The sequence below is a fragment of the Triticum urartu genome, chromosome 7A (assembly GCF_056163025.1).
Source record: "Triticum urartu cultivar PI428250 chromosome 7A, HENAU_Tu73, whole genome shotgun sequence".
NCBI lineage: Eukaryota > Viridiplantae > Streptophyta > Magnoliopsida > Poales > Poaceae > Triticum > Triticum urartu.
This window is the reverse complement of record NC_141879.1, coordinates 722,648,874-722,793,052: the sequence shown is the minus strand read 5'-3', so window position 1 is coordinate 722,793,052 and position 144,179 is coordinate 722,648,874. Positions and strand designations below refer to the sequence as shown.

The 144,179-nt window shown below is 44.9% G+C and overlaps 4 protein-coding genes, 1 non-coding gene and 3 pseudogenes across 5 annotated transcripts; all 8 read right to left on the bottom strand.

The window, feature by feature from the left end:
- Window positions 1-80,164: 80,164 nt before the first annotated feature.
- On the bottom strand, window positions 80,165-83,839 carry LOC147962249 (uncharacterized). Its single transcript, XM_087534114.1, has 5 exons — window positions 83,769-83,839; window positions 83,314-83,449; window positions 82,005-82,102; window positions 81,455-81,561; window positions 80,165-80,349 (listed from the first exon to the last, which is right to left on the bottom strand). Exons 1-5 carry the CDS (start codon window positions 83,837-83,839, stop codon window positions 80,165-80,167), a joined length of 597 nt encoding a protein of 198 aa, XP_087390240.1.
- On the bottom strand, window positions 82,220-82,302 carry LOC147962252 (small nucleolar RNA SNORD24). The gene has a single exon (XR_015612456.1). It is a non-coding gene; the product is annotated as a small nucleolar RNA SNORD24 (small nucleolar RNA).
- On the bottom strand, window positions 82,388-82,463 carry LOC125511784 (small nucleolar RNA R12; annotated as a pseudogene).
- Window positions 82,575-82,650, bottom strand: LOC147962251 (small nucleolar RNA R12; annotated as a pseudogene).
- LOC147962250 (small nucleolar RNA R12) lies at window positions 82,930-83,005 on the bottom strand (annotated as a pseudogene).
- Window positions 83,840-104,900: 21,061 nt separating the features above from the next.
- LOC147962248 (protein FAR1-RELATED SEQUENCE 5-like) lies at window positions 104,901-106,142 on the bottom strand. The gene has a single exon (XM_087534113.1). It carries the CDS (start codon window positions 106,140-106,142, stop codon window positions 104,901-104,903), a length of 1,242 nt encoding a protein of 413 aa, XP_087390239.1.
- An 859-nt stretch (window positions 106,143-107,001) lies between these two features.
- Window positions 107,002-122,144, bottom strand: LOC147962247 (uncharacterized). Its single transcript, XM_087534112.1, has 6 exons — window positions 121,559-122,144; window positions 118,507-119,844; window positions 110,201-110,332; window positions 107,812-107,924; window positions 107,442-107,654; window positions 107,002-107,214 (listed from the first exon to the last, which is right to left on the bottom strand). The coding sequence occupies exons 1-6, from the start codon at window positions 122,142-122,144 to the stop codon at window positions 107,002-107,004; spliced, it is 2,595 nt and encodes an 864-aa protein (XP_087390238.1).
- A 16,984-nt stretch (window positions 122,145-139,128) lies between these two features.
- Window positions 139,129-142,426, bottom strand: LOC125522463 (NEP1-interacting protein 1). The gene is made up of 5 exons (XM_048687520.2): window positions 141,888-142,426; window positions 141,063-141,241; window positions 140,398-140,481; window positions 140,110-140,280; window positions 139,129-139,630 (listed from the first exon to the last, which is right to left on the bottom strand). The coding sequence occupies exons 1-5, from the start codon at window positions 142,066-142,068 to the stop codon at window positions 139,508-139,510; spliced, it is 738 nt and encodes a 245-aa protein (XP_048543477.1). The 5' UTR covers window positions 142,069-142,426; the 3' UTR covers window positions 139,129-139,507.
- Between the last annotated feature and the right edge of the window lie 1,753 nt (window positions 142,427-144,179).

Below are 144,179 nucleotides of genomic sequence, written 5' to 3'. Positions count from 1 at the left end.
CTCCTGTCACCGCACTCGGTGTTGTAAGGGCATCACTAACGCGGATCACCAATCAGATCTCACCAAATGTCTACTAGCGACGTGTTTGTAGACAGTGGAAACAACCATCCAATTATATCCACAAATGTCCGGTCCTTCAAGGATCCGCCTTGCGTGCTCCCTCCCCATGCTTTCACTTCATCCTATGACTGTCTTTTTTTTTTCCTTCTAATCTAATCATCTCCCCCCCCCTCCTCTGATTTTAAGGGGGTGGGGCCGGACCTTATTTTGTTCCAATCAAATCAAGTCACATATGCGGAAGCACGGATGGGTACACGCGCAGGGAGCAGACAAGTCTCGTCCATCCTTCAAAGGGAAGAGGAGAGGGAAGGCCGGGTTTGAGGCTCAATTGATGGTGTCCAAACTCAATTGATGTGCGGACGCCCAAACATAGACCCCCCCCCCCCTTCCCCTTCCCCTCCCCTTCTCCGACATTTTTAAGATTTCGGACACACATACCAGTTAATGGACATTTGATGAATACCGTTAGATGGTGCAAATTTTGATGGCCGCGTTGGCGATGTCCAAAGAGCATTTACAACTATATTGAAGTTCGTGGGCGCGCCTGGATGCGCCCACGGACATCGCCGGTCCAGCCTTCAAATTACCCCTTTTGCAACCGCAACCCTTACTTTAAAATCTCAAATCCATGCAAACACATGCACGTCGATCACACACACAAACCATGAGTAGCGTAGAAAAATGCAAATTATTCATACATGAAAAATACATAAACCAAACGTAGTCCAAACATAAAATTTGTTGATCGTGCATAATTGAAAGATAAAAAATAAAATTCAGTGATTTTCAATGTAGATCCACATATGCTACACAAGATCATTGAAAAGTTGAATATGCACTTATTGACCCTGAAGTTGTCGATGCCTATTAAGAAAGTTTGCAATATGCTCCGCCTCTTGTTCCGGACATGAACTCCGGGCTTCTCAGAATCATGCATGCAGACTGCCTCTTCACCTTCATCCTCGACAATAATGTTGTGCAATATTGCACAACATGTCATAAGCTGGCAAAGTGTCTACACTTTCCACATCATTGCAACTCCACGAACAATACACCTATAAGCTTGGAGCACTTTGAATGCCCTCTCCACATCCTTCCTAGCACCTTCTTGCGCTTGTGCAAAAAGACATTGTTTCCTACCATGAGGATCAGATATAGTCTTCACAAACGCCACCCATTGAGATAGATACCATTGGCAAGCTAGTACACCATGATATATTTGTGCACGTTAAGAGTGTAGTTGCACGATGGAGCAACGTCATCACCAGGTCTCTTCAATAAAGGAGATCATTGGAGCACATTGATGTATTTGTTAGAACCTGGCATGCCAAGGAAAGCATGCCAAATTCACAAGTCCTTTGATGCCACTACTTCAAGTAAGGTGGTGGCTTCTTGGGTGTGGTATTGGTACTGCCCATGCAAACCATTGTGGCAGTTCTTCCATTGAGAATGCATGTAATCAATTGAACCGAGCATACCTGAAAATTCTCTCGATGCTCCAATTGCCAATAACTTTACCGTGCCTTCCAAAGTTGGTTCTCTCATGTACTCTGGTACAAACACCTTCACCACAGTCCATGCAAATTCTACCGTGGTCTTCAAGCATGTGCTCTGTCACATCCTAATTTATGTATCAATTCCATATGCGGCCTTACCATGCATAAGCATGCATCCTAAGAGTTGTCGTGCATTTTTGCAGAGGAAAGAATGAAAGTTTGCCGCAACAATCCTTCCTCGGCTTGAAGTTGTCATCAGTCTTCTCCATGGCAGTCACTACGCGCAAGAACAAAGTTCTACTCATCCGAAAGAGATGTCGAAAGAAACCTTCATGGTATGTTGGGTCCAGTGTGAAGTAGCCTGTGTAAAAAAGTCATGCGCTGGCGATCTTATCCCGTCGAATAATTCTCTAGCCCTTTATCAAACCCTTGAAGTTCAATACGTGCTCCTCTTCCTTCTCCATTTCTTCTTGTATGCTCATCATCATCATCATTTCAGCATCTTCATCATCTGAATTTAACGATTCGATGAACTCCTTTGTATATGAACTTGTCAAGGTCTGTGTTTCCATAGCCATCATTTAACAATGAATTCATTGGTGACCTACAAATGACTAGAAGAATATAAAAAGTGCTCGGATATTTCATTGAATATATAGAGTGTGACGTGTATATCCAGAGGAGTTGGATGTAACAGGGCATCGTCTGGTGACGGCGACCATGTCCAGTGGTAGTATGGTCAACGACATTGTGGGTTGGTGCCTCTGTGGCGGCATTGTGGGTTGGGGAAGATGACGGAGCAATGATGGCGGCGGAGCTATGGTGACAGTAATGCGAAAGAAGCAGAAAAGGGAAGAGGAACATGGCAGGTTAGCCAAGGAGGGAGATATCTTCAAGCAATATTTGCACGGGCCCTTGTAGTCAGTCCTAGGTGGCAGGTATGGGGTCCCCGAAAAGCCCGAACATTTGGGTTGATTTGCCCGGTCCGGTTGGGTGACGATTTTTTTGTCCGGGCAATGATCGGGCTGACCGCTCGCCGTTTGGTACAGATATAGGGCGTCTAGTTGTAGATGCTCTAAGGGAGCACCTATCCCGCGTTCGACTGCACTACGCTGGGCACGATCCAGTAAATTGCAGATTCGGCATAGCCCGCTCATGCACGCATGATTCTATAATAAGCTCCTTAGCTAGGGAGCGCCTATTTGGCAATGTGCGCGCGCAAAAGATGTGGAATGCCACCTCGCCTCTCCCGCGCGCCTTTTTGGCCGGCCCATGTGCGGGGCTGGATTCCAATTGTTTTTTTAATTTCATTTTTTGCTTTTTCTTCTTTAAAATAATTCAGGATTACAAAAGTTCCAAATTGTGATTTTTGATTTTTTTTCAAGAAGTAATAAACATTCATGAATTCCAAAAATGTCCATGATTTTGAAAAACCTTTTGGAAATCATAAGATGTTCCTGGATTCAATTTTATTTTCAGTATTTCAAAAAACAATGTTCGCATGTAAAATAAATATTCAAGATTTCAGAAAAATATTGTTTGGGGAAAAAATGTTCATGATTGTTGAAAAAAGTTTGCATATTGGGGAAAATTCATGAGTTACTTAAAAATGTCCACAAAATTGAAAATCATATTTGTGAATTTTATTAATTGTTCCCAAATTCCACAAATTTTCATCGATTCAAAAAGTGTTTGTTGATTGAAAATATGTTCATGATTTAAAGTGCTTTATACATTTCAAAATTTGTTCATTGGAAAAGAAAAAAAATATCTATTTAAAAACTGTTCCTAAATTTGAAAAAATATCTCTAATTGAGAAAAATATTCGCGGACTTTCACAAAGAATATTCCTAATTTGAAAAAATGTATACTAATTTGTAGAGATGTGCAATAATTCGAAAATTTGCTGATTTACAAAGGTATTTATGAATTTGTAAAAATGTGTGTGGATTTTCAAAAATGTTCCCAGTTTTGAGAAATGCTTACAAATCCAAAAAATATTCATGAATTCTGCAAATGCATGGTAATGTGTTAGTTATTCACAAATTGTGAGTTGAAAATAAGGAATAACGAAAATTCAAAGAAGAAGAAAAACTTACAATTAAACGGAGAAATTATAAATGAAAAGGAAAACAGAAAAAGAATAATAAGGAAGAAGGAAAAAGGAAAAAAATGAATCAGAAGAAAAAACTGGACCATAGAAGGATCTAGTACCATCCCAAAATTTGTGATAGTAGAAACGAATAATGGGCCTGGCCAAAAAGAGGACCAGCAGCCCAATAATAGTAGCCATTTGGCGCTTCAAATACATTTGCATTAATACGATGCATTTATTGGGCCGACCCATATAGCCCCACCCCTCAATTCTGATTTTATGAAGTTTTTGGATCGTTTTTTTCCTTTACTCGTTTTGCTTTTTATTGAGTTTTTTATTCAGTGTTTGGTTTGGTGTTTTTATACTTGGTTTTACTTTCTTTTTTATTTTTCCATGTGTTCGTTACAAATGCATGAGAATTTGTAGTTTTACCAGTCTACACTTGTATATTCATACAAAATTGCAATGCGTTCTATTTATTGCACAATTTTTTCTTTTGAGTTTGTTTGTAATCTAGACAATTTTTTAGGTGCTGGTGTTTGAATCTAATTATCATGTCATAATAGTAGTTTCAGATGGCAAGTTTTGTATGTGTTTAGCTAATTAAATCAATTACAAAATATCAACCTTTTAAGGCCTGGTACTTTATGGTGCTTAAGTTGGGCCATTTTTGGGCCTTTTTTCGAGGAGTGTGTTGTTGATTTGCGTAACAGCCCAACTAAACCCACCAGTTCCAGGCATTGCTCCTAGGATCTAGATCAACATTCGTCTTCACTGCGCACTTTATCCTCACTCATGTGAGTCTTGGACCAACTTCCCAGACATTTACCCATATTTAATTTGCTCCAAACCTAGTATGCTTAAACGGCGAGGTTCCTTTTGATGGGCTCCCAGAAAAGAATGTACACCTTATTGATATGAGTAGTCTATCATTCTTATTAAACCGAGATGTCAATATACCTCCATCAAAGGACCCACTAAAATAATTCAAGGATAAATGCATTGTCCGTTTTAGAGGTCAACATTGAAGATGCCCTTAGCCACTAGGAATGAGATTGTTTTTTTTACTTCATTTAAATAATGTCATTAAAAGGATCAGCTATTCAGCTTCAACAATAGATAAATGAAAAAGTATTCACGTACACACACAAAATATATTCATGCATATGGAACGAAATGTTCTTTTATGCAAAGAATTATATTCATGTATTCAATATTTATAAATATTTTCGTAAAACGTCATGGACTAAAAAAAGGTTGGTTGTAGCTGGAGTAATGGAACTTTTGTATATATATAGTAAATAAATGGCAATAGCGAATAAGAAATATTGTCGTATACAAAAATAGCAATTTCATGTATTAAATAGAGCAAATATTTTTTTAAAATGGTGATATATCTCAAATAAATTGCCTATAATGTATTTGAAAAAATATGTAAATGTACGGAAAAACTATTTAATATTTTAAAAATACTTACATAATTAAAAAATCATTGATTTACTAAAAAATCGTGTATACATGATAGAGGAATCACCAAATATTTTAAAACATTCCTGTAAGAAAAATTGTATATTTATGTGTTAAAGTTTGTAATTTCGGTGAGAATTTACAAGTAAATAAAATGTAAAAGTGAAAAAAAATTCGATTAAATCCAGAAGAAAGAAAAAATCAGCCAAACTGCTCACCTATGTGTAGCAATAATAGCGGAACAAGATTTACCGAGGAGGTGGAAAACATTTAGCATTTGGGCCTAGAAGTGGGCCTCCTTTCTTATTTGCGCTCATCTTTTTGTTCAAATGGTGGGTTGGGCTTAAGTTCGAAATCACTAATTAAGGATTACTCTTTGCAAAGGTCACTCTCACCTGCCCAGGTTGCGACAAGTGGCGTATTGCATGTGCACCACTTGTCACATCCAAAGAGTTTTCCCTTTTTTCATATATTTCTTTATTCAAAACATTTTATCTCTCAAACCGTGCGTCTAAATCCCAAACTATTTCGTGTCCAGATCTTCAAAAGTAGATCCCATGTTCACATGTTTCGATGAACTTTTCTTCACGAAAAAAACAGACAAAAAACCGGACCGGAAGCACGTTTTTTTTCACTTTTTTTCCTTTTCTAAAGAGGCATAGTTGTGCGCCTCGTGAAAGCAAATCTGCGCCGCTCATGAAAGAAAAAACATATTTTTTCCTTTTTTGGGAGGCATAACTGTACCTCTCCGGAAGCAAATCTATGCCTCCACGAGAAGTAAATGTGTTTCTCTCGCGGAAGAATAAATACACGTTCTTTTTCATTTTACGAGAGTCACATTTGTGCCTCTAGCGGAAGCAATTTTGTGCCTCCATGAGAAGTATATCCATGCCCCTCGTGAAAGAAAAAAAGTTTTTTCACTCAAAAAAAATGGAAACCTTTTTTTGTCCCAAAACCTAAGGAAAGCCGAAAAAATCATCTAAAACCCGAAAACGCGTACAAAAAAGGAAAAAGTAATCTAAATCCCGAGGGAGTACCCAACGCGTGACACATGGCCATTGTTGAGAGCATGCCAAGTAGTGCTCTCTCAACCCACCAAAAGTGACCGTTACAGGGTGCCGCAATGAGTAGTCCTGAGCTAGTTGCTCCCTATTCGTTCTTACTGCACACCAAGCGAGCCAACAACTCTATCATGCAAACAAAAATGGTTGCACGTTTATGAGATAAAATAATCATTGTGCAGTAAATTCTTGTATTAAAAACTTCAAACAATTTAGAAATATCTATTAAAAAGATTCATATATCTGAAATAAAACATTTTCCATGTATTTTAAAATATTCATGTGTACAAAAAACTGTCTCAATATGTAAAAAAAATGTATAATTTTAGAAAGTTCATAGATTTGTTTTAAAAACTACTGTATATGAGATTAAAAAACTGACCAAAAAGATAACAAAAATGTATAAAAGTGAAGGGAGAAAGAAAAAAAGAAAAAAAGGGAAATGAATTCAAATCCAGTAGAAACAAAAAATAACGACAAGAAACTGGAAAAGATAAAAACAATCGGCGAAGCGCTCAGGATTTTCCGAGGAAGAGGAAAACATTTAGCATTTGGTCCTAGAAGTAGGCCTCCTCTCTTAGTTGGGCTCAACTTTTTGTTCAAATTCTGGATTGGGCTTGACTTTCTATCTGTTCTTACCTGATGTTCGTCTTTATATTCCTTCCGTGCTTGAAGCAGAAGCTGAAACTGGTTAAGTAAAAGTAGTACTAGTATATATTTGGGGGGAAAAATGATCTACGTATCTGGCAAAAGCTACTCGTGTTGCAACTCGAATGTCGTGGCAGAAAAGGAAACAGGTCAGTGTAACCTGCAAATATGTTTTGTGTCGATGATCTATTTAATTCATGAATTTGAGAGCTCATTCAACGTCTGGTGAAACAATCGCGGAAGTGCCACCGCAAGCACTTCAAAACTTTGTTGCTGCGTCACTCAACTTGAAAAAATCTCACAGGTTGATCTCAGTTTAGTGTTCGCCGACACCCTGAAGCATCTCATGCATGCATGCATGCACACGAATTCCCAGGATAATTGGGCATGAGAAGATGCATGCATCATGCATAGCCACAATCTTTAATTATTACTACATGCACCATGCATACCCTACCCAAATGTACTCAACGGGACCCTCTAGTTCGACCTACCCAATGGACGCAACATAATGTGCTTCCTTAAGATGCACCCTTTTGATTAAGTTGACCATGCATGCACGCATAGTATGAGATCACTTATTGCACGTGAGCAACCTACCTTTTTTTTCCTTCTTCGTCATCACCATGGATAGATCTAGCTAGCTAGAGGCAGATCACATGTGAATATGTGATTCAGATCATACGTGTCCATTTCAGGCACCACTCGACTTTAATTTCATTTCACGGGTTGGGTGGATGGCTGGCTGGGTAGGTCGATCAGCTCATAATAGTTCAGATCGAATCGAAGAAGCATTTATCCTTATTTGTTCACCGTGAAGATCACACTAGCTACAGTGTGTGATGGAGATGTCGATCACATGCAGTTGTAGATATTTTAGGTAGGTTGGACGATTAATTTTCCTGTCGAAGATCGAGAAATATCAAGATGGATGGGCACGCATGCTTAGAGGGCCACATTGTTTATAACGATGTAGATATTTTAGCTTGGGCGATTAATTTTTCTATGCAAGGAAACCATCGAGAATGGATGGGCACCCATGCTTGGAGGGTCACACGGGTTAACAATGCGTGGTCCAAAATAAAAAAGATAAGATAGGACCTCCTACAATCCTAATAAGGGCATGGTCAATGGTGGCCTCAACGTGCTGCCCCACATGTCCACATAGGCTTGGAGCTAGGTTGGGACGAAGAGTTGTAGCTTCATACGGGAGCTAGTGTAGCCTGCCGAAGAGCCAACCTCTTCGAGTGTGAAAGCTGAGAGAAAGGAAGAAAGGAGAAGCTACACTAATGCATGCGAGCAGAGGTAGAGAGAGAGAGAGAGAGAGAGAGAGAGAGAGAGAGAGAGAGAGAGAGAGAGAGAGTATGCATGTGAAGACAGAGATGTTGTAAGGTTGGTCTGCTATAGTGTTGCCTCAGTTAGCCAGAAATTTTCACAAACGGTGGTCTCGTTACCTTTTTTTATTATATTAAGAGCTGAGACAGTATTAGGGTGATGCCCCCGTGCTACATGCCCTAATAAAAGGTTGAAAGACATGCCAAATTGAAGACCATAACATGCAGTGAGTGGAAAAGAAATGATCTATCAGAAAGCACTATCGCGATATGGTGATATTATTATGGGACCATGTAAGTATAGCTAAATTTAAGGCGACTATTGATCGATCTATTGCTATCATCTACCAGTGCTAGAAGTGGTACGTGCTTGAATTATACGACGTACATGGATCCCTCTGGGAGTACGGAAAAATGATGATCCATAAGTGATAATAATTACAATGATTTTGGAAAATACTTTTATATTGTACACAGCTACCTCAAAAATTGTGTGCACTTTAGACAATATATAAGGCATAACTCGTGGCTCGTCAAGATTTGATAACATCTTTCAACTCTAATAGAATCTACTGCAGACCAGCGTGTAGACAAAATCAGGCGATGTGAACATGATTTGTGGACATCTAATAAAATATCATATATTGTCGAGAGAGGCAAACTTCCTAGTCCATCCTCTATCTATATAGTTCCTGGGTAGAAAGAATGACAATTCATACTAATACTGTATTGGACGCATTGAGGGCAGTGTAGTGTTATGAACCAATTCGAACAACTTCACATGTACGTACATAGAAAATGAGGTATTCAGTTAACCTCAAGAATCAGCAAACCACCACTAATAACGCTCGTTATGGTGCCCATATGTGTGGTAGCATATTACATGATTCCTTTTTTAAGATGTGCAACAGTGAATCATTGACACATAATACATATCTCGAGAGAGGAGAGCACCCGCATTACAATCTTCGCTCAGTCGAGTCAAACTATATATATTGTAGCATCTTGAGGTAATGGTGTCTATATGCACTAGTAGAAAACAGGGCTTTGGTCCAGGCAGGGTAAGCCCATTAATCCCGGTTCACTCACGAACCGGAACCCATGGGGGTTATAGTAATGTAACTGATGAGTTAAGCATATTAGGTTTTCCTTACAACTTCAAGTGAGTGTTATTGTCTTGTGCATATTCAGTTTCCCTTATTACTCGAGGTTATAGTAATGTAACTGATGAGTTATGCATGCGTGCGCAGCTTCCACTTTATTTTCCTAGATATTAAGCTTGAGCGGGGAGTAGTAACCGTCTTAGACTCGAGACAAAAAGAGCATGAGGACTATGCGAATATGACTCAAATGCTCCAGAAGTAAGTTCAATCGATCATTATCGCACCATATTGACAACTTTGTTCATTTCCTGATATCAAGTAATTATTATTTTTGTCTAGCAGGGTTTGGAAAGAGTTCACCGCAATTACTCCGGGACTGCCGACCGAGTTGCGATTTACACACCCGAAAGTAAGTACTACTAGCTAGTTCCGCGCATCTCTCATTGATTCTAGCTAGTTTCATCAATACCAGACTATCAGTTTGACTGAACTCTATTTCTCGTCAAGTGATTGTGGCGGGAAGCCGGGAATGATTATTGTGGATAGTGGATACTACGTTTGCGAGTTCATGTACAACGTGACGGCCTCTAAGCGGGGCTACTCTCAAAAACAATATGAAGTGCGTAAGCAATAATATTCACAATTTTATTTTATTACCATCATTTGTGTTGAGTTTCATTCATATATATGTATTGACCCCCTTCTTCAAATTAGATGTGACAGATGCAGGATGAACTCCTACCACATGATCACATACGAGCAATTCAAGAGGAATTGGCGGGATTCTTTCTTGACCACGTCATAAATTAAGCCGGAGAATACCATGTGGAATTTGACATTAAATGTTAGGGATTGTAAGAGATCTTATATTGTATATATGTAGCTAGTAGCGTCGGATAGATATACGAAAACTTGTTGCTCGACCAATCTCTCGGAGAAGGAGAGGTCGATCACTTCTCTCTGTATATGTTCTTGACGATCTTGTGTACTTAATGGTTCTTTCATTTTCTTTCTAGCTAGCGTGTCGAGTTCTCTCTATACGTATAGTAGCTAGCGTCGACCAAGCACGGAGATAAGAGAGGTCACTTCTCTCTATTAGCTAGCTAACATAATATATGAAACCCCTACCCCCCCCCCCCCTAAAAAACAAAAACCCAGCTTCTGAGCTGCTGACGCGTTGATGCCTTTTGGTCCCGGTTGGTGTTACCAACCGGGACTAAAGGCCCTCCTGCCTGGGCTCGCCGCAGTGGCCACGTGGAGCACCACTTGTCCTGGTTCGTAAGCGAACCGGGACTAAAGGTGTTGGGCTTTAGTCCCGGGCCTTTAGTCCCGGTTCCAGAACCGGGGCTAATGGGCCTCTGGAACCGGGACAAATGGGCCGTTTTTCACTATTGATGTTTAGCTTGAATGTCCTTGAAACCAGGAAAGATACATGAGTTATGGATGTGTTACAAATTTAAGCCGTGGAAGTATTGAACTTTTCAATTAATATAAGCCAAACCGTAGTAATATTAACATATAGATGGCTTGTGATCCATGTAGCTAACAGAAAGAGTAAGCAAAATTTATTGTCGAAGAGGGCTATCTATTGAAGCAGCAAAAATCATGGCCAGTTCTACATTCTTGACCACTCCATCCTTTGGAAGGTCTTCGTTAGCATAAATAAATAGAAAATATTTTAGCGCATGTCGTAACTGAGTAATATGGGTAATATAAAACAATGTTTGAGCGTCATGCTTGACTAATATAAAACAATGTTAACTGAGTAGTATGGGTAGTTCAACAAAGAACAAAAGTAAATATAATGGCAACAGAAAAATCACTCGCTAAATTCATATTATATCAGTTCACACATGTACAAAATACAACACGTGAGAGCACATTCAAATACCAGAGGAAGAACCGATTGGCTAAAGGACAAAAGTATTGATGCAACTTTCAGATTGATATAAAATAATTATTTCAGATAGACAACCGATGGTGAATATTTCAAGCTGATATGTAGTCAGTGTCTGTAAATAACTTACCAAGAGAACCAATTTTTGTTGCTATCCGGGAACTTAAAACTATAGTACACAGGGACAGAGAGCGTACCTAGGTCATGTAGAAGAGGAGACCTGGTAGTTCAAGTGTATATGCTCTTTCATAAAGAACCTAGGTAAGAGGAAAGATATTGCCACCGCTGGTGAGGGGAGATCCGGATTCCATGCTCGGAGGAGTCACTGGGAGATGTGGTCGATCAACACATCGTAGTATCATCGACGTAAGGGACAGAAGGCTCAATAGGAGCAAACACATGTTTCTCAAGATCAGCGTTGCAGCCCGCATAGAATGCAAGGAAGGAGAAGTTTAGGTCAATAGTGGATTCGTCAGTTCATCAAGCTTGAGGAGGGGCGGAGGTCCGCGGCCAAGGGATATTTATTTTTAGAAAATGCAACGAGGGAGAGATTTGTCAGTTCAATAGAGATATTTGTTACGGAGATGTATGTTTTTTTACCTAAGAGAGATTTTCTGTTATGAGAGAGGCGTGAAATCAGGGGATGGTGGGCCTATTACTCTCGTCTAGTTTTTGGCATGTACGTTAACTCCCTTGGACCTTTTTTTTCACAAAACTTCAACATATAATTATATGATTAAATCAACACCGTAATAACTCAGTCCAACCAGATTAACAACTCATATTTATTAATTCACATTGGAATTTCTAGGGAGTCCAAAATGAGTATAGGTATAGATTTCTCATATATTAAGTGAGTTCATGCAAAACACAGGGTGTCCCATGCTTTTATCTCCCAGCTTGAGCAGAAGACGGTCACATCCACCTTTTTAATTACCTTACACTATCTTCATCTTCACAATTCTCTCACTCTCGCTCAACGTGATCCTTTTTCCAAGTCCAGTCGGTCAAGTGCCTATGTCACTGTCTCTCCCACGCACATTTTCCGTTTCTTATTCAATTTGCTGTCAAATCACTATTCCCTTGCCCTCTTGATATAGCTCTTAATAAAAAATTATGTAATACCAAAAATTTAAAGATATTTTTATACAAATTTTTTATACATTTTAAAATTTAGTTTTTCATATTATAAACTTAACAGGCATAATTTTTTATTACTTAGTTGAGATAACTAACCGCATGAAAAAGTACTAAAATATTACTCCCTCTATATCAGAATATAAGACTTTTTTGGTACTCTAAAAAAGGTCTTATATTTTGGTAAAGGGGGAGTAATTAAAGTATTACGCGCCATATATGTAGCTATAATATATATATATATATATATATGTGAATCTTCTAAATTTTAATTATTGTTGTAACAAATGCCTTCTTTGAATAAGTTTTTGAAGACTGCATAAATTATTGTGTATACATAAGTATTTGTGTGTATACACATGTGTTCATGTAAATTCTGATATCTTTAGATGTGATGGTCGTGATCTGAAAAAATATCTAAAAAATATCTAATATTGTCCCCCAAAAAGTTGTTAACACTGGGATCAGTTTCTTTTGAAATTGTGGGCTGGGATTAATATCGTGTCTCTGTATTTTTCTCTCATGGTATTCATTTTTATTCCTTCTGTGCCCATAAAATATACTTCATACAAGAAAAAGTGATCTATGTATCTGACAATAGCTTTGCAGTTCGAATGCTATCGTGAAAAAAAAACACCTCAATGCACGTTACTTGTTAAGTCTGTTGTCTGATAATGAAATTATGCTCATTGATGCATGCGTCAAACATGCTGGTGGAGAACAACCGTCGAAGTGTAAATGCATGCCCTTCCAAACCCGTTCAAGCTGAGTCACGTCACTTCAAAATATCTAAGCATCTCAATTTAGATTTTGTTTGAACTCAGCGAGAGATAAAACAATAACGATGTAAAAGTAAACAGTTGTCTTCTTTATTGACGATGTGATTAAATATATATACAGATTGAGGGAATGCCATTGGAGAGGTGTCTGTACAGAGAGACGCCTGTCCGGTGAACCGAAGCGACGGTTGCCAAAGCAACTGCCTGCGGTTAGAGAAAGTAGGGATTAATCCCTTAATTAATTAATCCTAACAACCCCGTAATTACCGCTTTATCTTGTTAGTAGACATCATCTTGGAAAGCTTCTCGAAAAATCCCATGGAAAAAATGTGAGGAGTATAGTCACTGCTAAGGAAAACCCTAGTAGTAGCGCGGGTTTAATGCCCACTAGTAGCACGGGCTGCCGCGCTACTAATAAGGCGCTACAGCTATTACTTAGCAGTAGCGCGTGCGACACGCGCTACTGTTAAGACACATAGCTGTAGCGCTTGTTCTCTCTCGCGCTGCTGCTAATCTAGCTAGTTGCAATGTGTTTACTATCCATCGCTACTAGTATTTTTTTTCAGTTTTTTTATTTTAATGTATTTATACGCCGTTATACAAATTTTGGTACAATACCAATTATGATGTTTATATCGTTATGTCTATAACAGTGTGTCAAATGAAGGTGGATTAGGTTTAAGTAGAGACAATATATGGTGCATGTCAAAAGTATACTACTAATCCAAACTTGATCTAGTTTGGACTAGTAGTACTTTCGATGTGCACCACATGTTGCTTTCACTTGAATCTAATCCGCTAGCACAAGCTATTTAATCATCATCATAGTCATTATCACCAACAATATTTATTTAATCACCATAGTCATAATGTAGCACATAATCATCTTCAAACACATTCTAGCTAGCTAATCACCACCAACACCAGATGCGGTAGCTATCTAATCACCACCAACACTAGCTAAGGCTGCTTGTAATGGGTAGTATCATAAGTTAGTATCATGCATATAATACTAGTGTGTGATACTACCTCCCTAATGCATAGTATCATGTACTAGTATCATAGATGACTTTATTTATTGCCATGCATGACACATAGTAGCATTGCATTTATTATGATACGATATCATGATATGATACTGAACCATCTCTTTCATCATTTAATGCTATGCCACATCATCAAAATTGTCTACTTGGCGTGCATGATACTAGCTATGATACTCCCATTACGACCAGCCTAATAATAATAATCATAGTCATTACCACCAACACTAGCTATTTAATCATCATAGTCATAGTGTAGCACATCATCATCTTCAAACTCATTTCTATCTAGCTAATCACTCCTGCTGCTCTCTCTTAGGTAAAATAACATAAAACATGTGTAGCTCTCCTCCTTCATCCAGTTGGAGCATGCAGATGAACCTGTCTCCTAATCGTGGGCTGCGCTTCTGATTGCTGCCCCCTAGTACTTTTCTGCGCTCCTCCACCATAAATTTGGTCCAGTCTTTCACTATTAAGCATTCGTCGCTTTTAGAAATCCTGAATGCACTAAAGTGCATTGTAGGATATCTTGGCCGTAAGCTAACAATACTCATGATACCATTAGTCTCGATCCCATGAGGCACAACATTCCTCGAGAGTCCCTGTTGAAGAACATCGTATAGTAACATACTTGGCAATGAAGTTAATTAGCTTTAAAAATAATGTATGCAAAAGATGCACTGAGGACAAATAGTAAAAATCTTACCATCTTTCCTAAATAGATGTGACCATAGTTCATTACGAACACTATTGGTCGCACGTTTTCAGTACTAACATTTCTAAGTGCAGCAAAAAAATTTGTCTTGACAGTATCAAGATCCTCAAGCCATGAAACATAATGACTTAGCTCCTCGCAGTTTAGTTCAGCCCCGGGACAGTAGTAGGTCCTCTCTACCAAGCGCTGGACATGTTTGCTTGAACGGAAATAAGCTGACAATAGAAATTAGTTGTCAACTATTTTTGAATAAACAATATCAAAGACATAAATATGGTTGAGAAACTCACATAATGGTATAACTGGAGGCGTCTGCACATCGACCCAGATGCCGGTATTACCTTCAATATCATCTTCCAGACGAATATTAAAGGTGATAACCATATCAGGCTCAAGTGCATAAGTCTTGCATAGTGCTCGCCAAGTTTTGCATCCAAAATAGGTGTAGTCTTCTGCGTTGTATAATTTTGCGTGGAAACTATAACCATGCTCGGTCTTCAAGTAAACTTTCTTTACCTCCATAGTACGACTGAAACATATCTTATCCAAGACAAAAACTCTTGCATGGCAGGGGATACGTTAGTAGAATAGTAAAAATAAATAAATTATAAGTTGAAGCAAATGGAGCAGATGTCATGCTTAATTACAAAAAAAGACTTGTCGTTGTGACTTACTGTATCCACTTCGAAGTTCACATCTAGCTTGATGTTGAAGCGCCTATCATCATCTAGGAAGATTCCGTCGCACAGGTCGCGCTCGTCTTCGCAGTATTTGCAAATACCGAAATCCTTTTCATTGTCAGACATTTCCTATGTTCATAGTTGAAACATTAATTGAAAATCGATCGAAGACAACTACCAGGATACTCAAAATATCTTATAGGACTCATATTGACATGAGCATTCAATAAGCAAAACCAAATCGTAAAATAAATAAGTATTCAAATTAGCATGCATTCAATAAGCAAAAGTAAATCATCTCATGCGTCCGTACATCGTCGAATATTATCACCAATACATCCCGAATAGTATCATACATATAACATCACTAATACAACTAAAACCCTAGCGCACGACGGGTATCGGCGCGGGCGGTGGACACCCAAAGAGAAGGAACCATCACAGGATCATAGCTCCAGTGAGATCCCTGGAGAACCTGCCAGGTATTGGAGAACCTGTGCTCCAATGCAAACAAGTAGCGATGGACGTGCGCGTCCTCCTCACTGACACGGTGACGCACCACCTCCGTGGGGTCCTCGAGCCTCTGGACCGTCACTGGCCCACGCGACCGCCACAAAGAAGGTTCGGGTCAACGACAGGCTGGCTCCTCACCAACCTGCGCCCCCGGTAGGTAGTGCCTCCCAGTACCACCCCGGCAGAGCCTAGTCCTGGACTTGGCCCATCTGGTGACGCAGGTGTCCTCCGCTGATTCGACGACAAGGATGCGGGATAGGCATCGTCGACGTCGGTGCGGGAAAAATTTCTTTAACTAAAAAATAACAATAAATGTGACATGTTCAACTAGTTCTATTATTTCAACTAGTTCTTACGATTAAATCTAGTCAATTAATTCTATACCTAATAAAATGAATAATGACATAAAAAAGGCCTATGCTTTGCAGGAACGTTGACTCGTTCCCGGTGCGGCAAATCACGGGCACTCGATATGTCCTAGTTTGTAGCACAAGTCATGCCGAAATTTACGGAAAATTTCGGTATGACTTTTCGCTACAAGAAATATGTCAAGTTGTGATCCTCACTATTGGTCTCTGAAAGGTCATTGTTTTTCATTTGCGGCCTTTTTTTGGACCAAAAACAGAAGGTCAAAAGGTGGCGGTCGTAAACTGAAATTAACGACCTTCTCACAGAAGGTCGTGGAACCCATGACCTTTTGTTTTGGTCACTGGTTGTCTGGCCAGGCCACGTCGGATCCGATGTGGCAATCTGATGTGGCAAAATTGCGATCAATTGAAAAGGTTGTTGGTTAAAATCAGCCCGGTCCAGTTCGTTGTTCTACATGGGCTTGCCCCAACAATTCAGCCTATTTGATTTTTTCTGTCAATTTTTTGGTCGACTTCATGGGCCAAGCCCAACGTTGCAGCCTTTTTTATTGTTGGGTCGTGGCCTTTTTTTCTAAACAATTTCATTTTCCTTTTTTATTAAATGGGTCCACTAGTTAGACGGGTCCCAGTTGGCAGGTTCTGGTAACTGGGTCCCATTTGTCATGTTCTGGTAAGTCGGTCCCATCTATCAAGCTCATATTCTTCATATTTCAACCAGTATTTAAATTGGCAGACAAAAAGCACACATAATACTTCAAATAAGAGCAACCGGATCACATAATACATTGGCAACAACAGTAACAAGCTCTATCCATGCCAATACATATGACCATGTGTAATACAGTACTTTACAAGCTCTACAAGTGTAACGAGCTCTACAAGTGTGATACAGTACTACTTTACAAGAAAATGACAACATGACGGACTCGCCGGACGACCAGTCAGGGCTGGGAACAAAAAAATGGCAACAAGGCTTCCTGTCACCCTGTTACATGAATGAGAGAAGAATTAGAAAAACTAGGGCAAATATATTATGAACAGACCATTCAAGAAAATGACATTTATAGCTGTACCATTGCAAACCAAGAGATACCGAAAAAGTAGAGGAGCAACAATTAATAATGTACTAGGTTAGTCGGTAGGCTAATTTAATTGAGTGCATCAACTAGTTACCAAAACAGAGGCATGCTATGGTAATTGATGGTTGCTGTTGTTGTTTTAGCAGGAGTGGCATACTCAAAATCTAACAAGTATTAGTGCTCTGATGTGCTAGTGCTAGTATTAAAAAAATGATAAATTTGACTAGAGCAAGGAAATGAAAACAAGGACAGAAATTTTTTTCTTGCAAATTAATGAACACATGCATAGCATAGCTAGCTAATTGTTGAGTAACGTGATTCTATTAGGAAACATAGGTTAGACTAGGAATTATTCTGGCTTGCCTTGTACTCCAAGTAGATCATGTACTCCTATATATATGCCCACGAGGCTCAAGCAATACATCAAACTATTCCACCAAATCCCTCTCTCCCTTCTAACATGGTATCTATCGCAAGTCGATCCTAAACCCTAGCCGCCGCCGCTTCCGCACCCACGCGCCGCCCCCGGGGCGGTCGACCTCCATGACCGCCGCCGGGGGCCGCGCCGCCCGTACCTAGGGTTCGTCCGCCGGCCGTGTTGGCCGTCTGCCCTAGAGAGTCTTTTTCCCCGATCCTTTGATCCGGGTTTTCTCTCTCTCGCCGGTCGCTTTGATCAGCGTCTCTTTTCTGGTTTTCCGGTCTATGTGATCCGGTTTGCGTCGCCCATCGCCGTCGTCGATCCCGTGCGCCTCTACTCCAACACCGGCGCGATCGGCCGACTTCTTCACTGACCCGACGGCCTCGCGCGTCGTCCACGCGTCTGCCCGTCGGTCGCCCCGACCTGGCGGCCTCGCGTCATGTGGCGGCTCTACACCGCCGCCCTTCGTGCGACGGCCCGCCCGTCGATCTACGCCGGCCGTCACCGCCCTGCTCCGACCAGGACACCTGCATCACCCCGACCTGGCGGCCTCGCGCCATGTGGCGGCCAATCATAGCTGCCCTGCCGCCCGCCGCCGCCGGCTTCATCTTGGACTCCGCTGCCACCGCGCCTCCACCGAGCGGCGTCCCCGACCTCGCGCGCGATCGGATTGATCACCCGCCCGCCGCCGCGATCCGCCTCATCTATGCCATGCGACCGACCTGGCCCGTCGGTTGCGCGCGCCTCCGCAGGCCCCGTGAAGACCGTCCCGAGTTCATTGCGCCCCTCTACCGATCGAGCAATGGGCTGCCGCTGCATCGCCCCGTCGGGCCGCAGCGCCGCTGCCTCGTGGTTCTTCTCCCAGCTGCACCGACCCGTGTCACCACTGCGTCGCCCCTTCGGGCCGTAGTACCGCGGCCCGCGGTCCACCGCCGCCCAGAGGCCGTCCGCTCCAGGTCGTCCCCGTGGTGGCACCGACCCTCGCGCCGCCACTACGTCACCCCGTCGGGCCATAGCGAGCGTGGCACGCGGTCCACGCCGCCGTCTAGAGGCCGTCCCCGTGGTTGCACCGACCCGCACTCCTCCGCCGCGCCGCCCCCTCGGGTTGTCGCGCCGCGGCCCGCGGTCCCTGCCGCCGCCCCGAGGTCTTCCCGCCGTCACCCCGACCTGCCCGCCGCCGCTGCATCACCCCTTAGGGCCGTAGCGCGGCGGCCCACGGTCCACTTCGTCGTCCACGCGCGTTGACTTCCTGTGGTATGCGTTGCGCCACCTCCCTTGGCGCAGGAACGCCACCGTCCGCGCCGGTCTTCGTCATGCTGTCTGGTTCTTCGCCTACTTCGAGCACCGCCGCCGCGCTCCTAACCTAGCCGCCGCCGCCGCCGTCAGGCCGCCGCCGCCGCTCTTCTTTGGCCGCCGCCGCTACCCACGTAGCCGCCGCCGCCGCCCGTCCACCTCCTTTGTCTTCGTCCAGCACCGGCCCGTCGCCAGCGTCGCCGTCATCTACCCCGACCACTTCGTCTACTCCGACAACCGCAGGCGACATCGGCTCCGCGCTGATTGACGCTGCAACCGTCATCGAGTCGTTCTCTGCTAGCCTCTCCGACTCCTCCGACATGGCGTACAACTTGTGCAGGTCCTCGTCTATGCATGCCCGGTGCTGGCAACACCGATGCGTGCCTTCGTCCATGACGTTTCCCCGGGCCTGGCAAGCCCGGTGTGGCGCTTCGTCAACTTCGTCTTCGTCCGTCTACGCATGCCCGGTGCTGGCAACACCGGTGCGTGCCTTCGTCTATGATGTGTCCCCGGGCTTGGCAAACCCGCCGCGACGCGTCGTCAACAACGTCTTCTTCTCGGCGCACCACTACTTCGACAGCACTTCGCCCATGCTAACTCGGCGCCCTCTTGCGCCCGCAGCTCCATGGCGACATCCTCGACACCGGCTCCCCAACTCGACATCGACCACGACATTCTTCGCGCGGCTACCTCAACCATGGCTACACCACCCTCGGCTCTCGGCTACCTCGACAAACGGCACAAAGGGCTACCGCCTGCTTAAGCAACCTCGTTGGTTTCCACTCCAGCCACGACTCCGCGATGCGTCGACCGTTACGACTGTGTGGGGGGGGGGTGTCCGTCGGCTTGCCTTCGGATTCTTCTCCAGTCTCACCGTCTGCGTCGCTACCGTTGTGACTGCGGGGGGATGTTGAGTAACGTGATTGTATTAGGAAACATATGTTAGACTAGGAATTATTCTGGCTTGCCTTGTACTCCAAGTAGATCATGTACTCCTATGTATATGCCCACGAGGCTCAAGCAATACATCAAACTATTCCACCAAATCCCTCTCTCCCTTCTAACACTAATGACCCAGAGGAAAAAACTGATGAAGCAGCAAGGCCATGACCACCACCAGGTGCAATAGCTACTCTACCTAATGGGCCATTAGCAGAAAGCAAGCCGTTTACAACTAGCTAACAAACATCAACCATTATAAAAATTACGATAGCAGCAGCCCGTGCAGGGAGATTAGCAGCAGGTTAGTGAGCAGAGGGAGAGGGAGGTGGTACCTGCTGGGAGCGGTGCGTGGTCGTGGCCGGGCTTGAATCGTTGAGCTCAGGCAGGGCAGGTTGGTTGCCTTGGAAGCAGGGGAGCAGACCCCTTGTTGCGAGACAGGGCCGGTGCCTAGGTGCGTCCCTTCTCCTCGAGCAGGACAAGGCCATGTTCCCGGCTAGAACTGGCGCCCTCCTGTGTCGTCGCCGTCCACGCCATGGGCGGTCTGCAGAAAAGTAAGAGAACTAGAGAAGGTTAGTTGCAAAGCTACAAGCTACAGTGTGTAACAAAGATATTCAATCTATTCAGCAAAAACAACACAAAAATATATGATAGTCTGCAGAACAACATATCATCATTCACAAGCAAAGTATAGGATGCAAACAGCAAGTAGTACCATAATTCTCATCACAGTCATACATTGAATTCATTAAAGGCTACAGATTCATAGAATTCATTAAAGGCTGCAGATAAAAATAGGTAGATTTCTTTCTTCTCTTTGATTTATGCTAGCAGAGATGTAGCAGGCAGGAAGGTAGGAAGCAATCACATATGCATGCATGTATGAAGCAGATCATGAAAAGAGCATCATCTAATTAACTTGATTGCCTTGCAGATGACACATAAGATGAAGAGCGGTTGGACAGAAGCGATGAACGCCGCGAACTGGCAGATCACAGATTTCTCCATAAGTACAGAAGTAGTATTTGCATCTGTACAGCTACACTAGCACGTAGTACAAACATGGTATCACAGACATTCTCTAATTGACTAGCACCCAAATATATACATGCACCAATTCAGGAAATTCATAGACCTATATAAGAGAGCACTCAATTCAGCAAGAAGATACAGTGGATATATCAAGATTTGATATGCTCCAATCTCTGAAGATTTGTATGTGCAAATCTGCTGATTCGGGTGTAGTGATTCAAACCCTACGTAACTACAGATTTTTTACAGTAAAAACTGTGTGTACAAATCTAAATATAGCAAACACAAAGTGCATTCAGGATCCACTTCCCAACATCTAAATTCACTGAACATGTCCTAAAATTAGCAGAACTAGAAAGTACAGAGATAAGAACAATAATGCACACCCAAGACTAAACAAATCTGCATTCATGCGATACCGAAGAAAAATGCAGATAACTAGGGCGTGGATTCTCTCGAGCTCTCGCAGGGATCTTCAATGGGCGAGCAGGTGATGGCACACGCTCCTGTTCATCCAACAGCGGCAGTTCAACACCACATCGGAGTACAAAGCAAAATAAATAAAGGAGGAGAATATGTATAATACTGCCCCAGAAGCAAGACATCAGGCAAAGAAAATAAGGAGCCTAAGAATACATCTACTCTGCTTTGTTGTCTGCTGTAGCAAACATGCACTTGATTCCTTAAGAGGTAAATGCATACACCAGTGTTGTCAGCCGTAGCAAACATGCACTTAATTCCTTAGAGGTAAATGCATACACCAGCGCAGATGTTACTCACATGTTACTGCTGGATTCAACTTACAAATATAAAGAGACATGGCACTATACATGCGTACTAGAGACGTCTAGCCTAGCATCAAAGTTGAATTCATGGTAGATGTACTAGAAAAAAACTAACGAGGCTTGGATCGATCAATCGATCGTTGGAGCGAGCAGTCGTACACTGATTGATTCTATGTGGCCAGGGATACAAGAGATGAGTACATAACTCTACTACAGATCCTAGCATCTAGGAGTACTGCATTTGCCAAACACCTCCTAAGTTGACTGACACTTGAACAAAAAACAAGCACTATACTTGGTGCCAATTTGCACCCCGAATGTCCGATGGCACAGCTAGCTTAGATCCGTTCAAGGATAAATAAATCTAGTCAAATGGTGACACGGAGCAGACCATCACTAGAGCCCCAAATCACAGAAATGTCCAAGGTCAGCGCCAGCATATAAACTAACAGGGCGGGGCTCAATGGCCGGGCATGGACACAAGGAGCACTGGAGAAAACAAAGGAGGGGAAGGTAGTGGCTCACCTACGTCCGTAGAGTCGGACTGAGCGCCCCTGAGTAGCACAAGGAAGAATCGAGAGGAGGGAGCACGTCCATCTTGTCCCCCCGAGTTCCAGCGGCGATTGATCTTGGTGAGGCCTGAATTTGGACCCCTCCTTCGGCACGACACGGCCCGGGCGAGCGGCTTCAAAGGGCACCGACCGCACGGTCGCGCGTCATCGTCGACCACACAACAACGGAAGAAGCAGACGGAGCCGTGGTCTCCTACTAGGGTGTGCACCTGCACGCATGCATTAGGGAGGGGGGGGGGAGGAAACCTGTAACGCCCTCGATGCGGCTATATCTGCCACATGTCGAAGCACAACTTAGAGGCATAACTGCGTTGAAAACAATGTCGCAAGTGAGGAAATCTTCGCAAACAACCCATGTAATACATAAGGGAAAGAGATACATAGTTGGCTTACAATCGCCACTTCACACAATTACATGGATAAAGCATCACATCATCCAGATACACTCAAGGTCCGACTACGGAACCAAAATAAAAGAAGACTACCCCAAAAGCTACACAGATCCCCGATCGTCCCAACTGGGCTCCACTACTGATCAACTAGAAACGGAACAATACAAAGAACGAGATCTTCATCGAGCTCCTCCTTGATCTCGGTTGCGTCACCTGCATGATATCATCGGCACCTGCAAGCTGGTTTTTGGAAGTATCTGTGAGTCACGGGGACTCAGCAATCTCACACCCTCGCGATCAAGACTATTTAAGCTTATAGGTAGGGTAAAAGGTATGAGGTGGAGCTGCAGCAAGCGACTAGCATATTTGGTGGCTAACATATGCACAAAAGAGAGCGAGAAGAGAATGCAAAGGCACGAGCGACAAACTATGACCAAGAAGTGATCCTAGAACAACCTACGTCAAGCATTACTCCAACACCGTGTTCACTTCCCGGACTCCGACGAGAAGAGACCATCACGGTTACACACGTGGTTGATGCATTTTAATTAAGATCAACATTAGCCTTTCTACAACCGGACATTAACAAATTCCCATCTGCCCACAACCGCGGGCACGGCTTTCGAAAGTTCAAATCCCTGCAGGGGAGTCCCAACTTAGCCCATCACAAGCTCTCACGGTTAACGAAGGATATTCCTTCTCCCAAGACTATCCGATCAGGCTCGGCATCCCGGTTACAAGACATCCTCGACAATGGTAAAACAAGTCCAGCAACACCGCCCGAATGGGCCGACAAATCCCGATAGGAGCTGCACATATCTCGTTCTCAGGGCACACTCAGATGAGACATCCTACGAGTAAAACAAACCCTCAAGTTGCCCCGAGGTGGCCCCACAGTCTACTTGGTCGGACCAGCACTCAGAGGAGCACTGGCCCAGGGGGGGTTTAAATAAAGATGACCCTTGAGTCTGCAGAACCCAAGGGAAAGAAAATGCTAGATGGCGAATGGTAAACCAATGTTGGGCATTGTTGGAGGAGTTTTATTCAAGGCAAACTGTCAAGGGGTTCCCATTATAACCCAACCGCGTAAGGAACGCAAAATCAGGGAACATAACACCGATATAACGGAAACTAGGGCGGCAAGAGTGGAACAAAACACCAGGCATAAGGCCGAGCCTTCCACCCTTTACCAAGTATATAGGTGCATTAAGATAAACAAGATAATATTGTGATATCCCAACAAAATATCCATGTTCCAACAAGGAACAAACTCCAATCTTCACCTGCAACTAACAACGCTATAAGAGGGGCTGAGCAAAGCGGTAACATAGCCAAACAACGGTTTGCTAGGACAAGGTGGGTTAGAGGCTTGGCTTAACAATATGGGAGGCATGATAAGCAAGTGGTAGGTATCGCAACATAGGCATAGCAAAAGAGCGAGCATCTAGCAAGCAAAGATAGAAGTGATTTCGAGGGTATGATCATCTTGCCTGAAATCCTGCAAGGAAGAAGAACGAGTCCATGAAGAAGACAAATGGACGTAGTCGAATGGGTCCTCAAAAATGCGACGTTATCGGAACCAACCCGAAGAAGCAACACCGGAAAGAAGCACACAATATAGTAAACAACCAACACATGAACATGGCATGATATGCGGGATGCGGTATGTGATGCATATGCATGATTTGCAAAGGAATGAATGAACCTGGCCTCATCTTGGAAAACCAAGAGTGCCACTGGAAAGAGGAGATGATTTCGGTTGAAAGCGATATAAAGATCACCGGAATCGGAGGCGCGGTTTGGAAATGGCAAGCAAAACAAATATGGCACCGGTCTGCGATAATCAGCAAGTGACCAATTAAATGCATCAAGTTAAATATGCTATAGCACTCAAACATAGCAACAAAATACATGGCAGGTATCCACTCATGATTCTTAACACAAGATGAACACTGAGCTACGGCTAATTCACACATTAACAGGTTCAAACAAGCATGGCAAAAGTGCAAAGGATAACAGGTTTCAGACTTAGTGAAGTTAACAGCATATCAGGAATTTATAATTAGGAAGCATACTTTAGAGCATGATAACTACATGCTACAGGAACATATCATGCCAAAGCAAGGCATGTCATGAAGCTACTCAAAGCATATAACAAACTTCCCTTAGTGACCATGAACCAAAATGGATCAGAAAATACAATTGCAAGCATGCGAACATAGCAAAAACATAAACAGATTCAGACATAGTGAAAAACTGGAGCATGCAAAACAGTTAACAAGTAGGCATGTTTACGAGCTCGATGCACTCACTACGAGGCATTACATGACAAAGTAAGCATACACCCAGGAAATAGACATGGCATAGAAGATAGACATGGCAAGAACAACAACATAGTATGCACGGAGCAACAACAACAAGCTTGGCAAAATTGCAAAACATGTTAACAATCTGCCAGGAACATTTTATAGCAAAAGTAGAGCTCGATTGACTCAAGTTAGGGTGCTCCATAATTGCAAACAAAGACATGGATGGAAAGAGCACAACATTATCTACAAAACATCCTTACTGATCATGCTCAAAAGAGGCACAGATTACTAGGAAACAACATGAACATATGGCATAAAAATAAAGACAAGGCAAGGACTTAGCGAAATTGTAAGTCCCTGAAATCAGCATCATTAAGTAAGCTACTTTGCATGCTTGTTCTAGTCACCACAAAGATCACAAAAATACATGGCATACACCTCTGTAAAGATGGCATGACATATAGCAAAACACATGTAGAGCTCAGGATCATAGCATGCACACATTAATCATGGCAAAAATGACAAAAGGCTATTTGCTAAAACAAATCTGACATATTCATCATATGGCCCTCTTCCAACAGCATCTCGGGCATCAAGATGAGCTCAAATGAAAATGATGCAATGAGATGAAATGATGTACTCGTCGAGACGAACATTTTGATATGCTACACACACGAATCGAAGCTATGGATGCAGAGTTATGGCATGATGAAGATTGTAAAAATATTAGGGTTTCGGGGATAAAAGTCAACCGATTCCAGATCTGGATCCGGTTTGCATGCGGATCGAGGTTCGTCGCCGGAGCTCGCCGTAGAAGAAGAAGCAGCAGCCGGGCCGAGGTGCGCCGAGGAGGAGGACGGCGAGGCGGCGCCGCGGTGGAGGGCCGGTGGTCGCCGCTGTAACACCCTCGATGCGACTATAGCTCCCACGTGTCGAGGCACGACTTAGAGGCATAATCGCATTGAAGGCAATGTCGCAAGTCAGGCAATCTTCACAACATCCCATGTAATATAAATAATAAAGGGGAGATACATAGTTGGCTTACACTCGCCACGTCAATCAAAGTACATAAATAGCATTACAACATTCAAACACTCATGGCCCGACTACGGCGCCAAAATAAAAGAACAAACCAACATGCGACATGGTCCCGATCACCCCAATTGGGCACCACTACTGATCATCAGGGAAAGACACGTAGTATCGTTGAGAGTCCTCGTCGAACTCCCACTTGAGCTCAAGCGCGTCATCTGGAGCGGAATCATCAGGCCCTGCATCTGGTTTGGAAGTAATCTGTGAGCCACAGGGACTTAGCAATCTCGCACCCTCGCGATCAAGACTATTTAAGCTTAAAAGGTAAGGCAAGGGTAAATATGTGGAGCTGCAGCAAGCGACTAGCATATATGGTGGCTATCCTGTTCGCAAAAGAGAGCGAGAAGAGGAGGCAAAGCGCGAGCGAGAATCTAGAGAGCAACCTACGCAAGCATTACTCCAACACCGTGTTCACTTCCCGGACTCCGCCGACAAGAGACCATCACGGTAACTCACACTATTGATTCATTTTAATTAAGTTAAAGTTCAAGTTATCTACAACCGGACATTAACAAATTCCCATCTGCCCATAACCGCGGGCACGGCTTTCGAAAGTTCAAATCCCTGCAGGGGAGTCCCAACTTAGCCCATGACAAGCTCTCACAGTCAACGAAGGAATACACCTCCTCCCGAGACGTTTCGATCAGACTCGGTATCTCGGTTCTTCAAGACACTTCGACAAGTTAAAAACCAATCCAGCAACACCGCCCGAATGTGCCGACAAATCCTGATAGGAGCTGCACATATCTCGTTCTCAGGGCACACTCAGATGAGCTCTCCATACAACTAAAACCAAACCACGAGTTTCCCCGAGGGGGCGCTGCACAGGACTCTAGTTCGGTCCAACACTCAGAGGAGCACTGGCCCAGGGGGGCTTAAACTAAGATGACCCTCGGGCTCTGGAAACCCAAGGGAAAAAGAGTCTAGGTGGCAAATGGTAAAACCAAGGTTGGGCATTGCTGGAAAAGCTTTAATCAAGGCGAACTATCAAGGGGTTCCCATTATAACCCAACCGCATAAGGAACGCAAAATCCGGGAACGTAACACGGATATGACGGAAACTAGGGCGGCAAGAGTGGAACAAAACACTAGGCGAGAGGCCGAGCCTTCCACCCTTTACCAAGTATATAGATGCGTTAAGATAACATGGCAATATAATGATATCCCAATAAGTAAATAATGTTCCAACAAGGAACGGTCTCCAATCTTCACCTGCAACTAGTAACGCTATAAGAGGGGCTGAGCAAAGCGGTAACATAGCCAATCAACGGTTTGCTAGGCATGGTGGGTTAGAGGTTTGACATGGCAATTTGGGAGGCATGATAAGAAAGTGGTAGGCATCATAGCATGGGCATAGCAAAAGAGCGAGCATCAAGCATGGCAAAGATAGTAGTGATTTCGAGGTTATGATCATTTTGCCTGCAAAGTTGTCAGAGTTGACTGGATCCTCGAAATCAAACTCAACGGGCTCCTCGTTAGCGAACTCGTCTCCCGGCTCTACCCAAACAAGACAAACAAGCAACAAGGACACAATCAACCACGTGCAAACTCAAACAACTTGATGCAAAGATGGTATGCTATGCGGAATGCAATATGGGATGCATATGCAAGATTTGACAAGGAATGAATAAACCTGGCCTCAACTTGGTAATCCAAGTGTGCCACTGGAAAGGGGAGATGAAATCGCTTGAAAACGATATAAAGAACGCCAGAATCGGAGTTACGGTTTGGAAATGGCAAGCAATTCAAATATGACCACGATCTGCGATTTACAGCAAGTAGCCATCTAAATGCAACAAGATGAACATGCTACAGCACCCAAACATGGCAACAAAATACATGGCAGGGATCCATTCATGATGCTTAACAAAATACTAGCACTGAGCTACGGCCAATTCATCCATTACCAGGTTCAAACAAGCATGGCAAAAATGCATTTGGTAAACAGATCTCAGACTTAGTGAAATTAACACTTGTCTGGAATTTCAGATCAGATAGCACTCTTTGGAGTAAGAAAACAATATGCTACAGGACCTGAACATGGCAAAGTAAATCATGGCAGGGAGCTACTCAAAGAGCTTAACAAAAGTCCCTTAGTGACCTTGAGCCAAAAGGGATCAGAAAATACATTTGCAATCATGTGAACATGGCAAAAACATAATCAGTTCTCAGACTTAGTGAAAACTGGAGCATGCTGAAACAGATATCAAGTAGGCATGTTTACGAGCTCGTTGCACTCACTACAGAGCATGTCATGAAAAGCTAAGCATACACCCATCAAGAATACACAAAATACAATCTAGACATTTCAAGAACAATAACATAGCATGCACGGATCAACTACAACATCCTCGGCAAAATCGCTAACAAGTAGACAATCTGCCCAGATTCACGAAATAGCAAAAGTAGAGCTCGATTGACTCAAGCTAGGGTGCTCCATAATTGCCAGCAAAGACATGGATGGATAGAGCACTACAAGATTAACAAAACATCCTTACTGATCATCCTCAAAATAGGCACGGATCACTAGGAAACAACATGAACATATGACATAAAGAGATAAACAGTCCAAGGACTTAGTGGAAATGCTAAGTCCCTGAAATCAGCATTAACGAATGCTCCACTTTGCAAGCTTGTGCTAGTCACCAAACACATCACAAAAATACATGGGTTGCACCTCTAGATAGATGGCAAAACATATAACAAAACACATGTAGAGCTCAGGGGCATATCATGCACACAATAATCATGGCAAAAATGACAAATATCTAATTGGAGCAGCAGATCTGACAATTATCTCAAATAGCATTCTTCTAACAGCATTTTGGGCATCAAGATGAACTCAAATGAAAATGATGCAATGAGGTGAAATGATGTGCCCTTTGAGACGAACATTTTGATATGCTATATGCCGAAAATGGAGCTATGGATGCGGAGTTACGACATGATGAACATGAGCAAAATATTAGGGTTTCGAGCAAAAAAGTCAACCGATCAAATCTCCAGATCTGGATCCGGTGGCACGCTTTACGAGGTTCGCCCGAAATCACGGAGCTCGCCGGAGTCCTTGCGCGGGGGGGGGGGGGGGGGTGCCGGAGCGGCCGGAGACGTCGGATCCGGTCCTCCCTTGATCGGATCCAGCTAGGGCGATGAGGGGCGGAGGCGGCGGGCGGACGGCGATGGCGACCACGGTGGCAGGGCGCGGCAGGGCCTACCGGTGCCAGAGAAGGACAGGCGCGGGCGGCGGGCGCTACACGGGCGGCGGGGCGCGGCGTCTGGGCCTCTGGGGCCCCGCCTGGGCTCGGCGGGCCGGCGCGGCGATGTGGGGCGCGGAGGCGGCGGCGAATGGCAGCGCGCCACGTGTCGGCGGCAGGTGCAGCAGACACGTCCGGCACCGGCGGACGTGTCCGGCGGCGGCGGAGATCTGATTTTTAGGGTTTGGACGGGGGAAGATCCGGATTTTCGAGGAAGGGTCTTTATATAGAGGTAGAGGGAGCTAGGAGTGTCCAAATGAGGTGCGGTTTTCGGCCACGCGATCGTGATCGAACGCTCTAGATGATGGAGAGGCTTTTGGTGGGTTTTGGGCCAACTTGGAGGGGTGTTGGGCTGCAACACACACGAGGCCTTTTCGGTCCCTCGGTTAACCGTTGGAGTATCAAACGAAGTCCAAATGGTACGAAACTTGACAGGCGGTCTACCGGTAGTAAACCAAGGCCGCTTGGCAAGTCTCGGTCCAATCCGGAAATGTTTAATCCCCACACATGAAAGAAAGATAGAAATGACCACCGGAGGAGAACGGAATGCCGGAATGCAAAACGGACAACGGGGAAAATGCTCGAATGCAAGAGATGAGCATGTATGCAAATGCAAAGCGCATGATGACATGATATGAGATGCATGACAACGACAACAACACACGGAGACAAACACCCGAACCCGAGAAAATAAAATAACTTAACGCCGGAAACGGCAAGAGTTGGAGTACATATTGGGTAAATTACATCCGGGGTGTTACAGCCGCGGCCGGGCGCGGAAGCCAGAGCTGAGGCGGCAGGGCGCGGCGAGTCACCGGCGATGGCGGCAGTTGCCGGCGCGGGGCTCCTAGCCGGAGCTGGAGGCGATGGGCGGCGCGAGCGCTGTGGAGGCAGCGGCCCGTATCGACGCGGGGAGGGCCGGCCTCGGGCCGAGCGGGCCTCGGCGGTGGGAGGAGGCGGCCTGCCACGTGGCAGCCCCTCAGTGGCTGCGGGAGGCGGCTGGGGTGTTCGGCGCGGTGGACATTGTCCGGCGGCGGAGAGGCGACTTTTCTAGGGTTTCGAGGGAGAAGACCCGGGATTTTCGAGGGGAGGCCTATATATGGAGGTAGGAGGAGCTAGGAGAGTCCAAATGAGGTGCGGTTTGCGGCCACGCGATCGTGATCGAACGCTCTAGATGATGGGGAGAGTTTAGGTGGGTTTTGGGCCACTTTGGAGGGTGTTGGTTTGCAACACACACAAGGCCTTTTCGGTCCCTCGGTTAACCGTTGGAGTATCAAACGAAGTCCAAATGGTACGAAACTTGACAGACGGTCTACCGGTAGTAAACCAAGGCCGCATGGCAAGTCTCGGTCCAACCCGGAAACGTTTAACACCTGCACACGAAAAGAGGTAGAAAGGAACACCGATTGACATAGGAGCGCCGGATTGCAAAACGGACAATGGGGAAATGCTCGGATGCATGAGACGAACATGTATAAAAATGAAATGCACATGATGACATGATATGCAATGCATGACACGCAAGCAATGACAAGGCAACAACAGCGAATAACTGGAAGACACCTGGCACATCGGTCTCGGGGCGTTACAACACTCCTCCACTACGAGAGGATCTCGTCCCGAGATCTAGAATGGCACCGGAGGGAAAACGGAAGAGAAAGAGGAGAGGTAAAACTAAGTTGCTCCTTTGACAAATGAGTGAAACCAAAGAACCTTGAAATGTTGAACAACTCGAAAGAGAGAATACAACGGAGATGAACGAAGTTGAAAACACTCCGTTAGAAAAGAGGAACAAGGGAGAACAAATTCAGACAACACTCCGATTGAAAAGAAAAGGAATTGAATAAGAACTTGATAAGAAGAGAAGATACTTGATGAATTCACAACATACTGCCTCCGGAACTATTGAATGAATGGAATAAGGGGTAAGAAAATCTCAGACAACAATCCAATTGAAAAGAGATGCAAGGCTTGATAAGGCGAAAAGAACTTGAACAAAAAGGGCACAACACTCCGGTTAAATGGATAAGCATGAAAAGAACATGATCTTGGAAAAAATGAGGTGATGGAACGAAGAGAGCAACAACACAAAGCCTCCGTAAGAAAGGAGAGAATGGAATGGAATGGAATGAACGGAGGAGAAAACAAGATCTTGAGAGAGCACGCTTACAACAAATGCTAGAACGGAGTTGTTGGATTAACAACAACGAAAAGAATAAGCTTGATATGGTCTTATGGAATACATCTCAAATTATGAGGTGACAACCAGCCACTTACGGGAAAAAGAATTGGATTGATATGAACAAGGAGACGAGAAACTTATTTCGCCGGCAGGGTAGATGGAGAAGTTGGGTCATTTTTAAGCACCATAATAGCAAAATCCTTAGGGAAGTCTTTAGGTGAAATATAACCCAAGATAATTCCAAAGAATATATTGATGGATTTAGAATATCTCATTCTTAACAACATGTGAATCATGAAACATGAACTCAAATTATCAAGAATGACGTAATACCACCTCAAAAGATGAGATATGAAAGAATTGCACTTCGGAATGCAAGATGAAGAATACTTGAGCTCCTTTGAAAAGAATCTCGATGAACACTTCAAGAAAGAATTAAATCCTTGATGAATCATCATGTAGAACCTTCAAGAAGAACTTTGGTAACAAAAGGATAACGAGAAGAAAGAGAAGTTGAAAACACAAGGTGAAACCTTGTAACGATTTAAGATGGAACTTCACGATGAAATAATTGAGAGAACTTGGAACTCCGGAAAAGAAAGATGAGCAAAAGAAACCAAGAATTTTTCAATGAACCTCCGGAATAAGTAATTAATCACTTGGATGAACAAGAATAAGAATTATGTTATGCTTATCCTTCACCAATTTAAATTGGTGACAAGCTACGGATTTGGCATACTACTTATTCTCGTAGAAAGGATTAAGATAGATATGGCACCAACTTGAGAAGGTCTTCAACGAACCACCGATGGAATCGAAACAACGAATGAATTGATATGATAAGGAAGGAAAAGAAATCTTAAACGAACCACCGTATGAATTGGAAAAGAACGAAGTAAAAGATAAAGAAACACCGGGAAGAATTAGCAAATAAATGAAGATGCTTGAGAGAATTTAGATCCATGAGAACGAAGAGATCACGAGCTGATAAGAGAAAACTTGAATGATGCACCGGTAAGATTTGGAGAACGAGAGCTGAAAGTTGAGAATGAGCAAATCTTCAGAACTGATGGGCTCCGGGGAATCAAACTGAAAAGACTTCTGAATATCTCTGGATGGGTGAAAAGAATTCTCACCATCGAAAACAATTATGAGAGGATGGCAACAAGCTAGAACCATGAATCATTGAGAGAACGGATAAGATTTGGAGGAAAAACTCTTCTTCGGTCTTCAAAATTCTGAGAATGATGACGAGAAACACCACCATGAATTATTTAGACACACCGGAAGAATGAAAAGCGAAGAGGTTGAGCCAACGAAGAATTTTTTTGAAAGATCTTGGAGAAAGGCATTTGACTGATGAAAATTTCATTCTTACGTCAAACTTTAGAAGATTTTAGAGTAGCATTGGGAAAATTAGAAGAGTCAGGTAAGATCCTGGGAAAAGACCTGTGGGTTAGGGCCCACTCAAATAAACACTGTAGAACGATTGGTCGAAAGAGAGATAGCACCGGTTGAATTAAAATGGCTTGAATGAGATACCAATCTCGAAAGAGCTTGAACGAATGCAGAGTGGAAACACGGATCTTCGAGATATCTTCAGCACTCCGGAACAATTGAATAGCGAGAAGTGGATGATTACGAGGTGCACCGGCATAAGAAAAGCATTGGACAAAAAGAAAATACAATGCTCAATACCAAAGTTTGAATTGAATCCACCGGAGAAGGAAAATGAGTGAGGAATGACGAACTAGAAGAGCATCTTCATGTGAACCATCGGGTAGAACATTGAAAGAAAAGAATGAAGAGACTTCACAAGAATAAAAGAATGCTTGATTAAGAGATCCGAGTCCTTGAGGAAAAAGGGTGGGTGGGCGGGAGAACAAAGGCAACTTGGAACGGATGAAACAAACACTGTTGAGAAGAAATGATAATTGATCTTGCTGATGTTGAAATGATCGGATCCACTTGAAGAGAACACGCCGGTTGAAAAAGGATTGACATGACAATCTCGATGATCATGAAGGATTAGTATTCTCAAAGAAATATGAGAACACCGCTTAGAAAGGGTATGGAATCAACACTTGAGTTCGAAGCAACTCGAATACCACAACTCAAAACAAACAAAGGATTGGCTCACAGAATAAGCCGGAAATACTCGCGTGATCCTAAAAAAATTCGTGAAATTTGAGAAGAGAAGAGTCAAAACTCTACGGCAGGATGCCTCACCAGGGAGACGAAGGGACTGAGGAGTAAAAAGAATTCCTAACTCTCCGATATATATAAATCCTAAAAGACTCAAAACATTTTTCTAGACTTAACAACGCCAGCGATTCGATCAAGCAGGGGGCTCCGAAGGTCAGGGAAGGCTCTGATTACCAACTTGTAACGCCCTCGATGCGGCTATATCTCCATGTGTCGAAGCATGACTTAGAGGCATAACCGCATTGAAAGCAATGTCACAAGTGAGGTAATCTTCGCAAACAACCCATGTAATACATAAGGGAAAGAGATACATAGTTGGCTTACAATCGCCACTTCACACAATTACATGGATAAAGCATCACATCATCCAGATACACTCAAGGTCCGACTACGGAACCAAAATAAAAGAAGACTACCCCAAAAGCTACACAGATCCCCGATCGTCCCAACTGGGCTCCACTACTGATCAACTAGAAACGGAACAATACAAAGAACGAGATCTTCATCGAGCTCCTCCTTGAGCTCGGTTGCGTCACCTGCATGATATCATCGGCACCTGCAAGCTGGTTTTTGGAAGTATCTGTGAGTCACGGGGACTCAGCAATCTCACACCCTCGCGATCAAGACTATTTAAGCTTATAAGTAGGGTAAAAGGTATGAGGTGGAGCTGCAGCAAGCGACTAGCATATTTGGTGGCTAACATATGCGCAAAAGAGAGCGAGAAGAGAAGGCAAAGGCACGAGCGGCAAACTATGACCAAGAAGTGATCCTAGAACAACCTACGTCAAGCATTACTGCAACACCGTGTTCACTTCCCGGACTTCGCCGAGAAGAGACCATCACGGTTACACACGCGGTTGATGCATTTTAATTAAGATCAACTTTAGGTTTTCTACAACCAGACATTAACAAATTCCCATCTGCCCATAACCGCGGGCACGACTTTTGAAAGTTCAAATCCCTGCAGGGGAGTCCCAACTTAGCCCATTGTGACGCCCCCGATTTAATCGTACACTAATCATACACGCAAACGGGTACGATCAAGATCAGGGACTCACGGGACGATATCACAACACAACTCTACAAATAAAATAAGTCATACAAGCATCATATTACAAGCCAGGGGCCTCGAGGGCTCGAATACAAGAGCTCGATCATAGACGAGTCAGCGGAAGCAACAATATCTGAGTACAGACATAAGTTAAACAAGTTTGCCTTAAGAAGGCTAGCACAAACGGGGATACAGATCGAAAGAGGCGCAGGCCTCCTGCCTGGGATCCTCCTAAACTACTCCTGGTCGTCATCAGCGGGCAGCACGTAGTAGTAGGCACCTCCGGAGTAGTAGGAGTCGTCGTCGAAGGTGGCGCCTGGCTCCTGGGCTCCAACATCTGGTTGCGACAACCAGGTAGAAGGGATAGAGGGAAAAGAAGGAGAAAGCAACCGTGAGTACTCATCCAAAGTACTCGCAAGCAAGGAGCTACACTACATATGTATGCATTGGTATCAACTGGAATAAGGGTATCATATGTGGACTGAACTGCAGAATGCCAGAATAAGAGGGGGATAACTAATCCTTTCGAAGACTACGCTTCTGGCAGCCTCCGTCTTGCAACATGTAGAAGAGAGTAGACTGAAGTCCTCCAAGTAGCATCGCATAGCATAATCCTAACCGATGATCCTCCCCTCGTCGCTGTGAGAGAGCGACCACCGGTTGTATCTGGCACTTGGAAGGGTGTGTTTTATTTAGTATCCGGTTCTAGTTGTCATAAGGTCAAGGTACAACTCCAAGTCGTCCTGTTACCAAAGATCACGGCTATTCGAATAGATTAACTTCCCTGCAGGGGTGCACCACATACCCCAACACGCTTGATCCCATTTGGCCGGACACACTTTCCTGGGTCATGCCTGGCCTCGGAAGATCAACACGTCGCAGCCCCACCTAGGCACAACAGAGAGGTCAGCACGCCGGTCTAAACCTAAGCGCACAGGGGTCTGGGCCCATCGCCCTTAGCACACCTGCACGTTGCGAACGCGGCCGGAAGCAGAACTAGCCCCCTTAATACAAGAGCAGGCTTACGTTCCAATCTGGCGCGCGCCGCTCAGTCGCTGACGTCACAAAGGCTTCGGCTGATACCACGACGCCGGGATACCCATAACTACTCCCGCGTAGATGGTTAGTGCGTATAGACCAAATGGCCAGACTCAGATCAAATACCCAGATCTCGTTAAGCATGTTAAGTATCCGCGAACGTTGACCAGGGCCAGGCCCACCTCTCTCCTAGGTGGTCTGAACCTGCCCTGTCGCTCCGCCTCAAAGATCCACTCGCGGGTGCTCCTACGAGCCGACCCGTCTTTAATCACCACATATATCAGGTATAAAGTACATAGTATATACCCGTGATCACCTCCCGAGTGATCACGGCCCAGTAGTATAGCAAGGCAGACGGACAAGAGTGTAGGGCCACTGCTGAAACACTAGCATCCTATACTAAGCAGTAGGATAGCAGGTAATGGTAACAACAGTAGTAGCAAGGATAGGCTATGCATCAGGATAGGAATTACGGAAAGCAGTAACATGCTACACTACCCTCATGCAAGCAGTATAGAGAAGAGTAGGCGATATCTGGTGATCAAAGGGGGGGGGCTTGCCTGGTTGCTCTGGCAAGAGAGAGGGGTCGTCAACTCCATAGTCGTACTGGGTAGCAGCGGCGTCGGTCTCGGTGTCTAGCGAGAGAAGAGGGGGAAGAAACAATAAATATTTAAGCAAACAGATGCATAGCGATGCATGACATGACAATTACCGGTGCTAGGGGTGCCCTAACGCGGTATGAGGTGATACCGGTGAAGGGGGGAAACATCCGGAAAGAATCCCCGGTGTTTCGCGTTTTCGGGCAGAGGAGCCGGAGGGGGAAAGTTGCGATTTTGCTATGCTAGGGATGCGTGGCGGACGAACGGGCTGCGTATCCGAATTCGTCTCGTTGTTCTGAGCAACTTTCATGTACAAAGTTTTCCCATCTGAGCTACGGTTTATTTTATATTAATTTTAAAAGATTTAATCATTTTTAGAATTTATTTAATTATTTAACTCTAACATTATCCAGAATAGTGTATGCTGACGTCATCATGACGTCAGCAGTTGACTTGGTCAACCTGACAGGTGGGTCCTGTTCGTCATTGACTGTTTAATCTAATTAGGGTTTAATTAAGCTAACTAGTTAATTAGGTTAATTAAACATGATTAATTAACTTAATTAATTAATTAATTAATTTAATTATTATCTATTTATTTTTAATTCTTTTTGGGCGTGGGCCCCGTTCGTCATAGGCCCGGGGGGCTTATCGGGCGCGGGTTAACGGGGATGGAGCGGAGCAGAGCCGCGGGGCTCGCGGGCGCGAGCGCCAACGGCCAGGGGCTACGCGGGCGGCGACCCGAGCAGGGCTGGGGCACCAGCACCACAGCAGGCGGCGGGGCGGCCAAGCAGCGCCATGGCACGGGCGCGGAGGTGGAGGTGGTGAGCGTGGTGGCTACGGGCGCAGGCCTCGCGGGGCCGTGGCGAGGTCGAGGCAAGGAGACGGCGCAGAGCAAGCAAGGCAGCAGCAGCCAGTGGCAACAACGGCACGAGAAAGCAGCGGCAGCGGACGGGCAGGTGCGGGCGTGGTCGGGCACGTGTGCGGTCGGCGCGGGCCACTAAGGCCGGGCTGGAGCCGAGCGCGGGGGGGATGGACAAGAGGGGCACGACCGTGGGCGCGTCCAGGGGCACCGAGGTGGTGCGCGTGGTTGCGAGAGGAAAGGAGGCCGAGGGCCTCACCGGGGCGCGTAGGGGTCCGGGCAGCGGGGGTCGAGGGGGTGATGGGGACGACGGCGTAGAGGGAAGCAGGCCGGCGAGGGAGGCGGTCCCGCGAGGTCCAAGGGGATTGGGGGCGCCGGCGTGGTGGCGACGGGAACCGGTGGCGGCGTCGGGGGCGACCAATGGGGTAGCGGGACGGCGAGACGGCAGGGCGATGGGGGTGGTGCTCCGGTGGGGGGGGCGCTGAGGCGGCGACGTGCGTCGGGGCGATGGCGTCGGGGTCGGGGGCGTGGTCGCCTCGATCCCGATTTGGATCGAGGGAGTGAGGGGAGAGTGGGGGGGGGGAAGTGGGGATCGGGGTAGGGTTTCCGGTTGCGAGGGGACAAGGGAGTGAGTGGGGGGGCCGGGCCAAGTGGGCCGGCTGGGCGGCCTGGCTAGCCCCGTGGCCAGCTGGGCCGAGGCCCAGCGAGGGGTGGGGCTTTTATTTTTCTTTTGTTGTTGTTTTCTCATTTTCTTTCTGTTTTATTTTAGTTGCACTATATTTTTGGTTTAGTAAAATATGAAAATAGCTCCAAAAATAGTGTGACAAATTAATCCACTGTTCTAAGAAGTTTTACCTCAGAATAAAAATAGTTTAGTATTTGGTAAAATATATTAGGAGTATAACTAATTGTTTTGATGTTGTTTTAATCACTTTAGGGTATTTAATATTTTATAAAGATGTTGTTACTCCACCAATAATATCCATGATTTATTTGCCATATTAAGAACATTTTAGTTTTGACTTTTGAAAACCTTAATTGTTTGGCTTGATTTTAAATTTGAATTCGAACCGTTTTTGAACCAACGCGAGATTAGTAACAGTAACCGAGGTGAGGTGGCATCATTAGCGTGGAATTACTGTAGCCTAATTATCCGGGCGTCACACCCATCACAAGCTCTCACGGTCAACGAAGGATATTCCTTCTCCCAAGACAATCCGATCAGGCTCGGCATCCCGGTTACAAGACATCCTCGACAATGGTAAAACAAGTCCAGCAACACCGCCCGAATGTGCCGACAAATCCCGATAGGAGCTGCACATATCTTGTTCTCAGGGCACACTCAGATGAGACATCCTACGAGTAAAACCATCCCTCAAGTTGCCCCGAGGTGGCCCCGCAGTCTACTCGGTCGGACCAACACTATGAGGAGCACTGGCCCAGGGGGGTTTAAATAAAGATGACCCTTGAGTCTGCAGAACCCAAGGGAAAGAAAAGGCTAGGTGGCGAATGGTAAAACCAATGTTGGGCATTGCTGGAGGAGTTTTATTCAAGGCAAACTGTCAAGGGGTTCCCATTATAACCCAACCGCGTAAGGAACGCAAAATCCGGGAACATAACACCGATATAATGGAAACTAGGGCGGCAAGAGTGGAACAAAACACCAGGCATAAGGCCGGGCCTTCCACCCTTTACCAAGTATATAGGTGCATTAAGATAAACAAGATAATATTGTGATATCCCAACAAAATATTCATGTTCCAACAAGGAACAAACTCCAATCTTCACCTGCAACTAACAACGCTCTAAGAGGGGCTGAGCAAAGCGGTAACATAGCCAAACAATGGTTTGCTAGGACAAGGTGGGTTAGAGGCTTGGCTTAATAATATGGGAGGCATGATAAGCAAGTGGTAGGTATCGCAGCATAGGCATAGCAAAAGAGCGAGCATCTAGCAAGCAAAGATAGAAGTGATTTCGAGGGTATGGTCATCTTGCGTGAAATCCAGCAAGGAACAAGAACGATTCCATGAAGAAGACAAACGGATGTAGTCGAACGGGTCCTCAAAAACTCGACGTTATCGGAACCAACCCGAAGAAGCAACACCGGAAAGAAGCACACAACATAGTAAACAACCGACACATGAACATGGCATGATATGCGGGATGCGGTATGTGATGTATATGCATGATTTACAAAGGAATGGATGAACCTGGCCTCATCTTGGAAAACCAAGAGTGTCACTGGAAAGAGGAGATGATTTCGGTTGAAATCGATATAAAGATCACCGGAATCGGAGGCACGGTTTGGAAATGGCAAGCAAAACAAATATGGCACCGGTCTGCGATAATCAGCAAGTGACCATCTAAATGCATCAAGTTAAACATGCTACAGCACTCAAACATAGGAACAAAATACATGGCGGTGATCCACTCATGATTCTTGACAAAATATGAACACTGAGCTACGGCTAATTCACTCATTAACAGGTTCAAACAAGCATGGCAAAAGTGCAAACGATAATAGGTTTCAGACTTGGTGAAATTAACAGCATATCAGGAATTTATCATCAGGAAGCATACTTTAGAGCATGATAACTATATGCTACAGGAACATATCATGGCAAAGCAAGGCATGGCATGAAGCTACTCAAAGCATATAACAAAAGTCCCTTAGTGACCATGAACCAAAAGGGATCAGAAAATACAATTGCAAGCATGTGAACATAGCAAAAACATAAACAGATTCAGACTAGGTGAAAAACTGGAGCATGCAAAACAGTTAACAAGTAGGCATGTTTACGAGCTCGATGCACTCACTACGAGGCATTGCATGACAAACTAAGCATACACTCAGCAAATAGACATGGCATAGAAGATAGAAATGGCAAGAACGACAACATAGCATGCACGGATCAACAACAACAAGCTTGGCAAAATTGCAAAACATGTTAACAATCTAGCAGGAACATTTTATAGCAAAAGTAGAGTTCGATTGACTCAAGTTAGGGTGCTCCATGATTGCAAACAAAGACATGGATGGAAAGAACACAACATTATCTACAAAACATCCTTACTGATCATGCTCAAAAGAGGCACGGACCACTAGGAAACAACATGAACATATGGCATAAAAATAAAGACAGGACAAGGACTTAGTGAAATTCTAAGTCCCTGAAATCAGCATCATTAAGTAAGCTACTTTACATGCTTGTGCTAGTCACTACAAAGATCACAAAAATACATGGCATACACCTCTGTAAAGATGGCATGGCATATAACAAAACACATGTAGAGCTCAGGATCATAGCATGCACACATTAATCATGGCAAAAATGACAAAAGGCTATTTGCTGAAACAGATCTGACATATTCATCACATGGCCCTCTTCCAAAAGCATTTCAGGCATCAAAATGAGCTCAAATGAAAATAATGCAACGGGGAACGTATAAATCCCGCTATCCTACCCGCATAGCGAGCGCCATCGCCGTTTGGAAATCATCCGGACCGCATGATTTGCATCCCTGTCGATTGAAATGTACCTTTCATCGCTCTGGCTAAAATCTGAGCGCTCATATTCCTGTACGCTGGCTGCTCGGGCCACACCGGCTGACGACTAGGCCAGCCTTCCGTGCGGGCCCTTCTCGCAGCCACACCGTCTGTGCGTGCATGTGTCCGGGTAGAAATAAGCAGGGTGATCGTGGTCTGCCAACAGCGAGAGCGTGGGTTGCCAGGCATCGATCGTGGGTTGGATGGATTTTGTTTACTGTTTTCGGTTGCACCCAGCTGCGGCCCCTCTGCTTCAGCCGCGTCGGGGCTCATGTGTCCGTCTCGTGAGTGTGCAGCGCTTCTCGTGCTGCTTGCTGACCTGGGCAGCCCGCTTTGGCTCGCTGGGTAAAGTGGCGCTTCGCCCTTTTTCTGTTGGTACGCGTGGTTTGTTTACTTCGTGCCGCTGCAGGTGGTCCCTTCTCGCCCTTGGGCCAATTCGTCGGTTGTCTTGTGTTTCTCTTACGGTGGGTCTAGGAGTTACAGCGCCTGCTGTTACTGTTGCTGACTGGGCCCGTGCTCTCCTCTTCTGCTCTTCTCTACCCCCTGCCTCGACTCTCGGTTCACTTCTTCCTCGCCAGCGCCTCCTCGTCCTCATCCTGTCGCCATTGTTGCTCGCCATCGTCGTTCGCCGTCGCCTGGGATCGATCAGCATCGGGGACTGCAGCGATCGCGCTCGATAAAAACCTAGCTTCCACACCCACGCATCCCTCCTCTTCCTCGACCTCCCTCCTAGCCGCCGCTGCGCGCCTCTCCTCCTTTTCCTCCTCTCTCTCCCGTGCCGCCGTCGTCCCCCCATCCACTCGTGCTCGACCCCGACACTGGATTCCATCCCACCGGATCCAAGGCATGTGGGCGTGGAGGCGAGCTTCTCCGACGGCAGCGGCGACCACCATCCAGGCCCCCTTGCTCACGGTGGAGGCTACGACCGAGGGGATGCAGAGGAGGAGCGGGCCTCGCGGAGGGGGAGGGCCGCGGCTGCGGGAGCTCTCCATGGAGAAGGAGATTCTGTGGCGGTGGAGCGGAGCGTACGGAGGCGGAGGGGCTGGAGAGGCCGGGCCCACATCGCTGATGTAGCAGTGGAGGCCGGAAGAGCGCGACGCGGCATCTCGGGGCTGCGGTGGCCGAAGGGGCGGCACGGCGTTGCTGCCTCTACCTCCACCCCGACCCTTTTACTCGCGCGCAGTGGCCGGTGGAGCTGCCTCTGACAGCAGAAGGGGCACGGGGTGCTGCTCGCGGTACTACTTCCCTCGAGCTCTTCCTCCTCGGCACTTTAAGGCAACGACGTCGATTCTAGGTGAGAGCCGCCAGCCCCCGCACTTCTCCACCCGTGTTGCTTTTCCGGTTACGATTCTGCACCGCCGTTGTGCTCCTTCTTTACCTTCACCCTGGCGCTCGATAGGAGTAGCCGAGCCAGCCGCCACAGGTAAAGCTCATAGGGAATGTATACACTATTACAGCCTCGCATGTACCAAGTCGTCTCTCTCTTGATTTGATCCCCATAAATTCTCATCTTTATCTCTGTGGATTCTGGTTTATCTATGCCTGCTATGTGTTTGAAAAAATCCAAGCAGTATGAGGGGAAGATTTTGTGGTTGATTTAGTTTTTAGGATCTGTCGCTCCCTTTTTTCCATTTTTGTAGAACACACAACATGTTTCATGATGAGACCAGGAAAAAAAGATTTGGTGCGTCAGTATATGAAATCTACTATAAATCAAAAGCCAATTAAGGACAGTATAACTGAGCCTAATCCCTGCCCTCTCAGGCTATCAACATCTGGACCATTCATTTTTATGATTTAGCAATTTCTGGCCGTCTGATCTCTGCTGTCTCGCACGTCTCGCAACAAGTGGGCCGGCTGTCCTATGGGGACGCTACTCCCGTAGCCGAATTGAAGTGCGCTGGTTGATTGGGCCATCCGGCTGATTCGGCCTCACCAGAAAGAAGCCGCGAACAAATAAACATGACGTCTCTCTATCTCTCTCTCGATCGGGAACCCTGGTCAGTCGACCCCATCACCGTAGCCGCCGCCTCCCATGCCACAGTCACCTCCCGTCCGTCATCCCCAGTCCTCTTCGCGCGGTGGGATCGAGCCCTCGGTGTGCTGCTGCGCCGCCGCCGTGCGTCGCCATCTTCACATCGCCGCACCTTTTCCTTCCAAATTCGTTTCCTCGGGTGACCCATGCGTCCCCTAGGTGAGATGCCGATGCCGATGCCGCTGCGACTTCCCTTCCCTCTGGATCGCAGTCCCTTTGAGCGCCTTCATCCATCCCCTTGAATCTCGCAAGGCGGTCGTTCCGGCGCCTGCGGATCCCCCCGTTCTTTGGCGCAAATTTGGGTTGATGTGTGTGTTCCTAACTTCCTAACTTCCTATGACGGCAGCTTGTTTGGGCTACGATTTTTAGGGGCAATCCATCGCGTCCCGATGATGCGGCGAGGCGTATGTGGGTGTTAGGTCAAGCCTCCCAGGTTTTGATCGGTTTTGGTGAGGGAAATTTGTCTAAGGAGATTTGGATATGATTTGGGTATAAGGACTGTTCGGGGACATCGGTTGCTGAATCTCAACTCTCAAGTCGTAGTTCCTGTTGTCAGATTTGCAGCTGGAGAGGACACACGGCTCTGACCTTGTGCAAAACATTCTTGATGGCTATGGGAAAGTAGAAAGGAAAACTGCTTTTCTGCAGGATTATAAAAAAAATTATCCTGAATCTGGGGTTTTTCATGTTTTAAGCAGCAATTTATGTTTGATTACTCGCTGGTAGATTGTGGGATTTCATGTGAGATTCATAGTATAACATTTGCTGGTACAGATACAATGTGCAGCCATTTATGTTTGTACTAACCAATGATGTTGTGGATTTTGTTTGGCAGGTAAGTATGTGTTAGGAAGTGTATGGGGAGAAAGGATGCCAGAGTTGCGTAGTGGAGTCCGAAAATCTCGGTTGAAGTCAAGGAAAGTAGCAGTGACTACCACGACTAGACATCATGTCCAGCGGCGACCTGCCAGAATCAGCATCCCTGTGTGTGCTACCGTCCAAGACAAGTGTCACCCTTTTACACTATGTCCACGCCGGTCGTTCCTCCACTACAGGTACAACTCGCCTCTCCCTTATGCAACATGACTAGGCTGGAGTTAGGTGCCATGGCTTCAGATCAACAAGACACGGCTTAGCTCTAACATGATACAATGAGCCGACACAGACTATAGATACACTCCAAAAATATCATAATGTTGAATCGTATTATATTCATAGTACATGTAATTCTATACATTGTATTGTACGTCTGTGAAGTTTATTGAAAAATTGGAGAAGAAAGAAAATAAAGCGCTTTTTGTTTAGCTTAACAGAGAAAGACTGAAAGACATTTCATTTCTTTCACAAGAATGGATGTCTAAGTGTCTTGTGCATCGGATTCCAAGGAGAAATCACATCCAAAAAATGTTAAGAATCAATTGTCTAACCAGGTTAACTAACCAGCATTTCTCTTTTTATTCTATGTATTCATTACTCATTTTTAGTCACTCTCTTCATCTCTTGAAGTTATTATAGAAACAAATATCTTTTTGATATGTTGTGCCAAAACCATATTTGAAGTTGGCATGCACACCAAGGATGATTATATGCCTCTTTAAGTCATCCACAGTCACATTCTTGATTCTTGTCTTGGCTCTAACTTGGGTAAAGACTGGAATATCATCTTTGAAAATGATGTTGGTCAGAACGAGAATAACTCTGTAGACATGGTGGCAGCTGCACACGGCCCCAATTTTTATCTCTAATTATTTTGGTAAATTATTTTGGACCATCGGATATAACTCTCAAACGAAAATGAAGTTTGCTCACCTTGCTGGGACAATGGGAGGTTTGCACACCTTGCAAAAGTAAAGGCATTGAAGAAATTTGTAATGTGGGAAGACTCAAAATTCCGTAGGTAATTATGCCATGCTCCCCCTCTTGTGATATCTAAACCGGTTGCTCATGTGGTTTTGAAGATTATATATTCATCTTCAAGCATGGAGGAAGGCTTGGCATGAAGGATGCCACTTATAAGGTGCAAGACAGGAGGGCTTAACTACTATTTATTTACTATGCATGTTGTTTCAGATGATTTTGCTAGATGGTATATAATTTTACTATCTTAATGTATCGAATGCATCCATACTTCCATGAGTTCCATCAAAAGAACCATATTGGGTAGACACGTTCCCAAGTGACAAGCACAACTCATGGAAGGAACAAACGATCCAGGCTTGGAAGGCATGTTTCGTAGGTACAAGCTCAAGTGATGGAAGTATTGTTGTTGGGGATTGCAAAATACATGTATCTGGATGTGATGTTGATGAAAGGTGTTAAAAGTGCTTGCTCTATGTCTAATCTTATGCTGGCGAGATGTTGGCTAGATTACCATTTCCTTGTGTTGCCTTTTATGTCAAAAAATGCAAATATTGTGGAAATGTAAGAACATGAGCTTCTGGTGTAATGTTATTTCCTTCTTTGTTGCACAAGCTTGAGGTTATCATTTCTCATATAACTCTACTTTGTTTTCTTGTTCATGCTTTGTGCTATAGGTCACTTATGTGAATTTTTTTTATGCATTGTGTTCATGTTGACATGTGCTATGTGACAACTAATGCCTCTTTGTGCATTATTATGGTCCAGTGCTGAATTGATACATAAATGAGATGAAAAATGGCGGCAACAATAAAGTTAACATTACCTTTAATATGTACATTTACAAAATTTCCAATCATTATAAAACTCCCAATCATTATATTGTCAAAATGGACGGGCGCGGCAACGCGCGCCATCAACGATCTAGTATAAAGGTATGGTCCACCTTGATTGTCGCTACTATGTTCCACCCCTATATTGACCAGGGGAAGTTGTATATTATGCCAATTTTTTCCTTATACTTACTACTGTGTTTTTTTTCCTTCAACTTACTACTGTGTTTAGAGTGTATGTATCGCACCAACCAATCCCTTCAGTTATATGTGTACAGATTAAAACAAAAAGGCGTATATGAACATAAGCATTCATACGAACTAAAATTGTTTGGCATCCATTCCTTTCCACAACACTGCCACATAACCTGGCGAGCTCACTCCTTACTCAGTTATATGTACCAGCTATGTAGCTTTATTAACTGAACTGAGATGATGTCTGTGCTCTGTTACTCGATTTTGACCATGCTTGCTGCAATAATCAATCTATTTGATATGGGACATATCTATCCTTTGTTGATGTTTGGTTACAAATCCTGGAGCTATTCTTTTTGTATTGAGGGACATTTGTTAGAAAAATATTACCTTTCATCACCTTATTTGCCTGTAGTTCATCTTTGCCATTAGTTGTGTTAGTAAACTAAACTGAGAATGTTTGATAATTTTTTATGTCTTGGAATCTTGCAGCTGCGGCGGCTCGTTGTGTGTGGCGGGGGTTACTTCTCCTGGTGCAGTAATACCATTTTATTTTGGAGTGTCACGTGTTTGCAACTATCTTTATCTACAGCCTCTGCTAACAAGGCCCGGGTTCAGAGAAAATCAAAGGGAAAAACAAAGTAAGACACAAATAAAATTATCCACTTGGCTATGATTTTCATACTGATGTGATTTGGCCCGCTAAATTAACTACTTTCTGTATGATCAGTTTTGCGTCTCGTGTGCTGTTTAGACGTTGAGGGCCGTTCTTCAATATGTAGGCTCGGATGCACGTTTGTTGGTAGACCAGTTTAAGGTGCTTTTATTGAACCAAAAGTTAATGTTGTTGGCCTTGCCAGACTGCCATCCTTCAAAGAGGTCCTTCAGCCTCCAAGGAGAAGGGAACTGATGGGTGCCAGGGAAAGAAACTAGGTGAAGCTCTGCATGCTTGATCGGGTAAGCATCCACTTCTTATCACTCTACTTTGTCGGTTGTCCACTGAAATGGTATGATCAGACTTTTCCTCGAATTTACTCCATGACATTTTGCTTGCCATGTGGTCAGCTTACCTCAAAATTGACATATTAATCTATGAACTACTGTTTAGGCAAGGGTTTATGGTGCCAGTGAACTATAAAACCAAATGATTGTTCCAAAATTTAGAATTTACCTTTGCGCATGTACAAGAGCATCACAGATTGTTTAGACTTTGTCCTTTCATCTCTCATTGCTAGATTAGCTCTTGCAATGCTTTATATAGTGATTAATTTGTGAGTTTAGTAATTTGGGAGGATATATATATATGTGCTAGTATTTGATTTATATGCAATTTGAGGTCAAAAATAACACTTAGTTTGCATATGTAGGTGTGGTTTACTTAGTGCCTTCTAAATCTCCGTCCTAACCACCGTCGATCGCCCGCACCGTCCCGTCGCCGGCACCACCTTGTGGTGAGCCTCTTGTTCATGAAATTTTATATAAAAATTGATGTTTGTGTGATTTGGATATATAGTTACTCGTATAATTATCTTACCCGTACGTTGTTTGTTATACATATAGTGCCATGGTTTTGATATCCGTCCCCGTCGGCCCTCGTCCTTGTTATGATTCGGATGTGGTATATATATTCTCTTTTAAAACTAGTTGCATTTCGTGTTTATGACAAATTATGCCCATCAAGTTGACATAGAAATTTTTTCTAGGAGGTATGTGAACCGGAAATTCCAACCGACCCTATTGTCGAGAGGTTAAATTTAGTTGAAAGAGAAAACGAGTACTTGAAAGAAAAATTGAAAAGAATTGAGGCGGAGAAGATGGAATTGGAGTTGCATGTTGCCGATGTCGTCGATGATCACAAGATCAAGATGAAGAAAATGCGCTTGAAGATTAGAAAGATTAGAAAATATGCCATCGATAGTGAGGCTTGGTATCATTATGCTGTTGGATCCATTGTTACCTTAGTTGCGATCTTGATCGTATTTGTTGTCGCATTTAAATGCTTTAGCTAGAGAGTTATTTGTTTGTTGCATTTAAGTGTTGTATGAACTTTATGTATGAACTTGTATTAATTTGGTCTATTCGGTGTTGTCTAATGAAGATGAGCCGGCAATGGATGTACGATGACCGATGCTCTCCCTAGTTCGTTGAGGGCGTGCATACTTTTCTGCTTGCGGCTGAGGCAAACAAGCGGGCGGATGGTTTTATGCCTTGTCCATGTGCTCGCTGTAAGAATGGTCATAATTACTCTACGTCAAGAACCATTCACGTCCACCTGTTTAAGTCCGGTTTCATGCCCCACTATAATGTTTGGACCAAGCACGGAGAAAGAGGGGTTATGATGGAAGACAATGAAGAAGAAGAGGACGACGACAGCTATCCTGGCCATGGGTTCCCTGAATACGATGATACAATAATGGGGGAAGAAGCTAAGCCGGTAATGCGGGAAGAAGCTGAGCCGGCAATGCGGGAAGAAGCTGAAGAAGAGGCATCAGATGAGCCCGTTGATGATCTAGGTCGGGCCATTGCCGATGCAAAGAGAAACTACGCAAGTGATTTGGAAAAGAAGAAGTTGCAGCGCATGTTAGAGGATCACAAAAAATTGTTGTACCCGAATTGCGTAGGTGACAAGAAAAAGCTGGGCACCACACTGGAATTGCTGCAATGGAAGGCAGAGAATAGTGTATCTGACAAGGGATTTGGAAAGTTGCTGGTAATGATAAAGGATATGCTTCCAAAGGACAACGAATTGCCCGAGAGTATGTACGAAGCAAAGAAGGCTGTCTGCCCTCTAGGGTTAGAGGTGCAGAAGATACATGCATGCCCTAATGATTGCATCCTCTACCGCGGTGAGTACGAGGATTTGAACGCTTGCCTGGTATGTGGTGCATTGCGCTATAAGATCAGCCGCAATGACTCTGGTGATGTCGAGGGCGAGCGCCCCAGGAAGAAGATTCCTGCCAAGGTGATGTGGTATGCTCCTATAATACCACGGTTGAAACGTTTGTTTCAAAACAAAGAGCATGCCAAGGCGATGCGATGGCACAGAGAAGACCGTAAGAAAGACGGAAAGTTGAGAGTACCTGTTGACGGGTCGCAGTGGAGAAAAATCGAAAGAAAGTACGGGAAGGAGTTTACAGATGACGCAAGGAGCGTATGGCTTGGTCTAAGCGCAGATGGCATTAATCCTTTTGGGGAGCAGAGCAGCAACCATAGCACCTGGCCTGTGACTCTATGTTTGTATAACCTTCCTCCTTGGTTGTGCATGAAGCAGAAATTCATTATGATGCCAGTGCTCATCCAAGGCCCTAAGCAACCCGGCAACGACATTGATGTGTACCTAAGGCCATTAGTTGAAGAACTCTTACAACTGTGAAATGGAACAGGTGTACGTGCGTGGGATGAGCACATGGGGGAAGAATTTGACCTAAAGGCGTTGCTGTTCGTGACCATCAATGATTGGCCTGCTCTCAGTAACCTTTCAGGACAGACAAACAAGGGATACCGCGCATGCACGCATTGTTTGGACGATACCGACAGTATATATTTGGCTAATTGTAAGAAGAATGTGTACCTGGGAAATCGTTGATTTCTTCCGAGCAGGCATCCCGTAAGAAAGAAAGGCAAGCATTTCAAAGGTGAGGCGGATCACCGGACGAAGCCTCGCCACCGTACTAGTGCTGATGTACATGATATGGTCAAGGATTTGAAGGTGGTCTTTGGAAAGGGTCCTGGTGGACAACCTGTTCCGAATGACGCTGACGGACGCGCACCCATGTGGAAGAAGAAATCTATATTTTGGGACCTGCCCTATTGGAAAGACCTAGAGGTCCGCTCCGCAATCGACGTGATGCACATGACGAAGAATCTTTGTGTGACCCTGCTTGGCTTCTTGGGCGTGTATGGGAAGACAAAAGATACACCTGAAGCACGAGAGGACCAGCAACGTATGCATGGAAAAGACGGCATACATCAGGGTCATGCAGGCTACGCTCTTACCAAAGAAAAGAAGGAAATCTTCTTTGAATGTCTGCTCAGTATTAAGGTACCGTCTGGCTTCTTGTCGAATATAAAGGGAATAATAAACATGGCAGAGAAAAAAATTCCAGAACCTAATGTCTCATGACTGCCACGTGATTATGACGCAACTGCTTCCGGTTGCATTGAGGGGGCTTCTACCGAAAAACGTTCGATTAGCCATTGTGAAGCTATGTGCATTTCTCAATGCAATCTCTCAGAAGGTAATCGATCCAGAAATCATATTAAGGTTAGAGAATGATTTGGTGCAATGTCTTGTCAGTTTCGAGTTGGTGTTCCCACCATCCTCCTAGTTCACCTATGCGAAGAGATTAACGTTTTGGGTCCTGTATTTCTACACAATATGTTCCCCTTTGAGAGGTTTATGCACTAGTAGAAAAAGGGTCAAACGTGAAGCACATTAGTGCCGGTTTGAATTAGAGCCGGCACTAATGTGTACATTAGTGCCGGTTTGTGGCGGCGATCAATAGCACCAGTTCGTGGCGAACCTTTAGTACCGGTTAATGCCACGAACCGGTACTAAAGAGGCTGTGTCAGCCTGCGGTCAGGCTATGGCCCCACCATCACCATTTAGTGCCGGTTCGTAACACGAACCGGTACTAATGAGGTTATGGCAAGCTGTTTTTAGTCCCACCTCGCCAAGAGAGAGGCAGTATGAGCGGTTTATAAGCCGTGAGTGCACAGACAATGACGAAGAGTTGCAATGCTCACCTACATGTTGATTAGCCTCAAGCCTTGCGGAATAGTATAGATTGCATTGAGCTATGTGCAGTGTAGTCTACACTATTCCGAATGGCTTGAAGCAAATTAACCAGCATTGCACCTCTTTTTTATTTTTAATAACTTATTTAAACTCCGGACTTCTTTTGTGTTCAGTATGCAGCATTTAAAGCGATGTCATCAATTTCCAACATGTTCTGACATCATTTGTTGTTTTTCGGTCATTTACCTAATTGTTCAGTATGCAGCATTCAATTTCCAGAAGAAAATAAATAGAAGAAAATAAATAATGCAGAAAATAGAAAACTATAAAAAAATTACTCAAAAATAAATAGAAGAAAATAAATAATGTAGAAAAGAAAAAACTATATAAAAAACTACTCAAAAATAAATAGAAGAAAATAAGTAATGCAGAAAAGAAAAAACTATATAAAAACTGGACGCACTTCGTGTACAAACTGGACAAACTCTTTCCGAGTATCAGGGTTTCGGAGTCCGGAGTGGGTACTAATTTACAACTTTCACCGAAGCCCAGACTCTTTCCGATCGGTTGTTATGCCTCAAGGTTGTTGTGGTTTGGAAATTATGGATTTGACAACGATGAATCATAGCTTTTTGTGTAAGTGACTTGGGAAACTCAAGTTTGGCAAACTCTATTGACTAAGAAATTTTTCAAAAACAATTTCTATCCAATAAAAAAAGACTAGAGGATTACACTTTTCATAGGTTTTGATGAATGTGAACCACAATTTTTAGAGTTACATTGACAGAGTAGTTGCCAATGGAGCTAACCCAATTCTAGGCAGATTGTTAGTCTAATGGAAGTCTATTAGCAAAACAATTTTCTAGTTTGTACATCATATCTTTCACAAATCTAGTGACAATACCAAAATAATTTGAGCCGGCACGAATGTGACCATTAGTGCCGATTCCAACGGCTAGCCGGGCTGCTACCATTAGTACCGATTCATTGCCAATCTTTAGCACCGGTTCGTGCCACGAACCGATACTAATGTGCATCCCACCAATCAGGAAGAATCACATGAATCGTATGTTTCTTTCTAGCTCTTGCGAGTCATTGGATCAAGGGTGTGTTTCTTCCTACCTCATGTCAGTCGTTGGATCGAAACTACCACAATCACTTTGTGAGCCAGACGACCCTATATATAGCCCACCTCTCGCCTTCCCTGCATAAGTCTTTCAGTTCATCGACTACATACATCTACCAGTTCATCGACTGCATACATCTACCAGTTCATCGACTGAATACAAATCATTCGGATTCGCCATCATACGCCCAACCGTGCATTTGATATGCATATATATGCATCACGAGCCACAGTAGGGCTGTATGATGGCGATACCGATTGGTTTGTTCTAGATCCGACATAAAAGGTTTGATACAACTTCTTTTTTGTGACATAAAAGGTTTGATACAACTTCTTTTCCAAGTAATGCAATTTAACCAAACTATCTTGTGTTCAGTATGCAGCATTTAAAGCGACGTCATCAATTTCCAACATGTTCTGACATCATTTGTTGTTTTTCGGTCATTTACCTAATTGTTTAGAGAGCTAAATGACCGTGAAATTGAAAAAACTATATAAAAAACTACTCAAAAATAAATAAAAGAAAAAACTATATAAAAATATGTTGGCGCACTGCCCTGTGGGTCTACCAGACCTAGGGTGTGCAAATGCAGGCCCAGAAGGGCCAGCAGACTCACAGGGCAGCGCGCCCTAATTAATTAGGCCCAGAAGCCTGCTATATAGAGGAGTTCGAAGAGGTAGCCGCGGCTGGGTTTATAAACCAGTGCGGCTGCCCTTCGCCGGGCGAGGTGGGACTAAACTTTGGGGTGGCAGCGCAAGGCCTTTAGTACCGGTTGGAGCCACGAACCGGTACTAAAGGCCCCCCCTTTAGTACCGGTTGGTGGCTCCAACCGGTACTAAAGGCCTTCGTTTCCCACCGCTTGGCCTGGCGAAAATAGGCCTTTAGTATCGGTTGGAGCCACGAACCGGTACTAAAGGCCCATCCTATATATATAGCACGTACGAAAAATTCAGTTTCATCTCCCCACTTCGTCTCCAACCTCCGCCGCGCGCGCCGCTCTCGATCCCGTCGCCGCCCGTCGCCCGTACCGTCGTCCGTCGTCATCGGCGCTGTCCCCGCCGCCGCCCGTCGTCGTCGTCGTCGTCTCACACTGCCGTCCCGAACGCCACCGCCGTCCGTCGTCATCGCCGCGGCCGTACGTACGTACGTCTCTCTCGCTCCCGCACACACATACACACACACACATACACACACATCGGCGCCCCCGCCCCGTACGCCGGCGCCCCCGCTCGTACGTGCGGGGCGGCGGCGTACGGGGCCGCGCGCACACACACACACATACACACATACGTACACACATATACGCATATATACACACACATGCATACACACACATACACACACACACACATTTTTTTACTTATTTTCTGTTTTTTAGAAAAGTTAATTAGATGATCGAATGTTAGATTAATGTCGAATGTTAGATGAATTAGCTAGCTAGATAGAAAAATTGTCGAACTAGAGATTAATTAGAACTAGTTGAATAATTAATATAACTAGTTTATTTTTAGTAAGAAAATTTAGGTATATGAGATTAGAACTAGTTGAATAATTAATATAACTAGTTTATTTTTAGTAAGAAAATTTAGGTATATGAGATTTGATGATCTAATTAAAATATTATTTGTTAATGAGTTTTTCTGTTTATTTAATTTTTTATATATTTTGAGTTTATATAAATGTTAGATTAATGTCGAATGTTAGATGAATTAGATAGAAAAGTTAAATATATAGTAATGTCAATTGAATATATAGTTAGATATATTAATGTCAAATGTTAGATGAATATATATTTGGCTAGATATAGGTGTTTAATGTTTCACCTAAATGAACATAGGAAATGTCATCTGACGACGAAAAAGATTTTATTATGTGCGAACACTATTTATGTCTTTAATACAGTTTATTCAAAAATAGTTGACAACTAATTTGTATTGTCAGCTTATTTCGGTTGAAGCAAACATGTCCGGCGCTTGGTAGACAGGACCTACTACTGCCCCGGGGCTCAACTAAACTGCGAGGAGATAAGTCATTATGTTTCATGGCTTAAGGATCTTAATACTGTCAAGACATTTTTTTTTCCTAAACTTAGAAATGTTAGTACTCAAAACGTGCGACCAATGGTGATCGTATTGAACTACGGTCACATCTATAATCAAAAGATGGTAAGATTTTAAATATTTGTCCTTAATTAGTGCATCTTTTGCATACATTATTTTTGAAACTAAACTTTTATTGCTTAGTATATTAATTACTATACGATGTTGTTCAACAGGGACTTCCAATGACAGTTGTGCCTCAGTGGATCGAGACAAAAGGTCGCATGTCAATGGTTAGCTTACGACCAAGATTTCCTACATTGCACATGAGTGCATTCAGGATTTCTGAAAGTGAAGAATGCTTAATAGTGAAAGATTGGAGCAAAATTGTTAACGATCATAGAAAAGTACTAGGGGGCAGCAAGGAGAAGCGTAACCCAAGATTAGGAGACAGATTCATCTGTATGCTCCAGTATGATGAATCAGGAGAGCTATACATGTTCTATGCTATTCTACCTGAGAGGGAGCAGCAGGATCAGTAGCTACTAGTTCATGCTCTTAATTAGTACTTGTCTCATGTCCGTGTCCTGAACTTCGATGTTGCTGATGATTATGTTGAACTTGATGATATCTTTGCTTCTGTTACAAAGTGAATGTTTCCTCTTTAAGCTAGCCAGCGTTGATGATGATTAGATAGCTAGCGGTAATGACTATGATGATTAAATAGTGGTAATTAGACGACTACGATGATTTTTAGCTAGCTAGAGTTTATTTATTTATTAATATGCGATGATGATGATGATGATGATGACGACGACTACAACTCATTATAACGTAAAACAATCCTAAATTAAATTGATAACACAAATTTAATTGAAAAATACAAAATAAAACAAAAACCCACAACCATTTAGTACCGGTTGGTGTTACCAACCGGTACTAAAGGGCTCCCGGCCCCCGGAGCTGGCTCGTGCCACGTGGTTCCCCTTTAGCACCGGTTCGTGCTGAACCGGTACTAAAGGGGGGGGGGGGCTTTAGTGCCGAAACTTTAGTGCCGGTTCCTGAACCGGCACTAAAGGGCCTTACAAACCGGTGCTATTGCCCGGTTCTGCACTAGTGATGGGAGTCTTAAAGAAATATGTTCATAACCGTGCTAGGCCAGAAGGAAGCATCTCCAAGGGCCGTCAAAATGAGGAGGTCATTGAGTTTTGTATTGACTTTATTCCTGACCTTAAGCTGATTGGTGTTCCTAAATCGCGGGATAACGGCAGACTGGATGGAAAAGGCACGCTAGGAGGGGAACAAATAATATGTATGGACGGACATTCTCTCACTGAAGCACACTACACAGTTCTACGGAATTCCGCCTTGGTGGCTCCGTATATGGATGAACACAAGAATTTGCTACGCTCCAAACACCCGGAGCGGTCTGATGACTGGATTACACGTGAACAAACCAGGAGTTTCGCCAGCTGGTTGCAGACACGTACCATGCATGACACCTCTATTGAAGATGACCTGTACTTGCTGTACCAGTTACCATCTTCGAATATAATGACTTTTAAAGGGTACGAGATAAATGGTAATACATTTTACACGATCGCCCAAGATAAGAAGAGCACCAACCAAAACAGTGGTGTCCGCTTTGATGCAGAAACCAAGACGGGAAAGGAAACATATTATGGTTATATACAGGACATACGGTAACTTGACTATCGACGTGGTTTGAAGGTCCCTTTGTTTCGGTGCAAATGGGTCAATATGACACGAGGCGGGGTAACGGAAGACCCGCAGTACGGAATGACAACAGTGGATCTCAACAATCTTGCGTATGCAGACGAACCATTCGTCCTAGCCAATGATGTGGCACAGGTTTTCTATGTGAAGGACATGTCTACCAAGCCAAGAAAAAGAAAAGATAAGGAAGCGAATGCATCGTACGATGAGCCAAAGCGGCACATAGTTCTTTCTGGGAAGAGAAACATTGTGGGAGTGGATGACAAGACAGACAAGTCAGAAGATTATGAAAAGTTTGATGAAATTGCTCCATTCACAGTGAATATTGATCCGAGCATCCCGTTAAATGATGAAGATTTTCCATGGTTACGGCACAAAGGGACACACGCGAAGAAGAAGTTTCACACCCAAAGATCTGGGATGTGATCGGCTTCTCTATCATCACTTTCTTCTGTGTTTCACACCCAGAAGGGAATCTCTGTAATAGTTAGGGTAGTTAATTATGTGTTTTGGCATTTGAAACGCGAAGAAATTTTATGTGCAAACAAATTCTTTCATGCCTTTACTGATTTTTAAAGTTAAGTTATTCACAAACTAGTGATTCACACTAATTTTAAATAATTCAAAATTTAAAATATTCAAATTTGAAAACTACGGGCACTAACAGAAAGTTTGTAATTTTTTGTACCTAAAGCAAAAATATTCACAAAGAAACTCTAAATACACAAAAAAAACAACTCAAAAATAAATAAAGCAAAAAATAAATAAATAAAGCCTGCCTACTAGGCCAAAGCGGCCGACATAAGACTAGAAACCCAACCTGTTGTTGGGCCAGGATGCAGGCCCGCAAAGGCCCAGTAGGCCAATAGGCCAGCACAGAACATGTAGGCCCAGTAGGCCTGCTTTGGAGAGGAGCTCGAGAGAGCTACCGCACGGGGGTTTATAAACCAGTGCGGTCGCCCCTCGGCTAGCGAGGTGGGACTAAACTTGCCGCACCGCACCTGCGCCAGCGCACCCCCTTTAGTACCGAGTCGTGGCACCAACCAGTACTAAAGGGGGGGGGGGCTTTAGTACCGGTTGGAGCCACCACCCGGTACTAAAGGGGGTCGCTTCCCGCCGCTTGGCCTGGCCAAAACAGGCCTTTAGTACCGGTTGGTGGCTCCAACCGGTACTAAAGGCCCCTCCTATATAAACAACACTTACGAAAATTTCAGTTTCTCATCTGCTTCTTCTCCTCTGCACCGTCGCCCGCCGCGCCCCCCGTACGTCTCCATCCCTCGTCGCCGCCCCCGTCGCCGCCCCGTCCCCGTCGTCGCCGCCCCGTCGTCCCCGTCCCCATCGTCACCGCCGCCCCATCTCGGCCCGTCCCGCGTTGTCCCCGTCCCCGTCGTTGCCGCCCCGTACGTCCCCGTCGTCGTCGCCGCCCCGGCCCGTACGTCCCCGTCCCCGTCATCGCTGCCCCGTCCCTGTCCCCGTCGTCGTCATCCCTGTCGTCGCCGCGCCCGTCGCCGTCCCCGTTTCCGCCCCCCGTCGCCTCTCGCCTCGCCGGTGAGCGCGCACACACACACACACATACATACATTTTTTTTAGTTATACAAATAGTTAGAAATTTTTCTGTTTTTTAGAAATTGTTAGAAATTTTTCTGTTTTTTAGAAATAGTTAGAAATGTTAGAATTGTTAGAATAGTTAGAAATGTTAGAATTGTTAGATTAGTTAGAAATGTTGGAATTGTTAGAAATTTATCTGTTTTTTAGTTATAGAAATAGTTATAAAAAAGTTAGAATTGTTAGAAATTTTTCTGTTTTTTAGAAATTGTTAGAAATGTTAGAATTGTTAGAATAGTTAGAAATGTTACAATTGTTAGAAATTTTTCTGTTTTTTAGTTATATAAATAGTTATAAAAAAGTTAGAATTGTTAGAAATTTTTCTGTTTTTTATTTATAGAAATAGTTATAAAAAAGTTAGAAATTTTTCTATTTTTTAGTTCTAGAAATATTAGAAATTTTATAGAAATGTTAGTTATATAGAAATGTTAGAAATTTTAGTTATCAAAATCCAATCATTAAAAAATGTTACTTTTTGCGGGCATATAGCTAGTATTTGTTCTCGACGATGCCCGGCCCGCATCCTCGTCGTCGACCCGTCCGCGACGACGTCCGACTGACCCATGTCCGGGACTGGGTTCCGCCGGGCTGGCACTGGGAGGTGCTGCCTGGAGGGGCGCGCCGCTTGATGAGGAACCCGGCCCCGGGTCCCGTCGTCGACCCTGATCTCATTTGGTGGCGTTCGCGTGGGCCAGTTTCGGTACGGAGGGAGCCGGCCCCGCCGGAGGTGGTACGTCGCCGTGTCAGGGAGGAGGACGAGCACGTCCATCGCTACATGGTTGCGTTAAAGGGCGGCAGGTTCTCCAATACCTGGCAGTTTCTTCAGGGATCTCACTTCAGCTATGATCCTGTGAGGGTTCCTTCTCTTTGGGTGTCCACCGCCCACGCTGCAGGAACCGCGAGTGTCCTAGATTCGTCTGTAGTATTCGATCTTTATTAGCTACCTAGCCAGTGATGTACTCGATATATAATATTCAAGACGATGTATTCGAGATTATATACTATTCGAGACGATGTATTCGAGATTATATCTATTATTCGAGACGATGTATTCGAGATTATATCTATTATTCGAGACGATGTATTCGAGATTATATCTATTATTCGAGACGATGTAATTTGAATACTAAATTGTTTATATTTCTTTTGGCATAGTTAAATAAAATCTATGGCAGACAATACCAACAGAGAGGGAGAACATACCATGTTCGATAATACGCAGGCCAGATGATGATCCGAATGAAGAAGATTATGACGGCTCCGAATTTCTAAACAACACCGGAGAGGGTGATATGATATTCGATCGCGACGACCGAATTGATGAAGTCATGAACTACGATTATGACAACACCGGAGAGGTATATATATTTATATAAGCAGGCATCTAGTGATCATCACATGTTTTAAATGAGTTGAAGATATATTAACGAATCGATCTTTCTTCTTTCAGCCATCCGGATCGAGCAAATCTTCAGGCAACAGGACAAAACGAGGCCCGAACAAAAAGTTGAAGGAGGGCGTAAAGTATAATATCGAGGCAATCAAACGTAATGGCGAACCATTAGCGCCTAAGAAGATTGCGGACAAGTTCGTTCGTCAGTGCGCAGTTCTTGTGAAGGACCAACTCCCGATCTCCCTTCAAGAATGGAGAAAGCCAGCAAAGCCACGTCCAGATCTTACTTTTGTCGACGACAGACAAAAAAGTCTGCTTTGGGATACTCTCATGGAACATTTCACCCTACCAGATCATTTCACAGAAGTAGATGTGCAGAAAGTCAAGGTCGCTGCTCTTAGGAAGATGGCGGTTGCATTCAAGAACCACAAGAATCGTGAATGGTACAAGTACGTCAAGGGAGGAAGGAAGACTCCAGTATTCGAGGGAACACTAGAGAATCAAAGTGCTCATTGGGACGATTTCGTGAAATTCAAGGATTCAGAATTATCTAAGGAACGGTCAAGAATAAACAAGGCCAATGCCGCAAAAAAGGATAAGTTTCATAAGCTGGGGCCAGGTGGCTATGCGGTGGGAATGCCTAAGTGGGATAAGTCTGAGAAAGAGATGCTGGATGCAAGTGTCACTACAGAAACATTGAGCTGGCTCCCCAGGTGCAGGACTTGGTTCTATGCGCATGGGGGGGGGAGTTGGACCCGAAGATAGGCAGAGTTTCCAAGAAGGCATGTCTGCACGGAGCCGAAGATAAGCTACTTGTTGCAATAGAAGAGGCTCGATCCGGGTTGTTCGAGCCCAACAGAGAGAACGACGAGCTTACGCGTGCCCTGGGAAATCCTGAACACCCGGGAAGAACATGAGGCATGGGCGCTATTCCGTGGTATGAGGGGTTTTCGGACTGGAACGCCGACTACAGAACCCGTGCGAGAAAGAAGATTGCGGAGGAGAAGAAGAGGAAGATGGAGGAGGAGCAGAGGAAGCTCGACTATGAACGCCTTCAAGGCCTAGAATCAGCGCACACGGACTTGGCAATCAAATTCCAGCGGCAGCAGGAGCAGATCGACTCACTTAGCCAGCAAAGAGGGTCTCAGCAGCTGCAGCAGGTAGCGGATGATCCAGCATTGGATACCACCGCCCCATCCATGCCGAGAAGCAGCGTGGGTCCGCCCCGTTTGACGCAATGCTGGATAGATACCCCGTGGATGATATCGCGGAGAACACTGACTGCGAGCTACACTTCAAAATTAAGAATATATCCTTGAAGGTGGCGGACGGCCTGCTTATGCAAATTCCCCCGATGCAACCTTCCATTGCAACCCGATTCCAGCAGGCTATGCTCGTGTCGTGGTTGATGAGGTGGTGGACCAATATTCGGGGCTAGAGCTTGACATTCCTGGAGGTGACGAGTGTTGGGGAACGTAGTAATTTCAAAAAATTTCCTACGCACACGCAAGATCATGGTGATGCATAGCAACGAGAGGGGAGAGTGTGATCTACGTACCCTTGTAGATCGACAACGGAAGCATTTTGTTGATGTAGTCGTACGTCTCCACGGCCCGACCGACCAAGCACCGAAACTACGGCACCTCCGGGTTCTAGCACACGTTCAGCTTGATGACGATCCCCGGACTCCGATCCAGCAAAGTGATCAACTTGTCTCTAGGGGTGCCCCTGCCTCCGTATATAAAGGTTCAAGAGGGGAGGCCGGCCGGCCATCATAGGGCGCGCCAGGAGGAGTCCTACTCCCTCCGGGAGTAGGACTTCCCCCAATCCTAGTTGGAATAGGATTCGCGAGGTGGGAATAGAGAGAGAGAGAAGGAGGGGGGCGCCGGCCCCCTCTCTCCTTGTCCTATTCGTACTAGGGGGGAGGGGCGCACGGCCCATCCCTGGCCGCCTCTCCTCTTCTTCCACTAAGGCCCATTAAGGCCCATGTACCTCCCGGGGGGTTCCGGTAACCTCCCGGTTTTCCGGTAAAATCCCGATTTCACCCGGAACACTTCCGATATCCAAATATAGGCTTTCAAATATATCAATCTTTATGTCTCGACCATTTCGAGACTCCTCGTCATGTCCGTGATCACATCCCGGACTCCGAACAAACTTCGGTACATCAAAACTCATAATATAACTGTCATCGTAACCTTAAGCATGCGGACCCTACGGGTTCGAGAACAATGTAGACATGACCGAGACACGTCTCCGGTCAATAACCAATAGCGGAACCTGGATGCTCATATTGGTTCCTACATATTCTACGAAGATCTTTTATCGATCAGACCGCATAACAACATACGTTGTTCCCTTTGTCATCGGTATGTTACTTGCCCGAGATTCGATCGTCGGTATCCCATACCTAGTTCAACCTCGTTACCGGCAAGTCTCTTTACTCGTTCTGTAATGCATCATCCCGCAACTAACTCATTAGTTGCAATGCTTGCAAGGCTTCAGTGATGCGCATTACCGAGAGGGCCCAGAGATACCTCTCCGACAATCGGAGTGACAAATCCTAATCTCGAAATACGCCAACCCAACATGTACCTTTGGAGACAACTGTAGAGCTCCTTTATAATCACCCAGTTACGTTGTGACGTTTGGTAGCACACAAAGTGTTCCTCCGGCAAACGGGATTTGCATAATCTCATAGTCATAGGAACATGTATAAGTCATGAAGAAAGCAATAGCAACATACTAAACGATCGGGTGCTAAGCTAATGGAATGGGTCATGTCAATCAGATCATTCAACTAATGATGTGATCCCGTTAATCAAATAACAACTCTTTGTCCATGGTTAGGAAACCTAACCATCTTTGATTAATGAGCTAGTCAAGTAGAGGCATACTAGTGACACTTTGTTTGTCTATGTATTCACACATGTATTATGTTTCCGGTTAATACAATTCTAGCATGAATAATAAACATTTATCATGATATAAGGAAATAAATAATAACTTTATTATTGCCTCTAGGGCATATTTCCTTCAGTCTCCCACTTGCACTAGAGTCAATAATGTATATCATATCGCCATGTGATTTAACATCAATAGTTCACATCTTTATGTGATTGGTTCACATCTCCATGTGACTAACACCCAAAGGGTTTACTAGATTCAATAATCTAGTTCACATCCCTATGTGACTAAGACCCAAAAAGTGATCATGTTTTGCTTGTGAGAGAAGTTTAGTCAACGGGTCTGCCACATTCAGATCCGCATGTATTTTGCAAATTTCTATGTCAACAATGCTCTGCATGGAGCTACTCTAGCTAATTGCTCCCACTTTCAATATGTATCCAGATTGAGACTTAGAGTCATCTGGATCAGTGTCAAAACTTGCATCGACGTAACCCTTTACGACGAACCTTTTGTCACCTCCGTAATCGAGAAACATATCCTTATTCCAGTAAGGATAATTTTGACCGTTGTCCATTGATCTACTCCTAGATCACTATTGTACTCCCTCTCTTAACACAGTGTATGGTATACAATAGGTCTGGTACACAGCATGGCATACTTTATAGAACCTATGACTGAGGCATAGGGAATGACTTTCATTCTCTTTCTATCTTCTGCCGTGGTCGGGCTTTGAGTCTTACTCAACTTCACACCTTGTAACACAGGCAAGAAACTTTTTCTTTGACTGTGCCATTTTGAACTACTTCAAAATCTTGTCAAGGTATGTACTCATTGAAAAAACTTATCAAGCGTCTTGATCTATCTCTATAGATCTTGATACTCAATATGTAAGCAGCTTCACCGAGGTCTTTCTTTGAAAAACTCCTTTCAAACACTCCTTTATGCTTTGCAGAATAATTCTACATTATTTCCGATCAACAATATGTCATTCACATATACTTATCAGAAATGTTGTAGTGCTCCCACTCACTTTCTTGTAAATACAGGCTTCACCGCAAGTCTGTATAAAACTATATGCTTTGATCAACTTATCAAAGCGTATATTCCAACTCCGAGATGCTTGCACCAGTCCATAAATGGATCGCTGGAGCTTGCATATTTTGTTAGCACCTTTAGGATTGACAAAACCATCTTGTTGCATCACATACAACTCTTCTTTAATAAATCCATTATGGAATGCAGTTTTGTTTATCCATTTGCCAAATTTCATAAAATGCGGCAATTGCTAACATAATTCGGACAGACTTAAGCATAGATACGAGTGAGAAACTCTCATCGTAGTCAACACTTTGAACTTGTCGAAAACCTTTTGCGACAATTCTAGCTTTGTAGATAGTAACACTACTATCCGTGTCCGTCTTCCTCTTGAAGATCCATTTATTATCATGGCTTGCCGATCCTCGGGCAAGTCCACCAAAGTCCACACTTTGTTCTCATACATGGATCCTATCTCAGATTTCATGGCCTCAAGCCATTTATCGGAATCTGGGCTCATCATCGCTTCCTCATAGTTCGTAGGTTCGTCTTGGTCAAGTAACATGACCTTCAGAATAGGATTACCGTACCACTCTGGTGCGGATCTCACTCTGGTTTACCTACGAGATTCGGTAGTAACTTGATCTGAAGTTACATGATCATCATCATTAGCTTCCTCACTAATTGGTGTAGTAGTCACAGGAACAGATTTCTGTGATGAATTATTTTCCAATAAGGGAGAAGGTACAATTACCTTATCAAGTTTTCTACTTTCCTCCCACTCACTTCTTTCGAGAGAAACTCCTTCTCTAGAAAGGATCCATTCTTAGCAACGAATGTCTTGCCTTCAGATCTGTGATAGAAGGTGTACCCAACTGTCTCCTTTGGGTATCCTATGAATACATATTTCTCTGATTTGAGTTTGAGCTTATCGAGATGAAACTTTTTCACATAAGTATCGCAACTCCAAACTTTAAGAAACGACAGCTTAGGTTTCTTGCCAAACCATAGTTCACACGGTGTCGTCTCAACGGATTTAGATGGTGCCCTATTTAACGTGAATGCAGCTGTCTCTAATGCATAACCCCAAAACGATAGTGGTAGATCGGTAGGAGACATCATAGATCGCACTATATCTAATAAAGTACGGTTATGACATTCGGACACACCATTACACTATGGTGTTCCAGGTGGCGTGAGTAGTGAAACTATTTCACATTGTTTTAATTGAAGGCCAAACTCGTAACTCAAATATTTTACCTCTGTGATCATATCGTAGAAACTTTTATTTTCTTGTCACGATGATTTTCCACTTCACTCTGAAATTCTTTGAACTGTTCAAATGTTTCAGACTTATGTTTCATCAAGCAGATATCCCCATATCTGCTCAAATCATCTGTGAAGGTCAGAAAATAATGATACTTGCTGCAAGCCTTAATATTCATCGGACCACATACATCAGTATGTATGATTTCCAACAAATCTGTTGCTTGCTTCATTGTTCCGGAGAACGGCGTTTTAGTCATCTTGCCCATAAGGCATGGTTCGCAAGCATCAAGTGATTCATAATCAAGTGATTCCAAAAGCCCATCAGCATGTAGTTTCTTCATGCGCTTTACACCAATATGACTTAAACGGCAGTGCCACAAATAAGTTGCACTATCATTATTAACTTTGCATCTTTTGGTTTCAATATTATGAATATGTGTATCACTACGATCGAGATCCAACGAACTTGTTTCATTGGGTGTATGACCATCAAAGGTTTTATTCATGTAAACAGAACAACAATTATTCTCTGACTTTAATGAATAACCGTATTGCAATAAACATGATCAAATCATATTCATGCTCAACGCAAAAACCAAATAACACTTATTTAGGTTCAACACTAATCCCGAAAGTATAGGGGAGTGTGCGATGATGATCATATCAATCTTGGAACTACTTCCAACACACATCGTCACTTCACCCTTAACTATTCTCTGTTTATTCTGCAACTCCTGTTTCGAGTTACTACTCTTAGCAACTGATCCAGTATGAAATACTGAGGGGTTGCTATAAACACTAGTAAAGTACACATCAATAACATGTATATCAAATATACTTTTGTTCACTTTTCCATCCCTCTTATCCGCCAAATACTTGGGGCAGTTCTGCTTCTAGTGACCAGTCCCTTTGCAGTAGAAGCACTTAGTCTCAGGCTTAGGACCAGACTTGGGCTTCTTCACTTGAGCAGCAACTTGCTTGTTGTTCTTCTTGAAGTTCCCCTTCTTCCCTTTGCCCTTTTCTTGAAACTAGTGGTCTTGTTAACCATCAACACTTGATGTTTTTCTTGATTTCTACCTTCGTCGATTTTAGCATCACGAAGAGCTTGGGAATTGTTTCCGTTATCCCTTGCATATTACAGTTCATCACGAAGTTCTACTAACTTGGTGATGGTGACTAGAGAATTCTGTCAATCACTATTTTATCTGGAAGATTAACTCCCACTTGATTCAAGTGATTGTAGTACCCAGACAATCTGAGCACATGCTCACTGCTTGAGCTATTCTCCTCCATCTTTTAGCTATAGAACTTGTTGGAGACTTCATATTTCTCAACTCGGGTATTTTCTTGAAATATTAACTTCAACTCCTGGAACATCTCATATGGTCCATGACGTTCAAAACGTCTTTGAAGTCCCGATTCTAAGCCGTTAAGCATGGTGCACTAAACTATCAAGTAGTCATCATATTGAGCTAGCCAAACGTTCATAACGTCTGCATCTGCTCCTGCAATAGGTCTGTCACCTAGTGGTGCATCAAGGACAGAATTCTTCAATGCAGCAATGAGGATAAACCACAGATCACGGATCCAATCCGCATCATTGCTACTAACATCTTTTAACACAATTTTTCTCTAGGAACATATCAAAATAAACATATGAAAGCAACAACGCGAGCTATTGATCTACAACATAGATATGCTAATACTACCAGGACTAAGTTCATGATAAATTAAAGTTCAATTAATCATATTACTTAAGAACTCCCACTTAGAAAAACATCCCTCTAATCTTCTAAGTGATCACGTGATCCAAATCAACTAAACCATAACCGATCATCACGTGAAATGGAGTAGTTTTCAATGGTGAACATCAATATGTTGATCATATCTACTATATGATTCACGCTCGACCTTTCGGTCTCACTGTTCCGAGGCCATATCTGCATATGCTAGGCTCGTCAAGTTTAACCTGAGTATTCTGCGTGTGCAAAACTGGCTTGCACCCGTTGTAGATGGACGTAGAGCTTATCACACCCGATCATCAAGTGGTGTCTGGGCACGACGAACTTTGGCAACAGTGCATACTCAGGGAGAACACTTTTATCTTGAAATTTAGTGAGAAATCATCTTATAATGCTACCGTCAATCAAAGCAAGATAAGATGCATAAAAGATAAACATCACATGCAATCAATATAAGTGATATGATATGGCCATCATCATCTTGTGCTTATGATCTCCATCTCCGAAGCACCATCATGATCACCATCGTCACCGGCGCGACACCTTGATCTCCATCGTAGCATCGTTGTCGTCTCGCCAATCTTATGCTTCCACGACTACCGCTACCTCTTAGTGATAAAGTAAAGCATTACAGTGCGATTGCATTGCATACAATAAAGCGACAACCATATGGCTCCTGCCAGTTGCCGATAACTCGGTTACAAAACAAGATCATCTTATACAATAAAATTTAGCATCATGTCTTGACCATATCACATCACAACATGCTCTGCAAAAACAAGTTAGATGTCCTCTACTTTGTTGTTGCAAGTTTTACGTGGCTGCTACGGGCTTAAGCAAGAACCAATCTTACCTACGCATCAAAACCACAACGATAGTTTGTTAAGTTGGTGTTGTTTTAACCTTCGCAAGGACCAGGCATAGCCACACTCGGTTCAACTAAAGTTGGAGAAACTGACACCCGCCAGCCACCTGTGTGCAAAGCACGGCGGTAGAACCAGTCTCGCGTAAGCGTACGCGTAATGTCGGTCCGGGCCGCTTCATCCTACAATACCGCCAAACCAAAGTATGACATACTGGTAAGCAGTATGACTTATATCGCCCACAACTCACTTGTGTTCTACTCGTGCATATAACATCAAACCATAAAAACCTAGGCTCTGATACCACTGTTGGGGAACGTAATAATTTCAAAAAATTTCCTACGCACACGCAAGATCATGGTGATGCATAGCAACGAGAGGGGAGTGTGATCTACGTACCCTTGTAGATCGACAACGGAAGCGTTTGGTTGATGTAGTCGTACGTCTCCATGGCCCGACCGATCAAGCACCGAAACTACGGCACCTCCGAGTTCTAGCACACGTTCAGCTTGATGACGATCCCCGGACTCCGATCCAGCAAAGTGTCGGGGAAGAGTTCCGTCAGCACGACGGCGTGGTGACGATCTTGATGTACTACCGTCGCCGGGCTTCACCTAAGCACCGCTACAATATTATCGAGGATTATGGTGGAAGGGGGCACCGCACACGGTTAAGAATATGATCACGTGGATCAACTTGTCTCTAGGGGTGCCCCTGCCTCCGTATATAAAGGTTCAAGAGGGGAGGCCGGCTGGCCATCATAGGGCGCGCCAGGAGGATTCCTACTCCCTCTGGGAGTAGGACTTCCCCCAATCCTAGTTGGAATAGGATTCGCGAGGTGGGAACAGAGAGAGAGAGAAGGAGGGGGGCACCGGCCCCCTCTCTCCTTGTCCTATTCGGACTAGGGGGGAGGGGTGCGCGGCCCAGCCCTGGCCGCCTCTCCTCTTCTTCCACTAAGGCCCATTAAGGCCCATGTACCTCCCGGGGGGTTCCGGTAACCTCCCGGTTTTCCGGTAAAATCCCGATTTCACCCGGAACACTTCCGATATCCAAATATAGGCTTCCAATATATCAATCTTTATGTCTCGACCATTTCGAGACTCCTCGTCATGTCCGTGATCACATCCGGGACTCCGAACAAACTTCGGTACATCAAAACTTATAATATAACTGTCATTATAACCTTAAGCGTGCGGACCCTACGGGTTCGAGAACAATGTAGACATGACCGAGACACGTCTTCGTTCAATAACCAATAGCGGAACCTGGATGCTCATATTGGTTCCTACATATTCTACGAAGATCTTTTATCGGTCAGACCGCATAACAACATACGTTGTTCCCTTTGTCATTGGTATGTTACTTGCCCGAGATTCGATCGTCGGTATCCCATACCTAGTTCAACCTCGTTACCGGCAAGTCTCTTTACTTGTTCTATACTGTATCATCCCGCAACTAACTCATTAGTTGCAATGCTTGCAAGGCTTCAGTGATGTGCATTACCGAGAGGGCCCAGAGATACCTCTCCGACAATCGGAGTGACAAATCCTAATCACGAAATACGCCAACCCAACATGTACCTTTGGAGAGACCTGTCGAGCTCCTTTATAATCACCCAATTACGTTGTGACGTTTGGTAGCACACAAAGTGTTCCTCCGGCAAACGGGAGTTGCATAATCTCATAGTCATAGGAACATGTATAAGTCATGAAGAAAGCAATAGCAACATACTAAACGATCGGGTGCTAAGCTAATGGAATGGGTCATGTCAATCAGATCATTCAACTAATGATGTGATCCCGTTAATCAAATAACAACTCTTTGTCCATGGTTAGGAAACATAACCATCTTTGGTTAACGAGCTAGTCAAGTAGAGGCATACTAGTGATACTCTGTTTGTCTATGTATTCACACATGTATTATGTTTCCGGTGAATACAATTCTAGCATGAATAATAAACATTTATCATGATATAAGGAAATAAATAATAACTTTATTATTGCCTCTAGGGAATATTTCCTTCAACGAGGAGCACACACTCGGAGATGCCAAACATCGTATCATCCTATGGAGAAAGGATTGCATCATCTTTCGAAGGCCACCGGCACCGCGTCACCCGACTCCTCGTCGAAGTCCGCCACCGAGTCAGCAGACTCCCGCTCCTCCAAGTCCACCAATGCGTGAGGCCACTCCTCCTCCTCCAAGTCCGGCAAAGTGTCAGGCCACTCCTCCTCCAAGTCCGACACAGCGTCAGACGTCCACTCCTCCTCCAAGTCTGGCACAACCTCAGGCCACTGCAAGCCCGGCACAGCTTCAGGCCACTCCTCCTCGTCCAACACAGCCCCGTCAGCCATCTCCGCCGCCTCAGCAATCGCAGAAGAGACACCCCGCATCTATGGTGCATAGCTGTACGAGTCGAGGTCATAGTACAGGAAGTACAGGCAGAGGCAAGCGATATAAATATGGTCCAAACCTCACTACTCCTCTTCCCGAGAGGGCTTACGACAGGACCGAGGAGCAAACCAATGCCATAGTGCGGGCAGAAGTCGACGCCCATTTTGGACTGAAACCGCCACCGCCGCCAAGCGAGAAAGTGCCTGTGGAAGTAGTTGAACACTTCATTCGTATGGCTCAACCACCAGCTCCTAAGCCTGTTGACACAGACTATGAGCGCCACATCAGGAAGTTACATCGACATCGTCTACAGAAGGAGGCGAGCTCGAGCTCGAGCAAAGAACAGGCAGCTATCAAAAAAATGGGAAAACCGTTGCCCAACTGGGAGAACAGGCGGCGCAATCGATCCCCCCGCTTGTTGTGCCGCCAACAACACGTGACAGTACGCGCGCCCAATATTATTGTGGCCAAACAGTTTACGTTCCCGAGGTGGGCGATGTGGTAATAACCCAGGAGCATATAATGCAGGCTGAAACTCTCAAAATCACTGTTGGATAACTCCTCGAGATCGAGGACATGCCTGTGCTTATAGAGGAGGAAATAAAACGGAAATATGCCCGGGGCCAACCTTTGGTCAGGCCAGAAGAGGTCAAGAAGCTCCCAACGAGAATGTATGAATTGCATCAATGGTACATGGACATTACCAAGAGATCCGATCGAGAGTCCCTCATGGTGCAAGTCAAGAAGGATCATTACTACCATGAGAAACCTGTGACCGTTGAGTATTCTGAACTGTTTCAGTTATACAATCAAGACGCACTCGACAAATCTATCTTCAGTTGCTATTGTCTGTAAGTGATTTCTTTCTGTAATTTAAGTCTCAAGCTAGCTGTAGTGATCCTTTTGATCAATCATTACCTGTAATTATCCTCACTATATTCTTTTCTGTGGTATTATGCAGGATGAAGATGTATGAAATGAGAAAAGGTGGACGCTATGGCATTGGGTTCATTGACCCAAACACCGTTAATGAATACACATGGACAATAAACAAGCATCATGAAAAGCAGGTAGAGGACAGCATGCTAGAGTTCTTAAAGCGCCTGAAATACAATGAATATATATACTACTTCCTTACAACTTCCAGTGAGTCACACTTTCTTGTAATACAAATTCTCTGTTTTTGCCTACTAGCTAGGTACATGTTTTTGCTTACATATGCCCGCTTAATTAAGACATGCAAACGTGTGTGCATGCAGATTTCACTGGATCTTGTGTATCATTAAAGTTGACGCCGGAACAGTTCAAATACTGGACTCACTACTCAAAGCAAATAGTGACTATAACATCTTGTTTGGGATAGTCAACAGGTAATTTCAATCATTATTAACTATATATCTCGGCCTATTTAGTTCGTCATTTTATGATATGAACTATTTAATAACCCCTTTATTCATTTTCTTTGTCGGCGGGCAGGGCTTGGGCAAGGTTCATCAGCGTCACGGAAGGCGAATGGAAACGACAGCTAAAATGGTTTCGACCCAAGGTAAGTAATTAAGTAGTACTAGCTAGCTAGCTAGCTGCCATCTCTTTAATTATCATGCTTGATTAATTATTATATGATCAAATTAAATTCCGTTCTCGTAATAAAGGCCCTGAAGCAGGCGCAGGGGACTAATCTGTGTGCATTCTACGTTTGCGAGAACATTCACATGATGGCGTCCGAAAGGAGTAGATCTCAAAGACAGGAATGGGTACGCTTGTCAGAACACTATTCATAATCTTTACACCATTATCGATATCTAGTCACACAACTAATACACATGCATATTGATCTCCTTCTTAACAGTTCAAAGAGGTGCGGGACAAGCTCCTAGAAACGGAGCGCGTAGAAGCACTTCAAGAGGAAATAGCGGGATTTTTGCTCGACCAGGTCATAAATCCGAAGGGAGAATACTATTACCCGCTACCGCCCCCATCGACCAGGTCATGGACCACTTCCAATTGTCATCGTGCTCCGAAGGCACCAATTAGGCTAATGCCACTGGCTCCGAAGGCAACATGCATATGTAGGAGAAATTGTATATAGCTATACATGTGTGTATGTGTGAATTAATATGGTGGTTTGTGAGACATTGATGATATATATATGATTGGTTCTACTAGAAATTCTATATATATATATGCATAACGTGTACAATGTGTAGTATCGTAAAATACCAGCAAACGACAAAGAATTAAAATGGAAAACACAAAATTAAATGAAAAAGAAATCATAAAACCAAAAACCGCCCAAACATTTTAGTACCGGTTGGTGTTACCAACCGGTACTAAAGGGCTCCCGGCCCCCGGAGCTGGCTCGTGCCACGTGGTTGCCCTTTAGCACCGGTTCATGCTGAACCGGTACTAAAGGGGGGGGGGCCTTTAGTGACCACACTTTAGTGCCGGTTATGGAGCCGGCACTAAAGGGCCTTACGAACCGGTGCTATTGCCTGGTTCTACACTAGTGTAACACCCTCAGTTTCCTCCCTGTTGGTTTCAAGATCAGTACTTTGATCTCCGTTTGAAAACTATTAGAAAAGGACAGATAAGAACACACTCAGTAAACACCCTCTAATATATTTTTAATTATGAACTCAGTTAGCTAAGCTTTATCGCATAGATTTCTAATGGTTTAATATGTAGTTATTTTTCTTAATTTCAGTTGACTAGCTTTACGAATATAAAGCACAAATAATTGTGTGCTATTCAGTTAAGGTTCATATACTTTGTAATTTTCAGCTACAACGACTTCTTAAGTATCCACATCTATTGGGCGGCTTGAGAATTCAGTTTTTTCGTATGACACCTGACTGGGTACAACTAATATGACGCCATCTTTGTTTCCGTCTATGTACTTCGCCTTTTGGCCTCTGTAGCAAGTCAAAGTAGTAGTTGTTGACCAGATGCATTATTTCATTCTCTTTGTTCATCCTTTTGTTTACAGTAGTTTAATTTTTTTGAAAAGGTATTTTTTATTGGAGCTAACTACACAACAGCTCGATGTCTGTATCAAGGAATATTTCAGTTCAATTTAGATGCTTACTGAGATAAAATTTCCCATTTTGATCAACCTGACACCCATGCCCAGTTTCTGACAAAGCAGAGATGATCTTACTTCTGTCAAAGAGTATTGTTTATATGTGACGCCAATATCTTGGTTCTTCATTTTCTAGCACTTTAACTAGCAGAGGTCAGCTATCTCTTGATTTGCCGAACTAATGAAGTATTCCTTTTTCCTGTGCATGTGTAATTTGTTGTGGATTTTGGTTGGGCATGGTTTAACAGTTAAATTTGACAGGATTTAAGTGGTGTAGAAGGGGGACATACTGTGCAAACATATCAAGAAATTCAACAGGGACGTGTAATGGGTGATTGACAGTGCCAACAAACATGATAATGCAACTAATTCGGCTGCATCATTTATACTGCCAACCTTTTATTAATGTGTATTTTATTTTATCTTCATCAAGGAACTGATGTACTTTCCATGTGATGATGTGCTTGTTTAACAAAGATTATGAGAATTCATGTCACCAAATCAAAGATGGCCAATGACCTCTGTCGATACACTTTTATTTTTATTTTTTAGTTGCTATTATATTTGCCCCCCAATACCCACATAATACTTGGTTCTAATTAGCTTTTTGCGCCATGGGGCCAACTGGTCATCTAGTGAGGTGAAATGATGTACTCGTCGAGACAAACATTTTGATATGCTACATGCACGAATCGGAGCTACGGATGCAGAGTTATGGCATGATGAAGATTGCAAAAATATTAGGGTTTCAGGGATAAAAATATTAGGTGCGCCGAGGAGGACAGCGAGGCGGCGCCGCGGTGGAGGGCCGGTGGTTGCCGCGGCCGGGCGACGCGGCCGGGCGCGGAAGCCGCAGCTGAGGCGGCGGGGCGCGATGGGTCACCGGCGATGGCGGGGGTGGCCGGCGCGGGGCTCCTCGCCGGAGTTGGAGGCGATGGGCGGCGCGAGCGCTGCGAAGGCGGCGGCCCAGATTGACGCGGGGAGGGCCGGCGGCGGGCCGAGCAGGCCTCGGCGGTGGAGGAGGCGGCCTGCCACGTGGCAGCCCCTCAGTGGCTGCGGGCGGCGGCGGCTGGGGTGTCCGGCGCGACGGACATTGTCTGGCGGCGGAGAGGGGATTTTTCTAGGGTTTCGAGGGAGAAGACCCCGGATTTTCGAGGGGAGGCCTATTTATAGAGGTAGGAGGAGCTAGGAGAGTCCAAATGAGGTGCGGTTTACGGCCAGGCGATCATGATCGAACGCTCTAGATGATGGAGAGAGTTTAGGTGGGTTTTGGTTCACTTTGGAGGGGTGTTGGGCTGCAACACACACGAGGCCTTTTCGGTCCCTCGGTTAACCGTTGGAGTATCAAACGAAGTCCAAATGGTACGAAACTTGACAGGCGGTCTACCGGTAGTAAACCAAGGCCGCATGGCAAGTCTCGGTCCAACCCGGAAACCTTTAACACCCGCACACGGAAAGAGGTAGAAAGGAACACCGGGTGACATAGGAGCGCCGGATTGCAAAACGGACAACGGGGAAAATTCTCGGATGCATGAGACGAACATGTATGCAAATGAAATGCACATGATGACATGATATGCAATGCATGACATGCAAGCAATGACAGGGCAATAACAGTGAACAACTGGAAGACACCTGGCACATCGGTCTCGGGGCGTTACAAAACCGCATCAGCAAAATCGAACCAAGCAACAGAGAGAGACTAGGAGGAGGAGAGAGAGGCGGACCTTGCATGGCGTCGAGCAGCGCAAGGAAGCGGCAGCTGTGCTCCCCGTCCTCGGCTTGGTTGAACACACCCATGATCTTCCCCAGATCCGGCCCCGCGTGAAGTCCATGGCGGCGGCGCGCGCTGGGCCTGGGCGTTGGGTCGATGGGATCGAGGCATGTGGGCGGGGAGGCGTGCGCGCCCGGTGGTGGAGGGAGAAAGATTCGTTAGGGGACCGGGCCCTTCCTCGCCATCGTCTCCGGCCGCCGTGGGGTGCGGGGTCATGGCCCGCACGGTGGTGCCACCCTGATTGGCACGGCGGCAGACTGGTGGAGGTCGGTCCGGCGACGCAGGAGGCCATGGAGCCAGGTGATGCGGGCGATGCAGATGGACGGCGGGTGATGGGCGGTTCGGGGTTGAGGATTGGGTTCGGGCGGCGACGGAGAGATCTGGATCGGGGAGAGACAGGCGGCGGCTGGTGTGTTCTCGGGGGGATTGGGTAGCTGCTAGGGTTTGGGTTGGGTTGCTATGACTTGAGAGGTGAATGATAGACGTTGGATCCTTCGGATACGGACGGTTCAGATCGGCTATAGTGGGGTGATCCGTGAGAAGAGCCCTGATTGGTTCAGAAATTTTGTGATTTAAAATAGTTTCTAAGTACTAAAACTAGGGGAATTTTGTGAAGCAACTATCAAAATATTTTGCAAACAGCACAACTAAATTTTTCACTCAAGTTAGACCCCATTTTATGGAGATCACCGATTTGCATGCATTTTTTTATCTTTCTAGATACTTTTAATCATTTTTCTTGTGGCAAAAATGGTTTTTTTGTGAAGAACCTACAAAATATTAGTTGTAAAATTGGACTAAGTCAATTTTCTAAAATATTATGCCATATTTAATATAAAATTGACCAAATGGTTGATTGTGAAAAGTTTTGATCCACCTCTCATGAAAAGGACAAATTTTGACCGATTCAGGTGGAAGCGGTTCAAATTTGAACTGCATCTGCCTCATAGTTTGCTCTTTATTTTTTCCAAAAATCATTTCTAAGTACATAAGTATCAATTTAATCAGGGAAACATCAAAAAAATTCCAAGCGTAAACCACTAGCTAGGAACGGTCATGCCCGCCGTTTTGACCGCATTTTGAAATGGGCATAAAAAATTGGAAAACCTTCGCATTGTGTCAATATTTGTGACCAAGTTACCAGGAAAAATAATAAACTTGTAATACGACAATTATTTTTAAAAAGTGTTCTCAGAAAGGAGCTATCATGTGTGAAAATTATGGCTTTCAACCCAATGATCAATCTTATGGCCACATTCATGACATAGTTTGTTCAAATGATCTCATATTGTGCACAAGGGTGCATATTGGAATGGCAAACAATGTTGCCTAAGGAAGTTTTCATTTTCTTTGGACGAAAATTTCATTTTCCATTTTTCGAGTGCCCAAAATGAGGTTTTTTTGTGAAGAACCTACAAAATAATTGTTGCTAAATTGGACCAAATCATTTTTATAAAATACTAGGTAATATTTAATGCACAATTGACAAAATGGTTGGGTGTTAAAAGTTTTGATCCACCTCTGGAGAAAAAGACAAATTTCTACCGTTTTAGTTGGAAGCGGGTCAAATTTGAACTGCGGCTCCCTCATAGTTTGCTCTTTATTTTTTCCAAAAATCATTTCTTGGTACAAAATTATCTATTTAATCATAGAAACACCAAAAAAATTCCAAGATTCAACCACTAGCTAGGAACGGTCATTCCCGTTGTTTTGACCGCATTTTGAAACGGGCATAAAAAATTCAAACAAAATCAAAAAATTTAAAAACCTCCGCATTGTGTCATTATATGTGACCAAGTTACCAGCAAAAATAATAAACTTGTAATACGACAATTATTTTAAAAAAGTGTTCTCAGAAAGGAGCTATCATTTGTGAAAATTCATGGCTTTCAACCCAATGATCAATCTTATGGCCACATTCATGGCATAGTTTGTTTAAATGATCTCATATTGTGCACAAGGGTGCATATTGGAATGGCAAACAATGTTGCCTAAGGAACTTTTCATTTTCTTTGGACGAAAATTTCATTTTCCATTTTCCGACTGCCCAAAATGAGTTTTTTTTGTGAAGAACCTACAAAATAATTGTTGCTAAATTGAAACAAATAATTTTTATAAAATACTAGGTCATATTGAATGCACAATTGACAAAATGGTTGGGTGTCAAAAGTTTTGATCCACCTCTGGTGAAAAAGACAAATTTCTGCTGTTTCAGTTGGAAGCGGGTCAAATTAGAACTATGGTTGCCTCATCGTTTGCTCTTTATTTTTTCCAAAAATCATTTTTTGGTACAGAAGTATCTATATAATCAGAGAAAGACCAAAAAAATTCCAAGATTCAACCACTAGCTAGGAACGGTCATTCCCGCTGTTTTGACCGCATTTTGAAACGGGCATAAAAAATTCAAAAAAACCAAAAAAAATGGAAAACCTTCGCATTATGTCAATATATGTGACCAAGTTACCAGGAAAAATAATAAACTTGTAATACGGCAATTGTTTTTAAAAAGTGTTCTCAGAAAAGAGCTATCATGTGTGAAAATTCATGGCTTTCAACCCAATGATCAATCTTATGGCCACATTCATGGCATAGTTTGTTCAAATGATCTCATATTGTGCACAAGGGTGCATATTGGAATGTCAAACAATGTTGCCTAAGGAAGTTTTCATTTTCCATTTTTTAAGTGCCCAAAATGAGGTTTTTTTGTGAATAACCTACAAAATAATTGTTGCTAAATTGGACCAAATCATTTTTATAAAATACTTTGTCATATTTAATGCACAATTTACAAAATGATTGGGTGTCAGAAGTTTTGATCCACCTCTGGTAAAAAGACAAATTTCTGCCGTTTCAGTTGGAAGCGGGTCAAATTTGAATTGCGGCTGCCTCATAGTTTGCTCCTTATTTTTTCCAACAATCATTTCTTGGTACAAAAGTATCTATTTAATTAGAGAAACACCAAAAAAATTCCAAGATTCAACCACTAGCTAGGAACGATCATTCCCGCCATTTTGACCGCATTTTGAAACAGGCATAAAAAATTAAAAAAAAATTAAAAAATTGGAAAACCTTCGCATTGTGTCATTATATGTGACCAAGTTATCAGGAAAAGTAATAAACTTGTAATACGTCAATTATTTTTAGAAAGTATTCTCAGAAATGAGCTATTATGTGTGAAGATCAATGACTTTCAAGCCAAATGATCAATCTTATGGCCACATTCATGGCATAGTTTATACAGATGATCTCATATTGTGCACAAGGGTGCATATTGGAATGGCAAACAATGTTGCCTAAGGAAGTTTTTTTTTTCTTTGCATCATGGAAAAAAGTGATGTTTAAACTACCCAAGGTTATTAATGTTACTAACATTATTAAAAATGAAAAGGTATAAATACTTTTTCATGAATAAAAATATTGGCATGTTGAATAAATTTGTTTTTTTAACTAATTGGATAAATTTATTGGCATGTTGAACATTTCATAAATATTCCGTTTCATAGTGGTAATTACGGGCATCTCTAGCGGACCCTCTAAACTTTTAACCCACATCATATATATTCTTTGAAAAGCTATATTTTAAGGAACAAATGCAATTTTTGCCCTAGTCTACTTTGCTCAGTTTTGCCTTTCGATATCAGTCTAGCGGACCCTTTAAACTTTCATCCATAATCATTTCTAGGTACATATTTTTCAAATACTTGGATTGACATTTTTAAAATACATCATCAACTTTTTCATACACATTATAAATTTTTTGTATGTGTGAGACACATTTTCTCTATTCTCGCCATTTTTAATACATGGTCAACATTTTTTCATACACTTTTTACATTGTTTTTTTACACATTTAACATTTTCAAATATTATCATTTTTAATACACGACCAACATTTTTTCTATACACATTTAACCATTTTTCCATATATATTTTATTGTTTTTGAAAATATGGTCAACATTTAATCAAAAAATGGTTTAACATATTTTTCAAATGCTTGGAATAACACTTTTTAAATACATGATAATTTTTTCGTACACATTATATATTTTTTGTATACATATTTTATATACGTGAGACACATTTTCTCTATTCTCATTATTTTTTAATACATGGTCAACATTTTTCCTATCAACATTTAACATTCTTTTGTTCACACATTCAATTTTTCTATACTGAAATGAGAAGTAAAAAAGCTGAAAAAGTTGATCATGCACTCAAGATGACGTAAAATGAGAAGTACGCCAACACGAATGTTATGCATCCCTTTGAGACGAACCAAATTGATTTTTGGATCATCTCGATCCATGTTTACATGGAAAGTTGATGGTGAAATTTCATTTTAGATTTAATAAAAACATTTGAACTCCATAAATTTGTGTGGACTCAAACTTGAGCGAATCACGTATTTTCCACTGATATTCTTCGTTTGTGTTGACTATGGGCCGTCGGCCCACTCGGCAATGCAGAAAAAGGTTCAGAAAAAGAGAATGAAGCCTCATCCTAGTGAGGCCCAGGCCCAGCAGCAGGAGGTAATGTTTAACAAAAGCCGGTTTGGTATGTTATCACGAAGTGGATGGTGGTTTAGCGGTTCTCTCTGTAAGGAGCAAGCGGGATGTCTCGGCTTCGAACCCTGGACGTTGTATTTTTTGCGCATTATTGGCTACAGTACCAACGTGCCTGCGTGGCGGGTTATGGGTCCCTTATATCAGCAAAGTCGGCATTTGCGGGTCTGTGTAGCGGGTTCCACTAGTCAACAGGGCTGATCCCACATGGCGGGTCCTACTAGAGCTGGTGTGGCATGGTGGGTCCCACTTGTCAGCTGTATAGTTCAAACCAGTAGGGGTTGGTCTGACATGGAGGGTCCCACTAGTCAGTAGGGCGTGCCCACTGGTACGTAACCCGAAATTGACACATGGTCATGACACATAGGCAAAATCTGACACATGTACATGACACATAGACAAAAATAATGAGGTGGCACCCAGTACAACATCATGACCATTTATATTGGTCGTGATCAGCTAGAAAAAAGGCAGTGGAGTAGTGTTGTTTGCTTTACGACCATTTCGTATAAGGAAATCACGACCTTTCTGACCAAAATGGTCGTTATGGTTTAAGGTTTGGAGCCCCCCGAACAGCTTTTGACCAATTGGTCTCAAATGATAGTAGATTTACGACCAATTCTTTCAGGGTCACTGACAGAAGGTCACAAGTTGACATATTTCTTATAGTGTTTGCTAAAAGGTGGACAAATCGAGAACCTGAAATTTATCGAAACGAAAATGAATCAACATTGCGGCAAAACATAGGCCACTTGGCTTCATTTCCTGGAAACAACAAAGCCACTCGGCTTCATTTCATCAATGACATATATCATATAACAACAATATGAAAATGAAATTACTGTTTAGGCCTTTTCATAAAAATTTGCCCTAGCTAATTTCCTAAAAAAATTGCTAATCATTTTTCCTAAATGCTAAAAAATGCCTACTACCCTAAACAAATCTAGGGTTCATATGAACATTTAACAACATCAACACATATATAAATTGCCCTAGGAGAGAGAGAGAGGAGGGTAGTGGAGAGGAGAGGTAGAGCCTTACGGTGACTGCGGTGAGGAGGGGCAGGCGGCGTTGAGGTCGGGGTCGGGGCTCGGGCGCTCGGCGGAGGGCGGCGTCGAGGTCGGGGTCAGGGGCGGTGTCGAGGTCGGGGTCGGGGGCGGCGTTAAGGCGGGAGAGCGACGGCAGAGCGCGCGGCGGCCGACTGGAGAGGGCGACACCGGAGGAGTTGCGATTTGGGGGTAGTGGCCGTTGGGAAGAACAAATAGAGCAGTTAAGTCAGAAGTAGCAGTACCGCGTTCCAGGAAGTGCGCTACTACTAACATAGCTACAGTGCGTTCCCGCACTACAAGAAATATGTCAACTTATGACCACCACTATTTGGTCACTGAAAGGTCACAAATTTCCATTTACGACCTTTTTGTGACCAAAAACAAAAGGTCAAAAGCTGGCGGTCGTAAACTGACTATAGCGACCTTTAACAAAAGGTCGTTGATCCTATGACCTTCTGTTTTGGTCGTTAGCTGTCTGCCCAGGCCACGTCGGATCCAACGTGGCAATCTGACGTGGCAAAATTGCGACCAATTGAAAAGGTCGTAAATTAGAATCGGCCCGGTCCAATTTGATGTTTTAGATGGGCCGAGCCCAACAATTCAGCCTTTTTATATATTTTTTTCTTATTAATTTTGGTCAGCTATATGGGCCAAGCCCTACTATTCAGCCTTTTTATTTTCTGGGCCTAGGCCATTTTGCATTCTGTTGCACAATATTCCAGTCCACTATTGTTTGGGCCGTAGCCTTTTTAAACCCAAAATATTACTTGGTCCAGTAGAACGTGTTCGGTCTTTTTCATTCACAAATTTCAATTTTACACATTTCAACAAAAAAAAATTCTCTATTAAATTATTAAATACAGAATCATTCGCTTAAATATTCACAACATCACATACATGTTTGCATGTCCAACAGCATATACACGGTGGCAAACTAGCATCACCAACAACATCAAATACTCAAAACATGGTGGCAAACTAGCAACATCAACTAAAACTGTGGTGCGCATCTCGAGGCTTCCTTGATCTTCTATCATAGCACCAGCATCCTCAACAGCATTAGATCCTGATGTACATAAACTATTAGTGAGATATATTGGGAGTTAAATTATTGTCAATAAAAAATATTGAGACAATTATAGGCACATGCCCAAATGCTTCAGTTCATTAAACATTAAGCAAGGCATAGCAAAAATTCCAACAACTTCACAGCAACACGTTAACCTGTTCTACACTACCACTACAACATTCAAGCTCATGTTAGGCAGCAACAATACTAACCTACAGTCACCAGCATGGTATATTGGCACAAGTGCATGTCATGCAATGAACGTCACTGTAACACATTCACCTGAAGAAAAAATTACTGTACTATTCCACTACCACGACCATCCATTCAACTGACAGCATATAACAATACTAGTAAGCCCACATGGACTAACATCACAAGGCAGGAGAGAATAAAGGGAATCAAGACCTGATGATGATAGTGTTGACAACGATCTGATTGGAATTATCAAGCAGAGCAAAACAGGAGCATGACCATCAAGTCGCAGCCCTGAAGAAAGAACGAACCAATAGAGTCAGCTACTTATTTATTCAGAATTGAGAGTTGAACAATCATCAGAAAACTAAAGATACTGCTCAGCCAACTAAATAACACATGATTCAGTCACACGTTATAATTCTGACTATAATATAACAAGAGAACTAAGGATACTACATACTTAGAACTCAACTAATAAGTGAGAATGATCAAATCTGATGCAAACAACTGATTTTATTTGTTGATGTTGCAAAAGGAAGTGTATAAAACAAACTACAGCAAACACGCTTTGATTTGCTGCTCCAAATAGAGGACCTTGGGATTGGGGTGCTGATCACATAAGTAAATAAACAATAATACATCTCCAAAACCTTAAATATGGCATCAACTTCTCAGATCACAAAGGTCTAAATTTATAGCATCACACACGAGGTCTAAATTTATACTATGTTCCTTTAGTAGCAAGAGCTGGTTCATGTCTAGCTTGTATTGCAGATCACTAGTACAATTTTCACACAAAAAATAGGATTGCAGTATATATTCACAGCATGTAAGAATACTTGGATGAACAGACTAATCAACCATCAACTAACACTTCACAGTACCAACTAACACTTCATAGTACCAAAAAATGGGATGGCGCTCGCCACTTCGGATGTGCAGCAGCCATGAGGGCTTCTTCCTGTTCCACCTGCAACAGCGGCAGCGGCGGCGGCGGCAGCTTCTACAGATCTGAGACACAAAGCAAAACGCGGGCAGGAGGAATCAGAGGGAGGGGAGATGAAGAACATGGCAGGCATTTATATGATGGCAGTACATAACGTGCAGCTTGGTTCACAAGCATAACTAACCACATGTCAAGATCCTTTCAATGGCATGCACCACACTAATTAAAATAGGATACTGATTTCTACTCTTTGTAATTAGCTACTGCCGATCACGTCTGCAACTTCCTAGCTCAGCGGTCAGAAGACCAACCATACAACATTGCATGTAGCCGGCCGGCACACACTGATTCGTAGCAAATCAGATTGAACTTTCATAGAATGATTACACTAGCAACTAGTGAGCACTGAAGACTAATATTAACCCACTGGTAGCAGTCTAACACTAGCAACTAGTGAGCACTGAAGAAACAGCAAGAAACATCACAATGTAACAACTGAGATCCTAACTTCTCTTCGGCTACCTTCTCGACCTTGACGCGGAGCTTCGCCAGTTGCTTTCTCCTATCGTAGGAGATCTTGGCATTCTCCTTCCACTTTTCCTCCAGCTCTTGAATACCAGGCCAAAGAGTGATGAGAAACGGTATGCACAAACATCAGCTCATAATGAACAAAAACTGGCAACAGCGGATGTACTGTACTGATAACATTAGACTAGAACTAAGAGCCTCAGAGATCTTGGTGGTTAAGATCATCAAGTGGGATAAACCCATTAAGAGTAGCAAATATTTTTATAACATCACAGGCTCAAATGAAAATAAACACCAGCAAACTGTTGAATGAATTAAAACCCAAAACAGAGCAAAATCTCTTAAAGAGCACAAAATGGCATGGTCTGCCAAAAGTAGCTGGTTGTGATAATCATGAAGTATCAGTGGGAATCCGAACAATTTTCTTCATCACGCAGAAGCTTGCAAAAGACCCAATATAACACAAAGAGCAACAAGGTTGCGACCAACACAAGGAGTGCATGTACGACCAGTCATAAAGTAGTGCAAATGTAATACAGGAGATGCCATCATCCATCAGAAGTAGCTGGTTACACTAATCATGAGATATCAGTGGGAATCAGAACGATTTTCTTCATCACCTGGAATCATGCAGTTCAACCCAACAAAACACAATGAGCAATAAGGTTCATAACCAATGAAGGAATGCATGTACAGTCAGTCTAAAGCAGTAAAATGTGCAAATGTACTTCAGGAGATGGCGTGACCCATCGATTTTCTTCATCACCCAGGTAATGCACATCTCGTCAGCCAGCAGAACACAAAAAAGAGGATACAAAAAGTACTGCTAAGAGGTTTGCAAAAAATCAAAGGAAAGTATTTGCTCAATAATAAAGGAGTACATATGTAGTCCAAGAGATGGCATGATCCGTCAGAAGTAGCTGGTTGTAATAATCATGAAAAATCAGTGGGAATCCGAACGATTTTCTTCATCACCCAGATCATGCACATCTCAGCCAGCAGATCATACATCAACTTGTCCGGAACCATGGTTAGTGAATATTTCATTCCATGGTTCCACTGTGCTGTTAGTTTTAGCTGCTACTGATCTACTATGGTCAGGACATTTGGCACTTAATTTGGTACATTCCTGATCCAAATGGTAGGCTGTAAGCATATGCCATATTGACAGATTTAAAATTGGAGCTGATCCCTTTGTTCACAGTTGCAAGAATCCGAAGGGTATTTTTACTAACACGCAAGATCTAAAGTGTTGTCTCCAACTAGGAAAAAAGAAGAAGCAGAATCACCTTGTTATCGATGTCGCGGTCGAGAAGATCATTCACCGTGCAACCAGCCCCCCTGAGGAGGACAGCTCCGCATTCGAAGAGCGCCAGCATTTTCAAGTCAGGGAGCTCCCCCGGCATCGCCGCTATCGTGATCGACCTACGAAGAAAGGTTCAAAGGAGCTCTTTGAGTAAGCTAGTACTGTGCTTGGTAAGGCATACAAGTAACAGGGTAATAAAAGTTGCTCTGTTGCTAATGAACATGCTCTGTTTTCTTGCTAGATCATAAGATCCAGCATGAAGTCAGAATTTTAACCATGACTGGACCTATTAATTATCTGTTTGTGCACATAGCAAATCTGAGGCTTTGAGATCAGGATGCTGTCTCTAATCTCTACTGAGCTGGCCCTTCAGAGCAGTTGATCCAATCTCTATGCATTGGTGTTCAGAGATGGTGATGTCGGTAGAAATAAGCGTACCACCTCTCCACCCACGACGCAGTTGCCGCGGGTGGAGAGCCGCTCGTCGACACACTGGATGACCACCTCATCAGGCAGGCTATTCTTGAGGTGCTGGAGCTCTATGGCAGGCATTTGAAACCCATGTCAGGTCAGGTCACTGCTGACTCACTGGACAAGGAAGGACCTCTTTCTTTCTTACCTTGGTCGTTGGTGGTGTGTGGTAGAAGAAGGATCCTCATGCCGCCGATGGATGCATTGACCACCGGGACGGTGTCGGCGAGCTCGGCCTCAAACACACTACAACCACAGGACAACGAGTGGACCAATTAGAAGAGAAGAGGCCACCAGAGGTCGCGATTAACCATGACAGATCGAGTCGAGGACAACCAACCTGGTGAAATTCCCCGCCCCACCGGCCAGGAGCCACCTCTCCACCCACGACGCCGGCGGCGCGGGCGGGAGGCTCTTCTCCTTGTCCTTGTACCGGGAGGAGGTCGAGAGCGGATGCGAGAAGCTGCTGGGCAGCACGATCCGGTCGATGTAGAACGAGGAGGCTGTCACGGAGGCGGAGGGCGGGTGAAAGCATGGGCTGCGGCAGCTTAAGGTGATGAGGTGGCACCGGGCAGCGGGGCTGGGGACGGGACCGGGGGAGGGGGAGGAGGATGAGGTGTGGCTGTGGGGGAACGGAGAGATGGCCGGGAGAGCGGCGACGCGGAGCAGGATGGGGTTTGTGGCGTGGTGGAGGCGGCTATGAGGAGGGAAGGAGGAGAGGTCGAGGGAGGGAGGGCGCCGCCGCCGGCGACGGGAAGCTAGGGTTAGAGAGGGGTGGCGGCGTTGATCTGGATCGGGGAGAGAGAGGGAGGCGGCGGGCGGAAGGAAGGGAGGAGAGGTGAGTGAGTCGATCTGGGTAGGGTTTGGTGCGGTGGGTTTCTTCAGATGGATGGATGGATGGTGGGATTGCTAGCAATGGATGGTAGGATGTCTGCCATGTCATCGATCCGTGTGACAGGTGGTTCCACCAATCAAAGTCTAGCTTATGTAATTGTGTTGTTTCTCTTTTGTTTCTTTTATATTTTTTACCCTCTTATTTCGGGTAAACACTCAACATATTAGCTTCATGTTGTATGTTTAAATGACCCAATATTGTGTTCATATGTGTATCTTAGGATTTCAAACAATGATAATATTGTGGTCTTCATTTGTATTGCACACAAAAATCATTTTCCATTTTTCAAGTGCCCAAAATGAGGTTTTTTTGTGAAGAACCTACCAAATAATTGTTGCAAAATTGGACAGATTCATTTTTATAAAATACTAGGCCATATTTAATGCACAATTGACCAAATGGTTGGGTGTCAAAAGTTTCGATCCACCTCTAGTGAAAAAGACAAATTTCCGACAATTCAGCAGGAAGCGGGTCAAATTTGAACTGTGGTTGCCTCATAGTTTGCTATTTATTTTTTCCAAAAATCATTTCTAGGTACAAAAGTATCTATTTAATCAGAGAAACACCAAAAAAATTCCAAGATTTAACAACTAACTAGGAACGGTCATTCCCGCCGTTTTGACCACATTTTGAAACGGGCGTAAAAAATTCAAAAAAAATCAAAAAATTGGAAAACCTTCGCATTGTGTCATCATATGTGACCAAGTTTCCAGGAAAAATAATAAACTTGTAATAAGCCAATTATTTTAAAAAGTGTTCTCAGAAATGAGCTATCATGGATGAAGATTCATGGCTTTCAAGCCAAATGATCAATCTTATGGCCACATTCATGGCATAGTTTGTTCAAATGATACCACATTGTGTACAAGGGTGCATCTTGGAATTCCAAACAATGTTGCCTAAGGAAGTTTTCATCGTCTTTGCATGGAAAATTCTTTTTCCATTTTTTGAGTGCCCAAAAGGAGGTTTTTTTTGTGAAGGACCTACCATATATTTGTTGCCAAATTGGACCAAATCATTTTTCTAAAATACTAGGACATATTTAATGCACAATTGACCAAATGGTTTGGTGTAAAAAGTTTTGATCCACCTCTCATGAAAAAGACAAATTTCCGCCGATTCAGTTGGAAGCGGGTCAAATTTGAACTGTAGCTACCTTGTAGTTTGCTCTTTATTTTTTTCAAAAATCATTTCTAGGTAAATAAGTATCTATTTAATCATAGAAACACCAAAAAAGTTCCAAGATTCAACCACTAGCTAGGAACGGTCATTCCCGTCGTTTTGACCGCATTTTGAAACGGGCATAAAAAATCAAAAAAAATCAAAAAATTGGGAAACCTTCGCATTGTGTCATTGTATGTGGCCAAGTTCCTAGGAAAAATAACAAACTTGTAATACGGCAATTATTTTAAAAAAGTGTTCTCAGAAACAAACTATCATGTGTGGAGATCCATGGCTTTCAAGCCAAATGATCAATCTTATGGACACATTCATTGCATAGTTTGTTCAAATGATATCATATTGTGCACAAGGGTTCATATTGGAATGGCAAACAATGTTTCCTAAGGAAGTTGTCACTTTCTTTGGACGAAAAAACCATTTTCCATTTTTTGAGTGCCCAAAAGGAGGTTTTTTTGTGAAGGACCTACCATATATTTGTTGCAAAATTGGACCAAATCATTTTTATAAAATACTAGGACATATTCAATGCACAATTGACCAAATGGTTTGGTGTAAAAACTTTTGATCCACCTCTCATGAAAAAGACAAATTTCCGCCGATTCAGCAGGAAGCGGGTCAAATTTGAACTGTAGCTACCTTGTAGTTTGCTCTTTATTTTTTTCAAAAATCATTTCTAGGTAAATAAGTATCTATTTAATCATAGAAACACCAAAAAAGTTCCAAGATTCAACCACTAGCTAGGAACAGTCATTCCCGCCGTTTTGACCGCATTTTGAAACGGGCATAAAAAATCAAAAAAAATCAAAAAATTGGGAAACCTTCGCATTGTGTCATTGTATGTGGCCAAGTTCCTAGGAAAAATAACAAACTTGTAATACGGCAATTATTTTAAAAAAGTGTTCTCAGAAACAAGCTATCATGTGTGGAGATCCATGGCTTTCAAGCCAAATGATCAATCTTATGGACACATTCATTGCATAGTTTGTTCAAATGATATCATATTGTGCACAAGGGTTCATATTGGAATGGCAAACAATGTTGCCTAAGGAAGTTGTCACTTTCTTTGGACGAAAAAACCATTTTCCATTTTTTGAGTGCCCAAAAGGAGGTTTTTTTGTGAAGGACCTACCATATATTTGTTGCAAAATTGGACCAAATCATTTTTATAAAATACTAGGACATATTCAATGCACAATTGACCAAATGTTTTGGTGTAAAAAGTTTTGATCCACCTCTTATGAAAAAGACAAATTTCCGCCGATTCAGCTGGAAGCGGGTCAAATTTGAACTGTAGCTACCTTGTAGTTTGCTCTTTATTTTTTTCAAAAATCATTTCTAGGTAAATAAGTATCTATTTAATCATAGAAACACCAAAAAAGTTCCAAGATTCAACCACTAGCTAGGAACGGTCATTCCCGCCGTTTTGACCGCATTTTGAAACGGGCATAAAAAATTCAAAAAAAATCAAAAAATTGGGAAACCTTCGCATTGTGTCATTGTATGTGGCCAAGTTTCTAGGAAAAATAATAAACTTGTAATACAGCAATTATTTTAAAAAAGTGTTCTCAGAAACAAGCTATCACGTGTGGAGATCCATGGCTTTCAAGCCAAATGATCAATCTTATGGCCACATTCATGGCATAGTTTGTTCAAATGATATCATATTGTGCACAAGGGTGCATATTGGAATGGCAAACAATGTTGCTTAAGGAAGTTTTCATTTTCTTTGGATGAAAAAACCATTTTCCATTTTTCGAGTGCCCAAAAGGAGGTTTTTTTGTGAAGGACCTCCCAAATAATTGTTGCAAAATTGGACCAAATCATTTTTCTAAAATACTAGGCCATATTTAATGCACAATTGACAAAATGGTTGGGTGTAAAAAGTTTTGATCCACCTCTCGTGAAAAAAGACAAATTTCCGCCGATTCAGTAGGAAGCGGGTCAAATTTGAACTGCAGCTGTCTCATAGTTTGCTATTTATTTTTTTCAAAAATCATTTCTAGGTACATCAGTACCTATTTAAGCATAAATACATGGTTTGGTGGCGATACGTCGAGGTTTGGGCGGTGGCCGAGGGCCCCAACTCTAGAGCGCGTAAACTCGCATGCCCGCCGCGTGGTCATCGCGTGACCCTGGCATTGCCATGTGTTCTGGGCGACATAGGCATGTCTAGTGGGTTGGGCACTCCCCAGGTAGGTGCCAGGAAGAAAATTACAACATAAGATTCTCATGAGGAGACCGATCGATGCTCAAACATGAATAAGCAGCCAAGTGTTTGATTAGCGGTACGGGAAATGCACGTGGCCAATGGGCGTGAGTTTTGGCCGAGGATGATCATCTACTAAGGAGAATGTATTCACAAATTTTCTGCTCAAAAGGAGGATCCTAGGTGGTACTTGCTTTGCAAAGTACCACACTGGACAAAAATATGAATGTTGAAGCTGGGCTCAAAATAATGAATGGATTGAGCTGAAATTTTGTGGAGGATGGTTATTTGGGCATAGGAAAGCATTGTAGAAAATTGATATCATTTTGACATGCCAAAGTAGTACTTCCTTCACAATGCTCTTCTATGGACAAAAACTTGGGAAAACTAGTGAGAGAGATTGGATGAATGAAATGAGCTAAAAATTGGTGTAGGTAAGTTACATAGGTATGGTCATGCGCTGGTAAATTTTCAGATCATTTGGGTAAGCCTAGCTAGTACTTACTTCACAAAGCTTCTCTCGAGGTAGAAAATTTGGAAATTTCCTGAGAAAGATTTACTACGAAAATTGAGCTGAATATTATCATGTGGTAATTATTTGGGTATGGAAGAGTGCCTGAAAAGTTTGAGGGTAATAGGAGGGGTCTATATAACACTTGCTTTGCAACGTGCCAATTTGGCCATAAAATATAAATTGAACCTGGGATCACATAGATGATTTTACTGAGCTACAATTTGGAGGAGGGTGATAATTTGGGCATATGAAGGAACTGTATAAATTTCATGTCAATTAGAGATATAAAAAAGGTACTTTCTTCACAATGCTTCTAGGTGGACCAAAACTTTGGAAATTTGCCGAGGAAGATTTGCTAGGCAAATGGAGCTGAATTTTGTCATGCGGTAAAGATTTGGATAGGAAAGAGTGCCCAAAAATTCCGAGGGCAATCAAGAATATATAAATAGCACTTCCTTCATAAAGTGTTGTTGTGAACAGAATAGGAAAATGAATATTGTTGAATTAGTTTTGTACTAGGCAAGGAAGGATTTTTACATATTTGATGAAGATATGCCCCAAAGAATTTATGAGATTTTTTTGGGAATTTTGGGAATGATAGAAATATAGGTTGCTTCACAACCTAGGGCAAAAACTGCCACATGGACATGACACATAGGCAAAACTGATGCGATGGCGCCTAGTCATCACAACCCACCACAATCTACAAGGCTATGACCATCTATATTGGTCATTAACAACTAGAAATAAGGCAGCGGACTAGCACTGTTTGCTTTGTGACCATTTCGTATATGGAAATTACGACCTTTCTGACCAAAATGGTCGCAATGGTTTAGGGTTTGGAGCCCCCTGAACAGCTTTTGACCAATTGGTCTAAAATGGTTATAAATTTATGACCAATTCTTTGAGGGTCACTGACAGAAGGTCATAAGTTGACATATTTCTTGTAGTGCCGTATACGCGCTACTGCTATACCATTTTCTTTTTCGTCCTTTTTCATTTATCTTTCTTTACATTTTTTTTACTTTCACCTTTTTGTATTTCTTTCATTTTAATTTACTTTTCTATTTGCTTTCCATTTAATTTTATTTACTTTAGCAGTAGCGCCTCTCAGCGTAAACGTGCTGCTACAAAGCAAATAGCGGTAGCGCGGTTCGGCGAAGATCGCTACTACTATGTGCAGCCTATCGGCTAAGCCGTGGGAATTTTAGTAGTAGCGCTTTTGTACTCGGACGCGCTACTGCTATAACTGTATCTCTAGCGCTGTTTACACAACCACGCTACTGCTAATTAGCACCAGCGTGCATTTTCAGCCCGTGCTACTGCTAATATTTTGTGTATAAGGTTTTCCCTAATAGTGAGTGTTTGATATGTTGCCAAAACTCCTTCAAACCTGGTTGGTAAAATAAGGAGAAAGTGATGCAGCATATAATGGTTATTGTCTCTTTCAACTAAATATGAGAAAACTCGTAGAATCAAGAGGACAAAAAATACGTCGTATATACTTTCCTAAAAACCTCGGTGGGGAAAACAGGAAGTATGACATATGATCTTGTGTTGCTTTGAACGCGGAGTTGAGTAATTTTTGTTGGTACCTCCACTCTTTCAGGCATATTTTTGCAGGATTATAGGATTGTGTGACACCTTTATATTCAGTAAATGAATTTGGCAGATTATTTGCAATGTGTTGCAAATATTCTGAACGCATGGTTCAGATCTTTGAGTACGTGGACCTGAGGCAGAAATGTGTTGAACATTCCCATAATTTCCTGGCATTCTATATGGTACTCTAACTCCCCCCTAATGCCTGGAAATGTTCCTTATTGAATCAGCATACTGCCCTTGAATAACTCCCCATATGAGGGCCTTGAGGTATTGACGGAAATATAGTTACTCCTCACATAGATCCCAACTATATGCTGAGGGGCCAATGATGTATGCCGGGGTGGTGATATCAGTGTGTAACCGAATTAACAAAGATGGGAAATACTTGGTAGATCTCCACGTGTCAAAGATAGAGGGGAATGTAAAACTGCATGACTCCAATGTAAAGTTGGTAAGTTGCAATTCCAAAGTAGTGATAATGCAATGAGGTTAACTCTTTGGATAAAGGATTCTACGAAACCATTTTGAGCCTACACATATTGGACAAAGTGCTAAACTTCAATCCTAGGGCCATAGTAAAGGCACAAAAGGAGAATTCTACAATGTTGTCTATTCAATTTTCTTGAAATCAATGGCCAGGATAATATGCCAATGGTTTTTGTGTGGATAAAGGCACACTTGAGACCATCATGTAGATGTGTCTTTTAAAAACCATGGAGTGCCCGAATAGTCTAGGCAATGGATGGGACGATCCACTTATCTCGACTTGATGCATTCAAGGAGTCTGAGTGTTTCAGCATAGACTTTAAGGTGTGCGAGCCTTAAAATTAGCTTCCCCGCGTCACAAGTAGTGCACATAAAATCCAAATATTGTTAGAATTTAGCGTCATGATAATCAATCATAAACCAATGGAATTGCTGATAGTTTCGATTTCAACCCAATGTCTGGATGACCAAGGCGAGAATACCAAGTTTGTCATGCAACAAGCATTATGGAAAATTATCTTGTGTGCAACATATGCTACGGGTTTTGTAGTATGTGTGGTACAATCCTGATGATACATAGAGAATGTGCCATATCCATTTCATATAGTAAAGAGAATATTCCTCTTTGTTGTCATCATAAGTTTCATTATGAAAATTGATGGATATCTCTATAGTTTAGTAGGGCACAAGTTGTCCTGGACACGATAAAGCATCCTTGATTCTAGTCGAGTACCCATTGGGATAGTAAATATGACTCGAGTTGAGCCAACATTAGAACATCGCGTCTAGAAATAGTTAAATATCTCATTTTGTCTCAGCGAGAGTGGAAACATTTCACTTCCTTGAGTATACAGTTCGTGGTGCATATGTCCACAAGGCACATATCATCTTTCATCAGATTGACCCTGTAGAAATCTATATATAGACTTGAAGATTCTCAATATGAAAATCACTGTCAAATATATAGAACACATACAAATGTATATGTACCAAAGTGCTAATACAATATATGATGACAACAATACTTATGTAGTTATTACAATATCAGAAATGGACATAAATTTTATTGATCACTCAGGAGATTGAGAGACTAGACCAAGTCTTCAAACATGTCGATTGAGGCATATTCAACCATCATGTCCTCCGTGCCCACATGGTCCCGTCACCGCTGGTGATTTCGGGTTGAACGTTGAAGTTGGATTCAAACATTTTCCCTTGAGGTCCTTTGCATCCCAGGGATTGCTAATACGGAATAATCAGATGTAGAAATCTTGATCGATATATATATAATGCCTTATGATGTACTCCCTCTGTTTCTAAATATAAGATCTTTTAGAGATTTCACTATGGACTACATACAGAGAAAAATGGATGAATCTATACTCTAAAACATGTCTATATACATCCGTATGTGCTTTCTAATGAAATCTTTAAAAGGTCTTATATTTGGGAAACAGAGGGAGTATAAAGGCAACATATTTATTTTGTTAATGGTGTGGCTCCAACCGGAGGTGAATCCTACGTTCTTGAGCCGTGGTAGACACAGTGCTAATAACGTGTTTGAACTCAGCGAGGGAGAAAACAATAGCGATGTAAAAGTAAACAGCTGTCTTCTTTATTGATGATGTGATTATATATATATATATATATATATATATATATATATATATATATATATATATATATATATAGTTTGAGAGGATGCCATTAGAGAGGTGTCTGTACAGAGAGATGCCTGTCCGGTGAACCGACGCGGCAGTTGCCAAAGCAACTACCGGCGGTTAGAGAAAGCAGGGATTAATCACTTAATTAATTAATCCTAAAAGTTTTCACCGACACCCCAAGCATCTCATGCATGCATATTGTATAGGAACTGACTGAATCGTTAAGGATGAGAAGATGCATGTAAAGGCACAATAGTAAACTAAATGTTGCATGCCTTAGAGCATCCATAGTCGGGCTTGGTAAATCCAGCTCCTCAAACGTTCACGGACGAGCCCGGGCGCGTCCGCGGGCACTGACCGGGCACCCCTTCAAATCGCGTCGTCTACACCCGTGTATCTTATATTCGAAACCCTATATCCATACTAAATCATTCAACATCGATCAAACTACGTAGATTAGCTAACCGGACATAGAATCAGACATAGGATAGCACACCAGGTCACCAAAAGATCACGAACGGTTGTTCAAAGGTCCACCAAAGTTCATATAAACGACCAAAAACTTTATACTACATCTAAAACTGGAATTGAAATTAAACTTCACCACTTCTGGGCCGGCCCTTTCCCTTTCTAGTCGCCGGCGCAGCTGTAGCCATCGGCGGCCGGTGGAGGATCGTCCGATTCATCGTACGAGGAGCCGTGGTCGTCGTACGAGGAGGAGACGATGAAGAGGCCCTTCGGGCGCTGGACGGCCCGGTCCTGCTGGCGCCTGAGCTTGGCCAGCCGAGCAGCCTCCGTCGCCTTCTCCTTCGCCTCCCGCTCGGACTGCTCGATGGCAAGCCGGAGAGCCTTTGCGTTCTTTCGACGGAACCATCGAGTGTTCGTCTATACCGTCGTAAGCGATTGGCGGTAGACCCATGCGAGGAGCCGCTCGTCCTCGTTGGGCTTCGCAAGTAACCCGAGACGGTGGCGGACAGAGCTCTCCGTTGAGTCCCTCTCCCTTGCCCGCTGCCTCTCGCGGCGGACGGCGCGCGCCTCCGACTCCGGTGTGTGTGTCCGGGCTGGTGGGGCGGGCACAACTACCCAGCGCTGCCCATGCGGGGGAGGCGGGGAGCAGTAGCCGGGGCGGGGGCAGAGGACATCGGATGATGTGGGGTCGGGGCAGTCTACGCAGCCCTTGCGGAGCTGCGCGCGGGCCGTGAGGAGGCAGCGCCGGCGTCCTCGCTGCGCTGGCCGGGGAGAGGCGAGGGAGCCGATCCAGAACTGCCTCCCATGTCCACGTTGGAACTCTCGAGGGCAATGCAGAGGGCGAGCTCCTCGTCGATGGCCATGTCGGAGTCAGAGCGGCTGCCGGCGCTTGACATGGTCGCTGGAGCCTGGAGTCGCCAGAGCTGCCGGATGGATCGAATCGAAGGGGAGAAGAAGAGACAGAGCGAGAGCGGAGTGAGCTAGGGTTTCCGTATTGGGGATATATGTGGGTACGGCATGGGGTCGACGTGGGCCGGACCGACATGGCGGGCGTGCCCGGACGCGTCCATATCCGCTTCATATTTGGATTGGTTATGAGGGGTGCCGGACAGTCTGGGCATTTGAGGCCTGTTTGAGGCGCCGATCTAGGTTAAAAAATCGTGACCGGGCGCGCAACCCAGGCGTTTGAGACCGATTTAGGGCGCCCGGCTGTAGATGCTCTAATACCCAAATGAACTCGAAACGGGGTCCTCTCATTCGACCTACCCAACTAGACTACATAATGTGCTTCCTTCAAATCCACCCAATTAATTAAGTTGACCGTGCATTCATGCATATGAGCAGTCTATTTTTTTTTTCTCTTCCTCATTACCATCGATCTAGCTAGCTAGAGGCAGATCACATGTGACTTTTATCATACGTGGGACACGTCAAATTCAGAGCACCATTCGTCTTTAATTTCATTTCACGGGTGGATGGCCGGGTAGGTCGATCGATCAGCTCATAATAGTTCAGATTGAATTGAAAGAAACATTCACCCATAAAGCGCAAGGCGTTTTCCATATTCGTCCATTATGAAAATCACGCTGAGCTACAGTGTATGTGATGGAGATGTCGACCAGATGCGGTTGTCGATATTTTAGCTTGCTTGGAGGATTAGTATTCCTGTCCAAGATCGAAAAACCATCGGGATATTTTAGCTTATAGAGCTGCACTGGTTAAGCATGTAGATATTTTTAGCTTGGGTGGTTAATTCTTCTGTCGCGGGAAACCATCAAGAATGGATGGGCACCTATGATTAGAGGGCCACACTGGTCATGACAATGCAGGCCCTCCTACTTAAAATACTAATAGAAGGCCGAATACGATGCCGACTGGAAAATAAAATGATCAATCATATAGCCATATTACGATATGCTGATCTCATATGAGACCATATAAGTATAGCTAGATTTAAGGTGACAATTGATTGATCTATTACTATCATGCGCCGGTGATAGAAGTTATTGTTGATCTTCCTCTGTGCCGGCAGTGTTGCGCTATACATATATGTTAAAGTGCATTCTATATCTAATAATCATCGAGGAAAACAGTACCTAGTACAAAGGAATTACAACAAGACGCGAAATGCACAACATAAAATTATTACATCAAAAATTATATTGGTTGTTTTCTTCCTTCAATTATGCGTCACTCATAACCCGCAAAAGAAAACACACTAAGTAAAAAAAAAACCTGAACATGAGAGATTTTTGACCTAGCGGCTCCTGTGACAAGATCCGGCCACCCCGGATCCCAATGATTGCCCGGCCAACTGCCATGTCGATCGCCGGGCAGCAGGCTTTGGATGTCACTCACCGGCTTGGGTCTTTCCGGAACTATGTACACTGCTATAGTGAAGCCGGCGGCACCACTGCACCTGCATGCATGTCTAGCCATACACAGGCATGCAACCACGTCCTCCATCACAATTCACAGCACAGTTACTATATATCACCGGTATATATGTCTGCGACGGCGACTACGGACGGAGGCGACGTGACCGGCCGGTGTAAATGCACTCGGCTGTGAGGTGTGACGTGCATGATCTCTGCTCAAAGGGAAAAACAGCAAACAAAAAAATTGGGAGTAGTTATCGTGCATCGTTATCACTCATTTATATCCGACACTTCTGCTTCGGTACACCCTCTTTAAACACATCAAGGGCTGAGATCTGTCCATACCCCTTCGCTGGCAGGGGCATGATCATCTTATGTGAAAAATCCCCCCCCCCCTCGCGCGTCCACGCCGATACCCCTCGCGCGCCTGTGTATACGGGGCTGCCGCACGAGCCGAGCCGCATGGCAGCCGTTAGGACGCGAGCCGAGCCGAGCCGTTAGCATCCATGGGCCCACAAAGTCAAATGCAGTCGGTGGGGGCGTATGTGTGGTCGTGCAGTTAGCGGCGCACTAATTGCGGCGCTGACTGCTCGCGGCCGATCTCCTGCCGCCAGCCTTCTGGCGTGGTACTCCGTGCCCTCCATTGCCGCGCGTGCGGCGACCGGGCGCCTTCCGCCTCGGGCCGGCAGTTGACGCGACCGGTCGGCTGCTGCCGCTGCGGCGACCGCCCGCCCGCCTTCAGACGCCACCAGCGCTTCGACTGCCGCGCATGCCGTCCTCGCGCCTTCCCACGCCACCGATGCCTCGCCTGGCGCGTCACACCGCCTTCCGACGCCAGCGATGCCTCGGCTGCCGCGTCGCGCCTTCACACGCCGCCGCTGCCTCGCTTTCACACGCCACCGCTGCCGCGCGTGCCGCCAACCGCCCGCCTCTCCCTCGGGGTGCGCGCCACCGATGGCTCGGCCGCCCCCCACCCCTCCCCCCGCCGGCTATAAAAGGCAGCGCCAGCCCTGAGCAGGCCGTGCCATCTCCCTCGCCCCGCCCGTCTCTCTTCCTCTCCTCGCCCGCCCATCTCCCTCTCCTCGCCGGCGATGTCTTCTAGTGACTCCGACGAGGGCGCGTGGCCGACCGGCGTTTGGCCGATGAGCCTCACCGTCGGCGACACGGAGGATCTGGCCCGGTACGGCCTGATGGTGCCGCCGGCAGCCAAAGTGCCGCGGCCGTGGCGGATCGGGGCGGACGGCATCCCCACCATGGGCCCGCCGCCGACGAGGCAGCAGCTCAACGCGTTCCCTGGCGGCCGCTACAACCGCAGGGCCCGGCGCAGGTTCTGGCGGCGGAAGGACTTCGACGTCGTCCTCGGCGCGTTCAGGGATGCGTCGGCCGGCCGCGCCGTCGGAGACATTACCGGCGAGGCCGGCTCTTCCCGTGGTCGACGTCGCCACGGCCCACCTCCAGCCCCCCACTGCCCCGGCACAGCAGGCGCCCCTTGACCCGTCGCTGGTCGACATCCCACCGGCGCAGGCCGCCCTCGCGCAAGACAGAGACCCCGACGACACGCCGGGGCTACTTGCGGTGCTGGCCCAGTCGGCAGAGGAGGCGGCGGCGTCTGCCACTCGTGAGGAACGAGAGCGGCTGGCGGCCATAGCGGCGGTGCAGGAGCAGCAGGCGCGGGAGGACAACTGGTGGGATTTCAGCGACGACGATGGCGGCGACGGCGGCGAAGGAGAGGTCGGCGGTATGGCGCCGGTCGTCGACCTCACCGGCGCCAGCGACGAGGAGTAGTCTACTTTTTAGGGTTTTTATTCAAATTTCGGTCTAAGTTATGTAAGAGCAGTGCTCGGTTATGTTTAGTGCTATGTAAGGTAGTTTGAATTATGAATGAACTCGAAATGGCTTATCTGCAAAAAAACCGTATGTTTAATTTGATGTTAGTCGTGTAACTTCAAAAAATAAACGAAAACATGCATTTCAACGTTACGAGGAAAATCAATGCTCGGTTACGCATGCATGAGGCTTTCACTCATACTCGAACGGTCTCTGGAGAACTTATCATGCATGCACACCAAAAACATATTGCGTCACGTCCGGGGTGTGGTATGTGGTGTTATCACCAAAAAATTATAAGAAAATTTTATAAAAAGAAAAAAAACAATGATAAAAAAATTGCCTCCTGTGCTTGCAGGCCACAACTGAGCGTAATGGGTCCGGCCCGATCAAGCCGGGCGGCGAAAGGGCCGGCCTTTCGGCCCAGCTACGGCCTGCAGCACAGTCAATCAGGGCAGTGGCGGGTCGGGGCGGGAGTCAAAGAAGTTCAAATGGGAGGTGGGAGGTAGGTATATAAGGCGGTTGCGGCGTCGTTCGGCAGGCGAGGTGGGACTAAACTTTAGTACTCACCCCCGCCGACCCTGCCCCCGCACCGCGCGCGGAGTCAATGGGCCGGCCCAGGCGCGCCGTCGCGCACGTCACTGATTAGGCGCAGTTGCGGCCTGCAACCACGGTTGGGCTGTTTTTTTTTGCATCACTATTTTTTTATTCTTTTATGAGTCACGGCGCGGGGGGAGGTGGGAGGGGCGCTTTTTATAATTAATTACTAAAATACTAAAACAATACTAAGTTTTTTGATAATTAATTGATAATTAGTACTTTTATAATGAATATTATGTTCAGCTATTTATGTAAATTAGTAATTAAATTTTTAATATGTATGTAATGTTAATTAATGTCTAAAAATACTTAAAATATGTGGAAAGTTTAGTACTGTAATGTGTATTGCATTAATGACTAATTATTTTTTCATAATAATAATGAGTGCACGAAACGTTATTTTGGGAGGTGGCATGAACGAAACGTGACCCAATTTTAGGAGGCAGTGGGCATGCCCATCTTAGGGCCCCACGCAAAAGTTGAACGAATTCCGACACCATACGCACGTTGCGTCACGCCCGGCCAGTGTTTTCGGTGCGTTTCACGAAGAAAACCATAGGAAATTCATACGGTGCCGGAAAATTATGAAAACTTGCACGCACGATGGACCTGACGATGGGTGCGTGTCCAAAAAATTTGGGGTCCACCGGCTGAGTCAGAAAAGAGAACGCAGTACGGGGCTGACATCGGCCATATCAGATCAGTGCCGGTTGTTTTGGTGGTACGAGGTGGCATGAACGAAACGTGACCCAATTTTGGGAGGCAGTGGGCATGCCCATCTTAGGGCCCCATGCAAAAGTTGAACGAATTCCGACACCATACGCACGTTGCGTCACGCCCGGCCAGTGTTTTCGGTACGTTTCACGAAGAAAACCATAGGAAATTCATACGGTGCCGGAAAATTATGAAAACTTGCACGCACGATGGACCTGGCGATGGGTGCGTGTCCAAAAAGTTTGGGGTCCACCGGCTGAGTCAGAAAAGAGAACGCAGTACGGGGCTGACATCGGCCATATCAGATCAGTGCCGGTTGTGTTGGTGGTACGAGGTGGCATGAACGAAACGTGACCCAATTTTGGGAGGCAGTGGGCATGCCCATCTTAGGGCCCCACGCAAAAGTTGAACGAATTCCGACACCATACGCACGTTGCGTCACGCCCGGCCAGTGTTTTCGGTGCGTTTCACGAGGAAAACCATAGGAAATTCATACGGTGCCGGAAAATTATGAAAACTTGCACGCACTATGGACCTGGCGATGGGTGCGTGTCCAAAAAGTTTGGGGTCCACCGGCTGAGTCAGAAAAGAGAACGCAGTACGGGGCTGACAATGGCCATATCAGATCAGTGCCGGTTGTGTTGGTGGTACGAGGTGGCATGAACGAAACGTGACCCAATTTTGGGAGGCAGTGGGCATGCCCATCTTAGGGCCCCACGCAAAAGTTGAACGAATTCCGACACTATACGCACGTTGCGTCACGCCCGGCCAGTGTTTTCGGTGCGTTTCACGAAGAAAACTATAGGAAATTCATACGGTGCCGGAAAATTATGAAAACTTGCACGCACAATGGAACTGGCGATGGGTGCGTGTCCAAAAAGTTTGGGGTCCACCGGCTGAGTCAGAAAAGAGAACGCAGTACGGGGCTGACATCGGCCATATCAGATCAGTGCCGGTTGTGTTGGTGGTACGAGGTGGCATGAACGAAACGTGACCCAATTTTGGGAGGCAGTGGGCATGCCCATCTTAGGGCCCCACGCAAAAGTTGAACGAATTCCGACACCATACGCACGTTGCGTCACGCCTGGCCAGTGTTTTCGGTGCGTTTCACGAAGAAAACCATAGGAAATTCATACGGTGCCGGAAAATTATGAAAACTTGCACACACGATGGACCTGGCGATGGGTGCGTGTCCAAAAAGTTTGGGGTCCACCGGCTGAGTCAGAAAAGAGAACGCAGTACGGGGCTGACATCGGCCATATCAGATCAGTGCCGGTTGTGTTGGTGGTACGAGGTGGCATGAACGAAACGTGACCCAATTTTGGGAGGCAGTGGGCATGCCCATCTTAGGGCCCCACGCAAAAGTTGAACGAATTCCGACACCATACGCACGTTGCGTCACACCCGGCCAGTGTTTTCGATGCGTTTCACGAAGGAAACCATAGGAAATTCATACGGTGCCGGAAAATTATGAAAACTTACACGCACGATGGACCTGGCGATGGGTGCGTGTCCAAAAAGTTTGGGGTCCACCGGCTTACGTTAAAATTGTTGCATTAAGAAAATGCATTAACAATTTCTGACGTTAAAAAAACATCGAAGATAATGGCTCTCTTTTGAAGAATATGCATGATCAATGTGAACCTTCACAAGCTCTTAGCAGGTGAAGACTCACATCGATCCTGCATATCCTCCAAATAGAGTCCCACAAACTGAGATGTTTATTCATTGACCGACAAAAAATTATATAAAGGAGTCAACGGCGCGCCGGCTTAGCGATGTGGTATTAAACTACAATGCATGTTTTTAATAAATGCATCGTGGGCCAGCCGGCGGTAGTTTTATGGGACGGGCCAAGTGGCCCACTACGTCGTGACCACGTCTATGACCCCGTACGTGCGTGCATGGCATGGAAACGAAGCCGCCATTACCTCGCCCCAGGACCGCCTAGCGCCGCCGCCTCCACGCACATCCTCACCCGTGCCCGATCCGACGGTCGCACTGCCGTGGCCGTCCAAACTCCCTTCCGTCATCTGCGCCCGCGACTTGGATCTCAGGCCCGGCCGTGCCGTCTCGGGAAATTCGCCGGCACCCTAAACCCTAGGATGGGCCGTCGGCCAGCGCGCTCGTGTGGGCAGAGGGCGCGCGGCTGCCAGGACTAACCCACACCGGGTGGGGTTTGGCAACGGTGGCTGCCGGTGCTCGTCGAGACGCCGGAAGGTATGGTATTGAACCGTACGTAATCTTTTTTGAATCTCGTAGCTAGTTAGCTAACTGGCATCTTATTTAGAATGCAAGAATTAGGAGATGTGTACTGCTAGGTTGAGAAGTGGTGCGAATTGGTGGAAAAATTCACAGCCAGACAGCGCATGATGCTACGTGGCACAAAATTGGGCTGTATGTTGAGAATTCCTTCCGTGAAAATGAGGAAAAATTTATTGGAATTTATGATTACAACGTATGACAGTACTAGAAAGCGATTTATTATTCGGCCAAATACTGACGGCCTCAGTGTGCTTAATGAAGATGTTTACGACATATTTGGGCTACGTAACGAGGGTGATGATGTCTGTAGCATGATAGCAACAGTACAACTAGATGCCAAAAAAATTGTTCTGAATCGGTTTCTAGACAAAAGAACAGGCCTAATCCTCATCGATGAGTTGATAAAAAATATTGTTGATACTAAGTCATATGATGATGATTTTGTGAGAAGGGCCGTACTGGTTCTTATGGGTACAGTCTTAGCACCACAATCCACCAAGTTTGTTCCTTATCGTTATTACAAAATGGTGGAGGACGTGAACGCTATCAAGTCATACAATTGGAACAATTTCACGTTGGAGGTGTGCATGGATGCTATTAAAAAATCGGTCGAAGATCTTGAAAAATTCAAGTGGCCTATGGGGAACTTGGCTCTTCTTCAGGTACAAGTCATTTCGTAATAGTTGTATGTATATATAATTTTATGTGATATATGTGTCTGACTAGTTGTGTTTACTATCATGCAGTATATATACTGGGAAAAAGTTGAGCCAATTGGTGTGGATACATTTGATCCTTTGTCTCGTGAATACCCACTAATGGTTAACTGGGCAGAAACGGAAGGGAAAAAGAGAGACGACTATGACAACATGCACAGGCGTGGCACCGGCAATGTAAGTCAATGAGTATAGTCCTTATTGGTTGCACATAGTAATTAACTATAGTTGTTTTTTTTGTTGTACAGCTTGAAAACTGCGTTAGCGAAGAGTACAGACGTGCTAAGATAGCACGTGAAGGGACTGTCCCAGATGAATAAACGAAGAAACCTAAACGGAAAGGTGGTGGCAGGAGTAGAAAGCCAAGCACGTCAGGGGTTTCATCGAACACGACTAACAGTATGGACCGTGTGATGACATACATAAAGCTGCTTCGCAAGGAGGTTCTCAATATACCCGAAAGATGTGCACAGGTAATTTAAAAGTTATATTAATCATGTTTTAGTTGTTCATGTACTTATCGTGTTTCATTTGTGTTTGTAGATGGTAATGGAAAAGTTGAACATGGAAGGTGTGCTGTACAAACCCAATAAGAGGGACACCAATGACGAATTTGATAATGTAGGTGAAGGAGTTGGGATGGAGAATGGCAAGTACAAGTCATCAAAATATTGGCCAGATATTGATTCACCTACCGACGTGGAGCTAGTAACATCTTTCACAGGTTTCAATGATACCTACGTGCCTGTTGATGACACGGGTGCTCTAGCGACGACACCGGGTAAAGGTGACGCTACTGATCATTTCATTATAGAGGATAATGGAAAGTCTCCATGTTCGTCATCAACTCTACGTACAAAAGACTTTCCGGCTATGTCCCGAACCCTGCAGAATGCTGATATTTCTGGTGAGTCTATGGGTGGTTTGTCACCAACAAAGTCTGAAGACATGTCTGAGAGTTTCCTGGCAAAGAGCAACATAGGTAATGGTGAAGGCAGTGAGGACAATGAAGGTAAACGCAAACGAAATCCGTCGAAATATTGTCTATCCCCGTACGACCTTCTCATTACCCGGAACAAACGTGTTAAAAAAAGTAAGTCAAGTACTACTTTATAATTCGTTCACGCGTTATGTAAATTTTTTATTACTTTTAACGAATGTAGCTGCATTGTTTTAGATCTGTTTGCATCGTCACCACATTCAATTCTGGCAAGTTCCCTTAATATGACTCCGGATCACATAGAGGCTGCCAGAGTTTTTGTTGAGACTCTCGCGTCGACAAAGAAGCATGCACACCGAACCGTGGTCGATATTGCGCCACCAGATGGGGACATATGCACGCCAGCTATGCTTTTGAATGGCGCTGTAAGTATGAGTTTGGTTTTAACAAAACTCTCATTTGTACTTCACAAGTTGATAGAAATTTTTTGTTTATGTATGCAGGTAATCAATGCATATTGTAAACACTTACAACATCGTGATTTCTCTGATCGTTTCATATCAACAACGTGGTTCCCCAAATTTATGTTGGGTAGGGCTAGGGGAAAGACCAAGTCAATTAATGATTTAGATTCAAAACATGTTACAAAGAAAGCAAAAGTCCTCGAAAGTGTAATGGATGAGTATTTCAGACGGGACAAGGTATTCCTTTCATATTTATTTGTTTTTGTTAGTCATTATTATTTAATTGCACTAACATCATTTGATTACTATATAGGCGTATTTTCCTATGCACGTTAATGATAATCATTGGATAACCATAGTGATGCACACCGTCAAGGAGGAGTTTCAAGTTCTTGACTCAAATTCTAAAGGCGCAATAAGCAAAAGAATTCGCAATATGATTGCCACCCTGGTACGCTATAATTTTCACACTCGCATTCAGAAAATTATTGAGTCATACATTAAATTCTGGTTTGTTAATTTGTTTCAGAGAGCTGAAATTTCTAAGGATATTATGGAGGCCAACTCTACTCTTGAATCAAAAAAATTTCCAGATGTCTCATCGTGGCCAATTAATGAGTATAAAATGCCGAGACAACATGATGGGTAAGTTAAATGAATACAAGAAAGTGCATGCTATATCCTAAGCTGATCACACATGTTTATCGCAGAGTGTCTTGTGGACTTTTTGTGATGTGGTGCATAAAATACTGGGACGGAGATCGCTGGACACATGAATTTGACCAGCAAGCGATTAATGAGTCAAGGCCGCGTATTGTCGCGGAAATCATTTTTTCTGAGGTCAATAGATTAGAGAAAGTGAAGATGAAAATTGTTAAAATCATGGAGAAGTAGTAGGTATTAGCATCGGTAGGGTTTTAGTCCCGTAGAAAGTTTCCCTACCGTTGTTGGATACTTTGATCCATTGTAATGCGACATGGCACTGGGATAGATTTCGACAATTTTTCACATTTTATTTATTTCTTTCGTGAGACACTAAAGATTTAAATGCGTGTGGGCAAGTAATATTTTTTCTGTCCTAAAATGTATCAGTTTGCCTCTGCGATATTACATGTATTATTGTTGTTGTTCCTACTCGCGACGGTCATTTTTTATTAAAAAATATGCCCGCCGTCCTGAGTTGATGCGATGTGGATAAAATGCAATGTGGATAAAAGCTGCACAATTTCTCACGTCGATTCTGGTGGCAGCAGCGGCGATCGGTCCGACGAATATTCCAGCCCGTGCCGTGGCCGACAGCCGAGCCAGTGGCGGGCCCGCGCAGTGCAGGTAGTGCGGGCTGGCGCCATTCGTCCTGCGCCACGGGGCAGGTCTGCTGGCCCAGCAGCCGGCCGACCGACCAGCCGCGCGCCGGGTGGCACACGTCTCGTCCCGCCCCAGCCAGCGGCACACATGCAACGATCCCGAGGGGGAATATGGTGATCTGTCGGCCCATAAACGACGCGCGTCGGGCGCGTGGGCCGATCCTCTTCGTGTGCGGATACGGATGCTGGCGCTTTGTGCCGAGTAGGTTTACTCCCACCTCGCCCGCGGAGAGACGCGCCGACCGGTTTACATACCCGCGTCTTCGCCTTCTCACAAGCTCGCTACAGAACATTACTGGATGCCCTCCTGTGCGCCCTGGCCTCCCCGCTCGGCGGCCGAAAGGCCTCGCCAGAAGGCGTAGTAGTTAACTGTCCGCGCGCGCCCGGCCACGGCTGGGGCTTTTTTTACAAAACAATTGTCACATACATTTTAAAGATGTTAATAAGTTTACTACGTCATTACAGCAGTAACACATCCATACAAATATAATATGTTATACACATAATAATATAAATCGCATGTCTCATAACATTGAACAAGGTGGCATAAACATTAACTCAAAGTGCCATGTCTATTATTCTTAAACAAATAAACTGAAAGTGCTAATGACTTTCAACAAACAAGGTGGTTTAAAGATTAAACTCAAAGTGCCATGTCTCTTATTCTTAAACAAATAAATTGAAATTGCCAGTGCCTTCAATTGATTATGAGTACTTCATCTTTATGCCCGGTTCCTACATAGCAAATTGTAAACAACTCATCAGACAATTGTGAAGACAAAACCAAAAAATAGTTGAAAAAATGGAAAACTTACTTTTCATTCTCAGGGCACGTTTGCCGTCTATGGCCCTCTTTCTTACAAATGCCACAAAGAGGACCGGGTTTTTTCTCAGAAAATGATTTTGGTCTTCCATTCTTTGTAACATTTGGATCCTTGTTTGCCCGCCCTGTACTGCTCTGTTTAGGGGCGCCCTTTGTGGAAACTTTCACGGGATCACCTATGACATCAACATGTTGTTCCGGCTGACGTGGATCCTCATGCACATTTCTTGTATTACCAACAGCATCATCATCAGGGACCTTTTTCTTCGCTATTATATTCTGCAGACACTGCATCAACTCATCATAGACGAATGGATCATTTGAAGCAACATGAAAAGCTTCAGCTCTTGTTATACTAAGTTGACTATAGCGAGCACGCTGCTCTGCCCCTGTCCAACCCCAGCCAAACAAGTCACTCTTTCGCTGTGCAGGCAGCCCACCTCTCGCAACTTTGGACATCCTCTTAAGGGTGCAACACTTAGGTATTTTAGATTTTTTAAGATGAACCAACACATACAGAATGTGTTCGCAAGGCAATCCTTTCCGAAGCATTCGTCCACAACTGCAGTCTATCGTATTCTCAGAGTTTTCAGCTCGATAATTCACGCTGAACTGAAATTTCCGGTTATTTCTCCATGTCATGATGAAGGTGTGGCAGTCAACTCCCACTAGCATCTCAAAAATCTCAAGCTCTCCCATCTTCTTCAGATCTTGTTGAAGAATATAAAAATTGGAATGAGTGAATACTTCGGCAGCATGCTTCTCAATATCCTTATATTCTGTGACTGATGGTGGCAATGACTGATTAGAAACACAGTCATCATGCGCCTCGTTCTCACGTAGTCGGACTATGCAATTCTCATAATGCACAACTAGGTCAACAATAGTCATACCGCCGTCCAAGTGCAGGTGAAGACAAGAGTTCAGACTTTCACTCCTTTGATTACTGCGCATACCCAGAAAAAAACCATCTGACAGATATGATGCTGCCCACAGACTCCTCTTCCTGTACATCCTACTCAGCCACTCTTCTGTTTTATCAGTCTTCCATTTATGGACGAAAGCGTGCCATCTCGCCTCAAAGTTGGCTCGAGAGGTGGAGTAGTACAAGAGTGCCCTGCACTCACTTAGCGATTTGTAATTAAGGTGCTTCTGCATGTTTTTTTCCACGTGCCATGAGCAGAGACGGTGCAACACATCAACCAAAACCAACCGAATAGCTCGTATCATTGCAGCGTCTCCATCTGTGATGATTGACCTTGGTTTTTTCTGACAATTGGCCTTCAGGAATGTCTGAAGCAGCCACACGTACGTCGCTTCGGTCTCGTCGGACACAATGGCACAACCAAAAACTGTGGTGCAACGGTGATTGTTTACACCAACAAAGGGGATGAACGGCATACCATATCTGTTCGTCTTATACGTGCTGTCGAGCACCGTCACATCTCCATACAATTGATAGTCCCGCCACGACTGTGCATCGCACCAGAACATGCTCTTCAAACGGCCCTCCTTATCGAGCACGTACTCAAAGAAAAACTCTGGATCCTTCTCCTTTCTGCTCCTCATAATCCCGATTGCCGTGTTAGCATCACCCTTCGCAATCAACTTCATTTTTTCTCGGCAACATAGACTGTACACGTCTCGTCTCAGAAACCCACACTTATCATACGAGCCATACCTGCTAATGAAGTTGTCAACGATGATATGCTTCCTGATCCCAGCTCCTTCCATCGCCAAGATCTCAGCTATTTGGTGATCTCCCATCACTCGATGTGACCGCAGAAATACCACCTCATCTGGTCTAGCCAACAAATGGTTGTGATCATCCATAAAAACTGCCACAAACCAAACTCCACGTTCTTTGTCCAACTTCACGACTAAATGTGCGCCACACTCGCAACGAGTCTCTGGTCTTAGCCTGCGTGTACGGCCCTCCGGGTTTAAAAATTTACTGAGACATTTTCCTGCCCTCGAGCAAACGTATCTCCTATACCGAACAGTGGTTGAAAGTCCTTTTCCTCATTTCACCTTATCTTTTCTGATACTGAATCCACGGTCTTTGGCGTATTTATTATAGTCCTTTTCCTCATTTCACCTTATCTTTTCTGATACTGAATCCACGGTCTTTGGCGTATTTATTATAGAACATGTGAGCCTCCCATTGTGATGCAAATGTCATACCCATAACCTTCAACTGTGTCTCCAGCGCACGTTGCTGGATTTCAGCTTCCTCAATTTCCATATTAGCTCCATCCTCATGCTCATATTCATCTTCACCACTCCAATCATCAAAGTTATCCTACAATATTCCACATAAGCAAGTGTAAGTTGTCATAACCAATTTTTTATTATTCAATGACATCTTAAATTTTGAACCGAACCTGGCTTATGTTATCCCCGAAAGATTCAACACCATGATTTTCCTCGTTCTGAACGTCAATATCCTCATGCACATAAAAAAATCATATGCACGTGTAAGTACCATATGGTTCTTCATCCGACGAAAAGAATGTACACGACACTTACGTTTTCACTACAAGCACCCTCCTCCTTCTTTTCAAAATCCTCTTTAGTTAAATTAGCGTACGACGACCAGGATTCATTGTCGCTGCCATCATCATCATCTTTACTATCATTACCATTCGTACGATCAACACTATCGCTACCATCCCAACTCGTGTCCAAAAACAGATCCGTAAATCCAGTTTTTTTATCCATTAAATGATCTCTCAACCAACACTGCAATATTATAATAAAAAATTAATCTATCAATTTTAAATCAAATTAAATGTACTACGATCATACAGATGAGAAATTCTTATCTAACAAGTGATTGCACATAATTATTTACAGATTCAAATTTTTTGACGAACTAGACGGCTTACATGGCATGCACGTGCACTTCGGCCGGCCTGGCGTGGCTGCGGACGGCGAGAACGTTCCCGGAGAGGTTGATCACGGAGTTGTGGGCGGCGACGGCGTCCACGTAGGCCACGTCACCGTGACGACCTGCACGGAGGCGACATCACGTACGGCGGGCGACTCCAAGATCTGTCCGCGCCGGCCAGATCCCGGGTGAAGACGGGGAGAAGGCGGCGATCGGCCGAACGGGAAGACGTTGGAATTGGCAGCGTGATCACGTCTAGATCGGCGGGGAAAGGCGGCTATCGGCGGGTAAGGGAGGCGATCGGCGGGGCGGGGCGACGTTGGAATGGGCCGCGTGATCAGCGCAGGGCGTGTTTTTTTTGCGCGAAGGGGAGAGGGTAGTTGCGAGCCGGCCGTATCGGCTCGAGCCATGCGCTCGGCTCTACCTGTATGGCCACGCCGCATACGGCGCGGGATACGTTAAGCACCGTATGCCCAAAATGCCCTTATACGTTAAGCGGGGGAGGGGGGGTGTGTGTACCGAAGCAGACCTCTATATCCGATGTGCACCACACATGGATGGCGTGGAGTGATGGTTGTCGAGACGGGCCGGCCGCCGATGACATAGCAGATCAGAGTACCCCTGAACCAAGTCATTGGATCGATTACCACGTACGTAGTTTTCATGCATCACAGCTAGCAAATTGAAGTGCTTACAACTCTTGGATGGATGCTCAAATTTTATTCGGAGTTGTGATTTTTTTTCTCTCTCACATGGCTAGTACGTAGATTACTCACCCTTATGAACGTCTTTGTGAGACTGAGCCGGTAAAGTTGGAAATTTGATCTCGTGCCCAGCTCGCGATGGATCGCATCACGTTGGAGGCTGAGCACGCAGCATCTTGCTGTCACTTTATTTTCTATCCTTAATCAGTTCATCTATGTAGGTAGATCCGAGACATATGTTTTTATAGTTTAACATGATTTTGAGATTTAGATTCAGAAAAGACAGATTCAAATCTATGATCATGTTTGGTCTACGGCTAAAATTGGCTAGCCAATATTTAAAAATAAATCAAGTTAAAATTTAAAATACCACATAAAGAAACAAAAAAGATAAATCCAAATGTGAATGGTGTCATTTTGCCTTTTGCCTTTTTGTGACACTATTCATGTTGAGTTTGACTTTTTGTTTCCGAATGCGCAGTTAGGATGATGATTTGACCATTTTACAGACTGTAGAAATACGTCTTGTGAACACTCACAATTTTCTTTGAATATTTTTGGAACATGTAAATATGTTTTTTTAAACGAAATTGTACCATGGGAGCACCTAATGTGTAGTCAGCATCGGGCACTTACGGTCACCACCGACTCCCGTCCAAAGCATCCTCATAAAAGAATCCTTATGGCAATCGCCCAAGTCTCCATGGAAGACCCATCCTTAATAATCGACGTAGCCCCGTGAGTCGGATAGGTCTTGGTTGGACAATAAAACCTCAATGCAGCGGCAGTCGGTCGTAGGGTTATTTGGATGCATCCCATATAGTTCATGCACAAGGTCTATTTAATGGTGTTTACGAGTGCCATATTGATTTATCTAATTTGTATCTGGATCTCATCTACACAACTGCAGGTAAACCTTAAGCCCTGAACAATTTATTTATAATTTTCTTTTTAATCACATCCGAAGCAGATCAAAGTAGTCATAGCACCAAGTCCTCGCAGCTGTGGGGCGTCAAAAGTTGTGTATGCCGATTGTGCCGAGTAGACCGCAACGCTCCCGGGGCCATATGAACGCATCCAGCGAGCACCATCATGTTCTGTCCTTTTTTTTTGACGGGAAACTACGGCGGGCTTACGCCAGCCTGAACTTATATTAGCCAGGGAGAGATGACAACATTCAGGTAGTTACATAGGGTGAAGAAAAGAAAGATTACAAGGGGTCAGCCCCCAACAAATGGCAGATGATAAGCTAAATTCTCGCAGATAAGTGATACAACATGGAACCCAGTCCTTTAGAAGGGTCTGCTTGATCGCATTTTTGCAGCGATTAGACCAGAACACAAGATCATCTCCAGATCGTCGTAGAGTGACATACAGATCCTCATCGTGAGCACGGAAGACCATAGCATTTCTCCGCTTCCAAATAGACCAAAGAATGGCAATGATAACTGTAGAGCGAACTTTATCAATTGAGGGGTTAGACCAAATATCTTGAATATGTTCGACTTATGGAGGACGAAGAAGAAGAAGATTGTCCCAAAGCAACTTGATGGAGTGGCAGTTCAACAGTAAGTGACTTGTGGTTTCTGCCTCATCGCAAAATGGGAAAGTATCGGAGCTTGACATCCCATGTCGGAAACGCCGATCATTTGTAAATAGTCTGTCCCGGAAGGCTAGCCAAGTGAACAACCGACACCTATTTGGAGCATAGTTCTTCCAAGTAGCCGTGGCGTACCTGTCCTCCGGCCTAGCTGCAAACACAGAAGCATATGCTGATCCTGCCGAGATCGGCTTGTTGTCGATACGTCCAACACGACAGTCAGCCACTAAACACTAGTAGAAAAAGGGTCAAACGTGAAGCATATTAGTGCCGGTTTGAATTAGAGCTGGCACTAATGTGTACATTAGTGCCGGTTCGTGGCGGCGATCAATAGTACCGGTTCGTGGCGAACCTTTAGTACCGGTTCATGGCACGAACCGGTACTAAAGAGGCTGTGTCAGCCTGCGGTCAGGCTATGGCCCCACCATCACCATTTAGTGCCGGTTCGTATCACGAACCGGTACTAATGAGGTTATGGCAAGCTGTTTTTAGTCCCACCTCGCCAAGAGAGAGGCAGTATGAGCGGTTTATAAGCCGTTAGTGCACAGACAATGATGAAGAGTTGCAATGCTCATCTACATGTTGATTAGCTTCAAGCCTTGCGGAATAGCATAGATTGCACTGAGCTATGTGCAGTGCAGTCTATACTATTCCGAATGGCTTGAAGCAAATTAACCAGCATTGCACCTCTTTTTTATTTTTAATAACTTATTTAAACTCCGGACTTTTTTTGTGTTCAGTATGCAGCATTTAAAGCGACGTCATCAATTTCCAACATGTTCTGACATCATTTATTGTTTTTCGGTCATTTACCTAATTGTTTAGAGAGCTAAATGACTGTGAAATTGAAAATCACTACAAAATGAATCCTGAAAATGTTGAAACTTGGCATGGTATCATCATATCACCCGCATAGCATGCGCGAAAGAGTAGAGAGGGTCACGGCAAAAACTGGACGCACTTCGTGTACAAACTGGACATACTCTTTCCGAGTATCAGGGTTTCGGACGAGAACTCGTCTGTTACATGGCCACTTCAATGTTTTTTAAACTTATTTGAACTCCGGACTTCTTTTGTGTTTAGTATGCAGCATTTAAAGCGACGTCATCAATTTCCAACATGTTCTGACATCATTTGTTGTTTTTCGGTCATTTACCTAATTGTTTAGAGAGCTAAATGACCGTGAAATTGAAAATCACTACAAAATGAATCCTGAAAATGTTGAAACTTGGCATGGTATCATCATATCACCCGCATAGTATGCGCGAAAGAGTAGAGAGGGTCACGGCAAAAACTGGACGCACTTCGTGTACAAATTGGACAAACTCTTTCCGAGTATCAGGGTTTCGGAGTCCGGAGTGGGTACTAATGTGCATCCCACCAATCAGGAAGAATCACACGGATCGTGTGTTTCTTTCTAGCTCTTGCGAGTCGTTGGATCAAGGGTGTGTTTCTTCCTAGCTCATGTGAGTCGTTGGATCGAAACTACCACAATCACTTTGTGAGCCAGACGACCCTATATATAGCCCACCTCTCGCCTTCCCTGCATAAGTCTTTCAGTTCATCGACTACATACATCTACCAGTTCATCGACTGCATACATCTACCAGTTCAGCGACTGAATACAAATCATTCGGATTCGCCATCATACGTCCAACCGTGCATTTGATATGCATATATATGCATCACGAGCCACGGTTGGGCTATATGATGGCGATACCGGTTGGTTTGTTCTAGATCCGACATAAAAGTTTTGATACAACTTCTTTTTTGTGACATAAGAGCTATCTCTCCTCCTACCTATTTTAGTTACACAACTACCTATTTGTGCCAAATTTTCACTTTTGCTGTTGCTCTTGCATCACAAGCATCCATGTTAACTGGACTTACAAGTAATGCAATTTAACCAAACTATCTTGTGATCTTCGCCAAGAGAGAGGCAGTATGAGCGGTTTATAAGCCGTTAGTGCACAGACAATGATGAAGAGTTGCAATGCTCACCTACATGTTGATTAGCTTCAAGCCTTGCGGAATAGCATAGATTGCATTGAGCTATGTGCAGTGCAGTCTACACTATTCCGAATGGCTTGAAGCAAATTAACCAGCATTGCACCTCTTTTTTATTTTTAATAACTTATTTAAACTCCGTACTTCTTTTGCGTTCAGTATGCAGCATTTAAAGCGACGTCATCAATTTCCAACATGTTCTGACATCATTTGTTGTTTTTCGGTCATTTACCTAATTGTTCAGAGAGCTAAATGACCGTAAAATTGAAAATCACTACAAAATGAATCCTGAAAATGTTGAAACTTGGCATGGTATCATCATATCACCCGCATAGCATGCGTGAAAGAGTAGAGAGGGTCACGGCAAAAACTGGACGCACTTCGTGTACAAACTGGACATACTCTTTCCGAGTATCAGGGTTTCGGACGAGAACTCGTCTGTTACATGGCCACTTCAATGTTTTTTAAACTTATTTGAACTCCGGACTTCTTTTGTGTTTAGTATGCAGCATTTAAAGCGACGTCATCAATTTCCAACATGTTCTGACATCATTTGTTGTTTTTCGGTCATTTACCTAATTGTTTAGAGAGCTAAATGACCGTGAAATTGAAAATCACTACAAAATGAATCCTGAAAATGTTGAAACTTGGCATGGTATCATCATATCACCCGCATAGTATGCGCGAAAGAGTAGAGAGGGTCACGGCAAAAACTGGACGCACTTCGTGTACAAACTGGACAAACTCTTTCCGAGTATCAGGGTTTCGGAGTCCGGAGTGGGTACTAATGTGCATCCCACCAATCAGGAAGAATCACACGGATCGTGTGTTTCTTTCTAGCTCTTGCGAGTCGTTGGATCAAGGGTGTGTTTCTTCCTAGCTCATGTGAGTCGTTGGATCGAAACTATCACAATCACTTTGTGAGCCAGACGACCCTATATATAGCCCACCTCTCGCCTTCCCTGCATAAGTCTTTCAGTTCATCGACTACATACATCTACCAGTTCATCGACTGCATACATCTACCAGTTCAGCGACTGAATACAAATCATTCGGATTCGCCATCATACGTCCAACCGTGCATTTGATATGCATATATATGCATCACGAGCCACGGTTGGGCTATATGATGGCGATACCGGTTGGTTTGTTCTAGATCCGACATAAAAGTTTTGATACAACTTCTTTTTTGTGACATAAGAGCTATCTCTCCTCCTACCTATTTTAGTTACACAACTACCTATTTGTGCCAAATTTTCACTTTTGCTGTTGCTCTTGCATCACAAGCATCCATGTTAACTGGACTTACAAGTAATGCAATTTAACCAAACTATCTTGTGATCTTCGCCAAGAGAGAGGCAGTATGAGCGGTTTATAAGCCGTGAGTGCACAGACAATGACGAAGAGTTGCAATGCTCACCTACATGTTGATTAGCTTCAAGCCTTGCGGAATAGCATAGATTGCATTGAGCTATGTGCAGTGCAGTCTACACTATTCCGAATGGCTTGAAGCAAATTAACCAGCATTGCACCTCTTTTTTATTTTTAATAACTTATTTAAACTCCGTACTTCTTTTGCGTTCAGTATGCAGCATTTAAAGCGACGTCATCAATTTCCAACATGTTCTGACATCATTTGTTGTTTTTCGGTCATTTACCTAATTGTTCAGAGAGCTAAATGACCGTAAAATTGAAAATCACTACAAAATGAATCCTGAAAATGTTGAAACTTGGCATGGTATCATCATATCACCCGCATAGCATGCGTGAAAGAGTAGAGAGGGTCACGGCAAAAACTGGACGCACTTCGTGTACAAACTGGACATACTCTTTCCGAGTATCAGGGTTTCGGACGAGAACTCGTCTGTTACATGGCCACTTCAATGTTTTTTAAACTTATTTGAACTCCGGACTTCTTTTGTGTTTAGTATGCAGCATTTAAAGCGACGTCATCAATTTCCAACATGTTCTGACATCATTTGTTGTTTTTCGGTCATTTACCTAATTGTTTAGAGAGCTAAATGACCGTGAAATTGAAAATCACTACAAAATGAATCCTGAAAATGTTGAAACTTGGCATGGTATCATCATATCACCCGCATAGTATGCGCGAAAGAGTAGAGAGGGTCACGGCAAAAACTGGACGCACTTCGTGTACAAACAGGACAAACTCTTTCCGAGTATCAGGGTTTCGGAGTCCAGAGTGGGTACTAATGTGCATCCCACCAATCAGGAAGAATCACACGGATCGTGTGTTTCTTTCTAGCTCTTGCAAGTCATTGGATCAAGGGTGTGTTTCTTCCTAGCTCATGTGAGTCGTTGGATCGAAACTACCACAATCACTTTGTGAGCCAGACGACCCTATATATAGCCCACCTCTCGCCTTCCCTGCATAAGTCTTTCAGTTCATCGACTACATACATCTACCAGTTCATCGACTGCATACATCTACCAGTTCAGCGACTGAATACAAATCATTCGGATTCGCCATCATACGTCCAACCGTGCATTTGATATGCATATATATGCATCACGAGCCACGGTTGGGCTATATGATGGCGATACCGGTTGGTTTGTTCTAGATCCGACATAAAAGTTTTGATACAACTTCTTTTTTGTGACATAAGAGCTATCTCTCCTCCTACCTATTTTAGTTACACAACTACCTATTTGTGCCAAATTTTCACTTTTGCTGTTGCTCTTGCATCATAAGCATCCATGTTAACTGGACTTACAAGTAATGCAATTTAACCAAACTATCTTGTGATCTTCGCCAAGAGAGAGGCAGTATGAGCGGTTTATAAGCCGTGAGTGCACAGACAATGACGAAGAGTTGCAATGCTCACCTACATGTTGATTAGCTTCAAGCCTTGCGGAATAGCATAGATTGCACTGAGCTATGTGCAGTGCAGTCTACACTATTCCGAATGGCTTGAAGCAAATTAACCAGCATTGCACCTCTTTTTTATTTTTAATAACTTATTTAAACTCCGTACTTCTTTTGCGTTCAGTATGCAGCATTTAAAGCGCGTCATCAATTTCCAACATGTTCTGACATCATTTGTTGTTTTTCGGTCATTTACCTAATTGTTTAGAGAGCTAAATGACCGTAAAATTGAAAATCACTACAAAATGAATCCTGAAAATGTTGAAACTTGGCATGGTATCATCATATCACCCGCATAGCATGCGCGAAAGAGTAGAGAGGGTCACGGCAAAAACTGGACGCACTTCGTGTACAAACTGGACATACTCTTTCCGAGTATCAGGGTTTCGGACGAGAACTCATCTGTTACATGGCCACTTTAATGTTTTTTAAACTTATTTGAACTCCGGACTTCTTTTGTGTTTAGTATGCAGCATTTAAAGCGACGTCATCAATTTCCAACATGTTCTGACATCATTTGTTGTTTTTGGCTAGGTTTATAAACCAGTGCGGCTGTCCTTCGCCGGGCGAGGTGGGATTAAACTTTGGGGTGGCAGCGCAAGCCCTTTAGTACCAGTTGGTGGCTCCGGTAATAAAGGCCCCCCTTTAGTACCGGTTGGTGGCTCCAACCGGTACTAAAAGCCTTTGTTTCCCGCCGCTTAGCCTGGCGAAAATAGGCCTTTAGTACCAGTTGGAGCCACAAACCGGTACTAAAGGCCCATCCTATATATATAGCACTTATGAAAATTTCAGTTTCATCTCCTCACTTCGTCTCCAACCTCCGCCGCGCGCGCCACTCGATCCCGTCGTCGCCGCCCGTCGCCCGTACCGTCGTCCGTCGTCATCGTCGCTGTCCCCGCCGCCGCCCGTCGTCGTCGTCGTCTCGCGCTGCCGCCCCGAACGCCGCCGCCGTCCGTCATCATCGCCGCGGCCGTACGTCTCTCTCTCGCTCCCGCACACACATACACACACATACATACACACACATACACACACACCGGCGCCCCCGTTCGTACGTACGGGGCGGCGGCGTACGGGGCCGCACACACACACACACATATACCACACGCACACGCATACACACACACATACACACATACGTACACACATATACGTATATATACACACACACACATACACACACACATTTTTTTTTACTTATTTTCTGTTTTTTAGAAAAGTTAATTAGATGATCGAATGTTAGATTAATGTCGAATGTTAAATGAATTAGCTAGATAGATAGAAAAATTGTCGAACTAGAGATTAGAACTAGTTGAATAATTAATATAACTAGTTTATTTTTAGTAAGAAAATTTAGGTATATGAGATTAGAACTAGTTGAATAATTAATATAACTAGTTTATTTTTAATAAGAAAATTTAGGTATATGAGATTAGAACTAGTTGAATAATTAATATAACTAGTTTATTTTTAGTAAGAAAATTTAGGTATATGAGATTTGATGATCTAATTAAAATATTATTTGTTAATGAGTTTTTCTGTTTATTTATTTTTTATATATATTTTGAGTTTATATAAATGTTAGATTAATGTCGAATGTTAGATGAATTAGATAGAAAAGTTAAATATATAATAATGTCAATTGAATATATAGTTAGATATATTAATGTCAAATGTTAGATGAATATATGAACATAGGAAATGTCATCTGACGAAGAAAAAGATTTTATTATGTGCGAACACTGTGAAGACCAGCGCGGCCTGTGCGACCAAAATTTCCTTGTTGATGGTAGGCGCTTCAGCATGAAGCTGGATGAGACATTCGAAGTTGATACAGTAAGTCACTTTGTCAATTATTATTTGAATGCAAAACTTATGCTTCATTTGCTTCAACTTATAATTTTAAATTTTCACTATTCTACTAGCGCATCCTCTGCCATGCAAGAATTTTTGTGTTGGATAAGATAGGTTTTAGTGCTATAGATGATATGGAGGTAAAGAGAGTTTACTTGAAGACGGAGCATGGGTATACTTTCAACGTCAAATTATATAATGAAGACACATACACCCATTTTGAATGCAAAACTTGGCAAGCACTATGCAAGGCTTATGCATTTGAGCCTGATATGGCTATCACCTTTGATATTCGTCCGGAAGATGATATTGAAGGTAATATAGACATCTGGGTCGATGTGCAAACGCCTCCAGTTCTACCATTTGGTGAGTTTTTCTCAACCATGTATGCATATGTTTATGTCTTTCATACAGTTTATTCAAAAATAGTTGACAACTAATTTGTATTGTCAGCTTATTTCGGTTCAAGCAAACATGTCTGGCGCTTGGTAGACATGACCTACTACTGCCCCAGGGCTCAACTAAACTGCGAGGAGATAAGTCATTATGTTTCATGGCTTGAGGATCTTAATACTGTCAAGACAATTTTTTTTCCTAAACTTAGAAATGTTAGTACTCAAAACGTGTGACCAATGGTGATCGTATTGAACTACGGTCACATCTATAATCAAAAGATGGTAAGATTTTAAATATTTGTCCTTAATTAGTGCATATTTTGCATACATTATTTTTGAAGCTAAACTTTCATTGCTTAGTATATTAATTACTATACGATGTTGTTCAACAGGGACTTCCGATGACAGTTGTGCTTTAGTGGATCGAGACAAAAGGTCGCATGTCAATGGTTAGCTTACGACCAAGATTTCCTACATTGCACATGAGTGCATTCAGGATTTCTGAAAGCGAAGAATGCTTAATAGTAAAAGATTGGAGCAAAATTGTTAACGATCGCAGAGAAGTACTAGGGGGCAGTAAGGAGAAGCGCAACCCAAGATTAGGAGACAGATTCATCTGCATACTCCAGTATGATGAATCAAGAGAGCTATACATGTTCTATGCTATTCTACCTGAGAGGGAGCGGCAGGATCAATAGCTACTAGTTCATGCTCTTAATTAGTACTTGTCTCATGTCCGTGTCCTGAACTTCGAAGTTGGTGATGATTATGTTGAACTTGATGATATCTTTGCTTCTGTTACAAAGTGAATGTTTCCTCTTTAAGCTAGCCAGTGTTGATGATGATTAGATAGCTAGCGGTAATGACTATGATGATTAAATAGTGGTAATTAGACGACTACGATGATTTTTAGCTAGCTAGAGTTTATTTATTTATTAATATGCGATGATGATGATGATGACGACTACAACTCATTATAATGTAAAACAATCCTAAATTAAATTGATAACACAAATTTAATTGAAAAATACAAAATAAAACAAAAACCCACAACCATTTAGTACCGGTTGGTGTTACCAATCGGTACTAAAGGGCTCCCGCCCCCCAGAGCTGGCTCGTGCCACGTGGTTCCCCTTTAGCACCGGTTCGTGCTGAACCGGTACTAAAGGGGGGGCCCTTAGTGCCGAAACTTTAGTGCCGGTTCCTGAACCGGCACTAAAGGGCCTTACGAACCGGTACTATTGCCCGGTTCTGCACTAGTGAAAGGGTTCAGAGTTACAGTGGCAATCATAACACGCAGCGCGGCAAGTTCCTGTTCCGTAATCGAGGAAATCCTGGGGCGAAGGTCCAGACACAAAACCGGATCACCTAGAACCCTAGCCACCGAAGCATTCGGCCTAGTAGAGTGAGAGAAAATAGCAGGGAATCGAGCAGCAAGCGTATTGTCGGTCAACCATACGTCAAGCCAAAAAGCAGTGGCAGCGCCGTTTCCAACATAAACTTTGGAGATATCACGGTATAAATTCAAACCTTTAGAGAGGTCTTTCCAAACCAAGGAATCAAGAGGAGAGGCGTCACCAAGGTCACGGTTATTGGACCAGCCATATAATGATGCCATCCTGGACTCCCAGGGGGAAGAGTTTGGGCAGTGAATTTTTGCTAGATGTTTGAAAAGGAGACATAGGTTTTGAGAGTGCAAACAGGTGAAGCCGAGACCCCCTTTGGAGAATGGAGCACAAACGGTCTCCCATGCAACCTTGCATTGCCCACCGTTGACTTTTTCTTGGCCAGCCCAAAAGAAGGCACGACAACGCTTGTCAAAGGCTTTGATAGTCCCAGAGGGAAGAAGCAAGGCGGACATAGCGTGAGTAAGGAGAGACCTAAGGGATGCGCGAACAAGAACAGCCCTGCCGTCTATAGAGAGAAGCTTGCCTCGCCAACCCGCAAGCTTTTTGTCCTCCTTAGCAATGATTGGATGGAAGGCCGAAAGGTTTAATTTGTGGGAGGATAGAGGAAGGCCTAAATAAGTTTGAGGGAAGGAGGAGATGGAGCACCCTAGAATACTGGCTGAAAGGGTTGCTAGATCGTGTTCGACATGAATAGGCACGAAAGTACTTTTATCAAAGTTGATGTGTAGGCCCGTTGAAGCGGAAAACACTTGAAGAGTCGAGAGGAGGTTTTGAGCAGCAGTGGAATTGGCCTTGCAAATAATAAGAGTATCATCGGCGTATTGAATGACAGGGCAAGGTAGGTGCTCGACAAGCGGATGAGACAAAAGACCATCATTGCAAGCATTGATAATAAGCCGTTGTAACACATCTGCGACCAAGATGAAAAGAAAAGGCGATATAGGATCGCCTTGGCGTAACCCCTTGCGACATTGGATCCACGGACCAGGCATCCCGTTGAGTAGAACGGCTGATTGACTAGAGAGGTTTAGACTAGTGAGCCAATCGATCCATTTTTGGGGAAAACCTTTAGCAGCCAGCACTTGATTAAGAGCGTCCCACGAAATAGAGTCAAAAGCCTTGCGGAAGTCAAGTTTCAAAACGAAAGCAGGAGCCTTATGACGATGGCAGGATTGGACGATCTCAGCTGCATAAATAAAATTCTCAGCAATGCTACGACCCTTAATAAAACCAGATTGGTCAAAGTGAACAAGAGAAGGGCAGTGAGGTTGGATTCTATTAACGAGACACTTGGAGGCTAGCTTGATGCTGCAATTTTGGAGAGACACAGGGTGAAAGTTGTCCGGGTGTGTAGCGCCTACTTTTTTAGGGAGGAGAACAATAAAAGCTTTATTTAACCTGTTTAAATCCGCTTTGAGAGAGAAGAACTCATTCATGAGAAGAAGAAGATCATGTTTCACCAAATCCCGGTGTTTTTTGTAGAAAGCCGGCCTGAAACCGTCCGGGCCCTGACTTGTATTGTCATCCATCGAGTTTAGTGCCACTTTAATCTCGTTAAGAGTGAAAGGGCGAATAAGGGCATTAGCTTGGGAGGTAGTGAGAGCGGAGTAGTTAAGTAAAGTACCCAAGTCAAAATCAAATTTGTTGATGGCCGCTTGGCCAAGCAAATTTGAGAAGAAGCTATGGAGAGTAGCCTGTTTGCCGGAGTGAGAGAAGATGGTAGAGCCGTCCACTTCTAGAGATTGAATTTGATTCTTTCTAAGCCTAGCTGAGGCGCAAGCATGAAGGTATTTGGAATTTTCATCCCCCAAAGTACAAGTTCTGATTTTGGCACGTTGCCTCCAATAATTAGCTAGGAAGGAATTGTGCCTGTGCAAAGAGCACTTGACAGCCGTTCGAAGACCGGCCTCCAGAGGCGAGAGAGCACGTCGTTCTTCAAGCTTGTCCAACCAGTCAATAACAGCGGTGCAATTTTGCGCGAGGATCCTAGCAGATTTAGCATCGATGGTTCAACGTTTAGCGACATTACGCACACGCTTTAATTTCCTGCACAATTGGCCGGCAGAGCATAGCAAGGGAGATGCAAGCACACTTAACCAGTTTTTTGTGACCTCAGCAGAGAACGTCTCGGATTTTAATAGCCAGTTGTTTAGCCTGAAAACCGAAGGCCTGGGAATGTTTATGGAAGACGACATACAGAGGGGAACATGATCCGAGGTTGTGCGCGTGAGCGAACGAATTGTGCAATTCGGGAAATGGGTTGACCAGTCCAAGATAACGAAAACGCGGTCGAGCTTGACCAAGATTGTATTACTCTGGTTGTTTGCCCAAGTGAAAAGGCGATCCAGCAAGGGGATTTCCTGGAGTGCCATGGAATTGATTGCACCTGCAAACATAGCCGCCTCGGAAGAGTTGAAGTTTGACGTAGATTTGTCGGAAGGTTTTAAAGTAAGGTTGAAATCTCCAATAACAGACCAAGGGACACTAATGGTAGGGCAAATAGTGATTAGCTCGTCTAAGAAATGTTGTTTTTCAGCATGAGCGCAAGGTCCGTAGACGTTTGTGACTGTGAAAGAGAGATCCGATAAATTGGACTCAAACCAGCATGAAATAGAGAAGGAATCTCGCCGCACCTGAGTGCACTTAAAATCGTCGGCATTCCAAGCGATAAGTGAGCCACCAGATGCACCGGCAGAAGGAAGGAAATGAAAATCACGCACATTAGAGGGAAGAAAAGAATTCGCTTTAAACATGGAAATCTCCTCGAGCTTGGTTTCTTGGAGACAAATAATTGAAGCAGAAGAGTTTTGTAGAGCTGCCTTGACATCGGAACACTTAGGGGGGCGACCGAGGCCCCTAACGTTCCAAGAGATGATTTTGAGGTCTCTATTCATGATAACCGGCAGTCGACGCATCGAGAGCCTCCTCTGAGACATCACATGCCGCAGCAAGCTGGACGACGTCTTTGCGCGTCAGCGGCTCGTCCACATCTCCTGCGTCAACAAGCTCCATAAGCTCCACTGCAGGTAGCGCCTTTCGCGTCGCCGGCTGGCGTTTTCCTTCCATCTTCATCTTCTTGCGCAAGGAGGCCTTCTCTAGCATGGTGAGGTATCTCGGTTCCTCAGAATCCTGTAGACGGGAGCTGCGCCTAGCCGAGGCAATCGGAGAAGGACGAACGACGACGATGTCCCCAGCAGGACCGATGACAGGGGTAACCGGGATGGCGACAACTGCAATGTAGTGCTGATGAGTGGGAGGGGAAGTCATAGCCGCAGAAGGAGCTACGGTCTCAGCCCCATTGACCAGGGGTAAGGCAGTCGCCCCCCTGACGGGAGAAACCCCGGCGGACTCGACCTCACATGATGCAAAGTTGTCGAGAGGAGCGATGGGCTGAAGTAGCAGATGGGGAACCCGCACGGACGGTTCCTTTTCATGGATGTCATTCTCGGCGGCCACCTGCAAAGAGGGCTGGACCGGGGATGCCATGGCGTTTGACAAATTTTTGTTGATGTTGGAGCCAAGGTAGGAGTAGTTCGCGTCAAACGCAGCAAAGGCAAGAGGGACAGGGATGATGTCAGACGTCGACAAGGGCCCTGAAAGAGATTGGGCAGGAGAAACCGAGGGGATGGGGGGAGAAGTAGAGGAAGGAAAGAGTTTATGGGGCGAACAGTGTCTTTGAAGGTGGCCAAACTGCCAGCATCGACGACATCGGACCGGGTCCCGACAGAAGGCGAGCTTGTGATCTAGCGCGAGGCAGCGATGGCAACGAGCTCCCCAGTTGAAAGGCCTACGAGGAAAAGCTGAGGGGTAGAGGGGGGCAGTGTGCCGCTTAAACAGAGGGGGTGGGGCAAGGAGAGCATGGGCATATGAGTATGGTCTCGCACTAGAACCAATGACCATGGAGCTAGGTAGCGTAGGCGAAGGCAAAGCAGCAGCGTCAGCAGCGCCACTATCAATTTTGAAAGTGCAACTATCCCTAGGTGGTTTTGGTAATTCATAACAACATATAGTTCATTGAGCTAATGATATTTCAAGATGATTATTTCAGGAAAGCTCAGTGATTGGCATGGCATGGATATGAAAGTGGAACCCTCAAAATGGTAAGGACAAAGAATTGGCTCAAGCTCAAAAGTTCAAGACTCTTCATTTTATATTTTAGTGATCCAAGATCACATTGAGTCTTTAGGAAAAGCCAATACTATCAAGGAGGGATGAGGTGTTGCTTAATGAGCCTCTTGCTTTATGTGCTTGGTGATATGCTCCAAAATCCTCAACCACTTTTCCATAGCCACAAATGACCTAAACACTAATCCAAACTCGGTCATACCGATTCTTTCATTCCGGCGCCACCGAGTTTCACTTGTCATTTGCCACAGCCAAACCCTAGCAATTCGGTCCTACCGATAAGGTTCTCGGTCTCACCGAGATGGGCTTGCAAACTCTCTGTTTCCCTTTCGTAACTTTTCGGTCTCACCGAAAGAGCGAATCGCTCCCACCGAGAATGCGATGTAAACTCTTTGTTTCCTTCTTGTAACTTTTCGGTCTCACCGAAAAGAGCGAGTCGGTCCCACCGAGTTTACTTGACCAACTCTCTGGTTAGCTTATTGCCAAACTCGGTCTCACCGAGTTTGTGCAATCGGTCTCACCGAGATTACGTTATGCCCAAACCCTAACCAAATCGGTCCTACCGAGTTGCATGTCAGTCCCACCGAAATTCCTAACGGTCACTAGGTTTACTATTTCGGCCAGACCGAGTTTTCTGATTCGGTCCCACCGAGATTGGTAAATTGTATGTAACGGTTGGATTTTGTGTGGAGGCTATATATACCCCTCCACCTCCTCTTCATTCGAAAAGAGAGCCATCAGAACACATACATCATTCCAACTCATATGTTCTGAGAGAGAACCACCTACTCATGTGTTGAGACCAAGATATTCCATTCAAACCATATGAATCTTGATCTCTAGCCTTCCCCAAGTTGCTTTCCACTCAAATCTTCTTTCCACCAGATCCAAATCCTATGAAAGAGAGTTGAGTGTTGGGGAGACTATCATTTGAAGCACATGAGCAAGGAGTTCATCATCAACACACCATTTGTTACTTTTTGGAGAGTGGTGTCTCCTAGATTGGCTAGGTGTCACTTAGGAGCCTCCGACAAGATTGTGGAGTTGAACCAAGGAGTTTGTAAGGGCAAGGAGATCGCCTACTTCGTGAAGATCTACCGCTAGTGAGGCAAGTCCTTCGTGGGCGATGGCCATGGTGGGATAGACAAGGTTGCTTCTTCGTGGACCCTTCGTGGGTGGAGCCCTCCGTGGACTTGCGCAACCGTTACCCTTCGTGGGTTGAAGTCTCCATCAACGTGGATGTAGGATAGCACCACCTATCCGAACCACGGGAAAAACATCCGTGTCTCCAATAGCGTTTGAATTCTAGAAACCCTTCCCTTTATATTCTTGCAAGTTGCATGCTTTACTTTCCGCTGCCAATATACTCTTTGCATGCTTGCTTGAATCGTGTAATGATTGATTGACTTGTCCTAAGATAGCTAAAAGCTGCCAAGAACTAAAATTGGGAAAAGGTTAAGTTTTTATTTGGTCAAGTAGTCTAATCACCCCCCCTCTAGACATACTTTCGATCCTACAAATTCCCGTGAAGGGCTCACTGGTACAAGCAGGTTGAGCAGGCAAACAACCAAGGGCCGATGCGAACGTAATCCACTGGACCAGGCCCACCGGTAGAGAAAGGATACCCGAAGCGCCTGGTTCAAGCGGCAGAGCACGCCTCCGAGGGAGAGAGGGAGCATGCGAAGGAATGCGGTTGATTGGCTACAAGCAGTGAACTGAGGACGCAGGGATGATGGGATCCATGCATTGGACTGTTGGGCTACGGCAGAAAGCAGCGGCTGACGGGCCCTTTGCATGCGCATGCGCATGCGGTAGACCGCCTGCGAGAAGGACATCGGCGTGGCTGGGACACAGCGAGGAAGGCGACGAAGATCCCTTGTCTAGCATGCAATGCCACTGATGTCTGAGTCTAAAGTTCTAGCTACAGGGGTTGCAGACTGTAGTACAGGAAAAGGAGCGTAAAAGTAAGATCGGCATAGCAACGTGGGGCTCGGTTCACTGGCATGGAAAAGGACGACTACGCCTCTATGATTGATCCCTTCAAGTGAAACAATGAATTGAGCAATACGCGCATTAGCCACCGTAACCGAGAACAAACTAGGACTAATCTGCCGCATTATCGGTAAATCAAACGAGGAGCCAATCCAGAACGAGACCAGGGAATGCACCGTGGAAGCAGTAGGGGGAAGGGAAGGAAGGAGAACTTGGATCCAAACCTGCGTCGGAGAAGACTTGGTCGAGCCCGGGGCGACGGGGTGAAGACCGGCGAAGAGAAGTTTTCGAGGACGTAGTGCAGCAGCGCGTCGCCGGGAGTGAACATGAACGGCGCCGACGTAGGATTTGGCCGGCGCATGAGGAAATCCGGCCGTGATTTTGCGAGTAAACCGCGACGGAAGGCGGTCGCCAGAGTAAGCTGCTCGGCCGTGGTGGCGGAGACGAGCGGCTCCGAGGGAAGCTCGGAACCACCGGTGCGAGAAGACGCGGGCGTCGGCAATACCGGCGCAGGGGGCGGGTTCGGCGAGCCGCCAAGCAAGGGGCTGGAGGACTTGGAGTTGTCCGCCGATGCCGGAGTGGCGGTCGGCGCAGGCAAGGGGAAGGGAAGGACGGGAAGGGGAGCCGAGAAGGCCGCCTCCGCAGCCATGGCTGCCGCTGGGGCGTCTCTCGCAGTCGCCGCACCTCGCGCACCTCCAGAGTCCAGAGGGGCACCGAGGGGGCGGGGCATGGTGGCCGCCGCGGCCGGAGTGGCCGGCGGCGTGGGAGTGGGCGTGTCGCCTATCCTATCGCCAGAGCCACCTATCGGCGTCTGCAGTTACCTGCTATAGAACATTGACAGCACCAAACGTGGATCCATCTCCAAGTTGATCCTCCGATCCTGTTCTGTCCTTTTATCTTTTATTTATGCACCAATGTCTCGTCACCCCTCAATTGCCTCTTACCTCGAACACATCCCGTTGGCACCATTGACACTCAAGTTTCCATCTATGTTTGAGGAGTGACCGTAGCCATGTGTTTCTCATCCGATGCCAGTGAGCCTAAGGCAATTACGGTCGCCGGCGACTCCCATCAAAAGCACTCCTCATAAAAGAATCCTTGTGGCTACCGTCCAAGTCTCCATCCAAGACTCATTCTTCTTCCTCCTCCTCCCCCGGTGGATGGACCGATGATGGCTAACCGTTCGCTCCCTATGTCTAACGAGCGAACATTCACAATTCAGACTTCTCCCATCATCTAACTAGTAAGAGAAACTCCAACCGGGCGACTCATTTGCTCCGTCCATGTTCGTTTGGATCTGCGCAGACAAAAACAACTGCCCAACACAGAGATTCATTTTTATTTTGTGTCCATTTTCTGTTCGCGCAGACCCATTTCCGTCTTAAATTTATGTCACATTTGGGTCGATGGTAGGCACAAAGTGAATGTTTTCTTTGCTCTCCTTGTCCACTCAAATCTTCTTTCCACCAGATCCAAATCCTATGAAAGAGAGTTGAGTGTTGGGGAGACTATCATTTGAAGCACAAGAGCAAGGAGTTCATCATCAACACACCATTTATTACTTCTTGGAGAGTGGTGTCTCCTAGATTGGCTAGGTGTCACTTGGGAGCCTCCGACAAGATTGTGGAGTTGAACCAAGGAGTTTGTAAGGGCAAGGAGATCGCCTACTTCGTGAAGATCTACCTCTAGTGAGGTAAGTCCTTCGTGGGCGATGGCCATGGTGGGATAGACAAGGTTGCTTCTTCGTGGACCCTTCGTGGGTGGAGCCCTCCGTGGACTCGCGCAACTGTTACCCTTCGTGGGTTGAAGTCTCCATCAACGTGGATGTAGGATAGCACCACCTATCCGAACCACGGGAAAAACATCCGTGTCTCCAATAGCGTTTGAATTCTCCAAACCCTTCCCTTTATATTCTTGCAAGTTGCATGCTTTACTTTCCGCTGCCAATATACTCTTTGCATGCTTGCTTGAATCGTGTAATGATTGCTTGACTTGTCCTAAGATAGCTAAAAACTGCCAAGAACTAAAATTGGGAAAAGGTTAAGTTTTTATTTGGTCAAGTAGTCTAATCACCCCCCCCCTCTCTAGACATACTTTTGATCCTACAAGTGGTATCAGAGCTATGGTCTCCATTTGCCTTGATCTCCATAGCTTTTGGTGATCATAGCCTTGGTTTCACAACCTAGGAGAGTATGGCGTCTAGCGAGGGAAATTATCACCGTAGAGGTCCTTACTTTGATGGTACTAATTTTGCTAGTTGGAAGCATAAAATGAAAATGCATATTCTTGGACATAACCCCGCCGTATGGGCCATTGTTTGTGTTGGCTTGCAAGGTGAGTTCTTTGATGGGAGGGAACCAAACCGTGAAGCTACCGCGGATGAGTTGAAGATGTTGCAATACAATGCTCAAGCTTGTGATATTCTCTTCAATGGATTGTGCCCCGAAGAATTCAACAAGATCAGCCGCCTTGAGAATGTAAAGGAAATTTGGGACACTTTGATTGATATGCACGAAGGTACCGACTCCGTCAAGGAATCCAAGTTGGATGTGCTCCAAAGTCAACTTGACAAGTTCAAGATGAAGGATGGTGAAGGTGTCGCCGAAATGTACTCTAGGCTTGCTCTCATCACAAATGAGATTGCCGGCTTAGGAAGTGAAGAGATGATCGATAGATTCATCATCAAGAAGATCCTAAGAGCCTTGGATGGGAAATATGATACCGTGTGCACATTGATTCAAATGATGCCAAATTACAAAGATCTCAAGCCAACGGAAGTGATTGGAAGGATTGTTGCTCATGAGATGTCACTCAAGGATAAAGAGGAACTTCACAACAAATCAAGTGGTGCCTACAAAGCCTCATGTGAAGTCCCCACATCATCAAGTGAGAAACAAAACTTCAATGAAGAATTGAGCTTAATGGTGAAGAACTTCAACAAGTTCTACAAGAGTAGAAGCAAAGATAGAAGCTTCAAGTCAAGGTCATACAATGACAAAAGATCTTCTAGTCGAGAGTGAAACTGCTATAATTGTGGAAGACCCGGACACTATTCCAATGAGTGTACGGCTCCCTACAAGAGAAGAGAAGATTCTCCAAAAAGAAGAAGCAAAGAATCACCACCAAGAGAGAGAAGGAGTAGAGATGATCGTTATGAACGGAGATACTCACGGAGAAGCAAGGATTTGGAAAGGAAGGAAAAATCATCAAGGAGCTACACAAAACGAAGACATCAAGATCATGTTGGTGAATGGGTATCCGACTCCGACTCCGACAGCCACTCCGAGAGAAGTTATCACTCCGACTCCGAAGATACTCAAGATGAAGGTGTTGCCGGTCTAGCAGTTGTGTCAACCAACTCCTACGACATATTTGACTCACCAAATGAAGGAATTGGAAGATGCTTCATGACCAAAGGTCCTAAGGTAACACACCCCGAGTACGTTGACTTCAATAGTGATGAAGATGACTTGTTAGGTGATGATGACTTGCTTGTTGACAACTCTAGTGATGAGTACTATGATGAAGCATCAATTAATCATGCTAATCAAGATAAAACGAATGACAATGATAAGAACAAGATTGAGGCTCTAACTAAAGAACTAAACACTCTTAAGTTAGCTCATGAAACCATCTTCGAAGATCATCGAGAACTTTTAAGAGCTCATGAGAAATTACGCTTTGAAAAGCTCAATCTTGAGCAAGAGCATGAGTTCTTAAAAGCAATCAATGATGATCTCCGCAAGAAAAGTTCTTCTTACATTGCCAAGCGTTTACTATTATCCACTTACATGCCTCATGTCAAGTCTAGTAACAAGAACAAGAAAGATTCTTCCTCTAGTAGTAACAATGATCATGCTAAATCCAATATTGTTGCTTCTAGTAGTTCTCTTGATTCCACTAATGATTCTCTTAGACAAGTTACACTTGAGCAAGAAAATAGCTTATTGAAGGGGATTATAGAGAAAGGAGTATACAAAAGCCTTGCCGGGAGTAAGCAATTCGAGGAAATTGTGCGCAAGCAAGGGTTGCACCGGAAGAATCAAGGTGTTGGTTTTGAACGAAAGTTTAATGCCAATGGAGTTGAATGGAAAGAAGATCAATACCTCAAGACAAAGTTTGTTCCTCAACAAGAGAAGTATGATACTTCTTTCAAGGGGACACAAGTTCAAGATGATCTTCCACCACAAGACTACAAGCAAAAAGGTAAGGACAAGCTTCAAGAGGAGATTGATGCATTTGAAGAAGCTCCTAAGACCTTAGTCAAGTGGATTCCCAAGACCACGTCAAGTTCCACTTCATCAAGTACGACTACAACTCCAAGGATTCCCATCAAGATGGTGTGGATCCAAAAGAAGAAGAACTAGAGAGTTCTTGAGGGTGACTCCGCCAACATATTTCATTCTCATCATTTTGGCAAGAACAAGTGCAATCAACTTCCACATCATGCACTAGTTCAAGGAGTCACAAACCCTCTTGTTGGTAAGACAAGGGACAAGGTAACCTAAAGTTTTCATGGACATCATCTTGTGTATGCATCACTCTATGTCTATGGATATCCTTGTTTGTTCCTTGTGGGACTAACCCATGTAGGTATTGAAAGTGCAATTCACTCAAATGGATAGCTCCAAGTGATCTACATCAACATTGAGCATCCACATCTTCAACATCTACATGAAGTCATCATCGACAAAACCCAAGGTTAGTTCATCCCTCTAAGGGGGGATATCACATCTAGGGGGAGCTTTACTCTAAGACTTGAGCTAAAGCAACTCTAAAGATGTGAATACAACAATGCTTTATGTAAAAGTGGTAACCCCACTTGAGCTTAAACGATGAGTATGACCTATGATCAAGTGTTCTCACTTGACTCCTAAGTCAATATACTCATATATAGATGACCTAGTCATCGCAAATTGCTTGATAGATGCTAGAATTGTTTGTGCATGCTTTGCCACATATTTCATTTGCCATCTTATTGTGTGAGCATGTTGGTTGCATATTTTACTCATTCGAGGACATCCACTTGTTGTTTTGGTTGTTTGGCTTTATCTTCTTTTGCCAAGTGGATGGACAAGAATGCCTAAGAACCTCCTCTAGCTATCTATGCTTTTCTCGTCTCAAACTCTATTCATGCTGCATCACAAAATTTGATCAAGTCAAATTCGAACCACTCTGTGTGAGGAGCGCTCGGAGTCCCCGATTCGTCATAGACTTAAACTTCCAAAACCTCTTTGTGATTCTCGGTCTAACCGATTCCATACTTTCGGTCCTACAGAGATCATTAAGTTGATCTAGGTTTTCGATCTCGGTGCAAACGATTTGAACTTTTCGGTCACACCGAGTTGCAGTAACTGCTCGCTGTTATGCATCTCGGTGCCACCGAGTTGTTCCACTCGGTCACACCGACAGGGTCGGGCTATATATAGTGACGGGCAAAATTTTGGAAATTTCTCCGAAACCTCTCCGCCCGCGCATAGCTCGCTTTGCCTCCTGGGTCTCCGGATCGTCCTCCTCGCCGCCAGCAGCCTCCAGTCGCTGGTCTCCGCCGCCGTCAACGGAATTCTGCCCCGCTGTTGCCGCCGTAGCGAGTCTCCGCCGAACTAGGGTATGGACTCGATCTTTGTGCTATTCTCCAATCCAATTCCTAGCACATTGTGATCATCATGATTCTTGCCACGTTTGATAAACTCCTATCCAGTCAATGAACTCGTAGATTAGGTTTAATTCGAAAATTTTAGGGTTAGGTTTCCGCCGAAACCATCTCGGACCCACCGAGTTGAAAAACTCGGTCCCACCGATTTGGCTTATGCCATTGCACAAGTAAAACTCGGTCTGACCGAGAATTACTTATCGGTGTGATCGGTTTTGAAACCCTGTGAAACCCTAGCAGTCTCGGTGCCACCGAACTGTGACTCGGTCTGACCGAGTTCACTAGTTCTGGTGCCAACACTGCTTCGGTCTCACCGAGTTTGAAAATTGGTAGATCCGAGATGATTTTAGTGGGAAACTAAAACTAGGTTTTGAATTATTCTTTTGCAAAAATCTCTGCATTTTGTGATGCTCATCCACTCTATCTCATCTATAATCTATTCACAGGGTCAGCAGTCAGTTTGCATCATGTCAGACCAGAGTGACAGCCAAAACTTGTCAGAGCAGCAAGTGCAGTTGAGTGAGGGCACTAGCCCCTCAAGTTCCTCAGATGATGGCAGCAGGAGCACACCCAGCAACCTGCCTAAAGCTGCCACTAGGCAAAGGAAGAAGAGAACGTCTGATTCTGAAGATGAAGACTATGTGGCAGAGGAAGAGGCCACATCAAAGAGAGCTGAGCCAGCAGCAGGCACAAAGCCAGGCCTGAAAATCAAAAGGCCAGCAGGCAGGCAGCCCATGTCAAAGGCTAGAGCTTCAACTGTGAAGCCTGCTCCAATTGAGCCCGTTGCTGCTGAGGGCAAAAAGAGGAAAGAGAGAGTGAAGAAGACTGTAGCCAGAGTGCTTGGGAAGGCCTCCATCATGGTAGATGAGGAGGAGGAAGAAGAAGAGGGTGCTGCACCAGCACCCAAGGCTCCCAAGCTAATGGGAGATGCCATAAGGTCAGGGACAACTGCATCCAAGCCCAAGGAAGCACCCAAGGCTGCATCTAAGCCTAAGAGTGCACCAAAGAGAAACACCAGAAGCATCCCAGCCACTGAGAAGAATAAGGCCCCAGTGCCTGAAGTTGCAGAGGAAGAGGAAGAGAATGTCCTTAGAAAGCTCAAGCCCAAGATCCTAGACCACAACGATGCTCATCCAGTGGCTGAGGATATGAAACACAGGAGAGATTCAGGGCTGAGGAAGTGGAGAGAAGCAGATCCGTATGCTTCTAGGAGAAGAACTGTTGTGGATTACAGGTTTCATACCAAGGAGCAGCAGGATTTCTATGAGACTGTTTTGCTTGACAAGAAGCCAATTGTGTGTGATATGCGATGGGTCGACTGGACCTACATCAAGGACAATGAAGAGTACTTTCCTGGAGTATATGACAGCTTTAGTGCGTGTGGAGTGGCAGACTTTGTTGGGCAGAAGCTCACAAAGTGGAACGAGGAGCTAATCATGCAATTCTACTCCACAGCACACTTTTATCCGGATGGCAGGATCACTTGGATGTCAGAGGGTACAAGGTACCAATCTACTGTTGAGGAATGGGCGAAGCTGATCAATGCCCCCGAGGAGCAGGATGATGACTTGGACATTTATGCCAAGAAAAAGATGGATCACAACTCCACGTTCAAGTTTGGCTCAGTGCACTATCTTCTGTCAGGATTGCCTACGATCAATTGGATCCTTAGGCACACCCTTCTGCCCAAGTCTGGAGATCACAAGATGATCAGAGGTCACGCGATCAATTTGCTTCATGTCTTTGACGTGCCTCAAAAATTTAAAGTCATGAGCCTCGTAGTAGAAACAATCAAGAGGACTGCAGCAGATCAGAAGAGGAGCTGTGGATATGCCCCTCAGATTCAGCAGCTCATCAACTCCAAGATGGGCACGGGCATATACCTCTTGGATAAGGAACACCTGCCCATCCGTCCAGATTTTGAGGATAACCAAGTGGTCATGACTGAGAATAAGCCATCATCTGCCCATGCACAAGCTCAGAAGGAGAAGGCGAAGAAGGAGAAAGCTGCCAGGATGCCTACTCAAGCGGAGGCATCTGATTACTTCCTGAAAACCAAACAAGAGCAGCTTGGTTACATGATTGCGTCCACCCTGCGGATTAAGCAGAGTATAGCCACCCTGACTCAGAACCAGGCGAGTTTAGAGAGGATCATGGAACAGAGGTTCTATCACTTGGACATCAAGGTGATAGAGATACAGACTGCCGTGGAGCAGCTCCAGGATGACATGAATGAGAGGAGAGGCGGGACCACGACTGATGCTTTTGCGAGGGTGCCACGAGGTCCGAGGTCGTCTGCACTGCCAGTTGCTGACACTAGAGCTACAACGTCTGCACCAGCCATAGCCTCAGTTCCACCAGCTCCAGCATCCACTTCAGCCTCAACTCCGACCACGTCTACCGAAGGCTTCGTCCTTGGAGTGCTCCGGACTCCACCACCACCTGTAGATCAAGCCTGAGCATCGACTTAGCACTATGCATTTTCTAGGAACTTTTTGGTAACTTGTTGCCAAAGGGGGAGAAAATGTATAGATCATAGGCTTCGAGAGAGAGTGTTGCTTTTATTCTCTCTTGTTTTATTTGGTGGTTTTTCGAACTTTGTTTGCTTGTGTGTGAGATACTACGTCCTTATGCCTGTGAGACATCGATGATCAAGTGTTTGATCATAAGCTACACTTAATGTTTGCTTAATACTTGCTTAAATATTATCATTCTATCTATCGTTTGTGATCATTCACTATTCTTGGTGATGAGTGCATGTATTTCAATCTTATCATTTTTTAGCGCTCCACCAAGATGTATGTGACATGGAAGGGTAACCCATGATTCTAACTCCTTGTGCATTTGCAGTCCAAATCAAATTTTAAATATGCACAAATTTAGGGGGAGCTCTTATTTGTCACATACTTCTCAAAGCTACGATATATTACATGCTTATTATCATTTGTCGAAGCTTTGATCTATATGTTGTCATCAATTACCAAAAAGGGGGAGATTGAAAGTGCAACTATCCCTAGGTGGTTTTGGTAATTCATAACAACATATAGTTCATTGAGCTAATGATATTTCAAGATGATTATTTCAGGAAAGCTCAATGATTGGCATGGCATGGATATGAAAGTGGAACCCTCAAAATGGTAAGGACAAAGAATTGGCCCAAGCTCAAAAGTTCAAGACTCTTCATTTTATATTTTAGTGATCCAAGATCACATTGAGTCTTTAGGAAAAGCCAATACTATCAAGGAGGGATGAGGTGTTGCTTAATGAGCCTCTTGCTTTATGTGCTTGGTGATATGCTCCAAAATCCTCAACCACTTTTCCATAGCCACAAATGACCTAAACACTAAGTCAAACTCGGTCATACCGATTCTTTCATTCCGGCGCCACCGAGTTTCACTTGTCATTTGCCACTGCCAAACCCTAGCAATTCGGTCCTACCGATAAGGTTCTCGGTCTCACCGAGATGGGCTTGCAAACTCTTTGTTTCCCTTTCGTAACTTTTCGGTCTCACCGAAAGAGCGAATCGGTCCCACCGAGAATGCGATGTAAACTCTCTGTTTCCTTCTTGTAACTTTTCGGTCTCACCGAAAAGAGCGAGTCGGTCCCACCGAGTTTACTTGACCAACTCTCTGGTTAGCTTATTGCCAAACTCGGTCTCACCGAGTTTGTGCAATCGGTCTCACCAAGATTACGTTATGCCCAAACCCTAACCAAATCGGTCCTACCGAGTTGCATGTCAGTCCCACCGAAATTCCTAACGGTCACTAGGTTTACTATTTCGGTCAGACCGAGTTTTCTGATTCGGTCCCACCGAGATTGGTAAATTGTATGTAACGGTTGGATTTTGTGTGGAGGCTATATATACCCCTCCACCTCCTCTTCATTCGAAGAGAGAGCCATCAGAACACATACATCATTCCAACTCATATGTTCTGAGAGAGAACCACCTACTCATGTGTTGAGACCAAGATATTCCATTCAAACCATATGAATCTTGATCTCTAGCCTTCCCCAAGTTGCTTTCCACTCAAATCTTCTTTCCACCAGATCCAAATCCTATGAAAGAGAGTTGAGTGTTGGGGAGACTATCATTTGAAGCACAAGAGCAAGGAGTTCATCATCAACACACCATTTGTTACTTTTTGGAGAGTGGTGTCTCCTAGATTGGCTAGGTGTCACTTAGGAGCCTCCGACAAGATTGTGGAGTTGAACCAAGGAGTTTGTAAGGGCAAGGAGATCGCCTACTTCGTGAAGATCTACCGCTAGTGAGGCAAGTCCTTCGTGGGCGATGGCCATGGTGGGATAGACAAGGTTGCTTCTTCGTGGACCCTTCGTGGGTGGAGCCCTCCGTGGACTTGCGCAACCGTTACCCTTCGTGGGTTGAAGTCTCCATCAACGTGGATGTAGGATAGCACCACCTATCCGAACCACGGGAAAAACATCCGTGTCTCCAATAGCGTTTGAATTCTAGAAACCCTTCCCTTTATATTCTTGCAAGTTGCATGCTTTACTTTCCGCTGCCAATATACTCTTTGCATGCTTGCTTGAATCGTGTAATGATTGATTGACTTGTCCTAAGATAGCTAAAAGCTGCCAAGAACTAAAATTGGGAAAAGGTTAAGTTTTTATTTGGTCAAGTAGTCTAATCACCCCCCCTCTAGACATACTTTCGATCCTACAAATTCCCGTGAAGGGCTCACTGGTACAAGCAGGTTGAGCAGGCAAACAACCAAGGGCCGATGCGAACGTAATCCACTGGACCAGGCCCACCGGTAGAGAAAGGATACCCGAAGCGCCTGGTTCAAGCGGCAGAGCACGCCTCCGAGGGAGAGAGGGAGCATGCGAAGGAATGCGGTTGATTGGCTACAAGCAGTGAACTGAGGACGCAGGGATGATGGGATCCATGCATTGGACTGTTGGGCTACGGCAGAAAGCAGCGGCTGACGGGCCCTTTGCATGCGCATGCGCATGCGGTAGACCGCCTGCGAGAAGGACATCGGCGTGGCTGGGACACAGCGAGGAAGGCGACGAAGATCCCTTGTCTAGCATGCAATGCCACTGATGTCTGAGTCTAAAGTTCTAGCTACAGGGGTTGCAGACTGTAGTACAGGAAAAGGAGCGTAAAAGTAAGATCGGCATAGCAACGTGGGGCTCGGTTCACTGGTATGGAAAAGGACGACTACGCCTCTATGATTGATCCCTTCAAGTGAAACAATGAATTGAGCAATACGCGCATTAGCCACCGTAACCGAGAACAAACTAGGACTAATCTGCCGCATTATCGGTAAATCAAACGAGGAGCCAATCCAGAACGAGACCAGGGAATGCACCGTGGAAGTAGTAGGGGGAGGGGAAGGAAGGAGAACTTGGATCCAAACCTGCATCGGAGAAGACTTGGTCGAGCCCGGGGCGACGGGGTGAAGACCGGCGAAGAGAAGTTTTCGAGGACGTAGTGCAGCAGCGCGTCGCCGGGAGTGAACATGAACGGCGCCGACGTAGGATTTGGCCGGCGCATGAGGAAATCCGGCCGTGATTTTGCGAGTAAACCGCAACGGAAGGCGGTCGCCAGAGTAAGCTGCTCGGGCGTGGTGGCGGAGACGAGCGGCTCCGAGGGAAGCTCAGAACCACCGGTGCGAGAAGACGCGGGCGTCGGCAATACCGGCGCAGGGGGCGGGTTCGGCGAGCCGCCAAGCAAGGGGCTGGAGGACTTGGAGTTGTCCGCCGATGCCGGAGTGGCGGTCGGCGCAGGCAAGGGGAAGGGAAGGACGGGAAGGGGAGCCGAGAAGGCCGCCTCCGCAGCCATGGCTGCCGCTGGGGCGTATCTCGCAGTCGCCGCACCTCGTGCACCTCCAGAGTCCAGAAGGGCACCCAGGGGGCGGGGCATGGTGGCCGCCGCGGCCGGAGTGGCCGGCGGCGTGGGAGTGGGCGTGTCGCCTATCCTATCGCCAGAGCCACCTATCGGCGTCTGCAGTTACCTGCTATAGAACATTGACAGCACCAAACGTGGATCCATCACCAAGTTGATCCTCCGATCCTGTTCTGTCCTTTTCTCTTTTATTTATGCACCAATGTCTCGTCACCCCTCAATTGCCTCTTACCTCGAACACATCCCGTTGGCACCATTGACACTCAAGTTTCCATCTATGTTTGAGGAGTCACCGTAGCCATGTGTTTCTCATCCGATGCCAGTGAGCCTAAGGCAATTACGGTCGCCGGCGACTCCCATCAAAAGCACTCCTCATAAAAGAATCCTTGTGGCTACCGTCCAAGTCTCCATCCAAGACTCATTCTTCTTCCTCCTCCTCCCCCGGTGGATGGACCGATGATGGCTAACCGTTCGCTCCCTATGTCTAACGAGCGAACATTCACAATTCAGACTTCTCCCATCAGCTAACTAGTAAGAGAAACTCCGACCGGGCGACTCATTTGCTCCGTCCATGTTTGTTTGGATCTGCGCAGACAAAAACAACTGCCCAACACAGAGATTCATTTTTATTTTGTGTCCATGTTCTGTTCGCGCAGATCCATTTCCGTCTTAAATTTATGTCACATTTGGGTCGATGGTAGGCACAAAGTGAATGTTTTCTTTGCTCTCCTTGTCCACTTCTGCCCGCTGCATGTGCTGCGTGGCCCACCTGTCATCCAACCACCCATCCCATCTCTCGGCTTTCCTCTCTCTCCCTGCTCCAGACCACCAATGACGCCACGGAACACGAAGCAGCCGCCGGGGCAAGCTCCATTGTGCTAGTTGACGGGAAGCGCCAGAGCCGGGGCAGCGCCGGAGAAGGGCCGGAGCCGGGGCAACGCCGACACCGGTGAGGACCATGGCCTCCTCCTTGGTGAGCTCCTCGTCGATGCGTGGCCTCCTCTTTAGCTGCAGCTCGCCAGTGAACAAAGCTCCCGCATGTAGCGACGAGCGCGCGTATAGGGCATGCCATGCGTGCATGCACATGCACAGTAGAGCTACGCCAAGGGCCCGTCCGTTCTGGTCCAGCTAGCCACGCGTGCATGTACATGTGTGCGTGTACATGCACATGCCCTCCGGCTACGGACGCATATGTGGCGAGCTGCGACTGCGAAGCGGCGAGCGGGCGGGGCGAGCTGCGGCACGGGCGCAGTGAGCGGGCCGGCGAGCTCGGGGCAGGCACGGCGAGCTACGGGGCGGCGAACGGGCGCGGGGGCGGGCCGAGTTACGACACAAGGCGAGCTAGGCGGCGGCGAGCAGGCGCGGGGATGGGGCGAGCTGCTGGGCAGCGAGCACACGAGCAGGCGGGGGTGGAGCGAGCTACGGAGCAAGGCGCCGTGGGAGGTCGAGGCGGCGGTGCGGAGCTCACCCATGAGGCGTTTCACTGAATGCCGACGTGGACATATCTAAAATGCGTCTGATTCCGTTGGGCGCACATGTCGTCCCATTCATAAAAGCAGACATGGCCAAACGGACGGGTGACCCAAGCGAGCAAAATCGATGTTCGCTTGGGTCGGCCAGTTGAAGTTGCTCTAACCGACACGAGTAAAAGTCAGCTGTGACCTTGTCGCCGTTCACAATAACAGACACAAAGACCCATTGAGCATCCCATTGATACCCGCAATTGATGGCTGCATGTGCACTAGCTTACCCAGGAGGGGAAAGGAAAATATCTGGGAGACAGAGGCACGTCCACCAGCGGCAGGGCTCCCGCGAGGCAGCCGTAGCCATTGATGACCGGCCGCACGCGCAGGCACGGCAGGCGGTGCAGCCATGGTGGATTTGGTGCCGTCGGCTCCCCCTTCCATCGACTGGCCTCCGACGGTGCATCGTGTCAAGCCACTTTCCAGAGTCCACACGGGCCGTTGTAGCAGAGTACCTCTGCATCAAGTTTTACCACCACTGATGTATTTTTTTTTTAAGAAAAGGAGCTTATTGACCCTAATTTTATTTCCAAAACTGATTTTTTTACAAGAGGAAGAGACCCTCGACCTCTGCATCGAGTGATGCGCACAGTCATATAATTACCTGTTGATACAACATCAAACAAATCGACGTACAAAGAGGAAAATGAAAAAAAAAAAGAGGCCGCCTACATAGGCCGTACGGTGCGTCATTATCCTCAAATGCCACCAGACCTACGATGACATGTTAGCAAACAAATGACGCAACGCTCCACCTTCAAGAAGGAACCACCGCTCATGTCGGTGGTATTGGCTAGTCGAACATGACGTTTGACCATAGACTATCACCATGAAACAGATCTTCGAACTAACACCTTCAACAAGATACTACACACATGGACATTGACGCTACCTGATCAATCCAGAAGGCACATTTTCTAAAATTGATACGACGACTTTACATACATGTACATTGTGATATTTTGGAAGATGTGATTTCACCTCACACTCTGCACTACAGGTACTCTTCTCAGGTGGAACTTTCGTATACATTGCGAGGAACCACTTGAATCTTTCACCACAACTACAACCTAAGCTGGAGATCTAAAGCTTCAGCTTCTCAAGATATGATGTTCATCCAAATTCATTACATGCTCCATTCTGAGTTGAGGTTAAGAACTTTGGTATATTACGCCATCGCTAACCAGTTCAAATTGTTAGTACTCACAGCTGGAATTCCAAAATTTCAAGATATGATGCTCTTCGCCAATTTTGCCCTACAGATCGATGTCGAGTAGATCAACATTTCGCGAAGCCCATGCACGCAAGATATTGTACAATAGCAGTGTGATATATATAATATTACATGATGATTTGAGGAGTTCATCAGTCCGGAGAACAACAACGAAGCGCAAGCCGGTCCAGTGCTTTTTTTCCCCGGTGGTAGTACGTACTACTATATTACATCCACCGGGAGAAGAAGAGAGATCAAAAATCAAAACGCAAAAAGGAAAGAAGGCAAAAAAAAAGATCTCTATAAATTTAGGGTTCGTTCTATAGATATGTCAGCCTCCTAACAGCAGCAACAGCAACACAGGCATAGCGCGCGCACACAGCATGCAAAGCAGCAAGCAGAGCAAGACCTCCTTCCTAATAGCAGCAGAGACAATTTCAGAAGTTCCTCGTCGGTCGTCGTCGGTATGATGATGATCTAGAGCTTCCTCCTGCAGAGTGGGCATGATCCGTGCTTGATCAGCCAGCCGTCGATGCACGGCACGTGGAACACGTGCAGGCAATCGGGCAAGCTCCGCACCTTCTCCCCAATCTGGAAATCCTGAAAACCACCACCAACATGGCCAGAAAGTTCAGATAAAAAATTTCCATCACTGAGAAATAACAACCGACAAGCTAAAGAAACAATGAGCTCGAGAGTATAAGAGTATGAACAGAATGTTCATGTTACAGAAAGAGCCGAGCGATTTATGTTTCAAGGCATGTGAGGATTTCTGAATTCAGACATACCAAAAAGATCAAAAGAAAATTATATGACAGCAGAATCTGAATGTTTACATACAAACGGACAAAAAGACGAAAGAAATTCAGACTATAAAAGAGCGAGAAGAAATCAAATAAATGACTATAGATGAATGAGCAGAAATTCAGAATGTTCACTTTTTCACCTGCACCCGGGAGCAGCCACACCTTTCTTCTTCACATAGTGCAATGATATGGTGACCAATTAAGCAGAGTTCATGCTATTTGGGGATAGTGGGTTTCAGAGATGATGTGTCAGAAAATGTGTGGTTTTCATACCTGCAGGCATACTGAGCACCCGGAGAGGTCACCGACGGCATTCCGGTTATACTCCTCGGTGATGATGCCCTCGGGCAGTTTGTCGATGGACGCCCTCGGCATCCCGTTGGTTCCCTCGATCTCGAAAAGGTCAGGGGCCTCCCTGAACTGTGATGAGTCCACTGCGTTCATCTGTATGTCCAGAAAAGCAAGCATGACATTGTCAACAATATTTAGCAACTGGTTTCAGACAGCAGCTTTGGATCAAACCATGCATGCCCGATGCAGAATTGCAAACGTTCAACTGACCTGGCTGCGGACCACCCGCTGCACTGCCGGATCAACCTTCTCGCGGACGAGCCGGCCCGTTAGGAGGCTGTAGATCACATTAAGCTGCATAGCCCAGCAGTTGAAAGGTTTGTGTTAGGCTTGATCAGACCACAAAGTCTCATCTAAGTTAACCAAAGTATTACCTCTGCCCTAAAATTCTTGTCTTAAATTTATCTAGATACAGATGTATCTAACACTGAAGGATGACTAGATACATCCGTATCTAGACAAATCTAAGACAAGAATTTTTATCCGGAGGGAGTATGAAGCATCAGAAGATACGTTCATTATTCAGGTTGCAATCTCAGACGAATTGTGCACAACTACAACATGATGATGAGGACGACAAGGGTAGATGAGCAAGAATGCACCCCCCCAAATCACTCGCAAATTAATCTAAGATTATTTCAGAAAGAGATGGTTTTGACTTCGGGATGAACATTCAATAGACACATTTTTTTAATGTTGAGAGCAAGAATTAGTCCATGTAAATCAAGCAACACGCCCTGATAGTCAGGATACATTGACAAACAAAGGAAGTGCAGGCAAGCAAGCAAGCGTGTCAGTTGCAAAGTTGCTGTCCTGCTCCTAGCTACTTGCTGCCAACCAAGGACTGAATCAAGCATCTCATATCTGGTGCTTACCACGTACAAGATGCTCCAGATCCCGGACCGGCGGGAGCGCCAGAGGCGGATGGAGGAGTCGACGACCTCGATGGACACGAGTGCCCCGGTGATGGCGCCGATGCCGGTGCCGCGGAAGAGGCCGCTCTCCGTTGCTAGGCCGATCAGCCCGCCTGTGACGGCTCCCAGGAACAGCCCAGCTGCACAAGAACACAGATATGTCAAATCTTCAGAACATGAGTCTGTATTCTGTACAGAATTTCTCAAAATCAGAGTGTATGCATAAGAGTGATTGCACGATACGTGAAGCAGATCAGCGCAAATTGCACATAGATCACGCGCTTAATTTAGGGAGAACACACTGCACAGGGCCTGAATGAATCGCTGGAAGCAAAATTTTGCTTTTCAGCAGTGGAAGCTAAACTCTAGTTTTGCAGCTAAGAATCTGTTACTCCCTCCGTCCGAAAAAGCTTGTTCCAAGCTTGTTTCTCAAATGAATGTATCTAGCACTGACTTGATAGTAGATACATCCATTTGAGAGACAAGCTTTTCCGGATGGAGGGAGTACTTCTTAAACAAGATTGCGAGCAAATATTTGAGAAATGAAGAAGAAACAGAAACTTTGAGCAAAGATTGGGAGAGCGCCGCTCGGATCCTGCTCTCCCTACACACATGAGCAGAGCAGGAGCCCCCAATGACTAACCATCAAAAATATCCCCTTTGTTTTCCTTAGAGGTGAACTTGACAGGAAAATTTCTTCTCTATTTGAAGATATCTGAAGAAATCAAGACTGGCTTGGAGCCGGTGTAGGCGAAACAGAGGAGGGGAGGGGGAGAGCGTCCGTACCGATGGCGAAGATGAAGGTGATGACGCCGCGGAGCACCCGGCGCACCATCCTCCGGCTCCCGCCGGCGCCGCCCCTCCCGCGGCTGCTCCCGCTGCCGCTGCTGCCGCCGCTCCCGCTCCTCACCAGAGAGGCCAGCGACACATTGCTGGAGCTCCGCGCGAACGCGCCCGACGGATCCATCGACCCCACGCCCCGCCCACTCCCCACTCCTCCTCCACTCAAGGACCGCTCACACAGATCAGACAGAGAGAACAACAGCAGTCGGTCGGCGGAGCTGGATCGGGGGTCTGGCGAGGGATCCGAGGAGGAGATGCAACCGACGAGGACGAAGCAGGAAGAGAGAGAGGGAGGGACGGCAGCAAAGAAGAGGAGAGGGGGAGACTTTATGGCGCCAACCAACTCGTGACCGGCGCATTGAATTCGCGTGCGGAGGCGGTAGGTTCGGCTTGCCTCCGGCGCCCTCTTTTCTTTTCCTTCGTGGCGAAGGCGAAGCTCTGCTGACGTGAACGCCAGCCATCGGCCCACCCCACCGTGGTCATGGCCGCCTGCCCGCCACCTGCCCTGCGCGTGCGGCCATCAATGGCTGCCGCGCGGGAGCCATGCCGCCCGCCTACGTGCCACCCCGGGCAAGATATTTTCGTCCCCTTTCCCCTCCCAGTCCCGGGTAAGCCGCTGCACATGCCGCCATCAGCCGGAGCTTCGGATTGATTTCTTTGGGACTTTTGTTTGTTATTATTGCGAGAGAGGGGGAGAAGGTCGCGGTGACGTTTTTATTGGTTGGTTATAGGTTGGGTGAAGGGGAAATTCTCAGTTGCGAACGTTCCCTTCTTGTTCTTAGAGAGCGAACGGTTCGCCGTCGTTGGGTCCACCTGAGAGGGAGGAGGAGGAGGAAGAAGAAAAATAATAGTCTTGGACGGGGACTTCAACGATCACCATAAGGAATTTTTGTGAGGCGTGATTTGACGGGTGTCTTTTTTTTTGCAAGTGTGATTTGACGGAAGGCGACGACGACCATAATTGTGCAAGGTTCACTGGCACCGGACTGGGAACACATGGTTGGCTTCACCTCACACTTAGAGCATCTCCACTAGTGCTTTCAAGAAGCCTCCCCAAGCCACTTTTTGGACGTCGGCAGGTAAAAATTGCCCCAATCGAGCCCCCAACTCCTTGTTTTTCGCCGGTAGAAGTAAAAATTCCCGCTGGCGACCCCATGCGACACCCAACGCACCGGGGGGCTCCTGGGGGGCCTAATTTCGCCTTTTTGTGGGCGCTGGCCCACCTGCCAGCAGCTCTCTCTCCTGTTAACTCACTTTTGTGGGCGCTGGCCCACCCACGTGCTCCCTCCTCTCTCTTTCCCTCCACACATGGGTACTGAACCCCACTCCTGTCCCCACCGCCTGGCACGCCTCAGCCTCGTCGCTGATCCTCGTCGACGCCGGAGACCTGCACGTGCCCGACATTGAGGCGGCGGCCGAGGAGGCCACCACCTTTCGCGCCAGTCCTCTGCACGGCGTGTGTCGCCATCGTGGCCTCCACGGCCACGGCTGCCTGGCACGCCCTGTCTGCTGCTGGTCTCGCTCTTGCACTCGGGCTCCCACGCCTTTCGCCTCCCCGCCGGCCCCGCCACCTTCTCCCTCGAGCACGCGGTGCTCCTCGTCGGCCTGCCCCACTCTGGCGCCCGCCTCGTCGTCGAGAAGGAGAAGATCCAAGCGCTCCACCCCTGCGCCCGCAAGGCCCGCCGCATGTCCGCAGAGGTCTGGCTCGAGTGGTTCGAGAGCCGAATCCGTGAGGACGACGAGCTACGCCGGCTCGGCCTCCTCGCCTACTAGCTCGCCTTCTTCGTTGCCCCGCGGATGCAGTTCAAGGGCGGCGAGCTGCCGGAGCGCGTGTTCGCGCTCCTCTTCGGCCCGTTCCCCAGCGCCGTCGCCTCCGGGCGGATGGCCGGCGGGCGCGCACCTGCTCTGGGGTCGCAATGATTGGGATTTGTTCCGCCCTCAGGCCAAAAAATTTGCCGGCAGCCCCCCAAGCGGCGAAAAATGCCTCCTGGGGGGCGCAACGGCTGGAGATGCTCTTAGGGAAGCTCGAGTGTCAAGATTCAAGTGGTCTGGTCGGGTCTGATTTGCCCTGTTACTGGACCACCGAACCCGCTACAATATTTTAGGTTCAAGGTTTAGCCTGCGCCTTCTGTTGGAGGGTAACCTTTAGGTTCACCGGTTCGTCCCTATGCAGTAGTACCAGGTATCAACATCGGCCTGGGGAAGGATGCATCTGGTGGCAGGGACGACTTGGAG

Coding starts and splice junctions, on each gene's coding strand:
- LOC147962248 (XM_087534113.1), bottom strand. CDS start 106,142: ATGATACGAGCTATTCGGTTGGTTTTGGTTGATGTGTTGCACCGTCTC.
- LOC125522463 (XM_048687520.2), bottom strand. CDS start 142,068: ATGGATCCGTCGGGCGCGTTCGCGCGGAGCTCCAGCAATGTGTCGCTG. Junction 140,281..140,397: donor AGCGGGTGGTCCGCAGCCAG/GTCAGTTGAACG, acceptor CTGGACATACAG/ATGAACGCAGTGGACTCATC. Junction 139,631..140,109: donor GGTGCTCAGTATGCCTGCAG/GTATGAAAACCA, acceptor GGTGGTTTTCAG/GATTTCCAGATTGGGGAGAA.
- LOC147962249 (XM_087534114.1), bottom strand. CDS start 83,839: ATGAGGTGGTCATCCAGTGTGTCGACGAGCGGCTCTCCACCCGCGGCA. Junction 83,450..83,768: donor GCGTCGTGGGTGGAGAGGTG/GTACGCTTATTT, acceptor CTTTCTTCGTAG/GTCGATCACGATAGCGGCGA. Junction 80,350..81,454: donor GAGCGCCATCCCATTTTTTG/GTACTATGAAGT, acceptor TATGTACATCAG/GATCTAATGCTGTTGAGGAT.
- LOC147962247 (XM_087534112.1), bottom strand. CDS start 122,144: ATGGCATCCCCGGTCCAGCCCTCTTTGCAGGTGGCCGCCGAGAATGAC. Junction 110,333..118,506: donor AACTCTGAACCCTTTCACTA/GTGCAGAACCGG, acceptor ACTAGTGTTTAG/TGGCTGACTGTCGTGTTGGA. Junction 107,215..107,441: donor AGGGTGCTTGTAGTGAAAAC/GTAAGTGTCGTG, acceptor GGAATATTGTAG/GATAACTTTGATGATTGGAG.